This window comes from Trachypithecus francoisi, unplaced genomic scaffold (genome assembly GCF_009764315.1).
Source record: "Trachypithecus francoisi isolate TF-2019V2 unplaced genomic scaffold, Tfra_2.0 Lachesis_group4, whole genome shotgun sequence".
In the NCBI taxonomy this organism is placed as follows: Eukaryota; Metazoa; Chordata; class Mammalia; order Primates; family Cercopithecidae; genus Trachypithecus; species Trachypithecus francoisi.
In genome coordinates, this window is record NW_022681469.1 from 88,986,956 (window position 1) to 89,131,134 (window position 144,179).

Here is a 144,179-nt window from a genome sequence, read left to right on the forward strand (position 1 = left end):
TTTATCTCAGGAATCACTTGGCAATTATTTCTTCTGTGTGTGTGTGTGTGTGTGTATATATATAATCTATCTTCAAAATTACATATAGTATATAATATGTAATCTAGGTATATATATGCATATATATGTATATATATATTCTATATATTTATCTATTAGTGTGGGTGTGCATTCATTATTGTAAATACTATTCTGTATCTTTTTCATTAAACATAAGCATCTCCCCATGTCATAAATCAATCCTCAAAAACATCTTATTGAATGACTAATAATCTACCATCCAGATATATCATAGTTTGTTTAACAAAAAGTACCCTATTGCTGAACTTTCAGTTGGCTTTCAATGTTATAAATAATACTATAACGAACATTCTAGAATATTTATCTTTTTCTAGTCACTGTAGGTTTTTTAGATTAAAATCCCTAGATATAGATCCAGTGTGATGAATCATTTATAGATTTGTTAAGTTTCTTGACCTATATTGTCAAATTGGTCTTCTCACTAAATCCAGCAGCATTAACTATCTTTTAAAAAATATTTACTGGGGTGGGGGGGGCAGAGCAAGATGGCAGAATAGGAACAGCTCCAGTCTCCAACTCCCAGCACGAGCGACACAGAAGACCGGTGATTTCTGCATTTTCAACTGAGGTACTGGGGTCATCTCACTAGGGAGTGCCGGACAATCGGTGCTGGTCAGCTGCTGCAGCCCGACTAGCGAGAGCTGAAGCAGGGCGAGGCATCGCCTCACCTGGGAAGTGAAAGGGGGAAGGGAATCCCTTTTCCTAGCCAGGGGAACTGAGACACACAACACCTGGAAAATCGGGTAACTCCCACCCCAATACTGCGCTTTAAGCAAATGGGCACACCAGGAGAATATATCCCACACCTGGCCGAGAGGGTCCCACGCCCACGGAGCCTCCCTCATTGCTAACACAGCAGTCTGCGATCTAACCGAAACGGCAGCAGCGAGGCTGGGGGAGGGACGCCCACCATTGCTGAGGCTTAAGTAGGTAAACAAAGCCACTGGGAAGCTCGAACTGGGTGGAGCTCACAGTAGCTCAAGGAAACATGCCTGACTCTGTAGACTCCACCTCTGGGGACAGGGCACAGCTAAACAACAACAACAAAAATGCAGCAGAACCTCTGCAGGCACAAACGACTCTGACAGCTTTGAAGAGAGCAGTGGATCTCCCAACATGGAGGTTGAGATCTGAGAAGGGACAGACTGCCTGCTCAAGTGGGTCCCTGACCCCTGAGTAGCCTAACTGGGAGACATCCCCCACCAGGGACAGTCTGACACCCCACACCTCACAGGGTGGAGTACACCCTTGAGAGGAAGCTTCCAAAGTAAGAATCAGACAGGTACACTCGCTGTTCAGCAATATTCTATCTTCCACAACCTCTGCTGCTGATACCCAGGCAAACAGGGTCTGGAGTGGACCTCAAGCAATCTCCACCAGACCTACAGCTGAGGGTCCTGACTGTCAGAAGGAAAACTATCAAACAGGAAGGACACCTACACCAAAACCCCATCAGTACGTCACCATCATCAAAGACCAGAGACAGATAAAACCACAAAGATGGGGAAGAAGCAGGGCAGAAAAGCTGGAAATTCAAAAAATAAGAGTGCATCTCCCCCTGCAAAGGAGCGCAGCCCAGCGCCACAACGGATCAAAGCTGGTCAGAGAATGACTTTGACGAGATGAGAGAAGAAGGCTTCAGTCCATTAAACTTCTCAGAGCTAAAGGAGGAATTACGTACCCAGCGCAAAGAAACTAAAAATCTTAAAAAAAGAGTGGAAGAATTGACAGACTAATTAATGCAGAGAAGGTCATAAACGACAGAGATGAAAACCATGACACGAGAAATACGTGACAAATCTGCAAGCTTCAGTAACCGACTCGATCAACTGGAAGAAAGAGTATCAGCGATTGAGATCAAATGAATGAAATGAAGCGAGAAGAGAAACCAAAAGAAAAAAGAAGAAAAAGAAATGAACAAAGCCTGCAAGAAGTATGGGATTATGTAAAAAGACCAAATCTACGTCTGATTGGGGTGCCTGAAAGTGAGGGGGAAAATGGAACCAAGTTGGAAAACACTCTTCAGGATATCATCCAGGAGAACTTCCCCAACCTAGTAGGGCAGACCAACATTCAAATTCAGGAAATACAGAGAACGCCACAAAAATACTCCTCGAGAAGAGCAACTCCAAGACACAAAAGTGCCAGACTCACCAAAGTTGAAATGAAGGAAAAAATCTTAAGGGCAGCCAGAGAGAAAGGTCGGGTTACCCACAAAGGGAAGCCCATCAGACTAACAGCAGACCTCTCGGCAGAAACTCTCCAAGCCAGAAGAGAGTGGGGGCCAATATTCAACATTCTTAAAGAAAAGAATTTTCAACCCAGAATTTCATATCCAGCCAAACTAAGTTTCATCAATGAAGGAGAAATAAAATCCTTTACAGATAAGCAAATGCTTAGAGATTGTGTCACCACCAGGCCTGCCTTACAAGAGACCCTGAAGGAAGCCCTAAACATGGAAAGGAACAACCGGTACCAGCCATTGCAAAAACATGCCAAAATGTAAAGACCATCGAGGCTAGGAAGAAACTACATCAACTAAAGAGGAAAATAACCAGTAAATATTATAATGGCAGGATCAAGTTCACACATAACAATATTAACCTTAAATGTAAATGGACTAAATGCTCCTATTAAAAGACACAGACCGGCAAACTGGATCAAGAGTCAAGACCCATCAGTCTGCTGTATTCAGGAGACCCAGCTCACATGCAGAGACATACATAGGCTCAAAATAAAGGGATGGAGGAAGATCTATGAAGCAAATAGAGAACAAAAAAAAGCAGGGGTTGCAATCCTAGTCTCTGATAAAACAGACTTTAAACCATCAAAGATCAAAAGAGACAAAGAAGGCCATTACATAATGGTAAAGGGATCATTTCAACAGGAAGAACTAACTATCCTAAATATATATGCACCCAATACAGGAGCACCCAGATTCATAAAGCAAGTCCTTAGAGATGTACAAAGAGACTTACACTCCCATACAATAATCATGGGAGACTTCAACACTCCACTGTCAACATTAGACAGATCAACGAGACAGAAAGTTAACAAAGATATCCAGGAATTGAACTCATCTCTGCACCAAGCGGACCTAATAGACATCTATAGAACTCTCCACCCGAAATCAACAGAATATACATTCTTCTCAGCACCACATCACACTTATTCCAAAATTGACCACATAATTGGAAGTAAAGCACTCCTCAGCAAATGTCAAAGAACAGAAATTATAACAAACTGTCTCTCAGACCACAGTGCAATCAAACTAGAACTCAGGACTAAGAAACTCAATCCAAACTGCTCAACTACATGGAAACTGAACAACCTGCTCCTGAATGACTACTGGGTACATAACGAAATGAAGGCAGAAATAAAGATGTTCTTTGAAACCAATGAGAACAAAGATACAACATACCAGAATCTCTGGGACACATTTAAAGCAGTGTGTAGAGGGAAATTTATAGCACTAAATGCCCACAAGAGAAAGCTGGAAAGATCTAAAATGGACACTCTAACATCACAATTAAAAGAACTAGAGAGGCAAGAGCAAACACATTCAAAAGCTAGCAGAAGGCAAGAAATAACTAAGAGCAGAGCAGAACTGAAGGAGATAGAGACAGAAAAAACCCTCCAAAAAATCAATGAATCCAGGAGTTGGTTTTTTGAAAAGATCAACAAAATTGACAGACCGCTAGCAAGACTAATAAAGAAGAAAAGAGAGAGGAATGAAATAGACGCAATAAAAAATGATAAAGGGGATATCACCACCGACCCCACAGAAATACAAACTACCATCAGAGAATACTAGAAACACCTCTACGCAAATCAGCTAGAAAATCTAGAAGAAATGGATAATTTCCTGGACACTTACACTCTTCCAAGACTAAACCAGGAAGAAGTTGAATCCCTGAATAGACCAATAGCAGGTTCTGAAATTGAGGCAACAATCAATAGCCTACCCACCAAAAAAAGTCCAGGACCAGATGGATTCACAGTTGAATTCTACCAGAGGTACAAGGAGGACCTGGTACCATTCCTTCTGAAACTATTCCAATCAATAGAAAAAGAGGGAATCCTCCCTAACTCATTTTATGAGGCCAACATCATCCTGATACCAAAGCCTGGCAGAGACACAACAAAAAAAGAGAATTTTAGACCAATATCCCTGATGAACATCGATGCAAAAATCCTCAATAAAATACTGGCAAGCTGGATTCAGCGGCACATCAAAAAGCTTATCCACCATGATCAAGTGGGCTTCATTCCTGGGACGCAAAGCTGGTTCAACATTCGCAAATCAATAAACGTAATCCAGCATATAAACAGAACCAAAGACAAGAACCACATGATTATCTCAATAGATGCAGAAAAGGCTTTTGACAAAATTCAACAGCCCTTCATGCTAAAAACGCTCAATAAATTCGGTATTGATGGAACGTACCTCAAAATAATAAGAGCTATTTATGACAAACCCACAGCTAATATCATACTGAATGGGCAAAAACTGGAAAAATTCCCTTTGAAAACTGGCACAAGACAGGGATGCCCTCTCTCACCACTCCTATTCAACATAGTGTTGGAAGTTCTGGCTAGGGCAATCAGGCAAGAGAAAGAAATCAAGGGTATCCAGTTAGGAAAAGAAGAAGTCAAATTGTCCCTGTTTGCAGATGACATGATTGTATATTTAGAAAAACCCATCGTCTCAGCTCAAAATCTCCTTAAGCTGATAAGCAACTTCAGCAAAGTCTCAGGATACAAAATTAATGTGCAAAAATCACAAGCATTCTTATACACCAGTAACAGACAAGCAGAGAGCCAAATCAGGAATGAACTTCCATTCACAATTGCTTCAAAGAGAATAAAATACCTAGGAATCCAGCTTACAAGGGATGTAAAGGACCTCTTCAAGGAGAACTACAAACCACTGCTCAGTGAAATCAAAGAGGACACAAACAAATGGAAGAACATACCATGCTCATGGATAGGAAGAATCAATATCGTGAAAATGGCCATACTGCCCAAGGTTATTTATAGATTCAATGCCATCCCCATCAAGTTACCAATGAGTTTCTTCACAGAATTGGAAAAAACTGCTTTAAAGTTCATAAGGGACCAAAAAAGAGCCCGCATTGCCAAGACAATCCTAAGTCAAAAGGACAAAGCTGGAGCCGTCACGCTACCTGAATTCAAACTATACTACAAGGCTACAGTAACCACAACAGCATGGTACTGGTACCAAAACAGAGATATAGACCAATGGAACAGAACAGAGCCCTCAGAAATAATACCACACATCTACAGCCATCTGATCTTGGACAAACCTGAGAGAAACAAGAAATGGGGAAAGGATTCCCTATTTAATAAATGGTGCTGGGAAAATTGGCTAGCCATAAGTAGAAAGCTGAAACTGGATCCTTTCCTTACTCCTTATACGAAGATTAATTCAAGATGGATTAGAGACTTAAATGTTAGACCTAATACCATAAAAACCCTAGAAGAAAATCTAGGTAGTACCATTCAGGACATAGGCATGGGCAAGGACTTCATGTCTAAAACACCAAAAGCAACGGCAGCAAAAGCAAAAATTGACAAATGGGATCTCATTAAACTAAAGAGCTTCTGCACAGCAAAAGAAACTACCATCAGAGTGAACAGGCAACCTACAGAATGGGAGAAAAATTTTGCAACCTACTCATCTGACAAAGGGCTAATATCCAGAATCTACAAAGAACTCAAACAAATCTACAAGAAAAAAACAAACAACCCCATCAAAAAGTGGGCAAAGGATATGAACAGACATTTCTCAAAAGAAGACATACAGCCAACAGACACATGAAAAAATGCTTATCATCACTCGCCATCAGAGAAATGCAAATCAAAACCACAATGAGATACCATCTCACACCAGTTAGAATGGCAATCATTAAAAAGTCAGGAAACAACAGGTGCTGGAGAGGATGTGGAGAAATAGGAACACTTTTACACTGTTGGTGGGATTGTAAACTAGTTCAACCGTTATGGAAAACAGTATGGCAATTCCTCAAGGATCTAGAACTAGATGTACCATATGACCCAGCCATCCCACTACTGGGTATATACCCAAAGGATTATAAATCATGCTGCTATAAAGACACATGCACACGTATGTTTATTGCGGCACTATTCACAATAGCAAAGACTTGGAATCAACCCAAATGTCCATCTGTGACAGACTGGTTTAAGAAAATGTGGCACATATACACCATGGAGTACTATGCAGCCATAAAAAAGGATGAGTTTGTGTCCTTTGTAGGGACATGGATGCAGCTGGAAACCATCATTCTTAGCAAACTATCACAAGAAGAGAAAACCAAACACCGCATGTTCTCACTCATAGGTGGGAACTGAACAATGAGATCACTTGGACTCGGGAAGGGGAACATCACACACTGGGGCCTATTATGGGGGGGGGGAGGGATTGCATTGGGAGTTATACATGATATAAATGATGAATTGATGGGTGCTGATGAGTTGATGGGTGCAGCACACCAACATGGCACAAGTATACATATGTAACAAACCTGCATGTTATGCACATGTACCCTAGAACTTAAAGTATAATAAAAAAAAAAGGGGGGGTAGGGGAACTGTGCAGGGGAACTACGTACTATCTACTTAATTTATCCATAAACCTAAAACTGTTCTAAGAAATAAATTATATTCATTTAAAAATAAAAATAAAAATAAAAAATATTTACTGGCATTACTTATAATAAAATTTAAGGTATAAGTCAGAGTCACTTTTTATTTTCCTATTTCTCTTTATTTCTATCTTCTTGGGAGGTAGGGAGACCAAAACAGGACATGTACAAAATTATTAACCACAGTTAAAACACACACACGCGCACATACACATGAGCATGTAGTTAAAAAAATGCACACAAGGTTGGTCTATGTGTTTATTTTTCAGAACACTGTTTTCTTAGGGCCATTCCAGTGACCTTGGTTAATATGGCTTTTGAATCCCACATGGCCAACTTTGACTATTTTCAAGTAGAGAAATTCCTAGAACTTATTTGGATACTAATACACTTGAAACAATATGAACCATGGGTTAACATCATGCATTTAAACTACAAAGAAGAGGCCGGGCGCGGTGGCTTATGCCTATAATCGAGCACTTTGGGAGGCTGAGGCAGGCGGATCACCTGAGGTCAGGAGTTTGAAACCAGCCTGGTCAACGTGGCAAAACCCCATTTCTAGTTAAAAAAAAAAGCAAAAATTAGTCAGGCACGGTGGCGGGTGCCTGTAATCACAGCTACTAGGTAGGCTGAGTCAGGAGAATGGCCTGAACCTGAACCTGGGAGGCAGAGGTTGCAGTGAGCTAAGATCATGCCATTACACTCTAGCCTAGGCGACAAAACAAGAGAAATTGTCTCATAAATAAACAAATAAATAAATAATAAATCACACAGCAGAATATCTGAATAATTTGACTCATGGAATAATGTAGAAATAGGATGGTTTAAACATTAACATTTATAATCTACATTGTGCTTGTTTCATTTAACTATTTCTAAGTGAAATAATTTAGCCTTTGAAATATTTTAGAAACATTTCGTTTTACTAAAATATGTAACTAAAACTTCATTCTGTGGGATTCAGCTGAACCGGTAAAACAAATTCTTTTCCATAGCTGTCAAATCAGACAGCTGTTTTGCTTCTAACAACATGTTATCTTTTTCATATTTGTCATTTCCTTTGTAGAGACTGTAAACGAGATTGACCAACTTTTCCCCATAATGCTCATTTTCCTCACTCTCTACCTACCTATAATTTATCTATTTTTATACATCCTTCTTATTTAAAATTTAAATACTACAAACAAGACCACTGTACCTTTGACAATAATCCTAAATTCCAATCCCCCTTCACAGAGCCAATAATTGCTACCACGTTAGTGTTGATACACACTTTTTGTTCTATGAATTTGCAATAATCAATAGTTAACAATGAAAATAAATAGTGTTGTTTTGTGTTCTTCTTTTATATAAATGGTATAATAATACACTTACTGTGAGACCAGAAATCTGATTGTTTTTGCTTAACCGTGCCTTCTTTCTTTTAACTTGCCTTCTTTCTTTTTCTTTTGCTGCATTATATCCAATATTGCATCATCTAGCAATCTCTCTATACATAGACATTTAATTCTCTTCCAGTTCTTGGTTGTTAGAAATAAGATGGTGCAATGAACAAGCCTGTACCTGCCTCTTTTTGGACCTAAGCAAGTAGCTCTAAACAAAAATAGTATCTCACTATTAAGGATAGTGCTTATTCTTGGTAGATTCTTTTATGAAGACAAATGTATTTCTTTTTTTTACAAAATTGTTTTAATTATAATAAACATATTTTCTTCAGAATGCTTTTCCAAAATCAGGTGAGATGATTAAATGGATTTCCCTCCCTAAATATATTAATGTAGTGAATTCCATAGAAAGATTTCTAATGTTGAGTTATCTTTATATTCCCAAGATAAATCCATACTTCATTATGCTATTATTTTTAATTGCTGTTTTCAATGTGTTACCATTTTATTATACATTTTGTATCCATAGTAATCCTGTTGAAGATAGAAACTTTAATGCAGTGGCTCATGCCTGTAATTCCAGCACTTTGGGAAGCTCAGGCAGATTCCTGGAGCCCAGGAGTTGGAGACCAGCCTGGGCAACATGGCAAAACCCCATCTTTACAAAAAATATACAAAAATTAGCCAGGCATGGTGGCACATGCCTATGGTCCCAGATACTTGAAAGGCAGAGGTGGGAGGATTCCTTGAGCCTGGGAGGCCGAGGCTGCAGTGAGCTCTGATTGTGCTACTGCACTCTCTGTTCTGGGTAACAGAGTGAGCCACTGTCTCATGACAACAACAAAAAATACTTGGTCATAAAAAAATCTGAGTCTGGAGCCTTGCTGGGGGCCGAAAGGTAGGGAAAATCATTACTGTATTACCACTTCAATGTCTATTATTTTTTCTCTTTTTAGGTTTTCCTGTTCTTTTGGGAGTTTAATCAAATTAACCAAATCATAGGCTCAACATATAATAAACTGCAGCTTTTATTCACACCAGTAACAGCCAGTTAGAAAATAAACTGTATACCTCTATATCTGTTACTATTTTTTCATTATTTAAGTTTTCCAGTTCTTCTTTTGCCAATTTTAGTAGTTTTGAAATATATAGAGATATTCTTCTTATTTATTAATTTTTAAAATCCATACTTTATTTTGTCTTAATCCTAATTTTCAAAGGTTGATTTATTTTATATGACCTATTAATGAATTCATTTTTTCCAAATTATTTCAATGAATAATTTTAATTTATTCATTAATTATATTTACCTTTCTTGATTCCTTTCTTGGATTTATTTTTGTTCTTTTTTTTAGATTGTTAGAATGGTTGCTTAGTTATTTTATTTTTAACCTTTCTAAGTTTTTTTTTTTTTCTGTTTTTAAGGCCGAGTCTCGCTCTCTTGCCCAGGCTAGAGTGTAGTGGCGCGATCCTAGCTCACTGCAAACTCTGCCTCCCGGGTTCAAGCAATTCTCTGCCTCAGTCTCTTGAGTAGCTGGGATTACAGGCGCCCACCATCACGCCTGGCTAATTTTTGTATTTTAGTGGAGATGGCCAGGCTGGTCTTGGACTCCTGACCTTGTGATCCACCCGCCTCAGCCTCCCAAAGTGCTGGGATTACAGGCGTGAGCCACCGCACACAGCCTTAAGTTTTAATAAATGCATTTAAGTTGACAAACTTTCCTGAGTATTACTTTCTCTACATATCACAGGTTTTGAGAAATACATTATGATATCCATATATATATATACACACACACACACACACACACATACATACATATATGCAGTTAGATACAGATAGATATAAGCTTTCATCCACAGTTCCTGGCTTATAATTCCCATAGCCCTTGTTATTTCCTAACTGATTAAACAATGAGCATATATTTTGTTAAAGTATTTGGCCTTTGTTCTTGGTTCCTGAAGCAGCTTCAGAATAGTTTCAGAGCAATAATGGTAAAAGATAGTATTTTGTTGTAATGTTGGGGCACTTTAGGCCTCAGAAAATAGAATCTCTCTCTGACCTTCTCACTCCCTCCTTTCACCTTCTCCTTTTTCTCCCCAAGACAAGCCACAGAAACTAAAATCTACTCTAATTTCCCCCAACTTTTCTGTCTTAGAGCTGGCCATAAAGAAATTCTCTGACCTACCTTGTCTGATTGCAGGTCATAAGACCTTCATTTCAGAAGAGGTCCTGCCCATACCTGGAAGGAATGCTACACAGTGAGACTACACAAGAAGACTCTGAACAGATAGGCCTTTCTGGATTTCCCCTCTGAGTCTATTGGCATCAGCTCTATCCCTTTTGTTCCATCACATTTCTACATGGTTGCTCAGTCTTCAATCATGCCCATTCAGTGAAATCTCCGTAAGAGGCCCAAAGAGGATGGGGTACAGAGAGCTTGGACAGCTGCACGCAAAGAAGCTTACAGGAAGGTGAACAAGAACTCATCTACAGTAGGGTGGGAGCACCCTAACTCCATGGGAATGGAAGTTCCTGCACTTGGGATCTTTTCAAACCTCACACTATGGATTACTTTATCTGGCTTTTTATTTATATCCTTTAAAATATCCTTTGTAATAAATGGGTAAATGTGTTTCCCTGAGTTTTGTGAACTACTCTAGCAAACTGACCATGCTTAAAGAGGGGGTTGGGCCGGGCACGGTGGCTCACGCCTATAATCCCAGCACTTTGGGAGGCCGAGGCGGGCGGATCACCTGAGGTCCAGAGTTTGAGACCAGCCTGACCAACATGGAGAAACCCTGTCTCTACTAAAAATACAAAATTAGCCGGGTGTGGTGGCGCATGCCTGTAATCCCATCTACTCCTGAGGCTGAGGCAGAAGAATGGCTTGAACCCAGGAGGCAGAGGTTGCTGTGAACCGAGATCGCGTCATTGCACTCCAGCCTGGGCAACAAGAACGAAACACCGTCTCAAAAAAAAAAAAAAAAAAGAGGGGGTTGTGGGAACCCCAACAGGAAGCTGGTAGGTCAGAAGTTCAGAGGCCTGGACTTGTGACTGGTGTCTGACGCTCGGCAGTCTTGTGGGATCTGACATATCTCTTGGAAGATGATATCAGAATTGAATTGGATTAGAAGACACCCAGCTGGTGTCCACTAGAACACTGATTGCTTGCCTGTTGGTTGGGAGAAATTTCCACACCTTGGGTGAAAGAAGTTTTCTGTGTTGATTGCTGTGGTGTAAAAGCAGAAGAAAAAGTTTTGTTTTTCTACACAGTATGTAATGGTCTTATTTTGAATCTATCCTAAGCATACTTTTTTCAGTCTTTGCTAACATAAAAATTTACATTTTCTTTAGTTATTTAATTTGCTATATAGCCTTAATATCCTTGTATTCCTTGGATACTTGGGAGATGAAATGCTTATTCTCGGAAAATAGAAAAGCCATGTAGACTACAGAGATCATACTGGGTGACCAGAGATGGAATAGTGCACAATATTTCATTCCTATAAACATGGCTCCTTAGCGTGTAACCTGGAGAAAATATTATCCATGTAATGTCCTCTAGTCTTCCAAAAAGACTTAACACTCCTTTGAGAAAGAGAAGAACAATAATCAGTTGAGACTGGAACTCAACAAGCAGGCTCGCATTATTAATATTTTTATTTCTAGGCTCTAGAAAAAAGGCTGCTTCTAATTATACTCAAGGTCCAATGGATTGTAATGTTTTTTAAAAAAATATTAACAGTTCCCTCTTGTGGCCTTGGTCAAACATGAAGCCCTAAACGGGTAAGGATATCTATTGGACTGAAAAAGATATTTCTCAGTGTCTGGGAAAGGAAGAATTGGTCAGATGGTGTGAAGTTCAACTGTGGGACTCATAATCTCTGGCAAATTATGCTGCTTCTAACAAAAACATTCGTGCACACTCATATCCTTTCTTACACTAACTTAATACAGAATTCTGCTAATTTAACTAAGGTAAATGTTTCACACAAAACCCAATTTTGCAGACATTTTCTTTTTCTTTTATGTTTTGATTATCACCTTTCAGCTCAAAGGGTTTTAGGGAGCTAGAAACTCTATTTTTGCAGTGCACAGACTTTCTGTTTCTCCTTTTCATTCACATTTCTAAAGATGATTGGTTATGAATTTAATCTTGTTAACACCATGACCTTTTCACTACCAAGTTTTAAGAATTACCTGTTAGACCACTGAATAATACCATTAGCAAGTAAAGTACATGGGATATATGAAGTTATCAGGCAGAGCAGTATTTGTTCCCTATCAATGTGTAGCTAACAAAACATTACACAGACTACTTTCTGCCTGCTTTGAAAACATTTCGATTAATTTTCTTTTTTGTTCTAAGATGAATAATATTTACATTTCAATTAAAATTTAACTAAATTTGGCAAGCCGTGGGGAGTTCAAAAGTTTGTGAAGGTCCAGAAATCTTAATATTTTATTTGAATTGAATACTCACTTTTTAACCTTAGCCATAAAGCTATATTGATCTGTTTCCCACTTAGAACTAATCAATTCTTGTACGTTATTCAATAATTGGTCAAGTACATGTGACCCAGGAGTTGCTGATGTGACATTGTCCTTAAAGAAAGAATATTCTGCAAATAATTCATGATACCTGTAAAGAATTTTTGGGGTCCTAAGTGGTGGAGATAGATTGTGACTGTATTTACTGATTTTTACTAGAAATTTGCTCAACTCACTACCTTAACCCTTGCCTAAATGGTTGTGTGTTAGCATATACAAATTGAGTATACATATCAGATTTAATTTGTAAGTTTTATTGGTTGGAAAAAAAAAAAAAACTTTCATTTTGGCCAGGTGCGGTGGCTCATGCTTGTAATCCCAGCACTTTGGGAGGCCCAGGTGGGCAGATAATGAGGTCAAGAGATCAAAACCATCCTGGACAACACGGTGAAACCCCATCGCTACTAAAAATACAAAAATCATTAGCTGGGCATGGTGGCAAGTACCTGTAGTCCCAACTACTGGAGAGGCTGAGGCAGGAGAATCGCTTGAACCCGGGAGGTGGAGGTTGCAGTGAGCCGAGATTGCTCCACTGCACTCTAGCCTGGGCAATAGAGCGAGACTCCATCTCAAAAAAAAAGAAAAAAGAAAAGCTTTCATTTTAAGAGTAAATCCTAGATTAGAAGTAATAGCAATCAACTGCCAAATAATAAAACCTTGTTAATAACATATTAAAAACTCTAAGGAAAAAACTCTAATGTTTTTATTAAAATGTATATACTTATATCTGCCTTTATTCTTTTTAGAGAAACAGCCTTGCCTTTGATTTTTAATTAGTAAATATTATGAACTTGTATTAAGTGAAATAGGTTTTTAATTTCTACTTGTGTAAAACATTTATCTGCCTTAAATTATAGTCATGAAAATGAAGACAAAAATCAAAATACAGTCTCTGCCATCAAAGTCAAAGAACATGATCTTTTTTTTATCTCCAGGTTAATTTTTAGTGTGAAAGCAAACTATCTTAGGCACAATCACATCCTCTTATAATGGTTAAATTCACCTTGTTTTGAGGAGAAAGGCTGCTGTGGAACTTCTTTTGAGAATTGTATATTCATGTCCTTAGCCCACTTCTTTATGGGATTGTTTTTATCTTGTTACTTGGTTTGAGTTCCTTGTAGAGCCTGGATAGTAATCCTTTGTCTAATGCATAGTTTGTGAAAATTTTCTCCCACCCTGTGGGTTGTCTGTTTACTTTGCTGATTATTTCTTTTGCCGTGCAGAAGCATTTTAGTTTAATTTAGTCCCATCCATTTATCTTTGTTTTTCTTGTGTTTGCTTTTGGGTTCTTGGTCATGAACTCTTTGCCTAAGCCAATGTCTCGAAGAGTTTTTTCAATGTTATCTTCTAGAATCTTTATGGTTTCAGGTCTTAGATTTAAGTCTTTGATCCACCTTGAGTTGATTTTTGTATACGGTGAGAGATAAGGATCCAGTTTCATTCTTCTACAAATGGCTTGCCAATTATACCACACCATTTGAACGTTTGAATAGGGTGTCCTTTCCCCACTTTACTTTTTTTGTTTTGTTTTGTCGAAGATCAATTGACTGTAAGTATTTGGCTTTATTTCTGGGTTGTCTATTCTCTTCCACTGGTCTATGTGCCTATTTTTATACCTTTCCATGTTCTTTATACAGTAGCTTATCTTTTGATTCTTATGGTTATTAAACATGGAGCCTGTAGCTATTTGGTTGTTGTTTGTTTGTTTAGACACAGGGTCTTGCTGTATTGTCCAGGATGGAGTGCAGTGGCACAGTCATAGCTCACTGCATCCTTAACTTTCCAGGCTCAAGTGATCCTCCCACCTCAGTTTCCCAAGTGAGTAGCAGGGACTACAGGTGTATGCCACCACACCCAGCTAATTAAAAAAATATTTAGTAGAGATGGGGTCTTCCCTTATTGCCCAGACTGGTCTCAAACTCCTGGCTTAAAGTGGTCTTCCTGCCTCAGACTCCCAAAGTGCTGGGACTACAGGTGTGAGCCACCATGCCTGACCAAGCCTGTAGCTACTTGTAACCTAGTCCTGTAAATGCTCAATGGGCCTGGTCTTTGCTCTTTGGCTATGGCTGCTTGCCAGCTAGTTTATAAGCTGCATTGGCTTCTCAGCCCAATACATTTATCTTACAAACTCATCCTAGAGCATAAAAAAGGTACATATTTTTTTCACCTACATACTTATGGCTATTAGCTCACTAATCCAGCTCAATTATCTAGATATTCTGTTGGTATGCATTTGTTACCAATGGCCACCTGATCCAAAGTGCTGATGTATTTAGTATCTCTTCAATGATAAATTAGTTTTACGTATAGCAAAGACTAGTTTATCCCCTAATTTGATTAAGAGATAGAAAATCAATTGATGACAAGCCATTCACTTACTCTGGTAACCTTAAAAGTCAGTCAATATTCATGTTCTATGTTCTTATTGAATTTAAAGTATTATCTCCGGGAAATTATCTGAGTTGCCAAATTCATCTAGAATTGCTAGAATTAGGCAAACTTACATTACTATATTTTCCTTCCTGTATATTTTTCCTCCCTGCCCCTTCCCTTTTATCCTTTCTCTCATTTCATCTGCTGAATACAAGTAAATAATGATTACATTCCATTTACATGGTCACAAGAAAAATATCTAAATTTCATCTATATACTTGGAAACACATCACTACCAGTCATAAAATGGGAGCTAATATTTGTTGTACATGCTAATTGGTTTACATGTGCTATTTCATGGCCATTCTAGGAGGAATGAATACTGTCATTATGAGTCCTGTTTTGCAAATCGGTATAGAGAGGTTAATTAGACTACCCAAGGTCATACAGGTAGTAATAGTGACATCAGGATTCACTCAAATTATCTAACTCCAGAGCCTATAGCCTAGGAGTGCTCACTCATGTACACACACACACTCTCTCTCTCTCTCTCTCTCTCACACACACACACACCACACACACATACTATATATATATATATATATATATATATATATATATATATATATAAACATTTAAACTTCATAACCTTTAAAGTAAGCACAAATATGTATTCTATACAAATAGAAAAACTGAGGCATAGAGAGATTAAACAATTTGCTCAAGTTAGCACAACTGGTAGTCAGACAAACTGGGAGCCCAAGCATTTTAGCTTCAGAATCTCTGCTTTTAACTGTTATAGTCTCTGTGAAAAATGCTCATAGCAAAAACATGCCATGTCTAGCAATAAATATGTGTCTATATGGAGACACATTTGCAGAAATAGAATGTACTACAAATATACTTATTTTTGTTCAAAAGCATCTTTATTTTCCATCTCTATTGCCAATGTTGTTGTTGTTGTTGTTGTTGTTTTCTGTAGTACTTTTTTTTAATACTTTAAGTTCTAGGGTACATGTGCACAACGTGCAGGTTTGATACATAGGTATACAAGTGCCATGGTGGTTTGCTGCACCCATCAACTCATCATTTACATTAGGTATTTCTCCTAATGCTATCCCTCCCCCAGTCTCCCACCCCCCAACAGGCCCGGTGCGTGATGTTCCCCACCTTGTGTCTAAGTGGTCTAATTGTTCAATTCCAACCTATGAGTAAGAACATGCGGTGCTTGATTTTCTGCCCTTGTGATAGTTTGCTGAGAATGATGGCTTCTAGCTTCATCCATGTCCTTGCAAAGGACATGAACTCATCCTTTTTTATGGCTGCATAGTATTCCATGGTGTATATGTGCCACATTTTCTTAATCCAGTCCATCATGCAGTTTCCCAGAGCTGGCAAAACCTGTACACATTTGTATTACACAAATTCCACTTATGTTTCTGATTCATCCCAGTTATTCATAATTAATTTTTTGCTGGTTTTTACATTTACATTTGGCTTATTTATTCTAAATGAGAATCAAATACAAAGGGAAGATATATTTAGTGTCTGAGAATGGAATTAAGGTGGATGGCAACTTCAATTTGTGAAATGATATTTAAAAAATCTTAGAAAGATGGATTAAAACACACAGTCTGTTCACACCCAGATCACATTCACAGTATGAGGTGCTAATTGATAAAAACATGACATTGATGACAACAGATTAATTCCAGATACAGTTTCCATAATATTATGACTAGAGGAGCAGTAATGAACTTTTCATTCTTATTATGCAGTAGAGAGAACCATAATTGTTTCACCCAGTGTGACTATTTGATTAATGTTTGCCATCGTCTCCATTCCCTGTATTCCATATTCACTCAGAAACTAGGCCTATTTTAAATCACTAGTGTATGCTCAATATTGGGCCCAGAGAAGGCCCTCAATAAATAATGAATGAAGGAATGGATGAATGAATGGAAGTATAATAGTGACTGAAATATAAGTGCATAGAAACCTAAATTCAATCCCTCATACACCACATATGAAGCCAATGGCACCAAGTTGAAGTTTATCTCACCAGATATAGGGCCAAACTGGTATGGTACCTCCTACCTTGATGGAATGGCTGAGTCACGACTAGGAAGACAACTGTGATCAGAGCTGGCAGCACCTGGAGACATTTGTCTCTGTTTATTCCCTGATTCAAAATAAAAGAATCACTCCTCAACTGAAGCTATGACCCTATGGATCACTCCTTCCTCCTTGACACTATTTCTTTAGTTGGCTCCCAACACACCACATTCTCCTTGGTTTCTCCTATCATACTCTTCACTCATTTGGGTCCTTTTTCTGGTTTCCCTTCTTCTTCCCCACTTCTTGTCTTTTCATTCTTTTAATAGTGTCTTTAGAAGAGTAGACTTTTTAAGTTTGAGGAAGTCCAATTTACTATATTTTTATTTTGTGGAGTATAGTTTTGGTGCTACAGCTAATACATCTCTGCCTAACCCAGGATCACAAAGATTTTCTCCCATGTTGTCTTCAGGAACTTTTACAATTTTCAGTATAACATTTAGGTCTATGATCTATTTAAAGTTAATTTTCATGTATGGTGGAAGATATGAATTGAAATTCATATGAATTAGCCATTGGGAAAATATAAATTAAAACCAAGATGAGTTATCACCACACATATATTAAAATGGCTAAAATAAAAATTGCTGACTATATCAAGTGTTGGTGAGGACATGGAGCAGCCCATACATTGCTGGTGTGAGTACAAAGTGATGCTGCCACTTTGGAAAAGAATTTGTAAGTTTCTTACGAAGTTAAACGTGCATTGCCATATGACTCAGCAATCCCACTCATAGTATTTACCCTCAAGAACTGAAAACTTATAGTCATATGAAAACATGTATATGAATATTTATAGCAACTGTTTTTATAATTGCCAAAACTGGAATCAGCCAATATGTCCTTCACTGGGTGAATGGACAAAGAGTTATTCACACATACAATGGAATACTATTCACCAATAAAAAGGAATGGACATTCAACAACATGGTTAACTCTCAAGGCATTATACTGAGTAGAAAAAGCCAGTTCGAAAGGTTACATATGATTATATTATATGACATTCTCAAATATAAAATAGGGTGATGGAGAACAGATCAGTGGTTTTCAGGGAAGGAAGAAGGGAGAAACATGACTCTAAGGGGATAGCATGAGAAGGATTTTTGGGGTGGCAGAACTTTTCTGTATCCTATTTTATATGAACCTATACATTTGCCAAAATTCATATAATGATACTGAATAAATAATGAAAAACTGCAAATCTAATAGAATTCTTATGCTCATAAATATGTTCAGTTGTGCCTTGGTACCTTCTTTTCTCTGGCAATCTACTCATATCTGAAAGTAAATGGAAAACTAGGAACTGATTGATCAAAATTGACACTACTAATGAAGTATCAGAGATATATATTAACTTGATGAGATTAATTTTACTAGAAACCAGTTCTTTTATGGATAATTTTAGCTTCATTCTCATTCTTGTATTTATTCATACCAGAAATATATATTGAGTACCTACTATGGGCCAGGAAGTATTTTAGGTACTGGGATAGAACAGCAAAAAAACAAAGTCCCTGTCCTCACATATCTTACTTTCTACTGGAAATAAATGGACCAAAAACAAAACAAATAAAAAATCCACAAATAAGTATAGGGAACATGAGGGGTAAGAATTCCTGTGAAGGAAAAAGCAGAATGGAGGGTTAGAGAATGAAGATGGTTGGGAGAAAGAGAGAGTTGCTATTTTAGATGCATTGGTCCTGGAAGGGGCACCAAGAAAGAGATATTTATTTTGGCAAAAACGTGACAGAAGATATGGCTATCTAGATATTCCAGAAGAGGGTAGAATAAGGACTAAGACCCTGAGGGGATTCTGGATCTGAGGTATTCACAGAACAGCAAGGAAATGAGAGCCGCTAAAGCAGCATTAGGAGGGAAGCTGTGGCAGTTTGGTGGCCATGGGTCACGTCTCACAGTGTAGTCCATTTAAAGAGTGAGTGAGATGCAAAACCACTAGCAGTTCTAAGGAACAGATTCATGATCTGAAATGTGTTTTAAAAATAAATGGGGCTGGGCGCGGTGGCTCACACCTGTAATCCCAGCACTTTGGGAGGCCGAGGCGGGTGGATCACGAGGTCAGGAGATCGAGACCATCCTGGCTAACACAGTGAAACCCTGTCTCTACTAAAAATACAAAAAATTAGCCAGGCATGGTGGCAGGTGCCTGTAGTCCCAGCTACTCAGGAGGCTGAGGCAGGAGAATGGCCTGAACCCGGGAGGCAGAGCTTGCAGTGAGTGGAGATCGTGCCACTGCACTCCAGCCTGGGCAACAGAGCCAGACTCCGTCTCAAAAAAAAAGAAAAAAAAAATTGCTCTGGGCTGGGTAGAGGTCAGATCTCAGGGTGGCAGAGAGATCAATTACGGTGCTATTGAAATTACCAGAGTATGAGATAATGATGACTTGAACTAGGTGGGGGTAGAGATGATCAATAGTTTATCAAATTACAAAGCACATTAGCATAAAGGCTTACATTACATAAATATTTCAGTGTAATAAAAAAATTAAAATGCTAATTTTTTGTTCCTCGATAGCCTAGTTAGCATTCCATAACAAGGCATTCATTTTTCTCAGTTTGATTTTATTATGAAATTATTATGTAATTTTTTATTTGCAGTATTAGGTTAAAGGAATAATCTATTTTAAGTGGAAAGACACAGCATATATCAAGATCTCTATAAAAATCCAAGGCCATATTTTGGAAGTTGTATTAAATATAATAATGACATAAGGAGATATTTGGAAAAAATGAGATTGATGATTTTCTCCTTGTATCTTACTGGAATTATTTGAGGATAAATAGTTTTTCAGAACAAGCAAGACAAACAAGATCCTCCTCACTGCCAAATCAGTGAACTTCTCAAGTTCAAAAGAACTCTTTGGCTACTGCCTAGAGCCATTTCCTCATTTTTGATGACAGCAAATGAGTGGTTCATTTTCTGTTTTACAGTGTTATGCCCTTCAGCAAATTCTGAATAAAACTGCTGCACTTGTTTGGTGAGAACTTTTTCAACATTTCATGCTGAACATATCCACTGTTCATAACCAGAGCAGACAAGTTCAAAGACTAAAGGCAGCTTTCAAAACACAAATGCAAAATAAAATGAAAATATAATAATGTGAAACTTTAACATTGATTTGCCAATGATCTGTCTTGAGTTGTTTATAAATCTGACCATACCTTTGCAGTGCCAACCCAGGCTGTGCAATGAGACATTTAGGACCAAGATTCCGAACAATTCATGCGTGTTTCACAGACCAAAGTTCAACTCATCGTTTAAAACTTTTACTCAAGACCTTACAGAATCAAGTCATGCTTTCTACGAGTCAAAACATCTGCTGGTGCACTGTTGACCTCCTTGTAAACATTGCCTAATATATGGAGAAAAAAAGTCATATAAAACAAGGTAGTCATGACAAATGTTCAACATTGTCAGCATAGTCAAGAGTCACCACTTCTCCTGAATATATTTGGTGCTACTTCTGTTAAGCAAAATAACTTCCAAACATAAAACTCTGCTACTTAAAATTCAGGCACAAAAATATTTTCCTGGGGCTAATGTATATTTAAAATTTCTACCAATGTCTATGTGTCAGCACTCAACCATGACTTCAGCTTACTGTCAACACACAGACAAAGATTATGCATAGACCACATTGATCAAATTATTTCTTATCAGAGTCTCATTGAAATGCAAAATGGTTAGTACTTAGAAAACCATATGAATCAATTATCCTAATCTGGAACTTGCAGACAGAATGTCAAATGAAATTGTAAGGTCTTATTTTATCTGCATGTGAAATCGAGAGCTGAGAAATATGAGTTTGCTAAGGCTATTTTTGCTTTGTTAATGACAATAACAATGCATGCTCATAAAAAACTTACTTTGTCAGGTATGAGTAACTTCTATGGACTTTCTCATCTTTAGCTCATTTATAATAACTTCTAATTCCTGACTTAAACTGTAAGGTAGAAAAGAAGACGTGGAAAAAGAGAAGAGTAGTTCAGATTCAGTGTTTGAATGTGAGGTGTTTGTAGGACTTTCAAGTAGAGGTGTCCAGGAAGCACTGAACTTGTACATTTCATAGTTTAGGAGAGAAACCTGGGCTAAAGATGCAGATTTGTGTCAAAGGATATTGGTGCTAAAAGCAGCTATGTATGTGGAAAAATAAGGAGACACGAGGAAGAAAAGTCCTGGGCACACCAATGTTTATGGGATAGGTAGAAGGGAAGTCCCTGAAGAGAAGGGAAAATAGAGAACAAAAACAGGACATGGTGTTAAGGCTAGGGTGGAAAGCATTCAAGGAAGGGAGAATGGCCAACAACATTATCAGGTGATGCTGAGACATCTGTCTCATGATTTTGACTAGTCTAGGTACTTCATATAAGTGGAATCAGACAATATTTTTCCTTTTGTGGCTGTCTTGTTTCACTTAGCATATTATCCTCAAGTTTCATCTGTGTTGTAGCCATATGTCAGAATTTCCTTTCTTTTTGAGGCTGAATAATATTCCATTGCACCAGGATGCCATGGATAAGAATTCTTAACGTGCATCTAGTAACCTAAACTTTATGGACATCCTGTCTAAAAAAGTTATTAAAAACTGAAAATTGAATTTTGATTGAATTGGTTGAAACAACTGAAAGGTATAGAGTCCTGAAACTACAAACTAATCTAGACAGTTTCTGATAAATAACATTTGTACTTTCTCTAGCATAGAACAATTAATACTGGGAGAAACAAAACAATAATAAGAGTTTAAATTGTATGAGTATATGATTATTCAGATAATTTTGGTCTTCTTAAATGCTGTGACAGTTTCAAAATGAGAAAGATGGGTAGTGGTTGTACAACACTGTGAATATACTGATGCCATTGAATTGTACACTTTTAATGATTAATTGTATGTGAATTTCATCTCAATGAAAAAAATGCTATAATAGTGGAAATTTTCCTTAAGCTTGGAATTGGAGTTATATTTTTACTACAAATGTCATATCCCATGTGTTGGTATACAATGCTGATACATTTATATTATAATTAAATGGATTGATTTACCATTACAGTTCATTATTCATAAAAACAGAAGGAAAAAGATTTTTAGAGATGCCTTTGCACATATGGTTCTCTCTGCTCAGTATCTTTTCCAAAGTTTGTTCATCCTGCAAGGCCCAACTTATTTGCCATTTTCTTATGAGAGTCTTCCTCATCACATAAAAATAAGTGTTTTCTTCTTTCTATACTCTATTATAGCACTTAACCTCTGCCTGGTTGGGTCTGTTCCCTCTGCTGAACTGAAGGTTTCTTGAGAACAGGATCATGCTCTCTTCCCCTTTGTATTTATCAATCATATAGAATATATACAGTCAATGCTAGTTATATTAAAACTTACTGTATATAGAGCATTGAGCAATGTCCTTCTGATGACAGTCACTGTTCTTGAAACACTTAGATATAGTCAGTATAGATCAACCATTCATACATGAACTCACTTAAGGACAAAGTAAAACACTTGCCCAATGCAAAATTATAAGCAATATAATAAGCTGGTTATAACACAATTATCTGTAAAATAGTATGGGTGTGTACCAAATTATTTTTCATGTAACAAAATACCAAACAGAAAGAATTAATGTGTGCGCCAAATATTGAGCCTTGGATGTGGCTAGGTTTAAAGATCTGAAGATAAAAACATGCAAAACAAGACATTCTGGAGAGATAGAAAAACGACAAAGGGAAGTGTGTCATGGAATCCTGGAAAAGAGATTCTTATTAGGGAAGTGGGCAAAGATAATCTGGGTCTTTAGAAAAAGATTAGAAACCTCTGAAGATGTGAATAATGACAAAACGTCTGTAATAGAGCTACAAATTTACTCACATCTCCACTCAGATTTGGAAAGAAAATGTTGTCTCTTCATTTCTCTGTACCAATCAGATTGTCTCCATTATGTACACCTACAGGGTAGAGAAAACAAAAAAGGAAAAAATCTAAAATATAGTCCCATTGGAAAAACTAAATCCATTAGAGTATTAGTCCCTGGTAAAATGAGCAGTATCTTAGAGGCCCTCTTCTTCAGCCATTATCTGTTTGTGCTGTGGAGCAGCACAAACCAGTGGTGCCCTGGTCTGCTGTACGGGCCAAGTGGCAGGGGAGCATCTGTGCAGTGTTCTGGCACCTGCTGAGAAAGTGTAAGCTGGGGGAACTCAGGGTGTGGACATTCTGGACTTGGTCAGGACACAGTTGTCTTCCTGTTGATTCAGCCCCTCCTTAAGCCTCACAACCATTTGGCTACACAGCCCCTGAGCCCTGACTTGAGAGTTCCCTAGACCAACCTGACTCTCAATTTACTTCCACCTGTCTCCCTCAGGGCACACAGGCACTTGTGAGCCCTATCTCTGACACACAGGAGGCAGATTACAGGAGGAAGCCACACTCAGGCCTTCTTTCAGTCTACTCTCCACCACCAAGTTGATCTGCTCTGTTGGGCCAGCCAAACATGAGAGTCTTTGGGGGCATCTTATTCCATGTCACACGTCTTCTCCCATGAGGACTTCAGCCTCGAAAGAGGAGATCTAGACACAAGTGTCTCTCCGGCCTCCTCAATCTGCCATTCCTTTTCTCTTCCATTCAACTCTGGGGACCAACCAGACAAGATTTTCCTTCTTCCTTTTTGACTAGAACCTCTTTTCCACAAAACTCTATGATTAATCTTGCTAGGCCAGCTTCTAGAAGTTTTAAAGGGGAAAAAAAGGGAATTTAGAAAATCCTCTCAGATACGTAGTTTTCAAGGCTACTGTCTGTCGGCGCACTGCCTTCGAGAATCTTTCCTTCTCTGTGTTTTTGTTGAAATTCACTTAATTTCCACTAAATTCCCAAGTCTGACTATGGGAAAAAAATATTCACAAAGAGACATAAAAAACATAAGCACATTACATTTCTCAAAATATTATGTCCATATAGTATACCTATCCCCCTAGAACTCTATTCTTTCTCTAACTGGAAATATATATATATTATCCTCCTGTGCTCTATGAAATTTTCCTTAAGAGAAAACTGAAATTTGTTTGATTTCTGAACTTCTAATGCCCTTTCTTTTCATTAATTTTTCCATGTTTATAGATTCTTTCTTGGTAATTAATGTTACATTCCTTAGTCTTCTAATGTTATAAAAATATGTTTACTTTTAATTATTAAGCAGTTCATATTAATTTCTGGATCTTAAAAAGAAAACCTAATTGAGTTTGTAAAAGTTTTGAATCAAATATACTAGCATTTAAATACCCTCTTTGAACTCCATTGTGTTTATTTATTTTCTTCATGAGCAGTTTGGTTCACAATGCTGATTTTAATCCAAATATTTGCCTTCCAAGATGCTGGTTCTACCATTTACAAACCACACTGTACCTCTTTGTAGAACACTGTCAGAATTATCTGCAAAGTGAAAGAGAATTTTATTTTCCTGATCCTGTTTGACTATATTTACCTTTTGAATTTTTCATTGTGAAACAAGCCCTATGAACATTTACAGAATGCATGTTTCATTTTTTTTTTTTTGTGGAAACTCTTTCTAGTAGAGTTGATTCTATACCAGTTGTTTTTAAACAGTGGAAATATAAATATATTTTTGTCAAAAGGAAAAATTTGAGCGTGTACATGGATAGCTTATGAGAAGGTGGCTCAAAAATTCAATTATGTGATTTCATCAAATAAAAAAGTAGTTGACACAGTTTTGACTCTAAGTATCAGTCATATCAGTGGGAAAAGATATTTAAGCTAGAAGTTATAGACATAAATTCATTTTAATTATTGTGCATTTTCCATACTGTTCTATCAGATTACCATGTATAGCAACTCGCCATTCAGCAGTTACTCATTTCTAAGGTTGTAAATGTCGAGAAATAGCAGACTATCACCCTGGACTCCATAGTGTGATTGTTTTATGTGTGTGTATGTGGTTTCATACCCAAGTGAGTCATTCTGCAAAGAACCTTGAGAATATCAGTCTAGTCTAGACATTTCAATCTTACTGATTGATGCTCAGCTTTGGCATAAGATTATGCATCATTAGAAAGAGGATGTGGGTGTAAAATGGTTCTGTGCAAATACAAACATTATATACTTAAGCCCACAAAATCTTGACTAATCATTTCCTCTGCTAAACCTTTCCATTCCCACTATTTTTTTTTAAATCATCACTTGTATCACCAACTGCTCATCAGTAAACCTCATATCTCTAGAATAATCTCTGCTGTCCTATTTGTATTTCTAGCATACACTATGATGTCTGACTTAGTAGCTTCATAAAAATCTATCGAATTGGCCTGGTGTAATGGCTCACGCCTATAATCCCAGTACTTTGGGAGGCTGAGGTGGGCAGATCACCTGAGGTCAGGAGTTTGAGAGCAGCCTGACCAACATGGTGAAACCCTATCTCTACTAAAAATAAAAAATTAGCCAGGCATGGTGGTGGGCTCCTGTAATCCTAGCTACTTGGGAGGCTGAGGCAGGAGAATCACTTGAACCCAGGAGGTGGAGGTTGCAGTGAGCCGAGATCATGCCATTGCACTCCAGCCTGGATGACAGAATAAGACTCCGTCTCAAAAGAAGCCCAAAACCAAAACCAAAACAAAACAAAAATGTATTGAATGAATACTGACTTCAAGGGACTCAGGAGAAAGCCATCTTGTATGTACCTCTGATATTTTCATCCAATACTTCTTCTTTTTTTTTTTTTTTTATTATACTTTAGGTTCTAGGGTACATGTGCATAACGTGCAGGTTTGTTACTTATGTATACTTATGCCATGTTGGTGTGCTGCACCCATCAACTCATCAGCACCCATCAATTCATCATTTATATCATGTATACCTCACCAACGCAATCCCTCCCTCCTCCCCCCTCCCCATGATAGGCCCCAGTGTGTGATGTTCCCCTTCCCGAGTCCAAGTGATCTCATTGTTCAGTTCCCACCTATGAGTGAGAACATGCGGTGTTTGGTTTTCTCTTCTTGTGATAGTTTGCTAAGAATGATGGTTTCCAGCTGCATCCATGTCCCTACAAAGGACGCAAACTCATCCTTTTTGATGGCTGCATAGTATTCCATGGTGTATATGTGCCACATTTTCTTAATCCAGTCTGTCACAGATGGACATTTGGGTTGATTCCAAGTCTTTGCTATTGTGAATAGTGCCGCAATAAACATACGTGTGCATGTGTCTTTGTAGTAGAGTAATTTATAATCATTTGGGTATATACCCAGTAGTGGGATGGCTGGGTCATATGGTACATCTAGTTCTAGATCCTTGAGGAATCACCATACTGTTTTCCATAATGGTTGAACTAGTTTACAATCCCACCAACAGTGTAAAAGTGTTCCTATTTCTCCACATCCTCTCCAACACCTGTTGTTTCCTGACTTCTTAATGATTGCCATTCTAACTGGTGTGAGATGGTATCTCATTGTGGTTTTGATTTGCATTTCTCTGATGGCGTGATGATGAGCATTTTTTCATGTGTCTGTGGCTGTATGAATGTCTTCTTTTGAGAAATGTCTGTTCATATCCTTTGCCCACTTTTCAATGGGGTTGTTTTTTTTTTTTCTTGTATATTGTTTGAGTTCTTTGTAGATTCTGGATATTAGCCCTTTGTCAGATGAGTAGGTTGCAAAAATTGTCTCCCATTCTGTAGGTTGCCTGTTCACTCTGATGGTAGTTTCTTTTGCTGTGCAGAAGCTCTTTAGTTTAATTAGATCCCATTTGTCAATTTTGGCTTTTGCTGCCATTGCTTTTGGTGTTTTAGACATGAAGTCCTTGCCCATGCCTATGTCCTGAATGGTACTACCTAGATTTTCTTCTAGGGTTTTTATGGTATTAGGTCTAACATTTAAGTCTCTAATCCATCTTGAATTAATTTTCGTATAAGGGGTAAGGAAAGGATCCAGTTTCAGCTTTCTACTTATGGCTAGCCAATTTTCCCAGCACCATTTATTGAATAGGGAATCCTTTCCCCATTTCTTGTTTCTCTCAGGTTGTCCAAGATCATGGCTGTAGATGTGTGGTATTATTTCTGAGGCTCTGTTCTGTTCCATTGGTCAATATCTCTGTTTTGGTGCCAGTACCATGCTGTTTTGGTTACTGTAGCCTTGTAGTATAGTTTGAATTCAGGTAGCGTGATGCCTCTAGCTTTGTCCTTTTGACTTAGGATTGTCTTGGCAATTCGGGCTCTTTTTTGGTTCCATATGAACTTAAAGCAGTTTTTTCCAATTCTGTGAAGAAAGTCATTGGTAGCTTGATGGGGATCTATAAATAACCTTGGGCAGTATGGCCATTTTCACGATATTGATTCTTCCTATCCATGAGCATGGTATGTTCTTCCATTTGTTTGTGTCCTCTTTGATTTCACTGAGCAGTGGTTTGTAGTTCTCCTTGAAGAGGTCCTTTACATCCCTTGTAAGCTGGATTCCTAGGTATTTGATTCTCTTTGAAGCAATTGCGAATGGAAGTTCATTCCTGATTTGGCTCTCTGCTTGTCTGTTACTGGTGTATAAGAATGCTTGTGATTTTTGCACATTAATTTTGTATCCTGAGACTTTGCTGAAGTTGCTTATCAGCTTAAGGAGATTTTGGGCTGAGACGATGGGGTTTTCTAAATATACAATCATGTCATCTGCAAACAGGGACAATTTGACTTCTTCTTTTCCTAACTGGATACCCTTGATTTCTTTCTCTTGCCTGATTGCCCTAGCCAGAACTTCCAACACTATGTTGAATAGGAGTGGTGAGAGAGGGCATCCCTGTCTTGTGCCAGTTTTCAAAGGGAATTTTTCCAGTTTTTGCCCATTCAGTATGATATTGGCTGTGGGTTTGTCATAAATAGCTCTTATTATTTTGAGGTACGTTCCATCAATACCGAATTTATTGAGCGTTTTTAGCATGAAGGGCTGTTGAATTTTGTCAAAAGCCTTTTCTGCATCTATTGAGATAATCATGTGGTTCTTGTCTTTGGTTCTGTTTATATGCTAGATTACATTTATTGATTTGCGAATGTTGAACCAGCCTTGCATCCCAGGGATGAAGCCCACTTGATCATGGTGGATAAGCTTTTTGATGTGCTGCTGAATCCGGTTTGCTAGTATTTTATTGAGAATTTTTGCATCGATGTTCATCAGGGATATTGGTCTAAAATTCTGTTTATTTGTTGTGTCTCTGCCAGGCTTTGGTATCAGGATGATGTTGGCCTCATAAAATGAGTTAGGGAGGATTCCCTCTTTTTCTATTGATTGGAATAGTTTCAGAAGGAATGGTACCAGCTCCTCCTTGTACCTCTGGTAGAATTCAGCTGTGAATCCATCTGGTCCTGGACTTTTTTTGGTGGGTAGACTATTAATTATTGCCTTAATTTCAGAGCCTGCTATTGGTCTATTTAGGGATTCAACTTCTTCCTGGTTTAGTCTTGGAAGAGTGTAAGTGTCCAGGAAAGTATCCATTTCTTCTAGATTTTCTAGTTGATTTGCATAGAGGCGTTTATAGTATTCTCTGATGGTAGTTTGTATTTCTGTGGGGTCAGTGGTGATATCCCCTTTATCATTTTTTATTGCTTCTATTTCATTCCTCTCTCTTTTCTTCTTTATTAGTCTTGCTAGCGGTCTGTCAATTTTGTTGATCTTTTCAAAAAACCAACTCCTGGATTCATTGATTTTTTGGAGGGTTTTTTGTGTCTCTATCTCCTTCAGTTCTGCTCTGATCTTAGTTATTTCTTGCCTTCTGCTAGCTTTTGAATGTGTTTGCTCTTGCCTCTCTAGTTCTTTTAATTGTGATGTTAGAGTGTCCATTTTAGATCTTTCCAGCTTTCTCTTGTGGGCATTTAGTGCTATAAATTTCCCTCTACACACTGCTTTAAATGTGTCCCAGAGATTCTGGTATGTTGTATCTTTGTTCTCATTGGTTTCAAAGAACATCTTTATTTCTGCTTTCATTTCGTTTGTACCCAGTAGTCATTCAGGAGCAGGTTGTTCAGTTTCCATGTAGTTGAGCAGTTTGGATTGAGTTTCTTAGTCCTGAGTTCTAGTTTGATTGCACTGTGGTCTGAGAGACAGTTTGTTATAATTTCTGTTCTTTGACATTTGCTGAGGAGTGCTTTACTTCCAATTATGTGGTCAATTTTGGAATAAGTGCGATGTGGTGCTGAGAAGAATGTATATTCTGTTGATTTCGGGTGGAGAGTTCTATAGATGTCTATTAGGTCCGCTTGGTGCAGAGATGAGTTCAATTCCTGGATATCCTTGTTAACTTTCTGTCTCGTTGATCTGTCTAATGTTGACAGTGGAGTGTTGAAGTCTCCCATGATTATTGTATGGGAGTCTAAGTCTCTTTGTAAGTCTCTAAGGACTTGCTTTATGAATCTGGGTGCTCCTGTATTGGGTGCATATATTTAGGAGAGTTAGCTCTTCCTGTTGAATTGATCCCTTTACCATTATGTAATGGCCTTCTTTGTCTCTTTTGATCTTTGATGGTTTAAAGTCTGTTTTATCAGAGACTAGGATTGCAACCCCTGCTTTTTTTTTGTTCTCCATTTGCTTGGTAGATCTTCCTCCATCCCTTTATTTTGAGCCTATGTATGTCTCTGCATGTGAGCTGGGTCTCCTGAATACAGCAGACTGATGGGTCTTGACTCTATCCAGTTTGCCAGTCTGTGTCTTTTAATAGGAGCATTTAGTCCATTTACATTTAAGGTTAATATTGTTATGCGTGAACTTGATCCTGTCATTATAATATTAACTGGTTATTTTGCTCGTTAGTTGATGCAGTTTCTTCCTAGCCTCAATGGTCTTTACATTTTGGCATGTTTTTGCAATGGCTGGTACCGGTTGTTCCTTTCCATGTTTAGGGCTTCCTTCAGGGTCTCTTGTAAGGCAGGCCTGGTGGTGACACAATCTCTAAGCATTTGCTTATCTGTAAAGGATTTTATTTCTCCTTCACTTATGAAACTTAGTTTGGCTGGATATGAAATTCTGGGTTGAAAATTCTTTTCTTTAAGAATGTTGAATATTGGCCCCCACTCTCTTCTGGCTTGGAGAGTTTCTGCCGAGAGATCTGCTGTTAGTCTGATGGGCTTCCCTTTGTGGGTAACCCGACCTTTCTCTCTGGCTGCCCTTAAGATTTTTTCCTTCATTTCAACTTTGGCGAATCTGGCAATTATGTGTCTTGGCGTTGCTCTTCTCGAGGAGTATCTTTGTGGCGTTCTCTGTATTTCCTGAATTTGAATGTTGGCCTGCCCTACTAGGTTGGGGAAGTTCTCCTGGATGATATCCTGAAGAGTGTTTTCCAACTTGGTTGCATTTTCCCCCTCACTTTCAGGCACCCCAATCAGACGTAGATTTGGTCTTTTTACATAATCCCATACTTCTTGCAGGCTTTGTTCATTTCTTTTTCTTCTTTTTTCTTTTGGTTTCTCTTCTCGCTTCATTTCATTCATTTGATCCTCAATCGTTGATACTCTTTCTTCCAGTTGATCGAGTCGGTTACTGAAGCTTGTGCATTTGTGATACATTTCTCGTGTCATGATTTTCATCTCTGTCATTTTGTTTATGATCTTCTCTGCATTAATTAGTCTAGCTGTCAGTTCTTCCACTCTTTTTTCAAGATTTTTAGTTTCTTTGCACTGGGTACGTAATTCCTCCTTTAGCTCTGAGAAGTTTGATGGACTGAAGCCTTCTTCTCTCATGTCGTCAAAGTCATTCTCTGACCAGCTTTGATCCGTTGCTGGCGATGGGCTGCGCTCCTTTGCAGGGGGAGATGCTCTCTTATTTTTTGAATTTCCAGCTTTTCTGCCCTGCTTCTTCCCCATCTTTGTGGTTTTATCTGTCTCTGGTCTTTGATGACGGTGACATACTGATGGGGTTTTGGTATAGGTGTCCTTCCTGTTTGATAGTTTTCCTTCTGACAGTCAGAAGGACTGTCTGTTGGTCTGTTGGAGATTGCTTGAGGTCCACTCCAGACCCTGTTTGCCTGGGTATCAGCAGCAGAGGTTGCCGACGACCGAATATTGCTGAACAGCGAGTGTACCTGTCTGATTCTTCCTTTGGAAGCTTCCTCTCAGGGGTGTACTCCACCCTGTGAGGTGTGGGGTGTCAGACTGCCCCTAGTGGGGGATGTCTCCCAGCTAGGCTACTCAGGGGTCAGGGACCCACCTGAGCAGGCAGTCTGTCCGTTCTCAGATCTCAACCTCCGTGTTGGGAGAGCCACGACTCTCCCCAAAGCTGTCAGACAGAGTTGTTCGTGTCTGCACCGGCCTCCGCTGCTTCCCCTATTGGTCTTCAGCTGTGCGCTGTCCCCAGAGGTGGAGTCTACCGAGACAGGCAGGCTTCCTTGAGCTGCTGTGAGCTCCACCCAGTTTGAGCTTCCCAGCGGCTTTGTTTACCTACTTAAGCCTCAGCAATGGCGGGCGCCCCTCCCCCAGCCTCGCTGCTGCCTTGCGGATAGATCGCCGCAGACTGCTGTGTTAGCAGTGAGGGAGGCTCCGTGGGCGTGGGACCCTCCCGGCCAGGTGTGGGATATATTCTCCTGGTGTGCCTGTATGCTTAAAGTGCAGTATTGGGGTGGGAGTTACCCAATTTTCCAGGTGTTGTGTGTCTCAGTTCCCCTGGCTAGGAAAAGGGATTCCCTTCCCCCTGCACTTCCAGGTGAGGCGATGCCTCGCCCTGCTTCAGCTCTCGCTGGTCAGGCTGCAGCAGCTGACCAGCACCGATTGTCCGGCACTCCCTAGTGAGATGACCCCAGTACCTCAGTTGAAAATGCAGAAATCACCGGTCTTCTGTGTCGCTCGCGCTGGGAGTTGGAGACTGGAGCTGTTCCTATTCGGCCATCTTCCATCCAACACTTCTTTTTTTTTTTTTTTTTTTTTTTTGTTTGTTTGTTTGAGACGGAGTCTTGCTCTGTCGACCAGGCTGGAGTGCAGTGGCCGGATCTCAGCTCACTGCAAGCTCCGCCTCCCGGGTTCACGCCATTCTCCTGCCTCAGCCTCCCGAGTAGCTGGGACTACAGGCGCCCGCCACCTCGCCCAGCTAGTTTTTTTGTATTTTTCAGTAGAGACGGGGTTTCACCATGTTAGCCAGGATGGTCTCGATCTCCTGACCTCGTGATCCACCCGTCTCGGCCTCCCAAAGTGCTGGGATTACAGGCTTGAGCCACCGCGCCCGGCCCCATCCAACACTTCTTTTCCTCAATCTTTTTCCTAGGTATTTCTACAGCTTCTAGGATTTTGTCACTGTTCCTCACAATGTTCTCCTATTTTGTCAACTAGTAGATATAATAGCTCTGAATGGTCATATATATGTTACTGTTATCAGGGTTTTTTGTTTTATAGGAAAATTGAAGAGAATTGGAGATTTTAAATTTGGGAGAGTGTCTTTGTGAATATCAGTCAATTGAGGATGAATAAATCTGCTAGTGATCATCATAACAATTCATATGAAAGTTTTAAAAAACCGGATATCAGTTTCACCCCATGCTACGCTTTGGGGGCTCCGATCTTTAGAAGAGTTTGGACTCAACTTGGTAAACACATTTTGAACCCAGTACACCTCTCATGAAACATCTTGATGAGCATGATATAGAGGGCACAGCTTGCCAAAGAGTAAAGATATATATTTTATCTTTAATGAGAAAAATGGTGATTTTTCATGGGACAAGAACAGGAAATCCTTTTAGAATCATCAAGGGCAGCATCAAAATGGGAAATATAGTATGGAAAGTTCGATTTTCCTAGGAAGAGGAGAGTAAAAATGCTCTGCCTTTTGAGATTTGGAAAGAAAAAATGTCCACTGCTTTGTTTGAGCCAAAATCAAGGCTGTATGACAGCTGATATGTTCAGTTGTTAAATTATAAGCAATTCTATACTGGTTGGTACAATAGCTGCTGCTGCCATATTTGCCCTATTCCTTTTCCTGTAAATAGGAAAAGGAGAGTAAGAGTGTTCTTTGGGTTTGGGGATTTAGAAAGAAAAAATGCCCAATGCTTTGCTTGAGCCAAAATCAAGGCTGTAATACAACTGGTATGTCCAGTTGTTAATTCATAAACAATTCTGTATTGGTTGGTATAATATCTGCTTTATTTGCCCTATTCATTTTCCTGGAAATAGAAGAACTTCCAGTTAAGTAACTAATTGGTGAATGCTCAGGGATCTCCAGGACTCTTTCCCAGCACTACAGCTTGCTTTAGTCCTGTTTCATCTATACCCAGATTGTGTTAGCCCAGGTGGAACATTCTGAGTTTAGGCCTGCCAAACATGAGGTGGTAGAGTCCCTTTCGTGGCAAACCAGCACCCAAGATAACAAGCAGAGCTTCAGAGGACCCAGCCCCAGCCACTCTGCCAATGTCCAAGACTGAGGTCAGCTTCATCCCTTACAACTCTAGTGCTCCACCAGAGGGATTCTACAGCCCCCCAATTCCTCAGGCATAACTGTCATCATATTTTGAAGCCACCTGCCTGCAGAAAACAGCAATCCATGCCCATAGAATTGGTCCACCACAGCCAAGTCCTCATAGCCTATGCTCTACACTTCATACCCGTGAAGCAACAAGCAGTATGAAGATCTTCCACCTAAATAGCTGAGGTGACTTTGTGGAACAGTCTACCATGCATAATGCTGGGAGAGGCCTGTATCCACCCAAGTCTAAGTATTACTGGTAACTTGGCCCACAACTTTCCAAGGCTAACCTTTATTCTCTTTGACAGGCAGGGCATTGAGATAGGAACAACCCAGTCTGGAGTGAGACATCAAACATGCAAAAGCATCTGTGAACTGTGGAGAGTTAATATATATTACTTCTTCCTGAAGTGTACTTAGACAAAATACTGAAAAATAAATAATCATGCTCTCATTTGGAAGAAAATTCTTTGCTCTCTCTCTCTCTCTTTCTTTTAATGTTGATCAACTTTCCTCTCGATCTCAATAATCTATTGCCTTTTGTGTCTAGCTTTTCACTATAACACCTATTTCTTATGGTGTTGACCTCCCAAAGATGTTCATGACCTAATCCCAGGAACTTGTCATTATGACTATATTATGTTACATGGCAAAAGGTTATTAAGGTTGCAAGTAGAATTAAGGTTGTTTATCATCTGACTTGAAAATAGGGAGATTATCTTGGATTATCTGCATGAGCCCAGTCTTTAAAAGCAGAGAAACTTCCCTGACTTTCTGGCCAGAAAGAGAGACCTGACAACAGAAGAATGGCCAGAAAGATGCAACTTGAGAAGGATTCAACCCAACTGTTATGGTTTATATGTTTGTGTCCCTTCAAAATTCATTTTGAAACTTGATCCCCATTGTGATGGTCTTAAGATGTAAGGCCTTTGGGGAAGTGATGACAACACCAGGGCTCTGTCTCTGAGATAAACAGGATTAATGTCCTTATAAAAGAGGCTTCAGAGAGCTGCATAGTCCTTCAATCTCTTCTGTCATGTGAGAATACAGGAAGAAGGTGCCATCTTGGAAGCAGAAGATGCAAGTCCTCACCAAATGCTAAATCTGCTGGCACCTTAATTTAGGACTTTCCGACCTCCAGAACTGTGAGAAAAAAAAAATTCAATTATTTATAAATTACCCAGTGTGTAGTATTTTGCTATAGAGGCAACAATGGACTAGGACATGACTACTGCTGACTTTAATGATGGATGAAGGGGACCATGAACCAAAGAATGTGAGCAGCTTTAAAAGCTGGAAAAGGCAAGAAAATACATCTTCCCCTGGAGCCTCCAAAAAGAAATGCAGCTCTGCTGACACTTTAAAACACAGTGAAACTTGTGTTGGACTTCTAACTTATAGAATTATAAGATAATAAATATGTCTTGCTTAAGCCATTACATTTTTGGAATTTGATACTACAGCAGTAGAAAACTAATATACCAACTATCCCTGCCCCGATCCCACAAATAGCAAACAAAATAAGTTTATAATACTAATGACACTACTCTCTTAGGCCGCATTCTCTGAAGTAAAGAAAGATGAAAGCTGTCCCTCTGAATTATCTTTCATTTGGGAGACATTTGCTTTGTTATTGGTCTCTGGTCACAATAGCCAAGATTCGGAAAAAGCCTAACTGAATAATGCTGTGGTGAATGGGCTTGCAGATGTTTCTTGAAGATAGTGATTTTATTTCCCTTGGATATATACCCACAGTGGGATTGCTGGATTATACAGCAATTCTTTCCTAATTTTTTGAGGAACCTCCATACTGTTTCCCATAATGGCTATACCAATTTACATTCCTATTAACAGTATACCAGGGTTCACTTTTCCCATATCCTTATCAACACTTATCAGGGATGAGGTGATATCTCATTGTAGTTTTGATTTGCATTTGTATTCTATGATTTTCTTGACGATTAGTGATGTTGAGCACACTTGCATATACAGTATCTATTGGCCATTTGTATGTCTTCTTTGAAAAAAAAAAAAAGTCTGTTGAGGTCCTTTGTTCATTTTTATGTCTTTTTTGGTCCTTTGGCCATTTGTATGCCTTCTTTGGAAAAAATGTCTATTGAGGTCCTTTGCCCATTTTGAGTCATTTGGGTTTTTGCTACTGAGTTGTATTAGTTGCCAATATATTTTGGATATTAACGCCTAATTGCATATATGGATAGCAAATATTTCCAATGATTCTGTTGGTTGTCTTTTTATTTTGTTGATTGTTTACTTGTCTATGCAGAAACTTTTTATTTTGATGTAGTCCCAGTTGGTTATTTTTACTTTTGTTGCCTGTGTTTTCGTTGTCAAATCCAAAAAATAATTGCCAAGACCAGTGTCAAGGAGCTGTTTCCTTCTACTTTCTTCTAGGAGTTTTATGGTTTCCGGTATTATATTTAAGTCTTTAGTCCATTTTGAGGTTATTTTTGTGTACGGTATAAGATAAGGGTCCAATTTTTTTTTTTTTTTTGCAAGGGATATACAGTTTCCCTGTTTCCCCAACATTTATTGAAAAATAATTGACCATATATGCAAGGGTTTATTTCTGAGCTCACTATTCCAGTCCATTGATTTGTGTCTGTTTTTATGTGAGTATCATACTATTTTGGTTACTATAGGTTTGTCACGTAATTTGGAATCAGGAAATGTGATGCCTCCAACCTTCTGCTTCTTGCTCAAGATTACTTTAGCTCCTCAAAGATATTTGTGGTTCAGTGTGACTTTCAGAATTGTTTTTTCTGTTTCTGTGAAAAATGCCATTGAGTTTTAATAGGGATTATATTGGATCTGTAGATACCTTTGGGTAGTATGGACTTTTTAACAATATTAATTCTTCCAACCCAGGAATGCAGAATATATTTCCATTTTGTGTCTTCTTTAATATCTGTCATCAATATTTGGTAATTTTCAGCATACAGAACTTTCACATCCTAGGTTAAATATATTCCTAAGTATTTTATTTTTTGATGCTATTGTAAATGTTCTGTTATTTTCACATAGTTCATTGTTAGCATATAGAAATGCAACTAATTTTGCATGTTGATTTTGTATCCTGCAACTTTACTGAATTAGTTTATTAGTTTTAAATTTGGGGGGTGGAGTCTTAAAGGTTTTCTCTATATCTCTGGGCTCATGCAGATAATCCAAGATAATCTCCCTATTTCAAGTCAGATGATAAACAACCTTAATTCTACTTGCAACCTTAATATATAAGGTCATGTAATTTTCAAACAGAGATAATTTTGATTTTTCATTTTCTCTTTGAATATCTTTTCTTTGTTTTTCTTGCTGGATTGCTCTAGTAGGACTTCCAGTACTATATTGAACAGAAAGTAGTGAGAGTAGGCACCCTTGTCGCAGGTTCCTGATCTTAGGAGAAATGCTCTCAGCATTTTATCATTAAGTATGATGTTAGCTGTGGACTTGTCATGTATGGCCTTGTTATATTCCTTTTATACCTAATTTGTTGAGTGTTTTTACCATGAAAAAATGTTGAATTCTGTACAATGCTTTTTCTGCATCTATAAATGTAATTACATGATTTTTATCCTTCATTTTGTTAATGTGGTGTGCTACACTTATTAATCTGCATATATTGAACCATCCTTGTATCCCAGGAGTAAATTCCACTGGTCATGCTGTATGATCCTTTCAATGTACTGTTAAATTCAGTTCACTAGTATTTTTCTAAGGATTTGTGCTTCAAAGTTCATAAAGAATATTGAACTAATAATTTCTGATAGTGTCCTTATCTGGTCTTGTTATTAGGGTAAGGCTGGCCTCATAAAATGAGTTTGAAAGTGTTTATTCATCTGCAATTTTTTATAATAGTTTCAGAAGAATTGGTATTAATTCTTTTTTAAATATTTGGTAGATACTGCACATGTACTGCCTGAATCTAATACAGAAGTTGAAATTATTTTTAAAAACTTTTTTTCTTAGATGTTTGGTAGAATTCTACAGTGAAACCATCTGTTCCTAGACTTTCCTTTTTGGGTCATATTGCTTACTTATTCAGTGTCCTTACTTGTTATTGGTATGTTCAGATTTTCTATTTTGTCATGATTCAATCTTCATAGGTAGTACATTTCTAAATATTTATCCACTTCTTCTCGGTTATCCAATTTGTTGACATAATTGTTCATAGTAGTCACTTATGATCCTTTGCATTTCTGTGGTATCAGTTGTCCGTATCCTTTTTCATTTTTGATTTTCTTTTATTTCTTTCATTCGTTTCTCTTTTTTAATCCATCTAAAGGTTTTTGAATTTTTTATTTTCAAAAAATCAACTGTTTTGTTGATGTTTCTATTGTTTTTCTAGTCTCTATTTCATTTACTTCTGCTCTGATCTTCATTATATCCTTCCTTCAGTTAACTTTGGGTTTAGTTTGTTCTTCTTCTTGTAGTTCCATGGGGTGTAAAATTAGAATATTTGAGATATTTATTTGTCTTCATGTAGGTATTTATTGCTACAAATATCATCTTAAAAATGCTTTTGATGCATACCATAGCTTTGGTATGTTGTACTTCCATTTTCATTCATTCAGACATTTTTTTATATTTTCCCTTTTGATCTTCTTTGACCAATTGATTGTTTGGTAGTGTGTTGTTTAAATTCCACATAATTGTACATTTTCCAGTTTTTCTCCTATTATTGATTTCTACTTTCTTTTTTTTTTTTTTTTTTTTTTTTTTTTTTTTTTTTTTTTTGAGGCTGAGTCTTGTTCTGTCGCCCAGGCTGGAGTGCAGTGGCCAGATCTCAGCTCACGGCAAGCTCCGCCTCCTGGGTTCCCGCCATTCTCCTGCCTCAGCCTCCCGAGTAGCTGGGACTACAGGCGCCCGCCACCTCGCCCGGCTAGTTTTTTTTTGTATTTTTAGTAGAGACGGGGTTTCACTGTGTTCGCCAGGATGGTCTCGATCTCCTGACCTTGTGATCCGCCCGTCTCGGCCTCCCAAAGTGCTGGGATTACAGGCTTGAGCCACCGCACCCGGCCTGATTTCTACTTTCAAACCACTGCAGTCAGAAAAGATACTTGATATAATTCAATTTTCTCAAATTTGTTAAGACTTGTTTTGTAGCCTAATGTATGATTTATCCTGGAGAATGTTCTGTGGGCACTTGAGAAGAATGTGTGTTTGCTCCTGTTAGATAGAATGTTCTGTTTATGTCTATTAGATCCATTTTGTCTAAAGTATAGTTCAAAACCCAATGTTTCCTTATTGATTTTCTATCTAGATGATGTGTCCATTGTTGAAAATGAGGTACTGAAGTCTTCTACTATTATTGTATTGCTGTTTATTTCTCCCTTCAGATCTGCTAATATACATGATATGGTTTGGCTATGTCCCCACCCAAATCTCATCTTGAATTCCCATGTATTGTGGGATGGACCTGGTGGGAGGTAATTGAATCATGGGGGCAATTCTTTCCTGGGCTGTACTCGTGAAAGTGAGTAAGTCTCACTAGATCTGATGGTTTTATAAAGAGGAGCTCCCCTGTACAAGCTCTTTCTCTTTGCCTGTTGCCATCCATATAAGTCATAACTTGCTCCTCCTTGCCTTCTGCCATGATTGTGAGGCCTCTCCAGCCATACGGAACTGTAAGTCAATTAAACCTCTTTATTTTGTAAATTGCCCAGTCTCAGGTATGTCTTTAGCAGAAGCATGAGAACAAATACAATGTGCTTTATATATTTAGATGCTCCAATGTTAGATGCATATATATTTACAATAGTTATATTCTCTTAAAGAATTGACCTCTTTATCATTATATAAAGATACTCTTGTAACAGTTTTTTACTTAAATTCTATTTTGCCTGAATAAATATAGCTTCCCTCTTCTCCTTTGGTTTCCATTTGCAAGGAATCTTTTTCTATCTCTTCGCTTTCAGCCTATAGATGTCTTTAAAGGTGAGGTAAGTCTCCTTAATCAGTATATAAATGGGTGTTATTTGTTAAAATTCATTAGACCACTCTTTTATTGGTTAACTTAATCTATTTATATTTAAAGTAATTTTTGACAGGTAAGAACTATTTAAATCTATTGGCATTTTGTTGTTTTTGGAATGTTTTGCAGATTTTGTCCTATTCCTCTTCTCTATGTTCCTTTGTGATTTTATAATGTTGTATAGTGGTATGCTTTGATTCTTTATTCTTTGTCCTTTGTGTATCTACCATAGATATTTTTCTTTGTGATTATCATGAGACTTATATAACACTTCTTATAGTAGTACCAGTCTATTGTAAGCTGATAATAACTTTGATTGCATGAAACAACCCTACCCTTTATTCCCCACCCTACCACATTTTATGTTTTCTGATATCACAGTTTACATATTTCTGTACTGTGTATCCATTAACAAATTATTGTGTCATTATTACTTTAAATGCTTTTGTCTTTTAACCTTTATACTTAAAAGTGATTTACTCACCATCTTTACAGCATAAGAACATTCTGAATGTGACTATATATGTATCTTTGCCAGTAATTTTTATGCTTTCATATGATTTCATGTTATCATAATTAGCAGCATTTTATTTCAGTGTGAAGAACTCCCTATAGATTTTTTTGTAAGGCAGTTCTAGTGGTGATACACTCCCTCACTTTTGTTTGTCTGGGAGAGTCTTTATCCTTCATTCATTTTCATAGGACAGCTTCGCTGGATAAAGTATTCTAGGTTGGCAGGGTTTGTTTTTGTTTTTGTTTCTGTTTCCTTTTAGCACTTTGAATACATTATCCCACACTCTTATGGCCTGCTAGGCTTCTGCTGAGAAATGTGCTGACACTGTTAGATTCTTTTGTATGTCACAAGGTTGTTTTTTTCTCTTTCTGCTTTCGAAATTCTCTTTTATTTTTGACAGATTATGTGTCATTGAAGACCTCTTTGGTTTGAAACTGCTTATAAATTTTTGAGCTTTATATTCCTGGATATCCATATTTCTTACCAAATATGGGATGTTTTGAGCCATTATTTCTTTAAAGAAGGTTTCTGCCCCTTTCTCATTTTCTCTTCTCCTTCTGCTACTCTCATAATGTGCATATCATGCCACTTGCTGGTGTCCTACAAATCCCTGAGGCTTTCTTCACATTTTACTTTTTATTCCTTCAACTGGATAATTTCAAATGACTGTCTTTGAGTTCGCAAATTCTCTCTTCTGCTTGATCAAGTTTGCTATTGACACTTTCTATTGCATTTTTCATTTCATTCATTGTATTATTCAGTTCCAGAATTTGTTTGGTTCTTCTTCATTATTTCTATGTCTTTATTGACCGTTTAGTTTTGTTCATGTATTGTTTTTCTGATTTGTTCAGTTTTCTATCTGTTCTCTTGTAGCCCACCAAATTTTCTTAAAATAATTATTTTGAATTATTTGGTAATTCATAGACATCCATTTCTTTGGGATCAGTTATTAGAAAATTATTGTATGCCTTTGTTGATGTCATGCTTCCTTGACTTTTTCATGTTTCTTGTTCCTTGCATTGATGTCTGCTCATCTGATGGAGCAGTCACCTCTTCTAGATTTTACAGACTGGTTTTGGTGAAAAACACCTTCATGTGGAGGTGGGTGCAAGAATGTCATGTAGGTGGGGTGTGACAATTCCAGGTTTGCTGAAGGCACAATATCTGTGCAGGTCTGTCAGCTTCAGTGAGCATCAGCAAAGGCTGCAGTGGTCTTCAACAGCCAAAGTTCTGGGTGTCTGCAGTGGTGGCAATGACGGTTGGGATCCTTGATGATAAAGGATGTTGTGGTCCACTTGATCTCTTTTTCTCCCCCAGATGAAGTTGTGGCCAAGAGGATCACTCTGGGTGCCAAGGGTGGCTCATGGATGCTCATGGGGCAGTGGTATCAGTATCTGATGCATGGCCGCTATGGAGTGTCACAGAGTTGGGGTCTAGAATGTAGGCATTCATGTAGGAACTGCAGCTCCAGAATCTGTGATAGTTGGTGGCATGGGTTTCCAGGGCCCCTGCAGCAGCACTGGTAATACTGTGTGAGGCTTGGATGTTTATGGAGCAGCTAGGGAGCCAGGGTCAAGAAAACAGGCATGTGCAGAACTACAGCAACTCTGGAGTTCAGAATGTGGATGCTCCTGCTTTGGCAGTGACTTGCTGTCCTTGGCACATGTGATCATAAAGCTGCCACAGAGCTGGGGTCCAGAGAGTGGGCATGCACAGAGCAACCACAGCTCAAGGGTCTTGGGTACAAATAAACCTACTATGGCAGTGGCTCTGGTGTCCCTAGGAATAGGTGCTCAGTGTGGCCATGGAGTTGGGATCTGGAGCATCCCAGCTCCATGGATCCTTGTCTGGATCCAGTCTGGATATGCAAGCAGACTGCAGACTGTTGTTTCAAGGTATGGAACAATATACCTATGCACATACCTGCTCTAGCAGTGGCTGTGGTGTCTACGATGCAAGAACTCAGGGAGAAGCCATGGAGCCAGGGTATAGAGCAACAGTAGTTCTAAGGTCTGGGGTGCCAGCTGGCCCACAGCAGCAGTGGCTTTGGTGTGTGAAACATGTACATGTGTGATGCAGCCATAGAGTTAGGTTCTGTAATGAGGGTATGCACACAATGGCCACAGCTCTAGGGTTCAGGGTATGCATGGGGTTGGTAGGGCAGTGATAGCCCCAATCCTAGAGTAGCAGAAAAGTGGCTCCTTCTTGGCTAGAGGATTGGGGAAGCAGCTCCCTCTCCTGGGAGGTGCATGGTGTGAATGGTTATTGGTTACCTTAGTGGCAAAAGCTGAGGCATCCTCTGTGGAGCAGGCCACTGTGATCCATGCAGAGAAACACTAAGGGAACCTCCATTGCCAAAGCTATGGGGAAACCATGGCTGTGGCAGGGGCTACTGAGGTCTTTAATGGCAAAAGCTTCCAGGTCCTCTGAAGAGCAGGCCACTGGGGACTGCAGTGGCACCTGATGCATGGCTGACATTGGTAGTCCCTGCTTTTCTTTGTTACTAGCCATCTTCAGATGTCTCAGGTATACTGCTCTCTCCAGCAATCCTTTCTGTGCTGTTATTATCTGTTTTTTACTTCACTACGTTCCTGCAGGTTTTTATTTGTACTATTAAGCCCTTCCAGGGCTATTTTCATTTGTGAATAGCTGTCTGTTGTTTCTGTGGGGGAACAAAAGCTGGTATCTCCTACTCCACCATCTTCCTGATATCACTCTTATTACTTCTGTTTTGAAGGATGCAGCAAACTATGATGAGACAGAAATTAAAGAAATCAAACTAACAGGCTGATTTCATATCCTGACCTGGTACAGAGAGAGCTTAAAAATATTGTCAGAAAGAAAAATCAGGAATGTGGTATTACTAAAGTTTGCTGAACAAGTTAATTACTTGGAATTGCCAAGTAGATTTATAATCAGAAATGATTTCTTTTAAAGATTAAATATTTTCTTTACAGACTGAGAAGTAGACACCATGACATGTGGCCTGAATCTAGACCTCATAACAATCCAATAAATCCAAAACTGGGTTAAAGAAACCACATCTAACATTATTCCCTTCCTTTCCAAGCCTTCTGCCTCTGTGCTGCTCATGCTTGTCATCCTCTTAGATCAGACAGTAAGAGCTATACCCTGGCCCCCAGTCTCTTACTCTTCTCACCAGCCCATCTCTAGCCATCAGTACTCTTTTCAGAAAACACAAATGTTATCTGATCTTTCCCCTACTCAACATCCTTCAATTATCAACTGGCCCAAAAATAATAGCATGTAAACTCTTGTGGTTGGGATTCTCTAGTGTGTGGTTCCTACTTTGCTTTCCAGCCTTACCTCTTGTTTACAATGTGCTCCCACTGCCACTAACAACTTCACCTCCAATATACTCTAACTGCAAGTGTCCAAACATTTCTTGCATCCTGCTGCTTCCATACAAAATAGAACAAACTTGATATTTTTAATGGGAAATTCGGGGTTTAGTCCATCATTTACCAACTTTGACTTGGTACAAGTCACTTTCCCTCTCTCTTCCTTGATTTCATCATCTATAAATAGGAAACTAGGAAGCATATATACTTTACAGAGCAACAGTCAAGGTCAAAGAAGAATGATGGTGAAAGTGCATTTTAAGCTGTAAATTAGCTTCTGGATGATAGTTATTATAAATATGGCCATTCTCCTTCCCAGTTAGATACTTAGCTCCTGTAGACAGGTAAATGCCTTGTCTTCATTTTGATATCCCAAATCTCACAATAATATGCCCTCAAAAAATGTGTGCTGAATAGAATGAAAACATTCTGTATTTTAGGTCCTAACAATTACAACATGCATCATTAAAGGTTTACAAGACACAGGGCTATGGAGGACAGAATTCTCACACCCTCACAAATGAATTTTAAAGAAGCCTACAGATGAAAGAATCCATCTCAATAATATGCATTGTTTTCAAAAAGTAATTAGGTCAAAGGAATTAGCACTATTATGATAGGTCTTATTATTACTACCTTTCTTATGCTATTTCTAATAATAATATTTACAAGGATCCTGGGAGCTACATAATAGGTAAAGTATAGAAAAAGTCAATGACTATTTTGTAGAAATTTTCACACCTTTAGCATTCATAAGATCCATGAAGTATTAGCTTTCATAATTCATAAGATCCATGAAAAAGTTTTCAAGATGGATTAGTTTTAAACTAAAGGGTAAAATAATTAAGGAAAATGGAGAGAAAAAAGAAGATAAAAAGAAGAAAGAAGTTGCCTTTGTTCATTCTTAACTGTATAATTGCATTTTATATTACAGTTACCCTTTCTTTCTTTACAGGTAGCACCGTCTGAGAAGGAAAGAATCAGATAACACAGATTTTGAAAGCTAAAAGTTTCCTTATGGGTTATCAATTCTGCTGTAGCTTGGATATGGTTTGTTTCTCTCCCCAAAATCTCTTGTTGAAATTTGATTTCCAGTGTGGTGGTGTTGGGAGGTGGGGCCTGGTAGGAGGTGTTTGGGTCATGAATAGATTAATGCTGTCCCTCGGGGTGAATAAATTCTCACTTTCTTAGTTCTTAGAGAGTTCTTAGTTCTCACTTCTTAGTTCTTGGAGAGTTGGTTGTTAAAAAGAGCATGGTACCTCCCTTCTTCTCTTGTTTCCTCTCTCACTGTGTGATTTCTTGTGCTCAGGCTCCCCTTCACCTTCCACAATGAGTGGAGGTAATCTGAGGCCTGTACCAGATGCAGATGCCGGTGCCATGTTTCTAATACAGTATGTAGAACTATAAGGAAAATAATCCTCTTTTCTTTACACATTAGCCTCAGGTATTCCTTTATAGCAACATAGAATAGACTAACATAAACTCTAAACTCATTTTTCAAATGAAGAAATCGAGGCATAAAGATGAACCAGTGGCTTAAAATCTGATAAGAGCAGATTAACTTTCTGCAAATTGATTTGACAGTTATCTTTAAATACGTATTCCTTCTAGAAAAGCAGACACTGCCACTTCTGTCTCATATAATGGTATCTTTATTTCCTAGAGAGTCTCTCCAATGTGACAGGAAGTGGTTTTCCTAAAGCTATGATTAACAGCCTCTATGCTTTGTGAGGCACCACAACTACAATGCAGGGAACAATACTCTAGTGCCCTCACAGAGTTTCTGAGCCTCCCACGGCTACTCATTTACTATGAGGGAGTAGGTTAGAACTCAAGAAGATTAGATTCTTCTTTATTATATCAGTATCCTTTTATTTTGTTAACCTAATGCCCCTAACATTTCCTACCATTATACTTCTTTCCTTCCTTTTATATCGAAAGTCCTTAAAATTAGTAGTGTATGCTTACCACCTCCTTTAACTTTCTCACTGTTTAATCTGCTTTTTGGCTGCTTTCCATATGCCAATATTCTGCATGTCAGGGACTTTCCTTTTAGACGAATTCAAATGTCTTTTCTTAATATTCTCCCTCTTGATTCCTTGGTCATATTACATAAGTTTAACTAATGCCCTTCTTGAAACTCTTCCATAATTTGGCTTTTATCATCCTGAACAACAAACTTTCCAACCAACACTGACCACTCCTCTAATTATAACTTATCCTCTTGTCTCTTTTCTGTGGGTATTTCTAAAGCTTACTGGTCTTATTGCTCTCTTCTCTTGGCAAATTTATCTATGCTGATGGCTTCAATGACCATGTCAATGTTAATGATCCCCAAATCTTGGTCTTTATTCCTGATCACTCATGAACATTTTAATCTTATAACTCCACCATTCTCTTAGATCTTTGCCATATGCTAACTTATGTCTAAAGCCAAAGTCATAGTCATACTGACTAAATTGTGCTCCTCTCCAATATACCATTTTAAAAAACTAACACTAGAAATTTCTCTTGTTTTATACGTCAAACATATAGTTTACTCCTACTTTAAAATGTATTTGAAGAAAGGAGTATTCAACTGTATTATTTATTCTTTGTTTTCTTGGCAAATGCCTTCATTTCTATATCTGTTGTCATTACCTGCATCCATTCACCCACCCATCCATCCATCCATCCATCCATCCACTCACCATCATGCCCTGGTTAGTCTTCCTCCAGATAAACCTACTCATAAGTGATCTGTACAAAAAACTGCAGTGCCAACTTTCACTTGATTAAGTATATTAAGTATTCCTGAATATATTAAGCAGTTCCATCTGATATAACTGTTAGTTCTCATCTGCTTCTAACTTGAATTCTCTCTAAATTAAGCATCATGTGCCCAAGGCTGTGCTCTGTTACAAAAGGGTGGTATTGGTACAGCCTATAGCAGCTGCACTATGTCTTTTGTTCGTTCCTATTTGGGTTGAGAGCAGTTCCATGGGGAATAAAGAAGGTGAAGAGAAACATCCCACTGCAGTGACAGTTTATTTAATAATGTCCTCGTGGCAATGTCATCCTCACTCTTATGAAGTATTAATTCAAAATCTCTAGTTGTCATTTCTAGATTTTGCCAAAGAGTTACTTCCCTTCATGCAGCACAGCTTCCAACAATATAGAGCCCTTGGCTGCTGTACTTGGAGAGGCTGGCTTCTGTGCCAAAGACATGTATCATTCTGTGTGCTTTCTAGCTGCAGTCTCTTTAAAAGCCAACTGGGGGTAATCATCTCAGGGAATAGGCATCTATGTTGTAACCCTTGAAGAATGTTAGCAATCTTTCATTTTTCTACATAATTTTTAAGTCCTGTTGTTTCATAAGCTTATTTATTCTCTGTCTTCATTTGGCAAATATTGTTTGACAAATATTCTTGAGCTACTACCATTGGATACCAGGTATTTTGTTTGGTTCCGAGAATAAAATGTTAAATCTAATAGACCCAGACTGTGCCTTAATAGAGTGGGGAGGACAGATACTGGACAAACAATTACGAAGAAGTTTGAGGAGTATAATGAGGGAAGTACAGAGTTCTGTAGAAGCACGTGGTATTAGCATTACTATCTCAGTTCCACTACTTGTTGGCAGTGAGATCATAATAAAGTTGCTTAATCTCTCAAAGGCTCATTTCCTCATACCTAAAATTGTGGCCAATAATAGCAGCTGCTTCATAGATTATTTTTATTAGGATTAAAAATTTTTAAATGCATTTAACGCAGAATTTGGCACATAGTAAGTACCCAATAAATGTTAACTGCAATAACAAAATAATACTAATTTTACATTTCAAATCATTTTATTGCATTAATTTATACTTCTAAAACTTTAAATTCTGTTTTTTAAATTCCTGGCAGCTATGTTTTCACTTCTGACTCAATGCTTTTAAAACTTCTGTATGTTTGTCCATTAATTCAGTTCCTCAGGCATTATTTTATTTAACAAATATTTATTGGGTGCCCACTATATACCAGACCCTGTGTCAGGCACTGATAATAAAATGCTGAGCACAACAAATAGTATCCTTTCCCTGAGGAGCATACAGTCTACTGAAACAGAGGGGCATTAAATAAACCATCACAGGAAGAAGTACAGGATCACAAATGGTATTAACATAGGTGTAAGTACATTTAAAGAAAAAAAAATGATCTTTAGCAGGGCAAAAGCAAACGAGATTCAAGCTATAAAATTAGAACTAGTCCTAATATCATGAAAATATTATACTTTCTTCTAAAGCCCCAATCCCAAAATTATAAGCATTAATCTTAAAGCCTAGAATATGTGTTTCCAATAAGCTTCTACTTCTTTGCTCTATAAGGTAGCTGAAAAAATCATACTATTTATTACAGTTTTGCAACGGGCTACATTATTCAATTAATGACAGTTTAAACATGGTCATATTATTTAAAATGATAGCTACACTAAAACTCTGTTAACATTAGAAATATACTACTCTATTTCAGTCTAACAATGCCAGCCACAACATACACGTTTGTTTTGCCAGTGAAAACAAGCAGACACATTAATGAATACACTGATGTTTTATTTAATTTGTTTCCAGGCCCTAGCTCAAAGTGCTTTAAAATGTGGACTCTGGAATCTACCCTAACTGTGAAACCTGTGGCTAGTTACTTAGAATTTCAGTGCTCAGATTCTTTATTTAGTAAAGTGGGGTTAACAATAGTATCTACCTGAAGTGTTAGAAGAGAATGTGACATGTGCCAGGTGTGGTGCCTCATGCCTGTAATCCTAGCTCTTAGGGAGGGAGAGGTAGGAAGACAGCTGGACCCCAGGAGTTTGAGACTTGCCTGGACAATATAGCAAGATCCCATTCTCCAGAATAAGGAAACAAAAAAGACAAAGAATAGAAGAGAATGTGACATGTATTGAGAACCAAGTAATATTAGGGATGAAATGGTAGCTATAGACACTAAGTTTAATTTTTTTTTTTTTTTTTTTTTTTGAGACAGAGTTTTGCTCTTGTTGCCCAGGCTGGAGTGCAATGGCACGACCTGGGCTCACCACAACCTCTGCCTCCTGGGTTCAAGCGAGTCTTCTGAGTCAGCCTCCCGAGTAGCTGAAATTACAGGCATACGCCAGCATGCCTGGCTAATTTTGTATTTTTAGTAGAGATGGGGTTTCTCCTGTTGGTCAGGCTGGTCTTGAACTCCCAACCTCAGGTGATCCCCCATCTCGGCCTCCCAAAGTGCTGGAATTACAGGCATGAGCCACCGCGCCTGGACTCTAAGCTTAAATTTTTAAAAATGAAGGATTTGAGGATATGACTTAGGGTGATCAGTCTCCCTAATTTGCTGGGGACTGTAGGGTTTCACCTGAGGAAGAACTTCCAGTGAGTCTCATGAACCAGTGATGAAATGTATGATCAATCAAGAATCATAATAAATCTAATTTGAGATACTTGAGGGTCATGAATTTTAGTCCTTGAATTTTGATTGGTTAACAATATTTTAGTGTTTGTCATATCCCAGAAGCAGAAAGCCAGGGAATAATAAATGGTGCCTCAAGCACACCTGGACTAGTCTACTACTTCCTAAAATAGGCAGAATTTAGCACCTGTCCTTTAACAAAGGCTTGAATAACCACAGCATTTAGAGAGAAGAGTTAAAGGTAAGAGAGAGACCACTGGTCTTCAGATATGTCCTAAGAGCATCACAATAGGTATAGAATGAATAATAATGCTAAATTAAATTCTGGCATTCTTGCTTTTTTCTTATTCTTCTCATGGAAGGTATATATATTATCTTGATGTATTGTTTCCCTTATAAACCTTGAACCTTAATATGGTGTCTGGCAAATGTTTGGTTTTTAACAAAAAATTGTAGAGTTGAATATTCTTAAGGCTGAAGAGATTAATTTATATTCATTTTTTTTTTCACTTTACAGATCAGTGCCTGTTGCAAACGTATATATCAATTTAAAGAGAATTGGAAAGTTCCAAGGTTTGTTGTCACACAGTTGACTTTGCAGGTTAGTATTTATTTTATCAAACATCACTTACGTGCCCTTTACAAATCTAGCTTTGGGAAATTACCATGGTTAGTTTTCTTAGCTCATGCTTCATGATGTACATAGTTTTGCCAATTGTTGTAATGTCAATATGGGACATATAATATGCTAAATACAGTACTGTATTTAGCAACTGTTCCCGTAAAGCATTCTCCAGCTGTCTGGGAGTCACAATCCATAGTCTTAAATAGATGTATCTGTCATCAGTTTCATTAGCTTTGGATTATATGTGTCATCTGTTGGTTTTGGGTGTAAACTGGAATGTGCAAATATTTTTCTCATTTTATATATATATATATATATATAATTTTTTTTTTTTTTTTTTTTTTTTTTTTTTTTTTTTGTGAGATGGAGTCTCGCTCTGTCGCCCAGGCTGGAGTGCAGTGGCCAGATCTCAGCTCACTGCAAGCTCCGCCTCCCAGGTTTACGCCATTCTCCTGCCTCAGCCTCCTGAAATATATATTTTTAAAAGGCACATAATTCCCTAGATATTCGTTTTATTCCACAAATTCAGAATCCATAAATTTATTCCACAAATTCAGAATCTACAAATAATTTTGCATTTTAATTATGTTATATTCTCATTTATTTGATCTATTATTTATAATTATCATCTATTTCATTTATTACATCCATTATATTTTCATTTCTGATGCCAGAATCCACCTGTGACTATTAAAGATGTAGAGAGGTTTGTTTGCCCTACATCATTCCCTAGTTCCCGCTGAGTATGTACTTAATGGAAAGCTGTAGCAGAGGACTGGGGAAAGCCTTAAATTGTTGGGTAAATGGTAAAGGAGTCTATTTTCATCAAATTGAGAGGCTGAGTGATTAATGTACATGTAATCAACTTAATCGATTTGAGGCAGTTTGCACTGTAAGCACAGATGGGCTAATGACATACAAAAGTAAAAGGAGAAAATCTTTATTAAAAGATCCTACGACACAGAACTATATAAGAAGACATAGACTTTAACTCTCAGTTTCCTCATTCACAAGGGTAAAAGAGAAAACAGGACAGTTACTTCACTTTGTTTAGAACAATGACTCCCAAATTAGTACTCCCTAAGGAAAGTTAAAGACAAGTGATCAGGACCTGGGTATCTCCCATCCCTGAGTCAAACAAAGCAGCTCCATGTTCACCTGTTTTCCATATTAGACCAGTTGGTAAATGCTTAACAGCGCTGGAGAATGAGAGATGGGAAGGTTTAGTTTGTAGTACCTGAGACTTCAGGGGTGTAAATGTACATACTATGTCCAATTTCAAGCTATCAACATGACATAACCAATCACAATGTTGGGAAGAGATGCGCACAGTTGACTCTCATGTGGTAAATACTTATCTGGATGACCCACTGGCCTCTTTAGTGCATCTGCTGTGCAAATTACAATTAATTACCAGTGATATGTTGATCACTCCAAGTATATCTCTGGCTTCTCTTTCTCTCCCTAGCCTTTAGAGTCATTTTCGAAATACCTATTGGATACCTTTATTTTCAGGTTCAGCAGACAATTTGTACTCAGTTTGTCCAAAACCAAATTCACTCCCCCATATATATACATATACTTCTGAATTCCCTCTCTCTTAATGGCATCATTATCTGCTCAATCATTGACAAAGAAACATGGGAGGTATCTTAGAAAACTTTACCTTCCATATCAGTTGAGCATCAAAGACTATTTATTTTACCCACAAAATACTTGTCAAATCAATCCTATTCTCTCGTTCTTCATCTGTACTCCTGTAGTTCAGACCTTCATTTTTGTATTATAATAACCTCCTTACTGGTTTTACCTTTTCCCCTTCATTTCCACATTTTTATGAGTTATTTTACCAAATATCGTTTGTATAACAAAACACTCATTGAAAACTACTCAATGAAAATCCACGGACCTCACAGACACTAAGATGTTTTGCCACAGTTTGCTTCCAGACTATTTTTTCATTTTCATCTGCCAATGAATCCCCTACAATAAAGATGATAAAAAATAATTTCTGCTCCTTCTCAACCACAAGCTTAAGACAGATATCACAAATTAATCACAGCCAAGCTTTCACATGGAATAAGGATATAGCTTCAGAAATCTCATCATTCAACCATGGCTTTCAAGCAGCTACCTACACACTCACAGGAATTTGTTCGTGAAAGGCAGCATACTTGGCACCCATTTATCCACTCTTCTACTTTTTATACCATAACAATACTTGTCATTCAAAGGACATACCATGTGGAATTATGCCATCATGCCTTTGAACATGCTATTCCCTTTACCTGAATTATCTTCCCCGTTCATATTTTTCAGGTATATTTACATTTCATCTTTCAAATTTTCTCTCAGGTGTCACTTTTTCTTTGACATTTCCAAGACATCATCCGACCCCCCAAACTCCAAGGAAGCTAAACCCTTTATCCTCTGTGCATTGCAATTATCTGTATGCTGACTCCTCAACTAGATTGAGTTTTTGTAGAAAAGGGAAGTATCTAATTCGTCTTTGTTTTCTTAATATCTAACATATTTCCCAGGACACAGTATGTTCATAATAGGTGATTGTACAATTATTGAAATACACAAGAACACACACACAAACCTGCCTCTAGCCTATTCCTCACCCCAATTAATCTTCCTAGACTAATTAGTTTTAGATGTTTATAAAGTATAGAACAAATATCAGATTCACCTTCAGGCCCCATGATGACTTTACTACTAGTTAAAGTAAGATGAGTAATTTGGTACTTCCCTTAAAAGAGTGAACTGGTTAATTCCAAAGCATTCTGGCTCAAAGAGATGAGGATAATCCAATAAGTCAATAAGAATAACCTTACTTCATCAACAGGAACTAGATAGAAATATAACTCTAAAGCTCTATATCCTTTCTTTGTATGTCTTTTAAAAAGAAGCAAAAACATTGAGGTTATAAAATATAGAAAACATTTTTAAATCAGAAAGAAAGAAATTTGTACATTTCAGGAAGATTTTTCTACCACTATATATAATGCTATAACTAAATAGGATTTTCTTACAAACTTCTGAGAATTAGAAAAAAATCATTCCCTGAGTATTCTTTGGAATTGCCATTTCAATGGTGATGAGAAACATGTATTTGAAAGACAATATGAATAACAATATGCTTTGACTAATGTCTACTCTCAGTATTTGACTGGTATACTTGGAGGAAATCCATGAAATATTTGACCATAAAATTGTCAACACTGCAAGAGGATTTTCCTTGCCTGATGTAAGGTTGCCAGATATTTAGTTTGAACCCAGATTTATGGATAAATAAGAATCTCCATCCAAACTATGAACAATTATTGTCCTTGATTTCCTATTCCACATCACCAGCAATGATCCTAGGTTCTTAAACATTCACCACAGAAATAACCTAAGTTTATATATGTTGCAGTATAGACTTTTTTCCTTCTTCCAAGGCTGATTTTTTTTTATTCATTATTTTCTCATTTCTTAAATCAGAGATTCTTAGGATGAGTTTATGGTGTCCGTGAATCCTTAACACTACATATAAAACATGCAAAATATATGTATATTTTCCTTGGGAATAGTATAGTTTTAATATTTTTTACAAAGGTATGTGCATCAAAAAACCCATGAAAGACTGCTCCATTAAAAATTGCTTTCTGTTAAATATTCCCTCTTCAACAATATTTTTCTTTTATTATTTGCTATGTGTTCAATCTCTACGACTGTGAGAGCTTCATTTCCCATTTAGATGATATCCTGATTATGGACAACAGCTACCACACACAGAATCGCTCTTAAGCTCTAGATCTGTATTTCTAAATGCTACTGACTGACCCCTTAACCTCATTATGTCATTCCAAAATAATGACTGAGGCCAATTCATTGGATTTAGCACTGGAAAGACAAAGCAGTCTGCCTCAAAGATGTTTTTATCCTTTACTGAGCACATAGTATGCTCTAGGAATTGTGCTACAGATTTTACCTTAAAAATTGCATCCTATTTAATTCTCCCAACAAATCTGTGAGATTTACAGATAAGGAAACTGAGATTCAGATAAATTATATAACCTGCTTAAAATTATGTAATAATTTAGTTGGGAAGACCAAATTCGAATTGATTTTGTCTGTCCCTAGGGTCCAAGTTTTTATCACTATGTATTTCTTTTAATAGTTCATGGCTGGAAGCAGGTCATTGCAATAACATTTACACTACGGTAAGCACAGGATCACCTACTACTGAAAAATCCTCTACAATTACCAGTGGCCTCAATAATCAAGTCCATAGTCTTTGTCATCCTGTAGGCTGGAAATTCATTTGTCCCTCTTGTCTTCTTAGGATAATTATTTTATTTTCATGACCCTGTTCAAATGAGTGTCACCTTCTAAGTAATTCACTGAGGCAAAATTAGTGAATGTGCCTCCCTGTTCTCCTATAACACTTATGCCCTTACCATAGGGCTTGAATGTAATAATTTGTTTACTGATCTTTCTCCATTCCCAGATAAATCTCTTGGGGAGAGGAGCTATGTTATGTTTCTCTAGCACCAATGATGATAGTGCATTGCCTAGAACATATGGCAGGGTATTCAGTAAGTGTTTGTATAGTGAATAGTATTCAAGCTTTATCTGTCTTTGATGTTGAGCATCTTTACAGGACAAAAAACCTCAATATAACATATCTTTGATATGGCCATTTTCTGTATACATAAATATCATTTAAGTAATATTACATAAATGCTCCACAAAATATGGATAGCTTTTACATTTTTATGTATACATTTTACATTGTTTTCTAGAAGTTTGACTTACACTCTTCAACTGTTTGACCAACTGACACATATATAGAGGGGAAACTATTATATGGGGCTATGAATAAGATGATATTCTCTAACTTGCTTGCTTGGTAAAAGAATTTTTTGTGTAAGAAATGAGATTTCAGAAATGTCATAATAATTTTTTAAAAAAGGAAAATACTTGGAAGAGGTATGAGAAAACCCATGACAGTCTGTTCAAGAAGAAGATGGTATTGGAGAGGGGTACCAACGTAATTCAATGGGAGAAACAACAGTCTTTTCAGCAAAAGTGCTGGGACAACTGGATATCCACATGAAAAAGAATGAAGTTGTACCCTTACCTCACAAAATTTACAAAAATTAACACGAAGTGGATGAAATATCTAAATGTAATAACCAGAACTTTGACAAAACTCTTAAAGACAATATAGAGACAAATTTTTATAACCTCAGATTTGACAACGGTCTCTTAAACAGGACATAAAATTGGTGAAAGAACAAGCGATGATTTTAAAAAATTAGACAAATTGGATAAACAATGATAAAAGTACAAGCAGTGATAAAAAGCATAAGCAATTATAGAAATTACATAAATTAGACTTTATCAAAATAAAAACTTCTGTGCATCAAAGAACACTGTCGATATAAAGAATTACTCTCGAGTATAAAAAAAAACCCACACAGGCCGGGCGCGGTGGCTCAAGCCTGTAATCCCAGCACTTTGGGAGGCCGAGACGGGCGGATCACAAGGTCAGGAGATCGAGACCATCCTGGCTAACACAGTGAAACCCCGTCTCTACTAAAAATACAAAAACTAGCCGGGCGAGGTGGCGGGCGCCTGTAGTCCCAGCTACTCGGGAGGCTGAGGCAGGAGAATGGTGTGAACCCGGGAGGCGGAGCTTGCAGTGAGCTGAGATCCGGCCACTGCACTCCAGTCCGGGCGACAGAGCTAGACTCCGCCTCAAAAAAAAAAAAAAAAACAAACAAAAAAAAAAACCCACACAATAGGAGAAAATATTTGCAAATCACGTATCTAAGAGTCTAGTATCCAGAATATATAAATAACTCCTACAACTCAACAATAAAATAACCGAATTTAAAAATGAGCTAAGAGTTTGAATAAACATACCTCCAAAGACAATAAAAAATGGCCAATAAACACAGGAAAACATGCTCATATTATGGAAATCAAAACCAGAAAGAAATATCACTTTATCCCCACTAAGGTGGCTACAATAAAAAGAACAACAATAACAAATGCTGGCAAAGATGTAGAAAAATTTGGACTTTCATATGTTGCTCATGGGAATGTAAAAAGGTACAGCCACTTGGAAAACAGTTTGGCAGTTCTTCAAAAAGTTAAACATATAGTTATCATATAACGCAGTAATTTTTCTAGATATACACTTAAGAGAAATGAAAATATATGTTCTCATAAAAACTTGTATACAAATATTCATAGCAGCATTATTCAAAATAGCCCAAAATAGAAACAACCCAATTGCCCATTAACTGATGAAAGGAATAGACAAATGTGGTATATCTGCACAATGAAATATTATTCAGGTGTAAAAAATGCTATAACATAGATGAACCTTGAAAACATTATGGTAAGTGAATGAAGCTAATCAAAAAAGACCATATATTGTATAAGCCCCCCACCCCTGCCTTTTTTTTGAGATGGAGTCTCCCTCTGTCACCCAGGCTGGAGTGCAGTGGTGCAATCTTGGCTCACTGCAACCTCTGTCTCCCAGGTTCAAGTGATTCCCCTGCTTCAGCCTCCTGAGTAGCTGGGATTACAGGTGCCCACCACCATGCCCTGCTAATGTTTGTATTTTTAGTAGAGGCAGGGTTTCTTCCTGACCTCAAGTGATCTGCCCACCTTGGTCTCCCAAAGTGCTGGGATTACAGGCATGAGCCTATTTATATAAAATTTCCAGAATATGCAAATCCACAGAAGCAGAAAATAGATCAACATTTTCTAATAGCTGGCAGAAGGAGGAATGGGTAGTGACTGCTAATGAGTATGGAGCAGCTTTTTGGGATGAAGAAAATGTTCTGAAATTAGTACTGATAGCTTCATAATCTTGTGAATATACTAAAAACCACTGAACTGAACACTAAAATGATGTTATGGTACATAAATTTTATTTCAGTTTTTAAAAAAGTACTTTTTTACATAGCATTGTTGTAAGACTAAATTAAAGAAAGTATGTAAAGTGTACAGGACCTGTTTTCGATAAATACTAATTCTTATTATTTTTTTAAAGGATTGAATGGTAAAGATGGCTTTCATTCATTTGGGGGAAATAAAAATAATTACAGTTTATATGAGATGTGGAAAGAGGATACAAGTCTGTTAAAATATTGTTTTCAAAATACTTCGTATAGGGCTAAAGAATCAAAAGGACCACTTTATCCACATTTTCCTGACTAGTGAAATTTGCACTAATGTAGGTACACCAAGCTGTGCTTCTTATAAGTATCACTACAATAACAAACACCTAGGGATGGACACAGCCCTCCATCCAATAACTGTGTGAACTCCTTACCAAATTATTATTATGACTAATATGTTGGTTGCTATATCACATAACAGATATGAAAAAATACAATGTAATCACCATAACAAAAATGTCAAGAGTTTCATATCATCATTAATAGAGCTACTGGCTGTAGCAAAAGTATTTTAAATTATCAAAGCTAACCTATAATGTTTTCATAGGTACAATATGTAGTGGTGAACATTTAACTTTAAATAGCACAGCACATTGTAAAAGTCACTCTATGTCATAAGAAGTGTATATAAATAACTGTTTATGATTCTACATCCCTGAAAAATGTGCATGCTGCACTAAATGTTTAATGTGTCCTTGTCCAAAGGGGAATACAATATTAATTTTGTTTTGAGGACAAGTTGACTCCAGACAAAAATAGGTAACTTAGGTAGGTACAACAATTTTAGAAAATTCTGTTCCTGAGGTGGTGGGATTTTTAGGGAACTTAGCTTTCTCAAGAACATAATTTCAAAAGACACTCTGTAAATTCATCAAAGTTTAATGATGAAGAGACACAATAAATGTTATGAAGTTTAGTGGGGGATACTTTGGAAGTAAATGCCAAAGATTAATATTTAGAGAAGACCAAAACCACAAAACAGTTCACAAAGTTTTAGCTGAATGAAAAATTGTAAAAAAATCACATCCAATTTCTTCAAACAATTTGTTTCTTCTGAGATTTCGGGTTTAATTTTGGTTATCCCATGACATGTAGTTCACAACACTGGGAAAAGAAGGGAAAAAAAGAAAAAATATATTTTATTTGCATAGTTCATATTTTTAATATTAATGTACATATCTAAGAATGTTTTCTTCATAGAGCTTTCATTCTACTTTTGTTTTATGTGTAATTAAAATTCAAGAGGATTTGACATCCCAAATACTTCTTTTTTAAATTATACTTTATGTTCTAAGGTACATGTGCACAACGTGCAAGTTTGTTACATATGTATACATGTGCCATGTTGGTGTGCTGCACCCATTAACTCGTCATTTACATTAGGTATATCTCCTAATGCTATCCCTCCCCTCTCACCCCACCCCACAACCCCGGCGTGTGATGTTCCCCTTCCTGTGTCCAAGTGTTCTCATTGTTCAATTCCCACCTATGAGTGAGACCATGGAAACCATCATTCTCAGCAAACTATCGCAAGAACAGAAAACTAAATCATTTTTAAATGTTTTTCTGTATATGGTCAGCAGAAAACACAAAATAAAGTGATCCTTCCACCTCAGTCTCCCAAGTAGCTGGGACTACAGGAATGCGCCACCACACCCAGCTATTTGTTTATTTTTCATAGAGATAGAGTCTCACTATGTTGCACATTCTCTACCTATCATTTCTTTATTAATTCTAACCTTAATGAAATAGTTCCTGATTTTTAGATTTACCTCCAATTTCCCCATCCCATCTTAAATACTACAAACTGTTCTGAAAACTCTTTTCTAAATACACATAAGTTTCCTTCTCAAGAACCCGTAACTTCTCCTTGTTCATCAAATCAATTTTAAGTATCAATCCTAAGACACCCCATCAACTAACCTAACTTTGCTTATCTAGTTGTATTTTCCCCATTCCCTAACACATACCTTCCACTTCAATCAGACTAATTTTCTTCATTTCCTCAATGTCAGACTCATACTTCTCACTTTATCATGTTTAATTATAAAACCTACTCATCACTTACTTAAATTGTTCCCATACTACAAGATCCATCTTGTGAAGTACTTGTTTGTGCCATATGTTCTTCACAATAACTTATATCTTGTATTGTTTATGACATTTAATCAATAAGCCATGTTTCTCATGTAACTGAAGAATAGGCTGGTGAAATCTTAAGTGCTCAACCAATGTGCATTGAACTGAATTAAATTTATATAGTTAACTTGAATTTATATACTTCAATATTGTACTGTTGAGGTTAAACATCTTAAAAATTACTTTCATATTATTTTATATTATTTATTTGGTCACTTCCAAGTTTTCTCAGTGACAGAGTTCATGAGGTTGAGACCACAGTGAGCTATAGCTGTGCCACTGCACTCCAACCCAGGTGACAGGGCAAGACCCTGTCTCAAAAATAAATAAAAATAAATGACAGATGAAAACTTTATTCATTCATATGATGTAATTTTATACATGTGGAAGTAAATGAATAAGCTTTCATGCACAGAGCACTGGAAATTTTGATGTAGTTTATTCTGTCCAATATATAAAATTATCTAGGAAAGTAATGAGTACTTAGTGTAATTCTCCTGTTTTCTGAGTTCACCTGTTGAGGAAAAACTGAAGGGTGTTTTCGTAGTCAAGGTTCAAGTGAATTTAAGTCCTGAGGGATGAAAACTAAAGTATATATACACATAAATATTTTAGTAAACTTTCTTAGGAGATACACACACACACACCCCTCCTAAGAAAGTCTCAAGGAAAAAAACATCAGTGGGATGAGCCCTTTTAGGAGAAGCAGAATAAAAGACTGATTACAAATCGAAAAGCCAAAGAAGCCACAGACAGAAATGGAGACAAGATCCAGAAGCCAGGCTGAAACAGGAGGGTAATGAATCAAGCCAGGAAATAACTGATATGAAGCCCACTGGTGCCTTAATAGGGGCTGAATATGTGGGCCACTTTAAAGGTGAAAAAGTCTCTTGACTCCATAGATACAACAACACATATTTCTAAAAAGAAATTCATTGAAAAGGGGGAGGAGAATTATTTTATTCCTTTAGAAAGTATAAGATCAAAGCACAGAGCAACATTTTTCCAAATCTGCTCAAATCTTGCCAGACATGGCATTGTGTCAGTCCACTTCCACTTACAGAATTAGTCATAGTGCTTCTAATTATGACCACTGCAATAAAAGTAAAAATACTAGTAAAATGTAAATTGAAGTGAAAACTATTCATTTATAGGAAAGGTATCATAAAACTCACAGACATTCTTAGAACTGGAGATTTATAAAATCTAGATACCAACTGAATATGCAATTGTTTCCTCTGCATTATTTGCCCAGGAGAACCAATACTTCACAAACTGTGTTTAGACTATATTAGCTGAGCAAAATTAATGATAAGAGAATGCCATGAGACAATTTTGATGGTGGCTTTTCATATCATGAATACTTATCTTTCAAAAGAGGAAGCAATATTAAATATGCTTAATATGGTTTAATCCTCTCAAAGACTTTGTAAGGTATGAATGAAATTTGAACATGTGTGTCAGTTAGGTTTTAGTACAGGAAACTGAGTAAGTTTCAGGTCTTTTAAGTAAACAGGGATTTAAAACAGGGAATAAAATGCTTACTAAATCTTTGAAAAGGCTAGAGAGAGAGGCTCTAGGCTGGGAATTCAGAAATGTTTCCAGAACACTGTAGAACTGACTTATCAGAGAAAAATGACCTTTGCCTCAATCAGAAAAGTGGGGACTCCAGAAGTCACTACAAAATTTATTGACTTCAAAATCACACCACTGTAGCTACAATTAAGAGATCAGGGAGCCACTACTGCTCACACCCCTACAGCCTCTCAAATCCTAGAACTCAGATGCTGGAACCCATCACAGAAAAAATCATGTTTCCACATCTCACTTATTAGCAGAAAACAATGGAAGCAGCAGGAAGATGACCTCCACTTGACTTTTGCCTCCAAATTTCAACAAGTGCATCTAATTGGATGAAACTTATTTACATTTGGAAGTTTAATGGCACAGGAATCTGGGAGAATGCAGTTGTTAGCTTTCCAGCTGCTGTAGTATAGAAATACACAGTATGAAAAAGTGCAAATGGTTGCCAGTTGGCCATATCCACCATACTGAGATTCAAAGGTTTTACAAATTTCTTATCCAAGGTCACAGAACTTGTGAGTGCTAGAGCAACAAACTTGAATTCAAAGATTTTGGCCACTTGCCCAGTGCTCTTTCCACTACATCAGTCTACAGCACTGATTACTCTCTGAAGACATTTGCCAAAGGAGACATATTTTCAAATCTTGTGCTAATTATATTTTTCACTGAAGCATTAATTCAGGCATCTGTGAACATCGTTACCTTTTAGTCTTATGTCAAACCTAGTTCTTCATCCAAACTCAGACTTAATCTTATTTTACAGTAATTACAGTTAAACCAACACTGCTAGGGTTTAATACCTTTGAGTATTTTTCTCAGCAGGCTTGCTGCTTAATCCATTTAATGTCAGAACAACACAAACCTTCTTATTAAAATGGGGGAAAGGACATTATTAGAGACTGCATTAGTGTTTTTTTCTTCTTTGGGGTAAAACCTACCAATATGGCAATATTTGCACCTTATCTTTATTTTGTTTTTGTTGACCATATACAGAAAAACATTAAAAAAGGAAAGAGTTCAGATGTTAAATCCTCTTGAATTCTAATTACACATAAAAGAAAAGTAGAATGAAAGCTCTCTGAAGCAAATATTCCCAGATTTGTACTTTAATATTAAAATTAAAAACAGGAACTATGCAAATAAAATATTTGGACAAAATGAAAAAATATAATGCCTCAGTAATATCTCATTAATATTCAATTAAATCATCACTTTCATTTCAAATGCACTTTAAAGTAATTTGGGGAACATATTTTAAAATGCACATACAATGACCTAAGTACAAAAATTCCTAACATATATCGTAAGAGAAAAATATAAATTACTACCTAACACTTCTGATTAGACTTAAGCAACAATAGTATGTTAAAATTAAAGAGATGATTAAATTCATATAAATAAAAGGTAGATATCATTATCATAGTTAGAAGAGATTTGATTGTGGTCTTTAAACAAGGAAATAATTATTGTCCCAAAGTTGTTAGATCAAGTGGATCTAGTAGTTTTGTGCTAAGAGCATATAGAAAAAAATATAATAGGTTGGGCGCAGTGGCTCACGCCTGTAATCCCAGCACTTTGGGAGGCCGAGGCGGGCGGATCACGAGGTCAGGAGATCGAGACCATCCTGGCTAACATGGTGAAACCCCGTCTCTACTAAAAATACAAAAAATTAGCCGGGCGTGGTGGTGCGTGCCTGTAGTCCCAGATACTTGGAGGCTGAGGCAGAAGAATGGCGTGAACCTGGGAGGCGGAGCTTGCAGTGAGCCAAGATGGCGCCACTGCACTCCAGCCTGGGCGACAAAGCGAGACTCTGTCTCAAAAAAAAAAAAAAAAAAATATATATATATATATATATACACACACACACACACACACACGTAAAAATAAAGAAACAATGTATGTGGTTTTTAAGGATCAAATAAAAAAGTTATCTGAGTCTTGTGTAGGTTACATTACATCAGTTTCACAGAATATTTATCTCCACATATTAATCAGATACAGAATGTTAACTTTGTAAGAATTGACACATTTTTAAATCAAAGGGAACTATTGTGTTCAGCATAGAAAGCAGTGAAGGCTGTGATTAACCTCGAGAGAAGTTTGGGGTGCTTGCTAGAGAAAACAACTGATCCTGAGATTTTTTCTGAACACTTCTATTTGTCATTGGAATCCATCTTTTGTAAAAGACTGTTTTCACTCCTGAAGGTCATTATGTACTCTCTTTCTCTGTGTACACACACAAACACTTCTATATATAATATACACACATAAAAATGTTGAGGGGTATATTATTATGCTTTTTACATAGAAACCAAAATAATAAGTTCAGTTTAACGTCTAACTTCATTCAGATTAGAAACAAAAATAATTGAAAATTGTGATAACATATTATTTTTTGTTGAAGGATCTTTCACATTAAAGTCAGCAGTATTATTTGGTAAGTGGGCTAGAGAGTAGAACTTAAAAAATATATCCCTGTCTCAGTTATCCCACATATTTAGTATCCTATAAGAAATGACCAGGCTGGGCATGGTGGTTCACACCTGTAGTCCCTGCACTTTGTGGGGCTGAGGCAGGTGGATCACCTGAGGTCAGGAGTTTGCGACCAGCCTGACCAATATGGTGAAACTCCATCTCTACTAAAATTACAAAAATTAGCTGGGTGTGGTGGCGTGTGCCTGTAGTCCCAGCTACTCAGAAAACTGAGGCTAGAGAATCGCTTGAACCTGGAAGGCGGAGGTTGCAGTGAGCCGAGATTCCACCACTGCACTCCAGCCTGAGTGACAGACTGAGATTACATCTCAAAAAACAAAACAAAACAAAAACAAACAAAAAGAAATGACCAAAGACCATAAGTTGTAAACTACAGAAGCTGAAGGCACCTTTATAATGATTTTAGATATACATAATTATATATATTATTTAATATATACATGTTTGTGTGTGTGTGTATATTTTTTTAAACACTTGCTTTTTAAACAGACTTATGTTGGACATATATTTCAATGTCAAAGATAGTGCTTTTCATTATTCTTTAGGTAAAATAATGAGGTGTACATGACTCTAGTAAGAGCTAATTGGAAAATAATAACATTTGACACTCCTTTACTGTGTTTGTTTTCTTATTTTTTGACTATTAATTGAAAGGATGTGTAGAAAATATGAAAAATTAAGTGTTAATTTCATGGTGACAGATATTTACCATCTATTTTTTCTGAGCATAACATATAGTAATATAGAACTCAGAAATGATTGTCTTAAATCAATGCTATTGTTTATTACCACATTAACCATTATTATTCTAGTCATCTACTGAGCAGTATAGTTTCCAAATAAAACTTAAATTGCCACTTAGAGACCTGACCCTAAAGATGTAATGACAAAGTGCTCAGTTTTGAGAAGTGTATTTCACTTTGTGTACTGATGTATTTTCCTCATCTTGTTGAGCAGATACTAAAAGGTAAGAAAAGGGCTATTAAGTTACAGCTATTAAGTACTATTTATTATTATTGAAAAAAATATCACCTTTAGCTCAACTGATAATGACATTTCTTTTAGAAGGACTGAGTGTTTGTGTGTCTAAAACCACGACCTACTTCATAATTGGCTAATACCTTCAGTATGAACAAACTTTTTAAGAATAAACTGTTGTATGTGAGGCTATTTCTTTTATTAGTATTTCATGTAGGGCATGTTTATAAAGATTTGAGAAAATTCTATCAGAATGTCAACCTTTTTATATCCTAAAATAGGCAAATATTAATTAAAACAAAATGGTCTGGGGGATTGAATTACCCCATACTGACCTCCATTTTTCTCATCATCTTGTTAATGCAGTTCTTACTGAAATTAACATTTGTCTGAACTGTTCAAGAATAACTAAAAAAAATCAAAGTTTGCATTTTATATCATTCATTTGCTTTACATACACAATCAAAGCACTCTAGCAGGATACAGATTGGTGTTTTTAGTAATACAGGTGTATGTCGACTTTCTTTTATAGGGGAGATTTGCTTCAAAGAATTATACAAAAAGCTGGCATAAATATGACCACTCACAAAATGTGTTTAAATAATAATACGGAAAAATGCAACACAAATATGTAATGAATATTTGAAAACCCTAGTTTCTGAAGAGTTTAGATAGTGATTGTTTACATTATAATCTACTTGCTATTTCTTTAAATACCAATGTATCCCAAAATAATTATTCGATTCACGTGCTTTTCTCTGAAACATATTTGCTTTATGTAATTCTTTAAAGACTCAGATCACCAGAATGAATTCAACCAAAAGCCAGGATTAAAAGAATGTAAGAGATTTGTCCAAGATCTGGGAATAAATTGAATCCTTCCTACTCATTTTCATCAGAAGCCCTCACTTCTGTGAAGGCAGATGGGAGCTCCATCTACATTCAGGCAGGAAGACCACTCAACTAAAGTTTCAAGTTTTACAAGGAAAATTCCTACAGCTTGCTTTAGGAGGGAAGGGTGGAGACCATTCTGTTTTACATGACACTCCACCCTCAGCTATATCCCCTTGATTAATTATGTAACCAGATCTCCTTCATCAACTTACCAATCAGGTAATGGCAGGTATTTTTGATGCTTGGTATGGGATCTGAGTGAGGAAAGTCCTAAGAATATTACTTATAGCAGCTGTTTTGCATAGCATTAATGTGAAAATATTTAACTTGCAGTACAAGTTAACAGTTGTTCCAGAAGTTTTTTTTAAAAAATCTATTATTTTAGCATGTAAGTCTTATAGACATAAGTCCTGTCTACTGATACATTAGAAAGTCTTAGAAAAGTCAGCGATTATATACAGGGAAGTGGATGCATAAGAACAAGCAAAAAGGTATTAGTAAGGCATTAGAAACTATTACCATCTTAGCAAAATAACTGGTGAATACAGCAAAATGAATAATTCATGGTTAGTATAAATCAGCTAAATTATTGAAATGCACAACTAACTACACATATTCTTCAGCCCACAGAGGCTGTACAATGGAGATTTGGAATTCTAACTTTGTTTTAAAACTGTAGAAGTGCAGAAACTTTGAATCTTTTAAAATTTATCTTCCATCTGTTTCCTGTAATATCAAGATTTAGAGCAAGGTCTAAAGCTTTATCTTACGTAAAAGCTAGGTGCCTAATATGTCTCCGTCCTGACCTCCCATGGAAACAGTTATCAGGCTTCAGATATTTTTTTCTCTCAATTTTTTAACTTGGAAGTACATGGCTATTTATTTTTGCACATATTTTCTTACTATTGTGCAATTTTTCAACACATGGCAAAGTTGAAAGAATACCACAAATGTTTGTATACCTTTCACAATTGTGTGTGTGTGTATATATATATATATGAATGTTGCAGCATGTATTTCCTGAGAATAAGGATCTTCTGTTACATAACCACAATACCTCTATCACCTGTAAAATCCCGATTCCAGGACACAACCTAGATAAATTAAATAAAAATTTTTGTGGTGGAGCCAAGGATCAGTAATTTTTACAGTTCTCAAGTGACTACAATACACAACAAATGTTGAGAACCACTGTCCACATATTAATTAAATTTGTTAAACATTTTCAGTAAAGAATACATTTTGTTTCTTAATATGAATAAGAATGATAGCCTTTTAAAGTTTAGCAAATCTAAATTATATATTTTAGGTCAGCGTTTTACAATAAGTTACTTTTCCGTAAGTTGTTCTTATCAAGTTAATAATTTTCTGTTAAATAAATGTATTTTATCTTAATTTCAGTTTCTTCTATATCATGATTTAAAATGCAGAAAGTATGTATTGTTATGTAGATTCCAAATATATTTATCTCCAAAGTTAAATGGATTTTAGTAAAAATGATATTTATACATATATATTTTAATAAAATGTTTAATAAATTAGACATGAATCTTAGCACGTGAAACACAAAGCTTTTTTTATAACTTTCCCCATAATCAAATTTCAAATTAGTGAGAATTAAAGGGCTGGAAAGAAAAAAAAAATCAAAATCCAAACTTACTGCATGTTAACATTTTAATAATGTACTTTCATGTGTTAAAAACCTAAATGTTTCTTACAACAAAGCATTATCCACAAGTGAATTAAAAAAATTCTGACTAAACACAAATTATTCCTATATTGTAGTTTCTTTGTCAGAATTAAGATTAGCATTATCTATTAATTACTTCTCGGTGGCTTCTATGACACTGTTGTATCCAAGCAACTAAAGAAGACATTAAGCATTTAGATGTCTATGTCTGTTCTTCAGTGTTAAGAGTAAAAGCAAGCAATGTGTAAACTGATTATTTTTAATAAACGAATCAGAACAGTTTAAAGTGAGATAAGTTATACATTGTAGACTGGAGTAGAAGTCACAAGACCCAGATTCTAGGCTATGATTAGCACGGCCCTTGATCTCTCTGGGCCTGAAGTTTCTCACCTGTTAAATGAAGGATTTAGTTATGCCAAAGGTCCCAAACTTTCTCAGTTCACAGCATTCCTAGTGTCTCAGTCAGTTTTTCATGGTGTTGCAAGCTAAAAGAAACACCTAACAGTTCCATTTATTAAACAGTTAAATCCAAACTTATGTTTGTCTATCCTAACAACTTAGTAGCTATTTAAAAAATAATATACATTAACATTTTTCATCTTAATGGGATGTGCACATCTGTTGGGCACTTTATAACTTCTCAAACCTTGGAATAAACTTGGAATCCACTACCCTCATTCCTGTTCTACAGTAATTTTCCCATAGTCCTTGTGTTTTATTACAGCAATGTACAAAAACACAGCCTCACAAAGATATGATGACGTTGTCAAAAGGAATAAAGTACAATTTAATGTGTAGAAGTTCTGAACTACCTCAACAAAGTGGTTTGCATGGTGTCCAACTGATGTCACTGTGTTGGCCTTGAAAATTTAAAATATTCCATGATAGTGTCCCTGTAAGTTTGTTGTGTACTGAGGCTCCTGGGGTGCCTCAGTACATAGTTTAGGAAGCATAGACTACCCTCTGTAAAATACTTCATATAGTTACAATGTGTGCTGTAAACTGTAAAAGCAGGGTATGAGTGAAATAGATAATTCTGAGGGCCTGAAGTAAGGAGCTGCAGAATTGAAGAGGAGATTAAAAAGTGATACATGTTCAGTCTGCATGAAATACCCCTTCCTCCCCAGGTCACCTATAAAATGCCTACCCATGCCTCAAAACTCAGTTCAAGCTCCCTCAGGGTAACCTCTCCTTACCAAGTCAAATCCACCTATTATACAGTCTCAGAGTATTCAATTCACAGTACTTGTTCCGGTTGTAATTATACATTCATTTGTGTAACTATCTGATTAATTCTTGTCTCTCTCATTAGAATGGAAGCTCTAAGAGGAAAGAACATGTCTGATATCGCTACCATAACCCACAGTGTCTGGTATATTATAGGGGCTAAAATCTTGCTTAGTGAAATGAACTGTGATAGAATAGGTTGAGCATTCATTTTGATTATTTTCCTTTATTCAAGAACAGCTGATATTTATAACAGCATTCCTAAAATATTTTTCTCATACTATTTCGCAGGAGAAAGAAACCCATATACATACAGCTGCATCTGAAACCTCAGAAAGTAAGCTCAACCCAATTTATTAAAAGGATGCTCTTTGAATAAGGTAATCAAATGTTCACTGACTCTTATAGCCAAATTAATTGTTATGAGAAAAAAATCATGTAACTACAAAAAAAAAAAAAAAACTGCTCACAAAAAAATTTTTAAATCTTAGCAGATGGCCACAAACCATACTTTGAGAACCATGTTCCACAGTGCCAGTACAGGAAGTTTCTAGATAATGGCAGCTCATTTTTTTTTAAATGGCATTACACTATACAAGTTTTATTCACATACTAGCAAAACTGTTAAGGTAAGTTTGGTTACTATCAAAATGAATTCTGGGAATTTTATTGATATTCAATTTTAATCTTAATTATGCAAATATCTGTTACTTAACTAAGACTGTGTAACATAATACAGCATATGACTTCTGGATAATGAAAATACCCCTAAAGTTAAACATAAAAAATAAGGGTATGAAAGTCAAAATAAGGTGGAAAATGACTGTACCAAATAGCCAACAACCTTAAAAAGGGTAGGATTTTTTTAAATCACTAAATTAAGATTGGTTCATTGCATTTAGTACATCTCTTTTATGAAGAGGAGTTATAAGCTACAGAATTAATATATTATGTTTTGATATAAAATTTTCACCCTTCAAATTCCTAGCTAGGAGGAAATTATTATTTTACATTTACACGTTTTGAGTAAGCACAGATAAATGAAGAAATGAAAGAGAAGGGAAAATAGAGATGGTTGATTTTGCCTCTGCAATTGCTAACTCATCTAACTATCCCAGTGTACACTGTCTTCTTTGGGAATTTGCTCCATCTTTTTCCTCAAACTGAAAGCTGGCTTACTGAGGCTATCACTTTCCTATAAGCTCTCCCAAATACTGCCTAATTATTTTCTCTTATCACACATTCAGAATATAGGGTGGATGTCCACCTACTTCCTTGTTGTCACTTCCCAGATCACTTTTACTTTATGCTCTTCTAAAAAAGATCATCAACCACAAAACGCAGTTGCTCTTTTGTAGCTCATGCTAGAATACCCTCTTTGTTCCATCTCCTTCATCTTTCTGATCCAAAATTTAGTAGCCTACTACATCTCACCCACCGTCCTTCTTTTCTCCAGCTATGGTAGAGAACTGCTCCTCCAACTTTATGCACATTTGAATCACCTGGGAGTTCTTGTGAACTTCGGGTTCTGATTTAATAAGGACACCCAAAGAGTCTGCATTTCTTAATAACTCTCATAAGAAGCTGTGGAGTACTCTGAACAGCCAAGTACCGGAAGTGCTGTTTCTGTATCTAAACTATTAGTCCTAATCTCCCATTTATGCTTTGGCACTCATTCCCTCCTGCTTTCGCTATCTTAATATCTATCATTCCTTAACTGTTCCCTCAGGTTCCCTGCATAGTTTATCTCCACCCCTCTAAGCTGCTCAGTATCGCCCATTAAAGAACTAAACCAAAACAAAACTAGAAAACCCTCATTTAACCCTTCACTCCCCCTACATACCATCTGATGTGTCTCTCATCCACAGTTAAACTTGGAAGAATTGTCTGCTTTGAGGATGTCATTTCATCATCTCCAGCAATCCTGTACCCACTTCAGTGTTATTTGCAGGCCTATTACCCCACCAACATAGCATTCACGAAAATTATCAATGACTACACACTGAGAAGACAAGAATGACATTTTCAGTTCTAATTTGAATTTCTCAACAGCATTCAATACGGTTAACTACTCCCAATATTTTTCCACATTGTCCTCCATGACACAACACATAATAGTCCCCTTATTATCTATTTTCCTGTCTATTGTAAAGACTTCCCCCACCCCAATAAAGGTCAAGGAAACCCCTAGTCTTCAAGTTTCAACTCAAATCTGGCCTTCTGAAGCCTCCCCAACTAGGAAAATATACAGTCCCATTGGTTGTCTACCAGTTAATTGTAATTCTTAGCCACAAGTCAGCTGAACCACCGTCTCTCAAACAGGCGAAGTTAAGCTCTATATTTGGCATATCTTGATATACTTTGTATAGTCTAGCTACAATGAGTTTGCCTATGCACGAAGATGGCTACCGGCGGGGGGGCGTCGTTACGTCCTACGTCATCACGTGCCGGGATGAGGGTGGGGCCCTCAAGGAAGACGGAATGGAATCCAGATGGGCGGGGGCAAGCAGGACGGGGCGGGGCTACGCGGGATCTGGGCGGGGCGGGGCCGGTGAGGGGTCGGGGGTGCTTGTGCTATTCAGCCGGTGCGCGCGGCGGCGGGAGGCAGTGGCTGGGCAGTGCCCTCGACGCTCTGTTCCGAGAGCGTGCCCCGGACCGCCAGCTCAGACCAGGGGCAGCCGTGTAGCCGAACGGAAGCTAAGAGCAGCTGGGACTGGTGGCTGGCCCCCGAGCTCCGCAGGCGGGAAGCACCCAGGATTTGGGAAGTCCCGGGGGCAACGCAGCGGCGCCTCCCTCACCCGAGGGGCCGCGGCGACGGTCACGGAGCGCGGCGCCACCGTGAGCGACCCAGGCCAGGATTCTAAATAGACGGCCCAGGCTCCTCCTCTGCCCGCGCCGCCTCCGCCGGTGTAGACGGCACCTGAGCCGCCTCGGTCGCGGGTCTCCGCCCCTTGCCCCCCCTTACGGCGCCAGGCCCGGGCAGCTCACCTGGACTGGCGCGGGCTGCGGGAGCCTGCGGTAGCCGAGGCGCGGAGGCGCGGCGCCCACCCCACTGTCCGGAGAGGACGCAGGTGGAGCGGGCGCGGCTTCGCGGAACCCGGCGCCTGCCGCCGCCGTCGTCCCTGCCGACACCGGGTCCCGGGGACCCGGCCGCCAGTGCCCGGGGAGTAGCCGCCGCCGTCGGCTGGGCACCATGAACAGCAGCAGCGCCAATATCACCTATGCCAGTCGCAAGCGGCGGAAGCCGGTGCAGAAAACGTGAGTGTCCCGAGCGCGTCCTCATCGCGGGGGCTGGGCGCACAGGCACGCGGGTGCGGGAGGCAGCCCCACCCCGCCCCCAAAGCCCTGCGATTCTGGGGATTAGGTTCATTCCCGGCACTGCCAGTGGAATCGAGGTTTGGAGGCCGGTCGGGAGACCGAGGACTTGAATTCTCGCGTTTTCAATGATTGCATTTTAAAAGTTGTCCTTCCACCCATCCTCTTCCCCCTCACCGGTGCATACACACCCTCTCACATTTGTAACTTTGTTCTCTCTGATATGGTCCTGATTTGTTGACAGCTCTGATCTGCCTTGGGCTAATGGATTAGTTAGTATAAACCTGTCTTGAAATCTCCTTCCACTTTTAATATCCGCATGGGTTAGGTTAGAGGACAGTCTTAATTCTCGTTCTTGGTAGCTAAACACATGCTGACTTTTACTAAGGGGCTGAGTGCCTCTAAAGGTACTTTTTGGTCCCCACCTACTGGCTTTCTGTTGCGCTCTTATTTACTTATTTGGCAGCAATTTTGTAGCGCTCATCGTGACCATATCGGTAAAGTGGATAGACGTGGTAGCAGGTGGGAGTGGATGCAACGGACAGGATACGGTGGAGGATTTGTATTCTTCAGACGTCTTTTTCGGAAGCTTGCTTATCACTTTTGGGGTGGCTGTAGAGTCTGTATCATAAAAGATTTAGAACTGCATTTGAGAGAGGTTTTCGTTCTTAACATTTCCCTCTAATTCTTTTCCCCTTCAAAGTTTTGTTCTAATTGAGTGAGTACAAACTTGCTTTTGTCGTTGTCGGTTGATTTTGGTGGAATATTTGTGTGAGATGGCAAATACTTTATTTTCTTGTGTGTCAGAAAAAAGTATCCGTGCTGGAAACTTTTCCTGTTGTGTGGTGGTTGTATTCATGTATTTGTTCCAATTTTTTTATTTCTAGTTTTATCTCTGAGTTACTTTACCTGCATGTTTTTCAAGTTTTCGTAAACAATTTTAAGAACTCTTAAACGTCCTCTCAGACCAAATCAGAAGTGTGCGTTTTGCTTAGACTCCAACTATCACTAATGGGAACCAGAAAAATAACACTTTAAGATTTACATTTAAAACCAGTTATTGGTTTAAAGTTTCATTCTAAAATTTTAGTTTCCTTTCAGAATTTCAGTTATCATAGTTCTTCAGAACTAGACTTATGAATTGGCATTAACAGAGAATAATCTATAAATAGACTGATTAAAATATGGAAGTTTTATGGTACAGTGTGTTTTAAGGGAATGTTGTCAAACCAGCAGTTTTCTACCTTGGCAGTTTGAGACATCGGTTTATAATACTTTTAATTTTGTAGAATGGTTTCTTATATTAAAGTATGTTTGTCTTATTTGACATTGTCCTTCATGGTTAGTAGGAAGCATCCCAAATGTCTGTTCTATGTGTTTATTAATGCAATAATATACTTAGCATCATATATAATAGGGATGTCATAGGTTTTATGTGTATAGTGAGAAAACAGGAAGATGTCCCTGATGTGTTTTTAAGATACTGGATTTCAATTAGGGTGTTATAAAAGGACCTGGGTGGCTTTGTAAACAAAAACAAATGCCATAATTTTGTATTCATTATACAGTTTAACATTTATGGATTTTAGTTATTTTGCGTAAAATGTACTTTTTATTAGATTATCCTAATACACTTTCTTAGTCTTTAATATGCTTGTGTTAATTTCTTATAACAAAAATATTTTTCCCATTCACCCACATTTTATTTTGTTAGCATAGATGTTTATCAGATCTCTACCGAGCACCATATATTGCTTCTAATCATACAAATGCCTTAAATATCACCAGCTTCCTCTGTAAGAAAAGGCTAGTGCTGGTATTTTCTTTATCAAGTGAAAGTGTTTATATAAAATATTTTTACCTGAATGAAAAATTGTTAATTTTATAATGCAGTAAATCAAAGTTTATTTTAGAAATGAAGTCATTAAACCTGATATTAAATTTGAGTTTTAAAATTAAACTACTAGTCTGTGACCTAATGAGCCCTAAAACCTGCCAACATTGGGGAAAATAGATCTTGTTTTGAGCTGAAAATGCTATCCAGACCTACTTAACTTTGACCTCTTAAATGAGAGCCATTTTATGTTATTTACAGATAAAATGTGCTGTAGCATAATTATAGGACTGTTTAAAAAGACAACTATTTAAATATAAATTTTATGGAATATAAAATTTTGGACTAAAGTAGTTGACAATTGTAACCTGAGGCTCTTTCAATCTTGAGATGAATTTATTAGGAAAAATCAACCCCCCCTAGTGGCGGCTCTCACATTGAAAATTATCTTTATTAGTAGGAAATACATTTTAAATGTGTTCAATTTAATCCCACTGAAGTATCTTGAACTTTCAATAAATGTTTCCTTTCTTTTTGGAGTAATGAAAGTTGGGAAATTAAAGGCTCTGAAGCAACTTTACATCTAATTCATGTTCCTACTTTAAAGAAGAAAATATCAAAGATGACCTTCATTATAGAATCTACTCTAACTTTCCTTAGCCTGTTGCCCCATACTTAGTAACCCTATTCAGAAAAAGAGAACAAATCCTGTGTTTATTTTATTCTCTTTGGAATGAAAGTGTTTGTTTATTTTGTCTCATGAAGATAGTCAAAAAGGCAATTATAGAATTAAATAGAATGTTTTTCCCTAGTGATAATTTTGGATATATTTTTGTATTTTTAAGGTTTTAATAATAAAGAATAAGTTGTAATGGATTTCAGCTTACCTATACATAGAAAGTTAGCACTGTATGTTGGCAAATAATAGGTGTTGAGAAAAGGGGATCTACACTTTAAAATGATACCAGCTGTAGTGGTGATTAAGCCATCATGAAGTGTCAGAACTGAAAGTCACTTCTGAGCCTTAGCTGATCCTTCTTTAAAATGCATACTGATAAAAACTTTTACTTCTATTAACATATTAATAATAATAGATAAAAGCATTTTCTGTCTTGCTATTCATTCTTTTTAAATGTCATGAATTTCATACATGTACTGAATTGTATTACTTACATAATATTCATTAAATGTTTTATATAAATTTATGGTGCCGTTTTTAAAATAGCATCTAAAATAAAAGAATGGGTCTTTTCAACCCGGGGGCGGAGCTTGCAGTGAGCTGAGATCGGCCACTGCACTCCAGCCTGGGCAACAGAGCGAGACTCCGTCTCAAAAAAAAAAAAAAAAAAAAGGGTCTTTTCTTTTTTTTTTTTTTTTTTTTTTTTGAGACGGAGTCTCGCTCTGCTGCCCAGGCTGGAGTGCAATGGCCGGATCTCAGCTCACTGCAAGCTCCGCCTCCCGGGTTTACGCCATTCTCCTGCCTCAGCCTCCCAAGTAGCTGGGACTACAGGCGCCCGCCACGTCGCCCGGCTAGTTTTTTTTGTATTTTTTTTTTTTAGTAGAGACGGGGTTTCACCATGTTAGCCAGGATGGTCTTGATCTCCTGACCTCGTGATTCGCCCGTCTCGGCCTCCCAAAGTGCTGGGATTACAGGCTTGAGCCACCGTGCCCGGCCAAAAAGGGTCTTTTCATTTACATAATTATTTATCCATCATTTTTCTTTCAAATAGCTTGATTTAGATGGCATATACATAGTAGTTATGGACACTTGCTTGTTAGGACTATGAAATGAAGTAAGTGAAAGTGTTTGGTTATAGATGACACTAAATGGCAAAAAGAGGAAGCAGGTATAAATTGAAAGCACTGGATCTAAACTAAAAAATGAGGTCTAGTTTCTTCACTGTTATAGATCTGGGCAAGTTTCTCAACCAATAAAGCAGGACAGTCAGCACCTGTACTGCTACTCTCACAACTAAAACAGAACAAAAAATATATAAAAACTGTGAAGACTGCTAAAGATATAAATGAAACAGAAACATAAATTATATTCTTTTAGCTTACATTATCACAGAACAATCAATTCTCCCGTGAAACAGTAAGAGGCAGTATATGATTATGTTCTCAATTACGGCTACAGCTGAAATGTGCTACTTCACTGGTGAATAAATTTACATAGTACATGCTTACTCATGTATTTAATTAAGACAGTTACTTAGAAGTAAATACCATACAAATCTTTTACAATAGTACCTTTCTACTTCCACGCTTCTTTTAAAATTGATATTTTGCTAGTGGCTTAATATAACAAAAAATGACTGTTTATTAGCACTTATTCTGATAAAAGCGTGCCCAGTTCTTTACATCATTTTCTTCATTTTTGTAATAGTACCAAAGAAAGGTAGTAGGATTTAAGTTTATACATAGGGAACTGAGATTCAAATTCAGAGTTGCTCAGGTAATGAAAAAGAGTTTGGATATTGGATCCCAGGTCTTTTGGCTTCAAAGCTTGTGTTCTTACTGACTTGCGTTCGTACTATCCAGGTGAACAGATTCAGTGATGCATGCAGTACAGCCATATCCTAGAGATTTTCACTGTTTCTGCTCGGATAGTGTTACAGCTGAAATAAATTATTTGTCATTTCCCATACATGATTTGTACTTGCTTATCTCCATACTTGTGTTTTACGTCCTTTCATCTTAGAGTCTTTTCTCCTGTCTTATGGATTTGCTACCTGCTTCCCTTCCCCTTTGAAACGTTGTTTGTTTTTAAAGATGGCATAATACTCTGTTGTGCTAATATTCTGTAATTTATTTAACTGTTTTTGTTTTGGGAGAAAATTTTATGCTCAACCATTTAATACTTTAATATTTCAGAGAATACCCTTGGGACATGTAAATTTTTATGCGAATTCATTTTTTTAGGAAAAAATTCCTGTAACGGAATTTTGGTATAGTAAAGTATGTGTTGTTTTAAGGTTGAACCACATTGTACACTCCAAGAGATAGTGTCAGATTAAGAAAAATTTGCTAATTACAGTCCCATCATCAATCTGGGGATGTGACTATATCTTTGCATTTTTGCTTAAAAAATATTATTGTCAATTTCATAGGCAAAAGTGTGGTTGGTAATTAAAGTTAAATGTTGGGATCGTGGTTGTGTATAGGAGAAGCACTTGTATTAGCAGATTTTCTACTTAGGTTGTCCTTTACATATTCGTTTGTTTTGTCTTACATTTTTCAGTCGTCTTTTAGTTTGTTCTTCTTACTTCTTTCTATTGAAATATTGTTTTAAAATGTATTCCTATTAAATAACACTGGCAGACTTCAGAAGTCAATTATATATGTGGCACATCTTAAGTATAGCATATTAGGCCTTATCTTTTGATGTCTTACTGTGGTAGTTAGGGATTTTAGCCCTCTCTTGTCTCTCCTTAACCTTTTTCACCATCCCCCATCCTCCCAATATATTTTATCACAATTTTAGATTATATACACATTAGCGTTGTATTATTTTTGACTGTATGGTGTTTACTGTTGAGCTAAGTAATATACTGTGATTACATTTTCCTTCCTGTTCTATACTATTACTGATTTCTTTTCTACCATCTTCCTGTTTATTTGCGTCTGGGTTTAGCTGTCTCTTAGGTTCATTGGAGACAGAGTTTGTGTTTCTGGCTCCTGCTTTTCTTGTTTTGGTGTGATTTTCTGGAAGAGAAGGGTAATTGCAGAAAGCTAGGTATTCTACCATCACGGAAACAGAAGTGTCTTGCCTGTATTTAAGACCTGATTCAGATGCCATATCTCCATGAACTCCTTTACAGCACCTGTGTTACTGAGCAATATATTATGCTTGATTTTGCCATGTTATAAAATATATTTCCTCCTGGTAGGAAAAAGAGTGTCTTTAAAGATAAGACTATCATTTGTCTTTGAAGCTACGAGAGCTTCCCAGTATAGTACCGTGCACATAGTACATATTTGAGATGCGCCAATTTAACAATTAACTACCACTTAAAATTTTTTTGTAATGTTTTAGTGATTCTGGTAAGGTAGATACATTTTATGTGGGTTTAAGGGGAAATAAAAACGTGTATTTGCATAGAAGAAGGGGGAAGGGAAACAATGAGTTTTTCAGGATTATGGAACTTATAGTGGTTTCTAGGCCATATTTCATTTTCCTGATTTTCCCTGCTAATGTCTTGTGCTAGAAACTATGCTGTTTATATTTCCTCATCTCTCCTCAGGTATAGCAAACAAAAGGGAAAGGAAAGAACTCATCACAATTATAGGGCAGCAGCAGGAGGGTGGCAGAAGACTTCTGACTCATTAAAAGTGGCTTCCAGCCAGAATTCTCAGAAGTTTTTGTAGATGTTTTTGACGCATATAGGGAAATAAAATATCCAGCTGTGTTCAGCCTAATAGTGAAGTTGGGATCTATTTGTGCTATGTGTCCCCTCCATTACGTTAAGTACATAGTTTATGATTGTAAATATTTGAAATTTATATTCAGAGATAAATATGGATGCACTGAAGCCGGGGGAAGGAAATGAAGAATGAATGGGGTTAAGAGTTGGGCTTTATTGGGTGTAGATAGTATGGTAGGGGGATTTTATTGAGGAATACTTCAGATTTCCTAGCTGTTGGATGGAGAGTAACACCATAGTTAGTGCTGAGAAATGGGTGCCCAACTCCTGGGGAATGTGAATGGAAGGGCAGTCAGGTACAGGTACTGGAAATAAAGATAAACAAGTTATGGGTAAGTAGACCAAAGCAGTAAGAGTAGATTAAATCACCCTGAGGAAAAATCCGATAGAGCAAACTCAGTACTGTAAGAGGTAATCTCTTGTTAAAAAATGTCACTTTAATCTCATAGGATTACTGAAACCATATCTTTGCATGTCATTTTGAGGTTTTATAATGACTATTATATAAAGTTATATATATATACGCATATATGCATAAATATACAGTTATATTTATGATTAAACTTGGTTAATTTTTTCAGCATTACTTCAAACACTGGCTACAAATGATGAACCTTATAGACATTTTCGATGGAGATCTTAAAAGACTTTCAAGATAGCATTCAAACTGTCATTGGGCATACTGTTGGGCCTGTTACCACCAGCAGTTAAGGCTTGCAGGGCTTCTAAACAGAAGTGTGGCATGCAGTCAGCTAGATTCTTGATTTCATAACAATTTTGATTACAGATTGGGACAAGATTTTTGAGGTAAAGGTTTCAAAAAATAATAAGTTGCTCCTTTGCCTGACCAACATCATACGGTCTATTTCAGGAGGTATTTGAACTCCAGAGCTCCCAAATCCAATCTTACAGGGATGTTTATTTATATTTCAAACAGCCTTTTCCTTAAATAATGGTTAGCAGTGTCCTTTGGTATTGATTCGAAGACAATACAAAAGTAAAAATATTAGCATAATCCAAGTCAAGTGTAGTTAATGTAAGATTACTCTCTATTTTTAATTGTTCTGTATATCTTCAAGATGTATGGATAGATATTAAATATTTTCACAAAATCTGTACATTTCTCACAAAATCAGTGAAAAAGTGGGTCAAATGAATTACCTTTGTTAGCTTTAACAATCTGACATTTTAAAAGCTTCAAATCCAGTATATTTGAATTGTTAAGTTCAGTGGGTACTTCTCAGCCCTGACCTTAATTCCTCTGTGTATTTGACTTTCTTCTATGACCTCCAAAATATTCTACCCTGGTTCTTTTTCTGTCTATCATTTCTCCTCTGTGTCTACACCTCTTCCATAGCCCTATACCTAAATGTTGGATTGCTGAGGTCTATCCTCAAGCCACTTTTTTCCTTTTCTGGTACAGCTCTCATTAGGAAATGTAGTTGTTTTTCCAAGCTACAAATCGCAGAACCATTTGCAACCTCTCCTCACTCAATGGTTTCCTCTTCCTTGCTTCCTATACCGAGTTAGTTTAGTTCAGTGAACATTTGAGTCTGGCTTAAATTTCTCTTCAAGCCAGTCCTTTCCTAACCTCACTGTCACTGCCTTTGGTCAGGCTGTGATCATTTCTTTTCTTGGCACTTTTGGTCAGCAAACATTAATTGAGAATCCACTCTGTGTCAAACATTATGCTAGGCATTAAGGATACAAAAATGATTCAAGCTTATGTAGAAATAAGGGTGTTAGGCAAACAAGTATAAGCAATTAGGTTACTTGACAATGGAAATTTGCTCTCATATTAAATACGTTATAAGACACATAGTAATACATTAGAAGTGTAGACAATTTTGCATTATGAAAAGCAAGCCTCAGAAGCTAGTGTGAGGTTGAGTATTGTAAGGAGCCAGCACAAGATAGGCAGCACATGAAGGGATACCCACATGAAGGGATACCTTTATGTTACTATTGGTTTTCCCTATATCGTAGCATCTTGCCTTGTTTCAGTGTTTGTGTTACTTTCTTCTCTCCAGTGTTTCATAAATCATTACTGGAAAGCTACCAAGAGTGCAGGACTGGATTGTATACACATTTTCTATTTATGTGAAGTTGTTTGTATGGAATATTCCTTAATGGAAGCATTGTATAAGGCATTTGTATAAGAAGTCAAATGGGGCAGAGTTGCTAATCCATTGTGAGGTTGGTCAGGGAGGACTTCGTGAAAGTGATGTACTTGAGCGGGGACTTGAACCGGATGGAACATAACAAGGAGGTTGTATGAAAGCACCAAACCACATGTTGTAACTGTAAGTAATTTCTTAGCTCTGGGGTAGAATAGACAAAAATGGCTTTGACTAGAATAAATGAAGCCAGAGGGGTAGATGAAGCTAGAAAGATCATGAAGGATTTTGCGTGCCAAGCTAAGGAACATGGACAGTTCAGAGCTACTGAAGGATTTTAATCAGAGGAGTGACATAGTCAGATTTATGTTTTAGAAAGAAGTTCCTGGCATCCCAGAACCCTAACTTCAGCGAACCCTGCCCTGCTTTCTGTATTCTCTATCACCAGAGTCAGCTTGGTAAAACACAGGCTGATCTTGTAAATCTCAGCTCAACACTTAAGAACAGATGCCTAAGTCCAATTTTCTGCTGTTACTTTGCTATCTCCTCTATCTTGAACATTTTTGCATCAGACACCCACATGGCTCACTTCGTTTTACTCATGTCTGTGCTGAAACATCTCATCAGAGAGACATTCCTAGGCTATCCAAACCAGCGTCACCTCTGTCACCCCTTAGTTTCTTACCTTGCTTTATTTTTCTTCTTAGCACTCACCCGCCCTAAAAGTTACATGTTTGTTTGTTTATTTCTGCATCCTCCACCTAGGATGTAAGCTCCATAACAACAGGAACTTTTGTATATTTTGTTCACCTGTAAGTGTTTTGTGCTGGGCACTTGATAGGTGTTCAATATTTGTTGAAAGAATGTCGCCCCAACCACCTTTCTTCATTTCTCTCTTTCTCCCTGTGCTTCTCCCTTCAGATGGGGGAATTCTCACAGTTCACCAATGCTTAGTTATGCCTCCTCCTGAAATCCTGTCCCTCCCTCAAGACCCATCTCAGATACCACCTTTTCTGTCAAATCTTTTTTCAAGCAGTTGCTGCTTCTGCTTAGCTCCCATAGCACTTGTTGAATATTTAGAAGAAAAGTGTTTACCTGGGCTGTCCAGGATGTGATAGATATAAATAAATACTTGTTAGTGGTTATTAATTAACCAGTAGAGAATTACACAATGAGGTAGACAAGCATTATAGGCAAAGTTTGAAATTCAGTTGGTTAAGTGGAGAAATGCAGTAATTAGGTGTGACTTGAAATTTGTTTATAAATGCAGTATCATTAGGGGAAAATAGCTAGGGGAACCATCACCAATTTCTATTATATACACAGTTGTACAAACAATCTGGAGATGGTATCTGTCAATACATACATACACACACATACACACACACACACGCATCATTTTACCGATGTATTACCTTTTTTGTAGAAATATTTACTTTTCATCTTCTTTCTGCCTAAAGTATTACTTCTCCACATACATCATTGAAAAGAAATTATCTAGAAATGTTTCGATTGGGTCATATTAATAGCACTATGCCCAGGCCAATTTCTCCTTTCTAAAAGCTAATATAATTCCATTTGAATTGTCAAAAATGTCTTTGTCATAAGAAAATGCTGGATAATAACTTTTCTGGCTAACAGGAAGGTATAGAGATATAAGATATAAATTACTTTGGTTTTCCAATTCAGCATGGGTATCTGATGATCCTTAAATTCACTTTAAGTGATTAATGTCTGCTGTGAAATCCTGGCTAGGGTCTTTGTGTGAAGTTGTTCCACTTCCCATTTCTGAACTCATATTCCTCTTTGACCCATGAGTGTCTTTCTTCTCAGATGAATATCATGCTAAATTGTTTAGGGTTTCATTGAATTTTCTAATTGAGACACAAGCTATGAAAGCTAATAATTAAATAGAATTATTATCTGTATGTAAAAGCAAAAATTGCCAGTAATCACCATTAACCTCTAATATTTGCCAACAAGAAATGTAAATAGCAAAAGTCAATTTTATTCTTTTAATATTTGAGGACCACATTAGATGGCTAGAGGACCATCTGCAGGTGCCAGAGGGGCTTTGGGACATTATCTCTAATGAGTTGAAAGTAAATAAATACAGGAAGCTGGTGATATGAAGATAAATACTTTATTTAGGGTTGTCCCTATTTATTGACAATGATGCTGAGATGCTTCCTGTGGAAGATAGCAAAAGGAGTATGGTTTTCATATAATTCATCACAAATATCTCTTTTTTTTCCACCAAACAATGGCTAATGCATTTGAGAGGGGGGAAAAAAAATCCCAGTAGATCTGTTAATTGGGAATCACTATACTACAAATGCATGAAGTATAAGCAAACATTTTCCTACTATGCGTTCATAAGCTTTTTAATGAAATATTAGGAAGAATTTAACCCATTCCCTTGTTTTTCTTAAGATGTGAAAGGAAGATTTTAGAAAGACTTATGTAAACTTTAAGTAGACTTTAAAAGTTTATTGTGTTAGAGAAATATTTGAGATGTTATAATGCAATACAAATTTTTGCTTTATATTTTTTAAAGGATTTTTTATGGTATTTTGTTTGTTTTTCAGAGTAAAGCCAATCCCGGCTGAAGGAATCAAGTCAAATCCTTCCAAGCGGCATAGAGACCGACTTAATACAGAGTTGGACCGTTTGGCTAGCCTGCTGCCTTTCCCACAAGATGTAATTAATAAGTTGGACAAACTTTCAGTTCTTAGGCTCAGTGTCAGTTACCTGAGAGCCAAGAGCTTCTTTGATGGTAAGACAGAAGGTTTAATTTGTCTGTGATAACTTATAAAAAATACTTGTATTAAATATAGCTGTTTCTGTGTTAATAACTATAAAAATTAGCTATATTTGGAAAATTTATTGCTTTATAGTAAAACTTCAGTGGCAAAGCCAGATTTAGAAGTCTTTTTTTTTTTTTTTGAGACAGAGTCTCACTGTGTTGCCCAGGCTGGAGTGCAGTGGTGTGATCTCAGCTCGCTGCATACTCTGCCTTCCAGGTTCACACACATTCTCCTGCCTCAGCCTCCCAAGTAGCTGGGACTACAGGTGCCCGCCACCATGCCCAGCTAATTTTTTGTATTTTTAGTAGAGATGGGGTTTCAGCATGTTAGCCAGGATGGTCTCGATCTCCTGACCTTGTGATCTGCCCGCCTTGGCCTCCCAAAGTGCTGGAATTACAGGTGTGAGCCACCGTGCCCGGCTACCAGATTTATGAGTCTTAAAAGCACTTTTCCAGTTCTATTCACCCAACAGATGCAGCCACTGAAATAATGCATGGTATCATTCTTTGAAAATCATGTATTTAGAAGTTACACTCGAATTGATTATGTCCAATTCCAGTTTCCCTTCTACTTCAATATTTAAAAGTCTGTCTTTTAAAAATAGAAATAAAAAAAGGATAAAACACCATCTTACTAGATTTTCTGTGTTTTCATAGATATCTCATTGTATTTATCCCTCCAAAGTTATGTGTATTTCTTATCTTTTTTTTTTTTTTCTGAGGTAGACTTTCACTCTTGTTGCCCAGGCTGGAGTGCAATGGCACGATCTTGGCTCATTGCAACCTCCAACTCCCCGGTTCAAGCGATTCTCCTGCCTCAGCCTCCCGAGTAGCTGGGATTACAGGCACCCACCACCACGCTCGGCTAATTTTAAGTATTTTTATTAGAGACGGGGGTTCGCTCTGTTGGCCAGGCTGCTCTCAAACTCCTGACCTCAGGTGATCTGCCCATCTCAGCCTCCCAAAGTGCTGGGATTACAGGCGTGAGCCACTGCGCCTGGCCTATTTCTAATCTTTTACATTAATTGTAGACTGACTGCAAGATATATAATTAAAACATGTTTTTCACTAGAAAGAATATTTGAAAGAGTCAATAGAATTTCATTCATTATCTATTGTGTCACTGAAAACTGTCATTAACCAAACCAGGTAGCATCCCTATAGCTCAGTTTCCTCAGCAGTAAAGGTTAGGATTTTGAGCTAGGTGGCTGGATGATACTTGTTACCTTTAAATTGCAACGGAAGTTTTTGTTTGCAAATGATGTTTCAGTGTATTTTCTCATGTAAAATTTATTTATGATTTCTCTTTTATCTGTCTAGAAGGCAGAAATAGATTTTTTTAAGGAAATGGTCTTTTTAAAATGTTGTATAATTTTACTAACCATAGCAAGTTAATGGTAAAATCTCAGTGGGCTATGTCAGTTAGTGCTTCTCATACATTAATGTGCTTACAAATCACATAGGAATCTTGTTAAGATGCAGATTCTTGTTCAGTAGCTTTAGGTGTGTCCCTAGATTTTGCTTGTCTAACAAGCTTCGAGATTATGCTGATCCTGCTAGTCTAGGTCACTAGGAAGTGCCTAGACAACACGTTTATTGATATTCAAATTGGTAATTTGTGTTTAGAATACTGCAGCAGTTAATTTCCCTTTAGATTTGTGTTTACATAATGTGATGTGTTTAGTCTGAGCATCTTTTTATTTATTTGCTTGCTTGCCTGTCTGTGTGTTCTTTCTTTTGGACAAAAGCTATTTAGTTTAACAGTTGTGGTCTGGGCAATATACAGATTTGAGGATAGTGATTTCAGGAAAGATTATGTATTTCAAAGTTTCATAGTACACAAATTTTCTCTGACCTATATAAAAAGCGTTTGAATTTTCAGTTGCCTCTATACCAAACCCTTCATCTTGGGAGAAGAGTTACGAAGTATTCGGTGATGTGTCTGTAAGTATGTGTTTATTAGCTTTAGTCATTTAGCTGGTATAGTTGGAACTAGAACTCAGGTTTCTAGATTCCTTATGTTGTTTTTCCTGACCAAATAATACCTATATTTTTCTCTGGCAACTGTTGCATAGCAAAGCACTAAGGGTTTTTTCCTAGATCTGTGGTTCTTAAAAGTGTGGTACTCAGATAGGCAGCAACAGCATCACTTGGGAACTTGCTAGAAATGCTAATTATTGGGTCCAACCGTAGACCTATGTAATCTAAGGTGGTAGGACCCTTGGTGGTAGGGCTAGATGCATGTTGAAGCTTAGGAGCCACTGCTGTAGATTGTAACTTCAGGCCTCCTCCCAGCTTCACAGAATGCTGTCCTAATCCCTAGCATTTACTCACATGCTGTGCTTAGTGCTTGACCATGTGGTGGCGTTCTATGATGTATAAGACGTGGTTGCCACCCTTAGAGACTCTGGAGTCTAGAAGCCAAGGAGGCATTATTCTCTGACTCTGATAAAGGTTTATTGACTTGAGTCATTTTACCTTTCCATTTCTTGTTCCTTTATAATGGGGAATCAAATTATATATGTTAAAAAGAAAAAAAAGTGTAGGTTTTTCTTCTGTTTAGAAGTAGTATGTGTGTATCTAGGCAGATACATACAAATGTGTGTATGAAAACACATACATAAACAGATATATTTCTATATTTAATGTCTATATTATGTATGTGTGTTCATTTATATATACACACAGACACATACATGATTGGATATGTGTCCTATTATTCAAAGCCTCCAGTAAAGGAGATCTCAGAGTCTATCTTATAAAGAATGCCATAGTTTCTTTAACACAGGGTTCATCATGGAATTGTTAAAAACTTTTTCTCAGTTCTTCATTAATGAGTTTGTCTATTTTTTATTCTGGTTGAGTGTATTTGACAGTAGGATCTTATTACCTATTTGCATGATTCCTTCATCAACTACATTATCTTTAACGTTAATTTCTTTTCAAACTGCATTGTGCGTAAGAATTACCTAGAAAGTTTTGTAAAATGCAAATTCGAAGGCATGCCCCTGCTGATAACAAATAAGTTCTATGTAAAACCCAAGAATCAGTATTTTAACAAGCATGTTAGGGAGTCTGAGGCAGTGATTTAGCCTACCCTTGAGTATGCCCTAAACAAGTTAATTTTTTTTTCTTTACCTTCAAAATGACAAATGCAAACATACAAAATTTAAAGAAGTCTGTAAATATTTTTGCTTGGGTTTTAGTGGTGTACATTCAGCCTAAGCAGTTTCTTAGATTGTTTGATACAGAAACATACAGTTAGATGGAAAATGAAAATAATCAAGTTTTTTTTAAATGCCCAAATTTCCTCCAGACTACCAGTGGTCTGGAAAGGCAATGTAACATTTCAGAGCACACAGAGAATGAAATTATAAGGGTAACCCTTATGAACTGAAAAAATGGTAGATGCAAACGAAGAGACTTGAAACAGGCTAACAATGATTAGGATTTTTGTGTGCAGTTGGACCCACTCTCCCACTATTAGGGAAACAGTATAGCGAAGCGAAGGGAAGCTCAAAGTGAATAACAGGATGCAAACAGGGGGTGTGTAAATTCCTGCGGAAAGAACAATATAAACGAGTAATCATACAATCTGGTTAGAAAGGAAACTCAAGTTTTACTGTAACAATAGATATTTTTCCAAGAAAATACATCTATTTATTGCAAGTTTAAATAATCCAACTTGGATGGATCTTCTTAAAGTTTGGACCCATGACTGTACTGCTGCTGCTGTCTGAAAAGCAACACTGAAGTTTTAAGTACTATATTAATATTTATCCATTTCTAATTAATTAAAACATTTTGAAATATAATTTAAAAATACTTGAACAAGGCTTAGTAATTTTTCAGTTATTATAAAGTTGAAAATAGTTTCTTTGACATGATTTAAGCATTACATTTAAATATATTATCTCTGAGATGGAGGGTATTTTAAAAATTTAAGTAACTTAATGATTATAATCAATAGTAGTTTATTAATAGAGACTAGGATTGGGGTGGTTACAATCTAATCCTTGAAACTGGTTGATGTGAAGAGAAAGGATTGTTTCCTCCCATATCATGTCTCTCAAAATTGTTAAACAGTGTACACTGGGCTTGTTGACCAATCTAATCAGCATCGTAATGTTTCATTCTTAATTTCAACATATATTTAATACAGTTTTTAATGAGATTTCCTTACTATTTTTTTGAAATGCCCACTATTATGTAAATATTTTGTTCAAATTATTCTGTTTTTATACAGCTACCCCAAAATTAAGAATCTGGGAATGACTACTGTCTCTTTTCTGTTTACATGCAAACACCTAATGAGCCTGACAAAATGGAGCTTAGGGATCTGAGTTTCTGGTTTCAAAGTCTTGCATTTGCAGCTGTCATAGGAAATAGTATTCTTCTAGTTATTTTTAAAACAAGGTAATGTTAGGGAAAATCTAAGTCTTGAATCTTTATACATGCTTAAAATAATCACCATTTTATAAAATGTAGAATTATTTACATGTTAAAATATTTTACACTCATTAAGCCTAAAAATGCTGTGGGAAGAGAGGATGATAGTTATATTATGTGATGATCTAACATTTATTTGACCCCATTGTTTATCATGGATCTTTCTTGACTTTATTTTAAATTAAAAATTACAAGTGCTCTGTTCTTGGTCTTCCTTTTGCAGATGCTTTAACAGTTCATTCCCAGTTCATTAGGTTTTCGAAAGAGAGCTATTGTGTTTATTCATCTTCAGCTTGTGCATTTCTCCGAATTTCAGTTGTTTTGGTATCTCTCTAGACCGGAACATTATTCTTGAAAAACAAGTATATGTACATGTGTATATGCAAAGAATAAGCTTGAACAAGCAGTAAAAATGAATGTTTTATAAAATCTAATAGATTTGTATGTCTGCTTTTTCATTCATGAGAATTCTATGATTTCATCTGCTTTGCTATAATTTTAAAATTCACGTATGTCAAGTAATTTGCCAAAGTTTCAGTATCATAGTAGCATAGCACATGTTATTTCTTAATTCTAGGACTATCCGAAGTAGGTTTGCTTGCATAACAGTTTAGCACATTTGAAATCACCAAATAAATTATTTGTTGAATTTGATTTACCCATGACATTATCCATCTTACATGGTGATTTAACTGTTGTCTTTTTTCCTAATTCACATTTTAAAACATGAAACTCTTAATTACAATATTCATGATAACTTTCATAGCTAAAACTATTTAAATCTAGGTTATTTTACAATTTTAATTTATGGACTTTATACAATAATTATAAATACAAAGAATAATAGCGCATTCTTATTGAATGAATATATAAATCCTGGCTCTATTTAATATTGTGACCTCTTTGGTTCAGGAATTTAATCTCTCTTTTCCTCAGATATCCCAATTTAAAGTGTAAGATTTTTTGGATTATATGAATAAACCTAATATGATAGAACTTTATATACGATACTTTTATCTCTGCTTTTGTTTGCTTTGACAAGTATTTTGAAGAACACAGTGACAAATATCTGAGATTCAAACAATCTAAACTCATTGCATCATTTATTATGTATTTTGCTGCTTTCCTGTCTCTTAAATTTACTGATTTAATGGGTTTCTCTTTGATCATTACCTAGTCCTGCATGACTGTAGAATCCTTGCTTATTTGGCCATGAACAGGTCTAGTTAGTCATGAATTTTTTTCTTTTTAGGGAGACTACCATTGGGCTAACATTAAAATCACCAACTTTCAGCGATTTTCCTTTTGTAGAAAATTTTCAAATACAACATTTAAATTTCTGTAGTTAAATCTTAGGATATTTCGTGAGGGTTTGTGCTCTGGTTAATGGAAACGTACACCTTCATGTTATAGTGTTTTAGAAAATATATTCACATATAATATTAATTGTATTAAAGTCTGTGAAGAAATTTTTAGTTAGTAATATTTATGGATTATTTTTAAATCTTGCTCTTTGACAGCCTTTTGACTTTTTGATCAATGAATTTTAATGAGTAACTCAAATTTGTTTATTTGCTCATGGCTGGATATTTAGATTTTAGAGTCATTATATCGTCAGAATAACATTTTAAGCCATGAAAGTGAATAAAATATTCCAGGGGGAGAGCATGTAGAATAAGAGAAAAAGTACCAAAGATAAGATGTTTTAAGGATGAGCAGGGGTGGTAAAAAGTGAAATCTGTGGAGTACGAAAGTATGCTAAGGTGATAATGAGTTGACTTCAAGATGCCTTCATTTGATGTGTTCTTATATTGGAGAGCCAGAGAGAAAACTACATGAAAGTGTAAACATGAAATGAAATGAAAGTGTGTACAGAAAAATAATAACACTAGAGAAGGTGATTTCTTTTCCTTGTTTGTCCATAGAGGCCAAAGAGCCATTCAGTTGTTAGCAGTGGGAGATTAAGAGGAAGACAAATGTCTGGGCTCCGTGGCTCATGCCTGTAATCTGAGCATTTTGAGAAGCCGAAGCAGGAGGACTGCTTGAATCCAGGAGTTCAAAAGCAGCCAGGACAACATAGTGAGACCTTGTCTCTACAAAAAATAAAAAATTAGCTGGGCTTGGTGGTGCACTTCTGTATCCCAGTTACTCGTGACGCTGAGGTGGGAAGATCTCTTGAGCCCAGGATGTCAAGGCTGCAACAAGCCACGATCATGCCACTGAACTTCAGGAGTGAGACTGTCTCACAAACACCCACAAAAGACAGAGACAAGTTGTCTAATGGGATTGGTTGACATAAAGAACCTTAATGAATTGTACATACTGAATTCTTCATGTATTTTCCAACCTGAAATTTTCCCACACAATTGTCATTTTTACAGAACGTTCTGTTGTCAGTTGGATTTTTTTATCATGTCTAGTTTCTGTGTTATGGAGACATTTCATCTCTTTATCTCAGCATGGTAGAGGGAGATTGTGTTTTGTGATGAAAGCACTGACAGACAGGAGCTGTGGATGCTAGTTCAATTAACTAATCTTGTGTTTTTTGATAGATTTTTAACCTCACTGTTCCACAGGGTCTTCATCTTCTCAGCATGTTTGATAATGATGCTTGCTTGCCCTGATGTGTTAGGTTTGTAGTAAATTAATCCTAAAAATGAGAGATCTGTGAAAAAAAATTTATAATTAAAATTGTTACTGTTATGGAAATCATAGTTATTTCCTGCAGAATCCTGATATTTCACTTGTTTTAATGGAGAATTTTCTTTTCCTTTTTTTAATATGCATAAGGGCCTTTACAGACCTGGTATTAATATCAATTGAGAATCCCTTTGTTTACTTAACTTCATATTTTTGATTTAGAGATGGAAATTTGTTAATAAACTGTTTTTCCCCCTTTTGATATAATACATAATAATTTACTTCTATATACTGTTTTCTTTTATCGAAAGTGGCACATACTCAAATCTAGATGCTTGGAAAAGCTTGCTTTGGTGAGGATACAAAATTTGGGAATTGTATGCTACTTGCTATATTGGGGTACATGTCAAATTTTGTGTTATTGCGCTATGTCTTAGTCTTAGGTGCTTCAGTTTTTGTGTTTGTAAAACTTGTTATTTCCCGAAGACATTCACAATAATAACTGTGCTTAACAGCATAGAATGATAATTTTAAGAAGTATGAGGGAATTCAATCCAGAACATATGTGAGTTATTTTCTAAATCCTGAGGTTCTAAGTCTCTGTTTCTCAAAGAGTGGCACCTCATTCTCGGCATCACTGGGGAACTTGTTACCTGTGCAAACTGTAGAGCCCTATCCTAGACCTAATGAATCAGAAATTCTAGAGGTGTGGCCAAGCATTATATTCGAAGCCTTCCAGGTGATTCTAATGTCTGTGAAAGTTTAAGAATCACTGTTCTCATTGAGTGTTTACATTATGTTACTAAAAATGCAATTTGAATACTACTCTTGTATATATGAAAAGCTAAGTGCAACTCATTCCCCACTGAAAAGATCAATTAACTGCTCTTGTTGCTTCCATTAATGCAGAGATTTGTCATATAGTTATAGAGGAATTGTATAAAACTGAGTGCGGACCAATGAGTAACTGGAAGAATGTATACTCTTTGGAAGTCAATTTTCACATAAGAGTTTGGATAGAACAAGCTTTTAAGGACTTTTTGAGATGGAAAATGGTATTTCCTAGATTTGCTAAAAAAGACAGTAACACTAGTTTCTCAACCTGCAATCAATCATAAATATGTAAACTAACATTTGCATTTAGAAAAACTGAATATTCTTCCATTCTACAATGGTGATTAGAAATTTGTAGGCAGAAAAGCAGTGTTCTATCAGTATAATTAGAAGGTACTAGGCCGGGCGCCGTGGCTCAAGCCTGTAATCCTAGCACTTTGGGAGGCCGAGACGGGCGGATCACGAGGTCAGGAGATCGAGACCATCCTGACTAACACGGTGAAACCCCGTCTCTACTAAAAACTACAAAAAACTAGCCGGGCGAGGTGGCGGCGCCTGTAGTCCCAGCTACTCGGGAGGCTGAGGCAGGAGAATGGCGTGAACCCGGGAGGCGGAGCTTGCAGTGAGCTGAGATCCGGCCACAGCACTCCAGCCTGGGTGACAGCGCGAGACTCCGTCTCAAAAAAAAAAAAAAAAAAAAAAGAAGGTACTAGACTATGTAGACCTAATCTCTGTTTCCTAGGAATTTAGAATATAACATAGTTTTCTTTAGTTTCTTCCCTCCTTCCCTCAAAAGAATGCTTCTTTTACAAAAGAAGCAGTGTATTGGAGTGAAACATGTATGTTTTACCAGTAGGTATGTAGAAGAAGCTCCTTGTAGGTACACTTAATATATTATTTGGAAATATCCATCATACCAGACTAAACTAAACTGGGAATGTTTTTCTTACATTTAAGAAATACTGCATTACTTAACCCTTTCTAATTTATAAAAGTTTATGTGGTTGGTTGAATTTTATAAGTCATAGCGTTGCTCTCCTTTATGTTTATGTCAATATGGGAATGGAATTGAATTTTCCCTGCCAAAGTAGTAAAGAGGATGGTAAATATTATGAAATATATTGAATTTATAGCAGTAGTTAGGGACTAAAAGTCTTGCTTTCCCTGGCAAGACTTTTATCCTGTCATCTTTCTATTTAAATGCAAACTATAATAACAAAATACAAAATACAGTTTACCACTATTCAGTATTCCTCATGATTTTTTTTTCCTTGACCAATTCAAAGCATGTGATATGAAGAGATTTGGCTTTTAGGGAGCCATGGAAATCTGAGCTTAGATGTCTAAGGAAGGAAAGTACCATATTAGGAAACATGGATATGGTTAAATGCATGTGGGAATAAAACTTGAGTCATCTGCAGTATGGCCATTTGATAATGCTGTGATGTATTTGCACTCTAAATTCCATCTTTTTTTAGATTAATTTCTTATTTGTATTGTATGACTCCTTCATAGATTTTTCAATGAGGAAATAGTGGAAATATTTTGGTGGTTTACTATCTTAACATTCTACTGAATGTTCAGAGTTTGATTCTCCCACTTTGGAAAGTGGTACATATCCTCACTGATGGGGAGGATTTTAACAAATGCCCATTATGGTACAGCAGCTACTTCCCAGCTGGTGACTTATTTTCAGATACTACATTTTGTTTCTATAGACTGTCGTAAATTTAATTCCAGTGGTATAATGTTTAAAGTGTCATTATGCATATAATTTATGTAACAATTTACAGTTTTGAAGTATAGTTGACCTGTGAACAATGTATTAATAATAACATGAGCAGCCGATTAATGTGTATTTTGTATATGTATTATATACTGTATTCTTAAAGTAGGCTAGAGAAAATAAAATGTTGTTAAGAAAATCATAAGGAAGAGAAAATATATTTACTATTCATTAAGTGGAATGGATCATCATACAGGTCTTCATCCTCGTTGTCTTCGTGTTGAGTAGGCTGAGGAGGGATTGGTCTTGCTGGCTTGGGAGTGGCAGAAGCATGTCAGTGGACTTGCGTAATTCAAACCCATGTTGTTCAAGGGTCAGCTGTACTTTCAAATGTGTCATATAGTTATCATAGCAATCCTATTAGATACTTATTACTGCTCTCCACTTAAAGCTGATAAAATACTCAATTACCTCCTCAGGGGCACTTTAATTATAAGTTTCTCATCATGGTTTGAGGGTGTATAAACTCAGAATAGACTTCGTTACCTCTGTCCTTGATTGTCAGTGATTGATCCCAGGTATTACCCTGGTATTCTACATGTTATTTTAGTCCTCACAAGAATTTGTCTCAAGAGGTAGCATTGTCCTCATTTAAAGATGAGGAAACTAAAGGTCAAAGATGGTTAGCATAGTGGGCAGTGGTTAATAATAGCTCACACACTGAGGTCTGGCTACCTGAGTTTTTGTCTAAGCTCTGCCACTTAAATCTCTATGACCCTGGGAACATTTTCTCAACCTCCCTAAGTCTCAGCTTCCTAATATATTGAAAGAACAATGTCAGTCTCATAGAACTATTATGAAGATTAAACAGGATATAATACGTGGAAAGTGCTAGGTGTACAGCGTGTGCCCAGTATCACCTATGATTACTAAGTAAAGTCACTCCGATGGTAGGAAGCAGCTCTTGAGATAGTGTCTCATGTCACTTTCTTACTCATTGCTTGCTTTCTAATCACCGCAAGAATTATATACCTGAAAATGAGTAGTGTTGATAGAGCTTCTAGTAATTTTAATAAGTTAGAGGTAGTAGGCATGAGAGCAAGAAATAGAAGAAAAACTTCATGCAGGGGTAGAAATTACATAGTTTAGGCTGAGAGACCATGGCATAAAATTAGTTTCCTAAAAAAGCGCAGCAGTGTTTTTTAAATGAGTTTAAAATCCACCCTTCTCGGACTCATCTTTGCACAATATTTACTTAAATGATTTACCAATGATTAACCTTAAACACAAGAGCAACAGAAATATTTACATATTTGTTTTTGGTAGAAACCTCCAGTAATCATTCCCACAAATGAACTTGTCACTTTTCCTACTTATGTAGTAGTTATACATATTAAATATCATCTTTCCAGCATTTGGAATTATAAGCGCTGTTGTTTAGAAAGAATGTATTCTTTTTATTTTTTTTCTCTACTTCAAGTTCCTGTAATACTTTAATTAAACCCTATTCTGGTACTTAGTATTTTTTGACATTGTTTTCTAGTTATTTCCACAGCTTATATGCCCTACTTAAAGACATGGTCTGACTCTAGTGTCTGATTACATTGGCTAATACCCCCAGTACAAGCCCAAGAACAAATTATAAATTACTCTGAGATGAATGGTCTCTCTCATTGCTTAGTCATCTTCTCAGTGATCAAGTAGTTATCTCTTAATATTTATGTTTTTCTACTGCCAATGACTCTAGGTGGAAGTAATACCAATTGTGTTGATTAAATATTAATTTTAAGAGATTTCCAGCGATAATTTAGATATATATAATCTGACACTGTTATTGTCCATTTTTAGGCTTATTTCATAATATAAGGGTTTGGTTTTGTTGTTCTCTTTTTAAAAGCAAGTATTACTGATGCTTGGTATAACTCTTAAATTGTGCTTCATACCAGAGCTTTTCGAAAAGTAGCAGAATATAGTTGACTCTGACATTGTATGGTTTTGTGCATTCAAGCAAATGTGGCCATTAGTAAGCAAGCAACAACATAACTTACAGAATAGAAAGGGAGAAAAGGCCATTCTCTCTTCTACCATTCTCTCTCTGTACAGATTAAACATTTCCTTTGGTCTTGATGAACTGTTAGGTCAGTTTGCCTCAAACTGTTTTTTGGCCTAAGGAAATCTGTTTTTTGGCCTTTTGAAGTTATATTCAGAGACTGTGCTTTTGGCTGTTTCTTGGAAAGAGATATGTTTTAACTTCTGCAAAGGCAAGAACTTGGCATGAGATTCTGGTGTGACACGTCCACTGATGATTTACCAGAAAATACACTGCAAATACACATGAAAGACTGCAGACAGGTTTTTTATGTGGTACTCTGCTCAAACTGAGAGAAAGTCTAGTTATTAGTAAATCTCCAGTTTTTTCACTGAACTGAATTATTTAGTCACATAAACATGTAGTGAGGTATGTCTTAAGAGGACTGCCAGAGTCACTTTTATTTAATGGTATCTCTTATTCAAATATCACAGGTTAAAAAAAGGTCAGAAAGTAGAAAGTATCTAAAAGATTATACTTTATAACTGAGGAATCCATAAGCTCTGAGAAATATTTCTAGTAATTAAAGCTACTGTTTGTTGAACTACTATTGATCTGCTGTGTGTCAGAAACTTTACATATATTCTCATTACTCTTCACAACAGCCCTGCAAGATGTGCTTAAAAATTTTTTTTTAATTACCACCTCACATATTAGGAGACAGGCTCAAATAACTCCCACTTTTAGTAAATGTCAGAGGTAAGATTTGAGCCCAATTCTAACAGTTACCAATATCCACATGCTCTTAAGTGAGATAATATTTGAAAGTGCTTGGCAAAATGTTTAAGTAAGTGGTAGCTATTATTATTTCTATTCAGCTGTGCTTCCTCCCATACTATAAATATATACATACCACACACACAGAGAGAGAGAGAGAGAGAAAAAAAGAAGAAATAGCATTATAACATGCCACGTCCAATAGTAAGCATCCTATGATGCCATCAGACTTTCCTTCACATATATAATCCACAAGCAGTTAGAAGATATAATAGAGAAGCCACTTGACAAGATGTAATACCTAGGAGTAAATATAAAAATGCCTGTGCACATCTTTTTTGTAGACAACTTTAAAACATTCTAGGAGGACAAAATATAGACTTGAACAAGTGGAAAAAAAATGTGTGTTCTTGTATAGAATGATTCAAGATTATAAAGATGTTAATTCTCCATGAGTTAATTTATAAATTTAACATGAACCTATTAAATAATAATAGTAATTAACAGTTTTTACCCAAATGCTGGACAAGAAGATTCCAAACATTGGAAATACATCTCAGTAGGTGCATAGTTGCTTTTGTTCTCCTCACCACCACCAGTTCCCTGATACTTAGATAAATATATAAAAAGTTGGAATCATTTTTATAGGTTACATTATGGAGAACTTTAATCTCCTAAGAAAGGAGGTGGGAATGGAGAGGAGTGTTTATAACACTGTTTTGAGTTCTTTGAAACGCCTCGGTTTTGTGACAAAAGTCATATCGTGAACTCATCAACAATTTTTAACAATCTGTCAGCTGACAACTTGACTAAGTCCTTCAGTTTTGTTACTAGCATAGAATAAGGAACTACCCACTGGCAAGAGGATTACTTACCTAGTATTTATTATTTATCTTGTGTTACCCAATTACTAAAAATACCAGTAGATGCCAGTATTTCAAGTTGTCTTTGTTTGGTGTTCAGAAGTTTTCTATTATAGCTCTTTACTCTTGCTTACTTTTAAAATCATTATTTTTCCCTTTTTTCCATAGTTGCATTAAAATCCTCCCCTGCTGAAAGAAATGGAGGCCAGGAGAATTGTAGAGCAGCAAATTTCAGAGAAGGCCTGAACTTACAAGAAGGAGAATTCTTATTACAGGTAAATTTTTGTAAATATAGTTTCTTACACTAAGGACAGTTGTAAATGGAAAATGAATAAGTGTTTTAATAATTCCCAGTTTATTTGGGATTCACTCAATGTTTTTTGTCACTTTCATCTGAACTGCAATAGCGAATGATGCTTAATACATGAAAAAATGGAATTTTAGTCATGCACCGTATAATGACGTTTCAGTTAACAACAGACCACATATACGACAGTGATCCTGTAAGGTTACACCATATTTTTTACTGTAATTTTTCTAGTTTAGATACAAAAATGCTTGCCATGTGTTAAAATTGCCTACAGTATTCCGTATAGTAACATGCTGTACAGGTCTGTAACCTTGGAACAATAAGTTACACTGTATAACCATCTATGTTTGTGTAAGTACATTCTATGATGTTCGCATGATGATGAAAATCACCTAACCACATATGTCCCTGTTAAGTAATGCATGACTATATATGAAGAAGATTAGTTAGAGGACTGGTCCACCCCTTCTGTTGTATTAATATTTCTTCACACAGAAAGAACTCCTAGAGTGTTTTAAAGGTTCTAATTTAAGATGTTGAATTTATATATACTTTTTATGGAATGTATCTCTATTAAAATTGTTAAATGCGGCCAGGCACAGTGGCTCACGCCTGTAATCCCAGCACTTCGGGAGGCCAAGGCAGGCGGATCACGAGGTCAGCAGATCAAGACCATCCTGGCTAACATGGTGAAACCCCGTCTCCACTAAAAACACACACACACAAAATTAGCCGGGTGAGGTGGCAGGTGCCTGTAGTCCTAGCTACGTAGGAGGCTGAGGCAGGAGAATGGCATGAACCCGGGAGGCGGAGCTTGCAGTGAGCCGAGATTGTGCCACTGCGCTCCAGCCTGGGCGACAGAGCCAGACTCCGTCTAAAAAAAAAAAATTGTTAAATGCATTTCTCAGTTTAACATACTTCTTAACCCAGATTTCATGTCAATATATTATAACTTACATTTTATTTTAGCAACTGTTTGTGACTTATTCACATACTAAAGATTTTCTCAACAACTGTAGTCCCTATTTTTATGCTTCAGAATTTAGTTTCTAATTTGCCTGTGAAAGCATTTTGAATCTTTTTTTACTCTTTTTTTTAGAATTGATGCCATGATTGAGTCTCACTTAAAATTCTCAGATAATTTATTTTTTGAAAAAAGATAGAATAAAGATGTGTGCCATGTGTGCTATCACAACTATGTGATTATTTTCAGTTTCACCCACTGAACTGACTAGAAAAACTAACTTCACCATTGTTACAAAAAGTAACCCTAAGTTTTGGTAACTCCACTAGTTCATTTGTTGAATGTTGGTGTGCCTAATAATATAGCATTTTTTATTGCAATTGCATAATCACATTCAAATTCCTGTTAGCAAAAATTTACTTATGTTAAACAAAGTAAATCTATTAAAACATGAGTCCTCCCCCAGCCCCAACTGAGGATCTTCATGTATATATAAACCCAAACATAAAGACTCTGTATTCAGGTCATAGGAAAGCATTTTAATAATTGCTGCTTAAGATGATTAAACACACCTCTTGGGTTGTCTACTAAGGCCGTAATGAAATCCTGTATTTCAGGTGAAATAGACAAATATGGACTGATCGCCATAACACTTGGCAAGTTGGTTTAAATTAGGGACCAATAATTTTTATTTTTTTCCCAAAACATTTAGACAAATTGTGTACATACCCTATGTCAGGGAAACAGAATAATGATAATAGGAATGCAAAGCTGTAAAGCTGTAATTATATGGAATATATATATTTGAAATTATCTGCAAATTGGTAGCCCTTAAGAAGTTAAAATAAACTTACCTGTTTATATTGAATACCATTTGTAGATTGCTCTCTAATAGGAAGACTCACATACTATATGATTTTCTTAGGATTGTGCTTATATGTTATCTTTTTATGAAGAAGATGACTAACAACATTATAGATATGTGAAAATGGCTGTTTGATTATATACAATTGCATAATGATATCTGACTTTATATTGCAACCTACAGGTATCAGCCAATTACCCGTACAATGTGAAAGATGTTACCAGAGGTTCTGTATAACATATGGCCTAAAACTTTTGAGGAGAATTATTTTCCTTTGCTTAACAAAGGCATATAAAGAAAATGTTACAAAAATTTTTATTAAAATGCTGGGGCAGTGGCTCACGCCTGTGATTCCAGCACTTTGGGAGGCCGAGGCAGGTGGATCACGAGGTCAGGAGTTCAAGACCAGTCTGGCCATCTCTACTAAAAAGACGAAAAATTAGCTGGGCGTGGTGGCGGGTGCTTGTAATCCCAGCTACCCAGGAGGCTGAGGCCCGGGAGAATCACTTGAAGCCAGGAGGCAGAAGTTGCAGTGAGCAGAGATCACGCCACTGCACTCCAGCCCAGGTGACAGTGCGAGACTCCATCTCAAAAAAAAAAAATTTTATTAAAAATTTAAGACGTCTTTCTAGGTTAGCTTCAATTTATTACTATTTTACAAGGAATAAAAATGAAACAATGCTAATAACTGTGTCTTTATTTACTTCACATGTTTATTTCATAAGTTTAAAATAAATTATATCTCTTGCTATTTAATACTGTACCTGTTAAAATCTTGCAGCTTTTTCAGTGACAGCAGTTGAAATTTTATATAACAGTATTAATTGCAATTTCTCTTAAATAGTAAGTGAGCTCAACCTAATTTTCAGATAGGTCGAGTGAATCTTTGTGGCTAAGACTAAAAGAATGATGATCTCTTTTATTTAATTAGTATATTAATTCCTTCTGTTAATTTATTAAGACAAATCAATACAAGTAATAACCTTGTTCCTCCTGGTACTTGAGATCATTTGAGATATATAAAAATTGATATGCATCTATCCTTTCTAGATTTTTATTTCTAACAATTAACATTTGTCTAAAGAGATTTGATAACTGTACTTCAATTATCCTTCTGTCTTCCGGCATATACACCAATGAGTTTATTGGAATGTGACTAAATTTGTTTCACTGTTTGAAAACGTATGATGTTCTACAAAATAACATGAATGTGATTAATGGATAATCTTCCCGAGAAGCAGATATTTTCAGAATAAATCAGTGCAATGACGAATATATGGTGTTACTGTCAAGAGAATTTAAGAATATCCAATTTTGAGTGTGTTAATCATTAAATATTCAAGTTCTTATGGGTAGAATCACCATTGTTTATCCTAAGGGAATTGCTGGGTATTACATATAATAATTGTAGTCAAAAACCTGAGAGCCTGCTTGTGGTTAAAGGGACATGGATGGAGTTGGAGGCCATTATCCTTAGCAAGCTAACACAGGAACAGAAAACAAAATACTGCATGTTCTCACTTATAAGTGAGAGCTAAATGATGAGAACACATGGACATACAGAGGGGAACAACACACACTGGGGCCATTTAGAGGCTGCAGGGTGGGAGGAGGGAGAGAGGATCAGGAAATATAACTGATGAGTACTAGGCTTAATACCTGGGTGATGAAATAATCTGTACAACAAAACCTCATGACACAAGTTTACCTATGTAAAAAACCTGCACTTGTGCCCCTGAACTTAAAAGTAAAAAAAAAACAGAACAAAACAGTCAGAACCATGCACCAATCTGGGATCAATAACACATAAAGGCAGCATATCATGTTATTTAAGTGAGTATGCTTTGGAACCAGACTGAGTTTATCTCCTGGATCAGCCATTTTCTGGCTCTGTGACTTTGGGCAAGTTACTTTTAAAGGTATAGTCCTTGACTTCAGTTTCTTCTATTGTAAAATTGGAACATGGCACTTACTTCATTGGGTTTTTGGGAGAAATAAACCACTCAAATACATAAAAATGTTTAGAAAAAGGAATACTAAATAATAGTTGTTATCTTTGTAGTCCAGTTCTCAGATAATATAGATCAAGAATCTTGAATGTGGAAAGTAATTGGAGTGAAAAGAGAGATAGCCACTGTATTTCATTTATTTCATCTGATAATGAAGATATTGACTAGACTAGATGTGAGCATCATAAGCACAAGGGCAAAGCCTTGTTAACTCTTAAATCCCAGTACTTAGCATACATATTTCCCCTCGGGCATGTAATAGTTTATTATGTGTGGAATAAATGAATCACTATTATTTATATAGCTCTTTATAGTTCTCAAAGCATGGTGATGTAAATATTTATTTGCTTATTTCTACAACCATATAGTATTGTACCTTATTACACTGAGTGCTAGCTCTGTGCCAAGCAGTGAGTTAGGTGGGATATTGTCATTATGTCTACCTGATGAAGTGCCAGTTTTTGAAATAACACTTAAGCCTAAAAAGGAGTAAATACCTTTACCAAAGCCACACAGCCCCACAGCTAGTAATAGACAGAGACAGGAGTCCAGACCAAATCTGTCTGACTACACAGTACAATTCTTAAACTAAACCACACTATATTTCTCCTTACATGAAAAAGAGGGTGTTAGAAGACATTAGCTATGGTCACATAGTAAAGAATAGATCAAATACCAAATTGAACTCAAGGAGAAAGCAGTGAGGGCTTGTAGAATTAAAATATATGATAATAATAAAGTGATCTATGATACTATTGTTATCCAAGAGGAGAATAAAGGTATTAGTTGATATTGGACTTGAATTATCCATTAATAGAAAAAGAGATTATAAATTCCAAACTAAAGAGTATGGGCTAATAATAATGGACCCAAAGCAGGCAAAACAGAGAGAAAAAGAAACATTATACATACGGATGTGCTGTGAACAAATAGAAATAACACATACAAAATGATAAATTAAGTATATGTTCATAATGACATTAAATTTTAGTGGACTAAATTCACTGTATGCTTGCTTTGCATACGTATTATATTTTAATTACATATATATTATATATATATTGTGTTTTCCTATAAAAGTCTTAAAATGTTCTATGACTTCAAATGTTCGTGTCAGTGCTTGAAATGTCTTTGTACAAGAAGAGTTTTAGTGTTCCCACTTTAAGAGTCTAATCAACATCTTTGCCTCCAGTTTCCCCCTAAAAAAAGCAGTGTGATAGACTATAGTGAATGATGTCTAAATAGTTTGTTCTTTAAAAAATATGTACAATATATTTAAAAGAGAAAATCTGAAACATGAGGAAGAAGATGAATTCCATATTCTACCAAAGTTATTCTGATTGAGCATTAAATTTAGCTATTTTTCCGTAGACAAATCAAAAAGTATGAATAGGTATTTCTTAGTCCAGGAGTGTATGTTATGGCTGTGTTTGTGAAATGTAATTATTTTAACTATTTGGAAGAGAAGATTTTTCAGAGATAAAAGTAATAACCTTTATGTGACGGTCAATATTAAGTCATATTACTAACTTTAGAACTTCCTTTCCTTGTAGGCTCTGAATGGCTTTGTATTAGTTGTCACTACAGATGCTTTGGTCTTTTATGCTTCTTCTACTATACAAGATTATCTAGGGTTTCAGCAGGTAAGTATGTATTACTTATATCATTTATATTACTGTATCATTTACTTTTCATGTATGTTATACTTTCGGACACAGTTGACCATTTGTATGTATAAAGTATCAATATATGCTGTAGAATACATTATGTATTTGTAGCTAATAATTTTTTCTAATATTAATAATTTACTGCACTATTAATTTCTTTAAATCTTTATGCGATTCATGGTTATTGTGTTTCTTCTTTTGCTTATCAAGAATCTCATATATAAGAAACTTTCAGGCACATAGGGTCTAGGGGAGAAGATACAAAAGTATTTGGCATCAAATAACTTATGGATAGCAGAGTATATATGACAACTATGAAATGAATGAGGTGCTGTATAAAAAGTACAAGTAAAATCCTATGATTTATACCTTTAATTCTGATTTATGTGGATTATGGAAGATATCCTGAATCAAATGGTATATAAGCTGACCTAAATATTGTGTAGCAGGTGGGTGGACGAGAGAACATAGGAATATAGAAGTACTGTAAGCACTAGACTGGAAGTCATTGAAGGAAACTAACGTGTCTGGCTTGTTTAATGTTATTGAATGAATGATGAATAGATGGAATTATAAACACTTGACATATTTGAAGGACAATAACATCTTTTATGGTTTAAGAACAGATTGTAACATTTGAATGCTTGCTATTCTTGTATATCTGGTTCTCAAATTACAGTGTGCACAAGAATCACCTGAAGACCTTGATAAAACTTGGTCATCTCTGAGACCCATTGCCAGATGTTCTGAATCAGTAGTTCACAGTGGGGCCCTTGAATTTGCACTTCTATCAAGCTCACAAGGCTGCTGGTCTTAATAACAGTTATATAGACTAGAGCTTCAACTATGTTGTATGTCCAGTGGAGACCACTGAAGGCTTTTGTTAAAGGGGATGTGCATTTCAACTTGTGTTTCAGATCCAACTTCTGGAAATTGTGTAATGGCATCAAGATGATTTAATATGAGAAGATTAGGTTCCTAGGAAGATTTAAGTGTAGATGACTAAAATAGTGGAATCTAGCTACTACCACAAAGTCTAAACTGATTTCTTGCATTCTAAAGAAAATATATTAATGTCCATAGAAAAGCCTGTTTGAAGCCAAATGAATTATATAACTGTCTTAATCATGATTTGATATTGTGATTTATATCAGTAAGAAAATCAAAGACATCAGCCATTTTCCAATCCATTTTTTTTCTCCCATATACACATGGATTTTTTTCCTAAAACAACATTCATATCTGACACAAGTGGTAGATTAAGACACCATTTTTAAAACTGCAAGTTGTGACTCGCTCATGGGTATGCAGTCAAGACAGTGAATCACCATCAAACTGTTTTTTAGTTGTTTAGGATAGAATAAAATAATATAGAATACACAGTATTATCTCATGTAATAATGGTAGGTGTTTTGTGAAACTTTTCCGTGTATATGTCTGTGCACACACCTGTGACAGATAGAAATGTATTTTCTATCACAACTTGCAGTTAAAAAAAAGGAAAACTCTGGTTTAAGCGCTAAGGGCTCAGCACTGTAGTAAATGGTGAGAGGCAAGAGGAGGAAAGTGGGTTTGGTATGGTAAAGGCACAATCCCTTGCTCTTGTGGAGTCTACTTGAAGTGAAAATTTATACGAAGAAAATTTTAGAGAACAGTGAAGGAAATACCTAGAGAATACCATTAAGCTTAGAGAAGTCAGAAGCCTGGGTGGTTAGGAAAAGCTGCGTGGAAGAGATAAGAATCTAAAAATTAACAAATGGATACGAAACATAAACAGATTTTAATATGTTGCATTTAAGGAATGGGGAGGTGACTTCTTTGAGCAAGAGCATTCACGTTGGGAACTGATGATAAGTAACTTTTGGCTTATCTGTTGTAGTGCCAGTCTGTCTAGCTTTTTCTATCTTAGATGACTAGGGAACTTTAGGAATCATCCAATTTGTATTCATCACCACTAGCAAGCACCCACTAATCTAAATAGGCTTTAAAATTAATTTAGTAAGCCATATTTTTTAAATCAGTGCTTTTGTTGTATTCCTTGTATCTTTTTTCTTTAGTCTGATGTCATACATCAGAGTGTGTATGAACTTATCCATACCGAAGACCGAGCTGAATTTCAGCGTCAGCTACACTGGGCGTTAAATCCTTCTCAGTGTACAGAGTCTGGACAAGGAATTGATGGTAAGAATTGATGGTACAAAAGATTGTGTTGGTAGTTTTTAGATATGATCTGTGAAAGGAGGCTGGGAACCTGGAAGGTCATAGAACTCCATGATAGGGAAGTAGTGGAAAGATATAAATCTGCAGTCATAGGCCACAGTGAGCCTGTTGAGCTAAGGAATATTTTGGCAAATGAGAGCCATTAATGAGTTTCAGGCAACAGAGTATTGCCATACTCAGTAATGTATTTTATAAAAATAAGTAGTACCATCATGAAAGATGGAAGGAAGATACACAAGGTTGATACCTGAGTGCATATAAATTGTTATGATTAAAATGCACCAAAGAAAAAAGTAAGCTAGCATATGCAAGTATAAAAATGCTTTTCTCAATGCAAAAAATGTTTTTGGAAATTTCTTAAAGTGTTAAGAAAACAAAAATGCGTTAGAAAATGTGAAAATTATTGACAGTGATAGCTCAATAAAAATTACACAAGTTCTATCTGATAAAAATGATATTTAATAAACTTTTAGTTTCTTGTCATTAGCTCTTCTGAAAATGATTTTTTTTGTGTTCAGAATACAGACTCCAGTTTAGAAACTAATACAAATTTTACCTACTCAGATGCTTAATTTTACAGCAAAATGGAAAGTAAATTTTGTTTTGCCTTTATTTCTACAGAAGCCCCTGGTCTCCCCCAGCCATTAGTCTGTTATAATACAGACCAGATTCCTCCAGAAAACTCTCCTTTTTTGGAGAGGTGCTTCATATGTCGTCTAAGGTGTCTGCTGGATAATTCCTCTGGTTTTCTGGTAAGGTACAAAATCTTATGATACTGGCTCTTACTGTGGTTAAAATAAAAGCTTGAGGCAAATTTAATTTAGCAAAATTTAATTCATCAAGGAACTGTTCCCAAATCAGGCAGCCCTCGGAACCAGAGAGGTTCGGAGAGCTCACATAAAAACATGGGCTGGAGCATTTGTGAACGGAAAATGCAAGTGAGGTACAGAAATAGCTTGACTGATTACAGCTTGGGGTTTGCCTTATTTGAAGATGATCTGATTAGCTGATCACCTGTGAAGCTTGACTGATTACAGCTTGGGGTTTGCCTTATTTGAAGATGATCTGATTAGTTGATCACCTGTGACTGACTGAGACTCAGCTATTTGGTTACAAAAGTTCACTTTTACTGTTAGGCTTTCCGTTAGTTTATATAGTAAATGAAGTTGCAATTCCTTGGTAAGGACTTAAGGAGCAGAGGCATCTTCAGCCCAAATTTGGTTTAACATTAAGTTATAGAAAAAAAAGTCAAGTGAAGCCAATTTTCTTTGGTTATCTTTGATTTCAGCTTTAAAAATCTACCAAATAATTTGATAAAGCAAGGTAGCATTTTAAAATAATTATTTCTGATTTTGACTATCCTCTATAACTCAGAAAACTGTTCTTTAGAATATAGTAACAAAGATTGAGTGAAATAACATGAAGCCTTGTATTTTGACTATTTTAGGATTTTTTTTTTTTTTTTTTTTTTTTTTTTGAGACGATGTCTCGCTTAGTCGCCCGGGCTGGAGTGCAGTGGCGGGATCTTAGCTCACTGCAAGCTCCGCCTCCCGGGTTTACGCCATTCTCCTGCCTCAGCCTCCCGAGTAGCTGGGACTACAGGCGCCCGCCACCTCGCCCGGCTAGTTTTTTGTATTTTTTAGTAGAGACAGGGTTTCACCATGTTAGCCAGGATGGTCTCGATCTCCTGACCTTGTGATCCGCCCGTCTCGGCCTCCCAAAGTGCTGGGATTACAGGCTTGAGCCACCGCGCCCGGCCTATTTTAGGATTTTTAAGATATGAGAGAATTATGTAGCCCTTTTTTAATAGGAGAATTTAATGCCTGCTGACAGAAAAATAATGGCCTTTCCATATGTCTCAAATAACTGCCACATAGAAAAATGATTGTATATTCGCAATTGTATAATCATCATCTGATAGGAGACGCTGTTTCTTGTTGCAAAGTCTGAACACCTGCGTAGGAGTTGACTGTAGGGAGCAGCTTAGGATTCCTCAGAGTGGACTTGTCTGTCTCTCATTGTATCCTTAGTTTGGGTCACCAAGTACAGGAGAAGAGAATACAGAGTATATTGTATACTTTTTGTGAATAACAAGGAATTCGAAACAGGTAATCAAATCTTAAATTAAGCATTACAAAGCAATGATTTTTGTTTATGTGTTTATTTCTGAAGAGGATTTTGCTGACCCAGAATTAGAATTGTGCTTTGAGGTAGTTTTCTCAGTATTATTGCTCATGAACAATTAGTATGTAGAGTCATGTGCTGCATAATGATGCTTTGGTCAGTAACAGACCACGTATATGGTGGTAGTCCCATGAGATCATAATGGAGCCGGAAAATCCCTATCACCTAACGATAGGTTGATGGTTACTCACATGTTGATGGTGATGCTTATGGAAGCAAACCTGTGTTGCCAGTCATATAAAAAGTATAGCACATACAATTATGTATGGTACATAGTACTTGAAAGTAATAAATCACTATGTATTTATGTATTTACTGTTAATCATTATTTTACTTTATTTTTTAATTTATTATACTTTTAATGTTTTATTTTAATCATTATTTTAGAATAAGGTTAACTGTAAAGCAGGCTCAGGCATGTCCTTCAGGAAATATTCCAAAAGAGGATCACAGGAGATGACAGCTCCGTGCATGTTATTGCTCCTGCAGACCTTCCAGTGGGACAAGATGTAGAGGTGGACGACAGGAACATTAATGATCCTCACCCGGTGCAGACCTAAGCTAATGTGTGGATTTGTGTCTTAGTTTTTAACACAAAAGTTTAAAATGTAAAAAACTATTTAAAAAAATAGGAGAAAGCTTATAGTTATAAGGATGTAAAGAAAGAAAATATGTTTGTATAGCTGTACACTGTGTTTAAGTGTATTAAGTGTTTAAGTAATTACACTGTGATTACAAAAGAGTCAACAGTTAAAAATGTAAAAGTTTATAAAGTAAAAAAGTTACAGTAAGTTGTGCTGGGATTACAGGCATGAGCCACTGCACCCGGCCTAAAGGAAAATATTTTTTATTAATTCAGCATAGCCTAAGTGTATAGTGTTTATAAACTCTATAGTAATGTACAGTAATGTCTCAGGCCTTCACATTCACTCACCTCTCACTCACTGACGTTTTTAAACCAGAGTAACTTTCAGTCCTGCCTGCCTTATTTACAATAAGTACTCTTATACAGGTATACCATTTTTTTATACTTTATTTTTACTGTGTATTTTCTATGTTTAGATACACAAATACTTACTGTGTTACAGTTACTTAAAGTATTCAGTATGATAGCATGCTGTACAGGTTTGTAGCCTAGAAACAAAAGGCTATACTGTATAACTTAGATGCATAGTAAGGTATACCGTCTAGGTTTGTGTACCTACCCTCTGATGTTCACAGGATGAGGAACTTGCCTAAGGATACATTTCACAGAACATGCCCCTTTTGTTAAGTGACATGTGACTGTATGTCTGAGGTGGAATATCTATGTGCAGGAGGGTCTTTTCCTCCTTGCGCTGCTATTATTTTGATGTCAGAACCATCCCTTGGACTGGTTGATACTGTTTTAACCAATTAAATATATCATGTTCATGTTTAAGTTGCCTTTGTTTTCCCTGTCTTCTAAATTTATTCCATATCTTTCCTCAGTAGAGCTCTGCGTTCTTTATATGTTTTCATGATGATTCATTTCAGTGTTTTAATAAAATTATATTTTGTCTCTATAGAAAAGATTACTATGAACTCTATATGCTATGAGCATATAGAAAAAAACTCTATATGCTATGAGCTGCAATATAGTTCATGTATGCTTGAAAATGAATGTTTAGGGCTTTATCACCATTCAGGATATATTGATTGCCTTGTGTGCAAGGAGCTGTGCGAGGTGAAAATGATAGGGTAATGGCAAGCTTGGAAAATTATATAGGTATTGATGTTATGACCATTAGGAACAAGGAGTGGTTCACTTATCCCTTTAGAATATTTCGCATATTACTCTTTGGGATAGTTTTAATGGGCGTCCTATGGAGACAGGAATGAAAGAAACTAACAGTTCTCAGCTTCAGGAATATTTATGGAATTATCAAGAACCCTAGAAGCAGCCATAATGGAGACTTTTTAAAAGAAACTTTTATATTTTTAATTTTAATGAACTTTTTTTGTTGTTTTTTTTTAAGGCAATGAATTTCCAAGGGAGGTTAAAGTATCTGCATGGACAGAAAAAGAAAGGGAAAGATGGATCAATACTTCCACCTCAGTTGGCTTTGTTTGCAATAGCTACTCCACTTCAGCCACCATCCATACTTGAAATCCGGACCAAAAATTTTATCTATAGAACCAAACACAGACTAGACTTCGCACCTATTGCTTGTGATGCCAAGTAAGTGAGACTTTTTCACTTTTATTTTGTCAGATGTACATTATGTTTCAGTAAGTCTCTCTTAGCATGTAAAACATACATTGTGGACTGTATGTAATGTTTATTATTAGATTGGCTATTAGCTTTTAATCTTTCAGTGTAGGCTTTTACAGTAAAAATAATTTCATGAGGCTCACAAGTCATCTTTTTAATTTTTTGCAAGACTTGTCTCAGATGATGATGTTCTTATATATTAGCAAGGTTTGTTCTTCTGATGACATTTATGTTGGTTTGTTTTATGTTTTTAAATGGTACAAATGTTATTTGATTTCTAGCCCCAGAAGTTTCAGTAACTTTCAGAAAATTATGAGCAAGAGTCTGATATTAAGCATTTATATCGTATCAAAACATATCAGTGCTTTTCTCCTTTCTATTGTGGGAATGCAGAGAGGTAATTTGAAAAACCTTCTTCCCTAAAAATAGATTATAAAAACATTCCAGATTTTTATTAAAGATTTTCTGTTACCCATACATCTGCTCTATTAGATTCATTTTTAGCATACTAATTTCCATGGTTTTATTCAGGAAAAGAAAATAGGCTGAAACTGAAATTTGCAATCATAAGCAAGGAAGAGCAGTTTACATAGATGTGTTTAATTTCATATCTACTTACTGATGTGAAATTCTAAATGTGAACTAAAACATATTGCAGAAACTAGCGTAAAACCAATGAATTTATCTTGGTTATTTCGTTTATGTTAAATCATAATTCATTCTTATTTTACCTTTTTTAATTTTAAACAGAGGAAGAATTCTTTTAGGATATACTGAAGCAGAGCTGTGCACGAGAGGATCAGGGTATCAGTTTGTTCATGCTGCTGATATGCTTTATTGTGCTGAGTCCCATATCCGGAGTAAGTTGTAGTTCCTTATGAACATGAAGAAAAAAAGGCATATACTGTAGTACATGTTTCACATTCTTACGTAATGTAACGTGTTTAAGTAAACTACATGGATAAACTTCTACTTAGTAATTTATCATCATGATTAACCAGGGTTACACTCTTTGTTCATTAACTTGTCTACACCTGCCTCATAGAAATATTGTTGTTTAGTTATTTAAAAATAACCATTTGGCCCATGAAGTTTTGCTTGGGAATTTTTAAATTACAATTCATAAATCTATGTTAATATTGTAACAATAATGTTAATAACTCTACTTTAAAATTATAAAGTATTAGCCTGTAGGAAAATATTCCCTATTTAAAAATAATTTTTTAATCTTTTTTTTCCCAATTTATGCTCTCTTTCTACTTTCCTGTGTTACTAAAATTATCTGGTACATAATCTTCCCTTTAACATTGAAAATAATAAATTTAGTCTGAAATGGAAAAAAAAACTCTGAAAAACCATTTCCATGCCTTTTTGTGTGTGTGTTTAAAATGTATTGTCTTTGGGGATAAAAGAAATACATCCAGAACTATGTCACAAGAGCTTTGTTTTAGGAATATTCTTTAATATATTGATTTGGGGTTTGATAATTTAATTTTTAAATTTTATTTTAGTGATTAAGACTGGAGAAAGCGGCTTGATAGTTTTCCGGATTCTTACAAAAAGCAATCGATGGATGTGGATCCAGTCTAATGCACGCCTGCTTTATAAAAATGGAAGACCAGATTTTATCATTGCGACTCAGAGACCACTAACGTAAGCAAAAGAATGTTTCCTGTTTTTGTTAACAGTTTTGTTTTCATAAGTCCTCTTACGCGAAAGCATAAAAATAATTCAGGCAGAATTTAGTCTGTAAATAAAAACTGAAAAGTTTAAGTAATTTGTCTAGAAAGAAGAGCACAGGTGAGAGACACTGAGAAGATAGAATTGACAATTTTTATTGAGCAGCTACATGTGCAGAGCTATAGAAAGAACAGTAGAAGAAAACACTAGGGTTTTATCCTGGGCATATGAAGTACATATGAAAAGGTAGTGTCATTGGTAAAATAAAAGAAAAATATAACAATGCTTTATTTAGAATATGTTCTCTAAACCCAGCAGTGATTTCAAGAGTTTCTTACGTATGTTACAAATGAGTCCTTTATCAAATATTTGTATTGCAAATGTTTCCTCACACCCTGGAGAATTGATTTTTGTCTGTGGCTTGAGGTAAGGATTGATTCCCCACAGCCCTTACATGTGTACCCAATTGACCAGTCACATTGAAAAGATGATTTACTGAGAAGGTCATCTTTTCCCCACTGCACTGTATTTTGATCAGGGGATTTTGTCTTTGGTTCTCTGTCTGGATTGTGTTGTTCTATTAATAGCTCCATTGGTGTAGTTGTCTATTTTGTCTAACACTACACAGTTCTAGTTATTCTATCTTTATTATAAATTTCTATGTCTGAGTGTGTCTTCATTTTGTTTGTTTCACCTTTTTTGTTCTGCTTGAAGATTGCCTTGGTTCTTCTTTGCCCTTTATAATCCATATACATTTTAGAAAACAGTTGTCTGAAAATCTGTTGAGATTTTGAGTGATATTACCTTGAAACTGTAGATCATTTGGGGAGAATTAACGTCTTTTTCATACTGAATCTTTGAACCCATGAACATGGTGAATGTATGTGTGTATATAAGTACCCATGGAAGTACATGAGTGTGTACAGATGTATATGAGTGTGTGGGTATGTGTGTACCTCTACAAATTTGTCCTTCTCCCTTGATCAATGTTTCTAGAAGGCACCTTTTTTAAATTAGACTTTATTAGTCTTTATTAGGATCCAACTTTTGGTTTATTGATTTTTTTCTATTTTATACATTTGTTTTCAATTTTAATTATGTCTGCTCATTATTTTCTTCCTTCTACCTTCTTTGGGTATAATTTACAATTTTATCCAACTTTTAAAAAATATATACTTAAACATATATATCAGTTTCCCTTTAAGTACAACTTTACAACCCTCATCTTTTGCTATCTTATTTTTATTTAATTGAAAATACTGGCTAATTTTCTTTTTATTTTATTTTTATCCACGAATTATTTAGAAATACAGTGTTACTGTACTTTTTGGTGTTTGGGGATTTTTCTAGTTGCCTTTTTGTGATTGACTTAGCTTAGTTCCACTATAGTCAGAAAACGTTCTCTGAATGAATTTCAGTTTTTTTGAAATTTGTGGTGGCTTATTTTATGATCTAATACATGGTCTACATTGGTAAAATATCCCATGTAATCTTGTGAAGAATACATGTTCTGTCATTTGGGAGTATGTTGTTCTTTTTGTGTATCAGAAGTCTAGTTTGTTAATTGTGTTCATATTTCTATATATTTGTTGATACTTTGTGTGCTTCTGTTACTAAGACACGTTGTTTTCATTTATTTATTACTAATGGGGGGCATCTTTTTACATCTTTCTAGGACATTTTTCTTTTATAAATTACGTTTGTATCATTTACCTGTTTTTCTGTTGAGTTGTTTGCCTCTCTCTTAGACACTATTGGAGCTCTTTATTATGGATATGAAATTATATATATATATATTGAATTATAAATACATTATATATGTTACAAATATTTTATTTAAGAATTCTATTGCAAAAATACAAATACTTTAATATTAAACAACTTTCATATTACTAATTATGCCAATCTTTGTCTTTATAGCTTCTGGGTTTTATTAGAGAGGTTTGTTGTTTCAGATTCTTAAGTTTCTAATTCCTAATTTTTTTTATTTTGTTATTTTTTAATTTAATTTAATTTTTTTTTTTGAGACAGGATCTTACTGTATCACCTAGGCTGGAATGCAGTGGCACAAATGTGGCTCACTGCAGCCTTAACCTCCCAGCCTCCCGAGTAGATGAGACTGTGGGCATGTGCCACCACGCCTAGCTAATTTTTATTTTTTTGTAGAGGTGGGAATGTCACCATGTTTCCCAGGTTAGTCTCAAAATCCTGGGCTCAAGCAGTCCGCACACATGAGCCTCCCAAAGTGCTGTCATTACAGGCATGCACCACCATGCCTGGCCCCTAAATTCTCATCGTCTGTTTTTATGTGTAGATCTTTATTCCACACAATTTTGTTTTTGTTTTTGTTTTTCCATGGTGTCAGGTAGGGATGTAATGGGACCATGGAATTAACTAAGTTATTTTTAAAAAATTAAATCATTTAAATATGTTTGTCTGAAAAACAATTTTATAGCACCAGTCATGAGAATAATTGAGGTGAAAATAAAATATGCCCCCTTTTGAATTCAATCATAATGTATTTTGCTTGATGTTTGTCTTTCTTTAATTTTATTTTAAATGTTTGATAGAATTGTCTCTAAGACTTTTTTGTACACAACTTTAGAGATGAGGAAGGAAGCGAGCATTTACGAAAACGAAATATGACGTTCCCTTTTATGTTTACCACTGGAGAAGCTTTGTTGTATGAGGCAACCAACCCTTTTCCTGCCATAATGGATCCCTTACCACTAAGGACTAAAAATGGCACTAGCAAAGAAGACTCTGCTACCAAATCAACTCTGAACAAGGATTCTGTCAATCCTAGTTCCCTCCTGGCTGCCATGATGCAACAAGATGAGTCTGTTTATCTCTGTCCTGCTTCATGTACTTCAGGTACTGAACCTTTTGAAAACAATTTCTTTAACGAACCTATGAATGAATGCAGAAATTGGCAAGATAATACTGCACCGATGGGAAATGATACTATCCTGAAACATGAGCAAATTGACCAGCCTCAGGATGTGAACTCATTTGCTGGAGATCACCTAGGGCTCTTTCAGGATAGTAAAAACAGTGACTTGTACAGCATTATGAAAAACCTAGGCATTGATTTTGAAGACATCAAACACATGCAGAATGAAAAATTTTTCAGAAATGATTTTTCCGGTGAGGTTGACTTCAGAGACATTGACTTAACAGATGAAATTCTGACATATATCCAAGATTCTTTAAATAAGTCTCCCTTCATACCTTCAGATTATCAACAGCAACAGTCCCTGGCTCTGAACTCAAGCTGTATGGTACAGGAACACCTACAGTTAGAACAGCAACAGCAACAACAGCATCACCAAAAGCAAGCAGTAGTGGAGCCACAGCAACAACTGTGTCAGAAAATGAAGCATATGCAAGTTAATGGCATGTTTGCAAATGGGAGCTCTAACCAATTCATGCCTTTCAGTTGTCCACAGCAAGACCCACAACAATATAATGTCTTTTCAGACTTACATGGGATCAATCAAGAGTTCCTCTACAAATCTGAAATGGATCCTGTGCCTTATACACAGAACTTTATTTCCTGTAATCAGCCTGTATTACCACAACATTCCAAATGTACAGAGCTGGACTATCCTATGGGGAGTTATGAACCATCCCCATACCCCACTACTTCTAGTTTAGAAGATTTTGTCACTTGTTTACAAGTTCCTGAAAACCAAAAGCATGGATTAAATCCACAGTCAGCCATAGTAACTCCTCAGACATGTTATGCTGGGGCCATGTCGATGTATCAGTGCCAGCCAGAACCTCAGCACACCCATGTGGGTCAGATGCAGTACAACCCAGTACTGCCAGGCCAGCAAGCATTTTTAAACAAGGTAAGGGTGTTATCAAACTGAAAAAATATTTCAGTGATTCTTTTTACCTTATAGACATGTTACACATTTTTTATGTCAGCTGATTTTAATCTATTTTCTATAGCGTTCATGGAGACAACATTTTTCATTATATCTGTGACTACCTTTTTTTTTTTTTTACAAGCCTGTACTTTTTCCAGTATGTTACTAATATATCATTCACCTGATTCATGAGGGAGAAAGATATGAAGGACTGAAGCAACATGAATGTGTCCTTAATATAAGATGACCTAAATTACCAGTGAAATTAGTTTTTAGAAGTATTATGTTTAAAATAGATAATTTGGTTTATTCTTTCTGGATTCTTTAAAAATATGGCAATTTAAAAATTCAAACTTTAAAAAGTATTGCAATTTTTAAGAATAATTTCTTCAAAGCTCTATTTTTTTTATGTATGTTTGAAATTGAGTTAAACTCAAATGTAAGTGTGCTTTCTTACAATGCCTTTGAAACTCGAGATTAATTATATCCCTGGAATTCAGTCCTAGGCACCTCCATGTTCTCGAGCTATTCCTCCACATTACCTCCCCTATCCTCATTTTATCCTTTAAGGTAGAATGGCTTTCTTTTCTGCCTTTCTTAAAAGAGGAACTCAGCTGGCTTTCTGTCATGGAAATCAAGCTTGATAGTGTATTTTTGTTGTTTAAATGTGTCATCAGAATCTATCTGGCGTGAGCACACTTTAAAAATGATCACTGAAAAAAAAGTTAACATAATGTTAATAGCTGCTGTCTCTGGCCACTCAGGAATATATCATGTTTGCATTTATGCTTTTCCATTAGAAAATATTTAGTTCATTTTAAAGTATATTTAAGTTTAGCTTTAAAGAATATCTTGACTAAAATTAAGCTCCTTGGCCCCTGTTTACTCTGTATTAGAGTATAATAATTAAAAGTATGACCTGAAGCTTTATCTTTAATTGTATTTTCTGGCTTTTTTCATACATTTTGTTTGTGTAATCGTTTATGAGCTTTTTAATAGAAAATGATGGTGAAGATTTTTTCTTATTCTCATTCCTTACATCTTTCAATTGTATTAAAATTGAATACTATTTAGTTAGTCTATCTCAGAAAACTGCTATGAAAGTATATTTTACTCTTGAGTAAAGCAAATTGTACTGAAGTTAATTCTGTAAAATTACATTTTGAATAAGGAGTTGTGTGAGTAGCACGTAAGTTCTTTGCAGTGTTTTCCCCTCACTACTTTTTATTGTTTCTTTGTGAATAACCAAATAATTCTGTAGACCTACATATGCTCCAGAGTAGATGTTATTGAGCTAAGACACTCAATATTGAGCCACTGAGTAGTTGAGCACTTGAAATATGGCTAGTCCAAATTGAGATGTGCTGTGTGAAATACACATTGTATTTTTGAAGACTTGGCTTGAAAAAAGAATGTAAAATATCTCGTCTTTTATTGTTGATTTCATGTTGAAATGATTAGTTTTTCAGCAGCCACATTAAAAAAGTAAAAAGAAACAGGTAAAATTAACTTTAGTAATGTATTTTATTTAATCTACTGTGGCCAAAAATTTAAGTTCTGTATGTGACTCACATTATATTTCTATTGGATGACACTGCTCTGTACAGTATGTTTAAAGAGAATGGCTGACATGAATTGTGTTATGAGTAATGAGAAAAAATCATTTAAAACTCACCATTATCTGGACAGGTAATACTTTTTATTTAAAGAATTTACAGTATTGCCATTCATTGAAGAGACAGGTTATATGACTTTTACTATAGATTTTATATATGTTTTGGAGGATCTGTGAAGTAATTAACATTTTGTTTACTGAAGCCTGTTATGTAGGCTTTACAAAGGTAGATTTTATTTGAAGCAATTAAGGCTATGATTTTAATCTGTTTTAAAGTTTCCAGAACTTCCACTAACTAAAATATAAAGGCTCTATAATCTATAAAACTCTACAGAGCTGTGCATCTTCATGTCGTTCCTTTTGATTTTTCTTTTTTCTACTAGCAGTTATAAAAAACAAGATTCATTGCAGTGTAAGAAAACAAGAAAGGGCATTTTCTTTTGGTAACTTGATTCTGTAATTAGAACTATGCTTTCAGTAGTATTAATTAAAAGTATGAATAAGAAATCAGTTATGAAAATCATACCGGTGGTGTAATATTTTAGGAATATTTAGAAACATTCAGAAAATCAGAAGCTGCCTTTTTTGGAAAAGTTTTGCATTCCAATGTAAGATTCCTGAATATAATCAGTTCATTGACACCTATAACTTGAAACCTGGTCAAAGCAAACCTACTTATGACAGAGAATATTTAACTGTAATTCCTGACTAGTGCTCTTTGACCCATCAATTCCTGCCTGACCCAAAGGCAATCTGAAATGAGACAGCTGTATCACTCATCTGTACCATGTTCAAAATTTCCTGTCAGATTAATGGAAAAACAGGTTATAAATGCAACTAATACATAATATGTCCTCAGTATGTCTTCACTGTGTGAAAGATTTAAATTTAGCAGCAGTAAAGGAACTTAAAGTTTACAACTCTCAGGGGTAAGATTTTAAAAATACATGTTAATGTATTATTTAGTGGCTTAAGATACTTGGAAGATCTATTCCAATAAGTTGCATCACCATTTTTGTTTTCAGTTTCAGAATGGAGTTTTAAATGAAACATATCCAGCTGAATTAAATAACATAAATAACACTCAGGCTACCACACATCTTCAGCCACTTCATCATCCGTCAGAAGCCAGACCTTTTCCTGATTTGACATCCAGTGGATTCCTGTAATTCCAAGCCCAATTTTGACCCTGGTTTTTGGATTAAATTAGTTTGTGAAGGATTATGGAATAATAAAACTGTCACTGTTGGACATCAGCAAGTTCACATGGAGGCACTGATGCATGCTATTCACAATTATTCCAAACCAAATTTTAATTTTTGCTTTTAGAAAAGGAAGTTTAAAAATGGTATCAAAATAGTACCTATACTATAGTCATTAAGATAGAAAGTGTACTGCCACAGAGTAGTGAGATACCATCTACATTTCGCATTATTCTGAGCACCACAAAATATGCAAAACTTTATCAGGGAAACTAAGACTTTTTTAAATTAGAAAACATTCTCTATTTGAATTATTTCTCTCAGAATAAAAATAAAATACTTTGAGTTTTGAACTACTGGATTCTTATTAGTTCCCCAAATACAAAGTTACAGAACTAAACTAGTTTTTCCTATCATGTTAACCTCTGCTTTTATCTCGGATGTTAAAATAAATGGTTTGGTGCTTTTTATAAAAAGATGATCTCAGTGCTTTCCTCCTCCACTGTTCATCTAAGTGCCTCACATTTTTTTCTACCTGTAACACTGTAGGATGTATATTTTATATAAAGTATTATTTTTCTTTTTTAAATTAATACCTTTCTGCACACAAATATTATTTGTATTTCCTAAATCCAACCATTTTCATTAATTCAGGCACGTTTTAACTCTTCTACTCACCCATTTTCTTTAGGTAAAGGGCAAATAATGATTGAAAAAATAATTATTACATAATTTAGTTGTTTCTAGACTATAAATGTTGCTATGTGCCTTATGTTGAAAAAATTTTAAAGTAAAATGTCTTTCCAAATTATTCTTAATTATTATAAAAATATTAAGACAATCGCACTTAAGTTTCTCAACAGTGTTTTCAGAAGAAATATACCACTCTTTACCTTTATTGAAGACTCCATGATGATAGTTGAATGTTGCAATGTGAAAACTCTGCTGTTAACTGCAACCATGTTTATTAAATTGCAAGAAGCTTTATTTCTTTTTAATTATATTAAGCAAAGCACCCATTTCAATGTGTATAAATTGTCTTTAAAAACTGTTTTAGACCTATAAACCTTGATAATATATTGTGTTGACTTTATAAATTTCGCTTCTTAGAACAGTGGAAACTATTTGTTTTTCTCATATTTGAGGAGTGTTAAGATTGCAGATAGCAATGTTTGGTGCAAAGTATTGTAATGAGTGAATTGAATGGTGCATTGTATAGATATAATGAACAAAATTATTTGTAAGATATTTGCAGTTTTTCATTTTAAAAAGTCCATACCTTATATATGCACTTAAATAATTTGTTGGAGCTTTTCATACTTTATCAGTGTGTCCTTGTAAGAAATAAAGTAATGAATCCAACTGCTTAAAGTTGGTATTAAGAAAAAGACAACCACACAGTTCATTTACCGTCAAACATTAGGTTGTTTTTAATGATATATTGATCTTCTTTACCAGTAGGCAAATTAATCACTCTACCAACTTTACTGTCCTGAAATGGCTTAAAAGAAAACATGACACCATCTTTTCTTCTTTTTTCTTCTTTTTTTTTTTTTTTTTTTTGAGACAGAGCCTCACTCTGCCGCCCAGACTGGAGTGCAGTGGCACAATCTTGGCTCACTGCAACCTCTACCTCCTGGGTTCAAGCGATTCTCTTGCCTTAGCCTACCAAGTTGCTGGGATTACAGGTATGTGCCACCATGCCAGCTAATTTTTTGTATTTTTAGTAGAAACGGGTTTCACCATGTTGGCCAGGCTGGTCTCAAACTCCTGACCTCAGGTGAGCCTCCCACCTTGGCCTCCCAAAATGTTGGGATTACAGGCATGAGCCACCACACTCAGCTATTCTTTCCTTTAGCTATGAGAGCTGAAGAACTTAGACACATTTTACATGTATTATTTTAAAATCTGATGGAATCCCAAACTGAGATGTATTAAAATACAATTTTCGGCCAGGGGCAGTGGCTCACGCCTGTAATCCCAGCACTTTGGGAGGAGGGCGAAGAGGGTGGATCATGAGGTCAAGAGATCGAGACCATCCTGACCAACATGGTGAAACTCCGTCTCTGCTAAAAATACAAAAATTAGCTGAGCATGGTGGTGTGAGCCTGTAGTCGTAGCTACCGGGGAGGCTGAGGCAGGAAAATAGCCTGAACCCGGGAGACAGAGGTTGCAGAGCTGAGATCACACCACTGCACTCCAGCCTGGCAATAGACCGAGACTCCATCTCCAAAAAAAAAAAAATACAGTTATTTCTTTTACTTTTTTTAGTAAATTAATGTATATAAAAGTGTCTTCGTACAAAATATCTCTCAGTTCTGTGTATTTTCAGTCAAAACTTTGAACCTGTAGAATCAATTTAAGTTTTGAAAATTTGTCTGAAACATTTCATAATTTGTTTCCAGCATGAGGTATCCTTTTAAGGATTTAGACCAGTGGTCTAGATTAATACTCTATTTTTACATTTAAACCTTTTATTATAAGTCTTACATAAACCATTTTTGTTACTCTCTTCCACATGTTACTGGATAAACTGTTTAGTAGAAAAATAGGCTTTTTAATCGTGAATATGATGACAATCAGTTATACAGTTATAAAATTAAAAGTTTTAAAAGCAATATTGTATATTTTTATCTATATAAAATAACTAAAATGTATCTAAGAATAATAAAATCACATTAAACCAAATACCCGTTTGTCTGTATTAAGTGCCAAACAAAGGATGCTTAGTGCACCGCTACATTGAGAGATTTATTTCTAGATGATGTGCACATTTAAGGATGTGGATGTGTCTCATTGAGTCTTTTCCTATACCAGGTTTTTCTTATAATACCTGAAGACTTACCAGTATTCTAGTGTATTATGAAGATTTCAATCATTACTATGCACAAACTAGTGGTTTTCGATGTTACTAAATTTTGGGTAAATGCTTTCATGGCTTTTTTCTTCAAAGTGTTACTGCTTACATATATCATGCATAGATTTTTGCTTAAAGTATGATTTATAATGTCCTTATTATCAAAGTTGTATACAATAAATAATAAAATAACAAATATGGATAACATGGTTTAATGTAAATTCTTCTCTCTGGTCCACGTAAAGGAGATTATCATTTATACTATAGTATTATAACTATGTTAGATGAGGGCAATCTACAATGCTTAGTGATATGTTAAGTCAATAATTCATAAACTTCTTAGACAATTTTGCCCCCAATGTTTGACCTTTATCTATACATAAAAAACGCTCTCAGTAGCTTCATAAATTAAATTACTTCTGAAATGAACTTTTTTAAGCCCTGTGTTATCAGTGTAGTAGTGTATTTTAGATTAAAATCCAAAATCCCATTTTAATAATATTTTACGAATATTTCTGAAGAAATTTGAAATAAGCCTTGTTAGCTGTATTTTTTGCTTAGTTTAGAAAAACCATTGCCCAAACTTAGTATTTCTGTTTAATAAGTATAAATGATATAGAAGCCTTTGGCCTTAAATTAATGACTGTTGAACATTCATGAAAAATTCTGCAATTAGAATTGATTGAAGAAAAATTTCTGAGAAGTTTTCATTCTCGTGACAGTTATTTTTCTATTAGATTTATATCTCTTCTTTACAATGTGGTATTTTTCTCCACTAGCATATCATAAGTTAGCATCATACTTAATTCTGAACATTTTAGACTAACCCTGAGTCTTTAAGAATTACCTAAAATACTTAGTTTTAACTCTTTGATCTGAAAAAATTCAAGTAAAAATCCAGATAACCTGAGTGCATCTCTGCTTGCACTTAGGTGATTTCTGTCACCATGAACGACTCTAGATTGTCCAGTTTCACCAGCTCTACCAAACACCGACTCAGGGATGTTGGCCACTGACAGGACTGGATGACATCTGTCTAATTTCTTTCACTGTCTGCAGATGACCTTCCGTTTTTACTAAGAAAATTGAGGGTATCATCCTAAGTTTGTCTGTACCTTCACCTCAGCAATTGCTCTATCCTTGGTCTCACCTCAGCAATTCCTCTATCCTTGGACTTACCTACAGTATGTGAGGAGGAGAGGTTCCTGAACTCCAGGGTTAGCCCCCGTCCTTTCTCATTCTCAGGCACACAGCTTTGACAACTCCCTTCTGAGAGGCTCTCCTTTTCTGTAGGATTCCCTGTGAATGGGTCCTCCTCCATCCTGGAAAATAATTACTTGAACCTGCACTTCCTTTTCTATTAAATTACTCCTTTACCTTCTTCCTTTGTAACAGTTTTGATCTCCTGAAATCTGGTTTTGTTTTCCATCCTTCCATTATACTGCTGTGTTCGTTCACTAAACTTCTTACAATAGCCTCATTTTCTATGGCCCTGCAACCAAATTGATTGCACTTTCAATGAACTTTTTTCTTCTCTTCCATGACATTAGTTGTCCTATAAGCTCCTATTATCTCTTCTCTTTCCTTTGTTAACCACTCATTCCTCCTCCCACCTGGCAGCAGGCTTCATTTTGACCATTTGTGGCTCTTTCTGTATGTACTACCTAAGAAGTGGTAATTCAATGCCTTACCTCTGATTGACATTTGTGGAGCAATTCTTTCCCTTAGAGAGCAGCATAGCATAGCTAAGCTAAACACATAGACGCTGGAGTCAGACTACTAGGTATAAATCCTGGCTTTGCCACAAATAAGATATGTCACTGGGAAGGTTTCTTACTTTCTCTGAGCCTAAGATTCCTTTTCTGTGAAATAAGACTAACAGTACTGTCTCACTGGATTGCTGGAGGATTCAGTGATTTATATAAAATACTTAGCTGCCAGTAGCCAAAACTGGAATAATTTGAGCAACTAAATAAATGATGATAGCATTAGATTACAGCACAAAGAATATCCATGAATCCATACTGATATAAATAAAATGGTTGAAAAATAAATGGGGGAGAAGGAGCACATCTTTCCTATAGAAGAATATCAAATAATATTGGTAGCTACTATGTCCTCTGATGCATGATCTTAGTTCTCCTCCCCTGGAAATATGAGCTAGACTTAATGACTTGCTTTTAAGGAATAGAGTACAGAAAGAGAAGAAAATAACTTTACATTGTTGGAATCTGGCAAGCACTACCTTAACCAAGTGATCAAGGTTAACATCACCAATGAAAAGTCATGTTGATACAACATGATTTACCTGATATGATGCTTTGAGAAGTGTAGGTCTCAAAGCTTCCTGATATTCTTAAAAACATATAGCCTTGGTCTAATTATGAGAAAACATCAAACCCAGATTCAGGGACATGCCACAAAATTTCTGAGAGGATTTTTTTGAAAGTGTCACTGTCACAGAAAAAGACTGAATAATTGTCACAGAGCAGAGGAGGCTAAGGAGGCATGATGACTGAATTTAATGCGATATCTTGGATGGCGTCCTTCATAGAAAAAGGGCATTACTGAGAATCTGCAGAACTCTTTAGTTAATAGTACTGCATCATTGTTAATTTTTTAGTTTAGACCAATGTGCCATGGTTAGATAAAACATTAGAGGTACCTAGCTGAAGAGAATAAAGAAACTCTATAACCTTTTGACTTTTCTGTAAATCTAAAATTATTCCACAATAATTTTTTAATTGCTTTTGTATAAAAATAGTTTTTTATTGCCACATGACAAGTATCTTTATATCTCTCATTACCATTTTCCTATATCTTCACAACCTCTTAGTTGGAGGTAAAACTCTACATTGACATCAGTCCTCATTACTGATTTGATGAATATCTTTTTATTTTTTAATTTAAGTTCTGGGGTACATGTGCAGAACGTGCAGGTTTGTTACATAGGTATACACGTGCCATGGTGGTGTGCTGCACCCATCAACCTGTGATCTACATTAGATATTTCTCCTAATGGTATCCCTCCCCTAGCCCCCCACTGGTGTGTGATGTTCCCCTCCCTGTGTCCATGTGTTCTTGTTGTTCAACTCCCACTTATGAGTGAGAACATGCGGTGTTTGGTTTTCTGTTCTTGTGTTAGTTTGCTGAGAATGATGGTTTCCAGCTTCATCCATGTCCCTGCAAAGAACATGAACTCATCCTTTTTTATGGCTGCATAGTATTCCATGCTGCCAGTTTTCCCAACACCATTTAGTAAATAGGCAATCCTTTCCCCATTGCTTATTTTTGTCAGGTTTGTCAAAGATGGGATGGTTGTAGACGTGTGGTGTTACTTCTGAGGTCTCTGTTCTGTTCCATTGGTCTGTATATCTGTTTTGGTACCAGTACCATGCTGTTTTGGTTACTGTATCCTTGTAGTATACCACATTCTCTTTATCCAGTCTGTCGTTGATGGACATTTGGGTTGGTTCCAAGTCTTTGCTATTGTGAATAGTGCCGCAGTAAACATATGTGTACATATGTCTTTATAGTAGAATGATTTATAATCCTTTGGGTATATACCCAGTAATGGGATTGCTGGGTCAAATGGTATTCCTAGTTCTAGATCCTTGAGGAATTGCCATGCTGTCTTCCACAATGGTTGAACTAATTTACACTCCCACCAACAGTGTAAAAGCATTCCTATTTCTCCACATCCTCTCCAGCATCTGTTGTTTCCTGACTTTTTAATGATTGCCATTCTAACTGGCATGAGATGGTATCTCATTGTGGTTTTGATTTGCATTTCTCTAATGACCAGTGATGATGAGCTTTTTTTCATATGTTTGTTGGCAGCATAAATGTCGTCTTTTCAGAAGTGTCTGTTCATATCCTTCGCCCATTTTTTGATGGGGTTTTTTTTTTTCTTGTAAATTTGTTTAAGTTCTTTGTAGATTCTGGATATTAGCCCTTTGTCAGATGGATAGATTGCAAAAGTTTTCTCCCATTCTGTACGATGCCTGTTCACTCTGATGATAGTTTCTTTTGCTGTGTAGGTGTAGAAGCTCTTTAATTATATCCCATTTGTCAATTCTGGCTTTTGTTACCATTGCTTTTGGTGTTTTAGTCATGAAATCTTTGCCCATGCCTATGTCCTGAATGGTATTGCCTAAGTTCTCTTCTAGGGTTTTTATAGTTTTAGGTCTTATTTATTTAGGTCTATTTATTTCTTTAATCCATCTTGAGTTTTTTGTATAAGGTATAAGGAAGGGATCCACTTTCAGTTTTCTGCATATGGCTAGCCAGTTTTCCCAACACCATTTATTAAATAGGGAATCATTTCCCCATTGCTTATTTTTGTCAGGTTTATCAAGGATTGGATAGTTGTAGATGTGTGGTGTTACTTCTGAGCCCTCTATTCTGTTCCATTGGTGTATATATCTGTTTTGGTACCAGTACCATGCTGTTTTGGTTACTGTAGCCTTGTAGTATAGTTTGAAGTCAGGTAGCATGATGCCTCCAGTTTTGTGGTTTTTGCTTAGGACTGTCTTGGCTATGTGGGCTCGTTTTTGGTTCCATAGGAAATTTAAAGTAGTTTTTTTCTAATTCTGTGAAGAAATTCACTGGTAGCTTGATGGAGATAACACTTAATCTATAAATTACTTTGGGCAGTATGGCCATTTTCATGATATTGATTATTCCTATCCATGAGCATGGAATGTTTTTCCATTTGTTTGTGTCCTCTCTTATTTCCTTGTGCAGTGGTTTGTAGTTCTCCTTGAAGAGGTTCTTCACATCCCTTGTAAGTTGTATTCCTAGGTATTTTATTCTCTTTGAAGCAGTTGTGAATGGGAGTTCGCTCATGATTTGGCTCTCTGTCTGTTATTGGTGTATAGGAATGCTTGTGATTTTTGCACATTGATTTTGTGTCCTGAGACTTTGCTGAAGTTGCTTATCAGCTTAAGGAGATTTTGGGTGAGATGATGGGGTTTTCTAAATATATAATCATGTCATCTGCAAACAGGGACAGTTTGACTTCCTCTCTTCCTATTTGAATACGCTTTAGTTCTTTATCTTGCCCAACTGCCCTGGACAGAACTTCCAATGCTATGTTGAATAGGAGTGTTGAGAGAGGGCATCCTTGTCTTGGCCTGAAATTTTCTTTTTTTATTGTGTCTCAGCCAGCTTTTGATATCAGGATGATGCTGGCCTCATAAAATGAGTTAGGAAGGAGTCCCTCTTTTTCTATTGTTTGGACTCATTTCAAAAGGAATGGTACCAGCTCCTCTTTGTACCTATGGTAGAATTCAGCTGTGAATCCATCCGGTCCTGGACTTTTTTTGGTTGGTAGGCTATTAATTACTGCCTCAATTTCAGAACTTGTTATTGGTCTATTCAGGGATTCCACTTCTTCTTGGTTTAGTCTTGGGAGGGTGTACATATCCAGAAATTTATCTGTTTCTTCTAGATTTTCTATTTTATTTGTGTAGAGGTGTTTATAGTATTCTCTGATGGTAGTTTGTGTTTCTTTGGGATCAGTGGTGATATCCCCTTTATCATTTTTTATTGTGTTTATTTGATTTTTTTCTCTTCTTTATTATTCTGGCTAGTGGTCTGTCTATTTTGTTGATCTTTTCAAAAAACCAGCTCCTAGCTTCATTGATTTTTAGAAGAGTTTTTCAGGTCTGTATCTCCTTCAGTTCTGCTCTGATCTTAGTTATTTCTTGTCTTCCGCTAGCTTTTGAATTTGTTTGCTCTTGCTTCTCTAGTTCTTTTAATTGTGATGTTAAAGTGTCAATTTTAGATCTTTCCTGCTTTCTCTTGTAGGAACTTAATGCTATAAATTTCCCTCTACACACTGCTTTAGCTGTGTCCTAGTTATTCTGGTATGTTGTGTCTTTGTTCTCATTGGTTTCAAAGAACTTCTTTATTTCTGCCTTAATTTCATTATTTACCCAGTAGTCATTCAGGAGCAGGTTGTTCAGTTTCCAGGTAGTTGTGCTGTTTTGATGTGTGAGTTTCTTAATCTGGAGTTCTAATTTGATTGCACTGTGATCTGAGAGACTGTTATGATTTCCGTTCTTTTGCATTTTCTGAGGAGTGTTTTACTTCCAATTATGTGGTCAATTTTAGAATAAGTGTGATATGGTGCTGAGAAGAATGTATATTCTGTTGATTTGGGGTGGAGAGTTTTGTAGGTGTCTATTAGGTTCACTTGGTCCAGAGCTGAGTTCAAGTCCTGAATATCCTTGTTAATTTTCTGTCTCGTTGATCTAATATTGACAATGGGGTGTTAGTCTCCCACTATTATTGTGTGGGAATCTAGGTCTCTTTGTAGGTCTCTTGCTTTATTAATCTGGGTGCTCCTGTATTGGGTGCATATCTATTTAGGATAGTTAGTTCTTCTTGTTGCATTGATCCCATAGATGCCCTTGTCTCTCTTGATTGTTGGTGATTTGAAGTCTGTTTTTTCAGACTAGGATTGCAACTCCTGCTTTTTTTGCTTTCCATTTGTTTTGTAAATATTACTCCATCCCTTTATTTTGAGCCCATATGTGTCTTTGCATGTGAGATGGGTCTCCTGAATACAGCACACTGATGGTTCTTGACTCTTTATCCAATTTGCCAGCCTGTGTCTTTTAATTGGGGCATTTAGCCCATTTACATTTAAGGTTAATATTGTTATGTCTGAATTTGATCCTGTCATTATGTTGCTAGCTGGTTATTTTGCTCGTTACTTAATGCAATTTCTTCACAGTGTCAATGGTCTTTACAATTTGGTACATTTTTGCAGTGGCTGGTACCAGCTGTTCCTTTCCATTTTTAGTGCTTCCTTCAGGAGTTCTTGTAAGGCAGGCCTGGTGGTGACAAAATCTCTCAGCATTTCCTTGTCTGTAAAGGATTTTATTTCTCCTTTGTTTATGAAGCTTAGTTTGGCTGGATATGAAATTCTGTGTTGAAAATTATTTTCTTCAAGAATGTTGAGTATTGGCCCCCACTCTCTTCTGGCTTATAGGGTTTCTGTTGAGAGATCCATTGTTGGTCTGATGGCCTTCCCTTTGTGGGTATTCCGGCCTTTCTCTCTGGCTGCCCTTAACATTTTTTCCTTCATTTCAACTTTGGTGAATCTGATGATTATGTGTCTTGAGGTTGCTTGTCTTGGGGAGTATGTTCATGGTGTTCTCTGTATTTCCTGAATTTGAATATTGGCCTTTCTTGCTAGGTTGAGGAAGTTCTCCTGGATAAATCCTGAAGAGTGTTTTCCAACTTGGTTCCATTCTCCCTGTCACTTTCAGGTACACCAATCAAATGTAGATTTGGTCTTTTCACATATTTCTTGGAGGCTTTATTCATTCCTTTTCATTCTTTTTTCTCTTGTCTTCATGCTTTATTTCATTAAGTTTATCTTCAATCTCTGATATCCTTTCTTCTGCTTGATCAATTCAGCTATTAATACTTTTGTATGCTTCATGAAGTTTTTGTGTTGTTTTTCAGCTCCATCAGGTCGTTTATATTCTTCTCTAAACTGGTTATTCTAGCTAGCAATTTGTCTTTTTTCAAGGTTCTTAGTTTCCTTGCATTGGGTTAGAACATGCTCCTTTAGCTCAGAGGAGTTTGTTATTACCCACCTTCTGAAGCCTACTTCTGCCAATTTGTCAAACTCATTCTCCATCCAGTTTTGTTCCCTTTCTGGCAAGGAGTTGTGACCCTTTGGAATAGAAGAGGTGTTCTGGTTTTTGGAATTTTCAGCCTTTTTGCACTGGTTTCTCCCCATCTTCATGGATTTATCTACCTTTGGTCTTTGATGTTGGTGGCCTTCGGATGGGGTTTCTTTGTGTACATCCTTTTTGATGACGTTGATGCTCTTCCTTTCTGTTTGTTAGTTTTCTTTCCAACAGTCAGACCCCTTTGCTAGAGGTCGGTTGGAGTTTGCTGGAAGTCCACTCCATACCCTGTTTGCCTGAGTATCACCAGCAGAGGCTGCAGAACAGCAAAGATTGCTGCCTGTTCCTTCCTCTGGAAGCTTCACCCCAGAGGGGTACCCACCAGATGCCAGCCAGAGCTCTCCTGTGTGAGGTGTCTGTTGACCCCTGCTGGAAGGTGTCTCCCCGTCAGGAGGCACGGGGGTCAGTGACCCACTTGAGGAGGCAGTCTGTAGCTTAGCAGAGCTCAAGTGCTGTGCTGGGAGAACTGCTGCTCTCTTCAGAGCTGGCAGGCAGGAATGTTTAAGTCTGTTGAAGCTGCACCCACAGCCGCCCCTTCCCCCAGGTGCTCTGTCCCAGGGAGATGGGGATTTTGGAGATGGGGGTTTTATCTGTAAGCCCCTGACTGGGGCTGCTGCCTTTTTTTTTCAGAAATGCCTTGCCCAGAGAGGAGGAATCTAGAGAGGCAGTCTGGCTACAGTGGCTTTGCTGAGCTGCGGAGGGCTCTACCCAGTTGGAACTTCCCCATGGCTTTCTTTACACTGTGAGGGGAAAACCACCTACTCAAGCCTCAGTAATGGTGGACACCCCTTCCCTAACGAAGCTTGAGCATCTTGGGTTGACTTCAGATTGCTGTGCTGGCAGCGAGAATTTCAAGCCAGTGGATCTTAGCTTGCTGGGTTCCGTGGGGGTGGGATCCGCTGAGCTAGACCACTTGGCTCCCTGGCTTCAGCCCCCTTTCCAGGGGAGTGAATGGTTCTGTCTTGCTGATGTTCCAGGTGCCACTGGGGTATGGAAAAAAAAAAAAAAAACTCCTGCAGCTAGCTCAGTGTCTGCCCTAAAGGCTGCTCAGTTTTGTGCTTGAAACCCAGGGCCCTAGTGGTGTAGACACCCAGGGGAATCTCCAGATCTGTGGGTTGTGAAGACCATGGGAAAAGTGTAGTCTCTGGGCTGGAGTGCACTGTTCCTCATGGCACAGTCCCACACAGCTTCCCTTGGTAAGGGGAGGGAGTTCCTGGATCCCTTGCATTTTCTGGGTGAGGTGATGCCCCACCTTGTTTTGGCTCGCCTTCCATGGACTACACCCACTTTTTAACCTCCTAAAATGTTCCTTTCTTCTTTTATCTCCTAACATCATCCTTATCAATGGCCCTTCTTGCTTTTTTCTCATAGCTTCTACACATCAACTTTAATAACCTATTTTTCTGTTCCAGCTAAGTACAGCCACACCTCAGACTTCGAGCATTTGTAACTGCCTTACCTCTGTCAACTTAGTATCTCCTTTTCCAATCTTTTCTTCCTTATTCAACTAGGTCTGCACCCCTCTTGTTCTCTTTGAGTATACATTTTTTTTTTCATAGTCTAGCAACCTGGACCTCAGTTTTAGGATTTCAGAAATATTTTTGTTTATATTCTGAATTTTCTCACTTATTAGTAACTGCTGATCCAGTCCATGGCCCTGGCCAAAAATACTGTGTTTTCCTGATATGCAGTCTTGCTAGTCACAAAACAGAAATAACTGGCTCCACCACAGAGTCTTATCCTGTCAGTGGCAGAGACTGACAGTTGCCTACAGAGATATCTTCCCTTCCTTAGTAAGAGAGCCCTGACTTTTCACTGGTTACACTGAGGAAATAAAAGACCACATTTTTCAGCCTCCTTTGTAGATAGGCATAACTAACATAACTTCTGCCCAAATATATGAAAGCAAAAATATTGTATAATACTTCCAGGAAGGCTGCTTAAAGGGACTTAATACAACTAAAATGAGCAATTTCTGCTTTTCCTCTTTGTAACCAACACATGTGTATCTAGAGAGCCACCAGCCACTTTGAACCGTGAAGACAGAAGCCATCAACTAGGATGGTGAAGAAAAAATAGAATGAGCCCGGTTTCTCATGACTTGGAACTACCAAACAATCAATCCCTGGTCTGCCTACTACCTCTGTGCTTCCTGTACATAAGAGATAAACACAGCCTCTGCCGCACCACCACCCCTAAGTATTTTCATCTTCCCACTCTAGAATGACATTATCTCCAACTTGACTGAAAACAGTCTGAAATACTCTTCAGTTTTCTACTTTATGCCTTTTGTGTTCCTTTCTATCAACTATCTCCTCAGATTTTCCTTACCTCTGACTTTTTGTTGCATCTTCTACCATTAAATACATGAGTTTCTTTCTCTTTTTTTTCCTAAAATATGTTCTTATTATGGTTTTCTTCTTCTATAATGGCAAAATATCTCCAGTTTTTTTTTTCTGTTTTTTAATTGATATATAATAGATGCAAACATTTTCAAGGTTCATGTAATAATTTGATGCATTCATATAATCAAATCAGGATAATTGAGACATCCATCATCTCAAATATGTATCTACTCTTTATGCTAGGAACATTCAAATTGTTCTCTTCTTGCTATTTTGAAATGTATAATAGTGTTAACTATATTCACTCTACTGATCTATCAAACACCAGGTCTTCCAACCCTCTTCTAAAAGCGAAATACAACTACCACTAGCTTTTTCTTTCTTTTTTAAGTTGCTATACATTTGAAAGAGCAGCTGGCTAAGACACTTTCTTTACTTCCTTACTTCTTTACCAACCTCTGTTTCTTAAACCTTCACAGTCTAAATTTATTCCCAATTTTCTAGGTACAAATGGTCTATTAAGTCAAGAAATCTTCATTCCTTGAGACTTTCTTACCTTGGCTTCTATAACATTGTACTCTCCTTTTTCCTGATTTCTGATTTACTTTTGACCCTCTTTCTATAATTCTTGAAAATCATTAGTATAATCTTAAAATGCAATTATTAGAGTAAGGAGACCTGCCCCAGACTACACCGTGACCCTGACTGCGCTTCTGACTCTCACCTGAAAAGCAAAACTGCCTCCGTTGGGTGAACTGCCCTTCTCTTCTAGTCTCCTAGTAGACCTTTAAGATATCAAAACTTTCTAGATAAAGTTGGCCCCAGTAGCTCTCCTATGCTGTTGAGTTTAGGCTTAAAATCCCATCCTAGGCACAGCCAGTCCTGCCTCCGGTTCTCACCCCCACCTACAACCCCACCACCACCATCTTGGGCAGATCCTCAGACCCTGGGGGTCAGTTTCTGACACTAGTCCCTCCATCTCCAGCAAAATTTCTCAAGGGGTAAGATGGACCGAACTCTATGGGTGATGTCTAAAGTATACAGTCAAGCATGAAACAACTCATATGTTAAAAAGAACAACCAATATTGTGAAGAAACAACTTGATACATATAAGAATCTTAAAATTCACACACTGTAAGAACCAGTGATTAATATACTGAAAAAGAGAAGAGTGATCTGTGATATGATTACATCCTTCAAATAACTGATATTCTAGCATAGAAAGTGAAGATTCTCATTTGGGGCCCAGAAATTAAACCAGGATCATTGATAAAAGTTAACAGACCTTTACCTTAATGTAAAGAAGACTATCATTGAGAGATGACTGGAGATGAAATAACCTGCTTTATAATGTAATGATCTTATTTCTAGAAATGATCACTCAGAATTAATAAGAAAATAATTCAAAATTCTAATGTGTGTTATACTTTATCACTACTAAGTATCCTTCTACTTCTGAGAATATACAGTTGTATTAACTTCCATCTTAGATGTGATCTTTGAGATAATGTATTTTATGCCCCCAACATTATGTTTGAAAAATACAAGGCCTAGAGACTGTTTTGTGCAAGGATCATTGTCTGTGATAAAATTATCTCATTAATTCTTAGCTTGGGTCTTAGTATTCATTCCACAGCACAAGAAGTTGGCTTTATTCTTAAGGAAAACAACATATTCACACAATTTTATTTTTAGCCTTGATAAGTAAAATATTTGTTTTCCTTTTATGCAGAATTATGGTTTCACCCTCCTTTCAGGTAAAGCTGGGCGTCCCAATGCTTGTGAGATGTCTACAAATTTATCTTCAACTCTATTTTCCCACAGTCCTATATGGTTACTTAATATTTTTTACTAAAAGATTAATGTCCTTTAAACATTTTTAAACTACATATTTCCTGACATCTTACAGTATCGAAATCTAACTTGGGGACTTCGGCGTAAAGATTAGACACTGTGACTAAAACTTGTGTTTCAGAATTAGGTTAGCTTAAATTCTTTTTTCAAGTGTGTTAATTTCTACTGTCTTTGAAGACATTTGTATTCCTCCTTATGGAATTAACTGATATGTAGAAAATTCAGACTATCTTTGAATAGGAAGATTCACTGCAAATAGAAGAGAATAGAAAATCTTACCTTACTGTGAAGAGCTGTGGAGATTTTACCCTACTTTGAAGATAGCAAGTTAGCCAGTCACAGTTTGATGGATGCTGGCAAAATGACATGAGACGCTGGTATCAGAGGCAAGAGAAGTTTATTACTCACAGCAATAGGATTTGTGTTGATTCCCCACAAGGCAACACAAAGAGAGCCAGGTGGCATCTACACATGCAATTCCAGGTGAGGAACCCTGAGGTTAGGGTTTTGTAATGGGCAGAATGCATACCTGATCCTTTGCTCTAAAGAGGGATACTATCTCTGTCTTTTAAGGCTGCTTACTATACAGATATCCTTGAAAAGTTTGCTCAGATAAAAAGCAGTCCCTCTGCTCACAGGATGTGCAGAAACACAAGAGATTCATGGGGAATTGTCTCCATCTCTTATCATGGCTGGCTCTGCCTGCTCTTTCAACCTAGATTGCCGACCTATCCTGCTCTCTTGACTGCATCCCAGTCTAGGCTGCAGAGGCAACTGTTATTTGAGATAAATAGCATGGCACATCTGATAAAATTCTCTATTCTCAAATTACACCACTCTTACTCCCCATGGAAAAACCTTTGAAACCCTGACTTGAACACTTTGCTCCAAGTCTTTATAAAAGGCAATATGCTGTGATATTTAAGATTTGGGGAAGGATATGCTGGGTTTGAATTCAGGCTCTGCTCCCTTGCTAGATATGTGATTAGGGAGTTTAATTAACTGTTCTGTGCCTTTATTTCTTCTTCTGTAAAAAGAAGATAACAAAATGGCCCTACTTTATAGAATCTTTATGGGAGCCAAATAAGATAATGCATTCAACTTGCTCAGCACAATGACTGGTGCATGATAATTGGTGCTAAAGAATTGTGAACTCCTATTATTTGGCAAGTCTGTATTAGAGTGAAGCCAAACTGGTATAATGAAATACCAAAAAATGCATTCTTTAAACATTAGGTGTTTATTTGTTTAATGTAGGTGGCTCTGCTCCACAAAGCAAACTCAGGTGATGAGGCAACTCTTTCATTGTCAATATGGTCCCAACACTGCCTTTTCTAATCAGGAGGAAGGAATGGGAGGGATATGTGCAGGCCACGGAGCTGTGAGAGAACAAGTAAGAGGTTGGTACATATCACTTCTGCTCACATTCTGTACCCATGAACATAGTCCCGTGGTCGTACCTAGCTACAACTGTAGGCCTGACTACCATCTGTTTATGGAAAAAAAAAGGAAACAGACTTTGGTGGAGAATTTAAAGGGCCCTCAAAACTAAATAGCACCCCTCTTTTTTATTTGAATTTTGAAGCTTTTCAGAAATAACTTGACAAAGCATAAACAGATAAAGAAGGGGGAGAAAAAAGTAATCATTCTTTTAAAAACATGTCATCATTATTAAACATGTCACCACAACTTAGCCTGAGAGCCAAAGGAGGATGGCCCACCCCATTCCCCCCGCGCCAATCTAAACCTAAGAACAGACTATTCTGGGATACTCTAACTGGGAAGAGCCAACCTACGTTCCATGTCACTGACTCCTACAATTCTAGATAGACAAAAATGGAAAAAGGACCAAGTTCTTCATGACCGGTGCTATTGATAGATTTGCTTCCCATATTTGAGGAGTGTGGACAGTGGCTGCCGCCCACTTTACCCTTCTACCATGGGGAGAATTAAGTGATGATGAGAAGGGATATTTCCCTAGAACCCTTCATGGGAGTTGTGAAGGGGAGGCTCGTTTACTCAGCCCGCAGCTCTGAACCTTTCACAGAAGGGGGAGCATGCAGATCAGCAGGTGCAGGAGCAGGGGTGAACGAATGCTGGAACCGGCCAGTTGCTCCTTTCTGGCAGAAGCAGGTTCTGTGCAGGCCCTGCAGCAGTGTCTAAGTGTGTTACAATGCTCTTTTAGCTCTGCCATCTGGGAGGGGTCATCCGTGACCCCAGGACCCCAGAGGGCATGTGTCACAATCAGTGCTCTTTTAGAATTTGCCATTCGTGGACAGCTAAGCGTTAACCAGCTCAGTGGAGGATCAGAGTGGCAGCCTTTTACACCCTGCGCTCTTGGTGCCCATGTTCTTGTCTGATATCCAGGAAGAATCAGGTCACACAAATGAATTGAAGGGCGGTATATATGGAGGATTTTAGTGAGTGGAGGAAGTGGCTCTCAGTGGGCAGGGGAGCTAAAATGGGAATGGAGTGGAAAGATAATCTTCCTTGGGAGTTCCACCACCCCGGCCAAACCCTTCTCTAAAGTCCCTCCGTCAAGCCGTTTATCTGACATGCAGCTGCTGCTTCTCTTTCCTTTTCTGCTGCTCCTCTCTGCTCTCCTGCCAGTGGAGCTTGGGGATTTTATGGGTACAGGGTAGGGGGTGGGGCAGGCCATGGTGGTTTTGGAAAAGGCAACATTCGGGTGGGAAAACAAGGATGTGAAGTTCTCTTTTAGGGCTGTGGGTTCAGGCTTGAGGAACCCCCTTTTCTACTTAGTATTTCTCTGCCTCCTGTCCTTTTTAATGAGTCAAAAGGCTAAGAAAATTCATCCTTCATGGAAACCTCATAATAATAAAATTTTTTTCTATCAAAAACATCACCTCTGCCACCACCACCATCATCATCATAATTATAAGGCAAATTTATAGTTTTACCCATTGAGTAAAAACTTTTCCTAAGGGTTCTTTACACTGCCCATTATTCTATTGGTGCAGAAGTAAGTCAGCATTCAGACTTAAAATATACTTGTCCTTTCTGGCAAAATTCTGTATAATTTAATTTGCTTACTTCTTTATTTATTTATTTTTTTTTTTTTTCTGAGACGGAGTCTCGCTCTGTCGCCCAGGCTGGAGTGCAGTGGCCGGATCTCAGCTCACTGCAAGCTCTGCCTCCCGGGTTTACGCCATTCTCCTGCCTCAGCCTCCCGAGTAGCTGAGACTACAGGCGCCCGCCACCTCGCCCGGCTAGTTTTTTGTATTTTTTTAGTAGAGACGGGGTTTCACCATGTTAGCCAGGATGGTCTCGATCTCCTGGCCTCGTGATCCGCCCGTCTCGGCCTCCCAAAGTGCTGGGATTACAGGCTTGAGCCACCGCGCCCGGCCTTAATTTGCTTACTTCTTGTTTACACTTCCAGGAAGCACAGAATTCAGGTTTTTTACTTACATGCAACAGCTTCCTTCTGCCTTTATTTCAGGCAAAAGTATGTGTGTTTCTGCCTTACTGCTATTCCTACTTCATTTGTTACATCCCTCTTGATATCACATCCTTTTTTTAAAGTTTTAATGTAAGCTGCCACGTATTCTTTTATGGTAGGATTTAAATTATTCAAATAAGGATGCAGAAAGTAAATACAATGACGTAGAATATTGGAAGTGAACTATGCTATCCATGAGTACCGTTAGATAAAATGTTGGCAAATAAAACTTTGCAGTCTTTACAGGAGATGAATTGGCTCAGTGTAGAAGTAGTGCCTCGGTAAAGGGATGATGGCTATGAATAGTGGTTTCAATCCTGTCTTTCCAGAGGCTGTCACTTAACTTATGGTTATTTGCAATGACTATGAAATTCTTTGCTCTTTGCCCTCTTTCATGTTCCCAGACACGATTGTCTTAAATCATCTGTTATTTCCTATCCTACATATTATCTGTTTTCCTTGCTGGACCAGAGTAAACCAAAGTGGCCCCAATTGGAAATTCTTGAGAGAGTTCACTGGGTGAATCCACGTGAAGTATCCTCTTAATACCTTTATAAAAATAAATAGGTGAGACTGTGGGGAGCTTGTAAGTCCTTCCTTTCATAGGTGGGGTCATATTAAAACTGAGTCATTAATACCAATTCTCACAGGATGATGAGAAAACCCAAGTTATACACTTAGAGCTGAGGAAACGAAGACCAAAGAAGTAAAGCAGCCTGTTCATGTCACACAGGTAGTGGCCGAGACAGATCTAGGCTTTGCACCTGCTAATTAAGAGCTTTTCCAGAGAGTAGACCTAAAAGCATCATGTATGTGCTTTGCTCTGTTTTTCTGCCAGTTGCTTAATTCAGGTTATTTCATTTACTCACTATATCCACATAGGGTTAATACAAGTACCCTAGTCTTACACATGATTAAGTTATAAATTTTTTTTAAAAGAAATCTTATGTTTAAAAGGCAGTTTTTCAAAAGAGCCATGAAGATGACTAAGATAGCTGAGGTAGACAGAAGAGGTACTTAGCATGTGTGATTAAGTTAAGGACATCAAGATGGGGAGGTGCTAATATAATCACAAGGGTCCTTCTAAGAGGAGGGTGGAGGAGGGGATGTGATAACAGAAGAAGAGGTCAGAGAGAGAGATTCGAAGATGCTATGATGATGGCCTTGAAGATAAAGGGTCACAAGCCAAGGAATGCAGGCTGCCCCTAAAAGCTACAAAAGGCAAGGAAACTAATAATTCTCCCTTAGTGCCACCGGAAAGAACACAGCTCTATCAGCACCTTGATTTTAGTACTGTTAAGATAATACATTTGTGTTTTTTAAGCCACTAAGTTGTGGTAAGTTGTTACAGCAGCAATGGGACACTAATACAATAGTTACAGATCTTAACGAAGCCAAGAGATGCATTTACTCCTCCATTGCTAGAGAAAAATAGGAGAGCTGTTTTCTATACTTCTCCCTGGCTTTGATAACTTCTGCAGGGAAGGACAGGAAGGTCTGGCAGCACTTCCTGTCCCTCCTCTCCACTCTCAGATGCCTTGGGACCTACAAAAGAACCTCCACTTGACGAGGCTGACAGTCATGCCTTCTGGGCCCCAGCCTTGCCTTGGCATTGCAAAGAAATGTGGAAGAATAGCCAACTGACAGTTTCATTGCAGCCTTGCCTTGAACAGATGTTTAGCTAATGTCAGAAGCCAGGAAATGCATTGCTTACAGCCCCACATGTGTTTCTGCAAAAGGGTCCTGATAAATGTCTGGTCTTTGCAAATAATCCTACAAATTGGCCTGATTCCTGGAAGAAAAATGGCTGTATTACAGTGGGTGAGACGTTATATAAACAATGTCAGTTACACATCTTTAAGTGTTAGTTCTACATTTAAAATTAACAAAGCTATTTTGGGGACACTTTTTACAGCTATACATCTTAAGATGTTTGTATATGAAAAAAACAAGTTTTTATCTATATCATCATATTATCATCCAGTAAGGTATAAGAAAAGACTATTAAAAGAGAAAAGTGACCCAAAACTGTCACAAAAGCTCTTCTTTCCTGGATATAGTGCAGCATATATTTGTTCAGAACTTTATTGCACAGAAATTTTACATCCATTATCAGAACTGATTCTGACTAGTACACTAGAAGGTGAGTTGTTATGAAAAAGGGTGACTCCAATAGTATTAAATACCACACAGCTAATAACTAATGATATCTTTTTTTTTTTTTAATGGAGTTTTGCTCTTGTTGCTCAGGCTGGGGTGCAAGGGTGCAATCTCAGCTAACCAAAACCTCCACCTCTCGAGTTCAAGCAATTCTCCTGCCTCAGCCTCCCAAGTAGCTAGGATTACTCAAGTCGTCTGATTTCCAAGTTCAAACGTTTAAAAATATCTCATGGTGAGCATTTTTTCATCTGTCTGTTGGCTGCATAAATGTCTTCTTTTGAGAACTGTCTGTTCATATCCTTTGCCCACTTTTTGATGGGGTTGTTTTTTTCTTATAAATTTGTTTGAGTTCTTTGTAAATTCTGGATATTAGCCCTTTGTCAGATGAGTAGATTGCAAAAATTTTCTCCCATTCTGTAGGTTGTCTGTTCACTCTGATGGTAGTTTCTTTTGCTGTGCAGAAGCTCTTTAGTTTAATTAGATCCCATTTGTCAATTTTGGCTTTTGTTGTCATTGCTTTTGTTGTTTTAGACATGAAGTCCTTGCCCATGCCTATGTCCTGAGTGGTATTGCTTAGGTTTTCTTCTAGGGTTTTTATGGTTTTTGGTCTAATATTTAAGTCTTTAATCCATCTTGAATTAATTTTTGTATAATGTGTAAGGAAGGGATCCAGTTTCAGCTTTCTACATATGGCTAGCCAGTTTTCCCAGCACCATTTATTAAATAGGGAATCCTTTCCCCATTGCTTGTTTTTGTCAGGTTTGTCAAAGAGCAGATGGTTGTAGATGTGTAATATTATTTCTGAGGACTCTGTTCTGTTCCATTGGTCTATAGCTCTGTTTTGGTACCGGTACCATGCTGTTTTGGTTTCTGTAGCCTTGTAGTATAGTTTGAAGTCAGGTAGCATGATGCCTCCAGCTTTGTTCTTTTGGCTTAGGATTGACTTGGCAATGTGGGCTCTTTTTTGGTTCCATATGAACTTTAAAGTAGTTTTTTCCAATTATGTGAAGAAAGTCATTGGTAGCTTGATAGGGATGGCATTGAATCTATAAATTACCTTGGGCAGTATGGCCATTTTCATGATATCGATTATTCCTATCCATGAGCATTGAATGTTCTTCCATTTGTTTGTGTCTTCTTTTATTTCACTGAGCAGTGGTTTGTAGTTCTCCTTGAAGAGGTCCTTCACATCCCTTGCAAGTTGGATTTCTAGGTATTTCATTCTCTTTGAAGAAAAATGCTTATCATCACTGGTCATCAGAGAAATGCAAATCAAAACCACGATGAGATACCATCTCACACCAGTTAGAATGGCGATCATTAAAAAATCAGGAAACAACAGGTGCTGGAGAGGATGTGGAGAAATAGGAACACTTTTACACTGTTGGTGGGACTGTAAACTAGTTCAATGATTGTAGAAGACAGTGTGGCGATTCCTAAAGGATCTAGAACTAGAAATACCTTTTGACCCAGGGATCCCATTGCTGGGTATATATCCAAAGGATTACAAATCATGCTGCTATAAAGACACATGCACATGTATGTTTATTGTGGCACTATTCACAATAGCAAGGACTTGGAACCAACCCAAATGTCCATAAATGATAGACTGGATTAACAAAATGTGAAACATATACACCATGGAATACTATGCAGCCATAAAAAAGGATGCGTTCATGTCCTTTGTAGGGACATGGATGAAGCTGGAAGCTATCGTTCTCAGCAAACTATTGCAAGGACAAAAAAACAAACACTGCATGTTCTCACTCATAGGTGGGAATTGAACAATGAGAACACTTGGACATAGGAAGGGGAACATCACAAACTGGGGCCTGTTGTGGGGTGGGGGTAGAGGGGAGGGATAGTATTAGGAAATATACCTAATGTAAATGACGAGTTAATGGGTGCAGCACACCAACATGGCACATGTATACATATGTAACAAACCTGCACATTGTGCACATGTACCCTAGAACTTAAAGTATAATAAAAAAAAATATCTCATGGTGGTCTTTGAGAGGATACAATAAGTATTGAACCACTGGTTTAACTACATTCATCAAGGATATACAATTTCCCTTAGTTTCTATATTCAACTATGGGCTAATCCGAAGAAATAAGGCAGGATTACTGTTGTAGAATCTATTGAGGAGTTATTATTCTCATGGTTGAGGAAATTGAGGCTAGAATGTGAGATAATTAATGCTTATTCTGCCTCAAGTGCCTCTCATTTGTATAGTAAATTAATATAACCAGATTTTAGAATGATTTGGCCATTTGGCTGACCAGTCTTTCAGGATGTTTCTCTCCTTGATTCAAGTGAGATATGAAATTAAATGTCTCTCAATGGACATTTGTGCCATATATTATAGGATATTCAAGATGACTGTTTTTTCCAGAATTCCATATTTTCTGGAAAAGTATGTGTGCCTCTGCCACTTACAAAATTTACTTTTACATTTGTGTACGTATTGAAAAAGCTTAAATTGCAAATTGGATATTTAAAAAGTTATAAGAATATTTCAGTTTTAAATGAAAGTAACACAAGACTTGGATTATAGACTCCCATATTTTCCTTCAATTTGCAAACTACAGTATTTAAAAATTCATTTCAAAAGTCAAATTACCCAATGAATTTTATAATATAGAAAGGAAATTTCACTTCTGAGTATCATCCATATGCCTAACTTTTAATAGATAGTAAATTTTTACCAGCCGTTTGGAGTTTTGAGAAGGCCATACTTCCATTGTAAACTTGTTTGAAGTGTAGATATATCAGAATATTCTATTCTGGACCGGGGCATGCAAGAACATTGAGTTAATGTCTACTGTTCCTGTAACATTTTTCACTATGACATTTTCTTGGTGATTTTAATCTTGATAGCACATTGAATTGATATCTTCAGAAACATTCTACAAAATGTTTTTCAGTGTATGTTTTATAGAATATCAATCACACAAGATGTTAACATGCAGATTTCATTATCAAATAAGTTTGGGAAACACTGGGCAAATAAAAGTTAATCAGATTCCTTTACTACAGGTCTCTAATGTATTAATATGTGTTGTAATTTTCCAAAATATGGAACTTGGTATGCAATATTTTTCAAACTCATTTGACACTGAAACCATTTGCAGAGCTTATCACATGGTGCTAGCATTCCAAGGAAAATACTTAAATAAAACCTGACTTATGATAAAAGATCCCAGGCTCTTTTCTTGTATGGTCCCTGTGGCCCAGAGTTCTTATTTAAGGTAGTCCTTGGAATACAAATGATGCATCTGTCCACGTTAAACTTATCTGACATTTCTCTGCCTAAGCAGACAGATTTATAAAAATTTCCTATACTCTTCTACCCCGTCCCCCAATCTAGCTTTTCACTATGTGGAAGAGTTTAATGTTATCTCCACACCTGAAGTATATAATCTTTATAAGTGATATGGTCATTTCTCCATATCACTTATAAAGGTAAGTGATATGGTTATTTCTCCATATCACTTATAAAGATATTCTTAAATTTTCTTTCACTCAAACTTGACTATCAGATAACTCTTTGTGGTTCAGCCCTATCATTTGGGTCATCTGCAGAAAGTGTTTCACTGAGGTTTGTTGTGTTGTTTTTATCTTAGTTTCCTTATAAGACATATTACTCTATTTGCTCTAGGGTACATAGTTAAACCTCTTAGAAAAGATCCATATGCCTTTTATTTAAGTGTTAGAACTAAGAAAACAGCCTATTTTTCCCTAACAAATTGTAAATGATTCCCTTTTTATTTTGAACACCAGGAAGCTCAAAACCAGATCAGGACACAACTAGAATAATGGATTATGTCCTTACAAGTCTGCACAATTTTTTTATTATTTCACCTCTCACTAGCTTGTGTTAACCTGCTACTGTCCATTTTTTCTGCTGTTATTTTGCATTTAGATCTTCTATTCATGCTACATACAATTTTTTAAATATATTCTTGTTCTAATCAAATTCAAGTCCTTCTCCATCCCTTCTGCCCCCAACACACACACACACTTGTTGAGAATCATTTTGAAAAAAAGAACAAACCAAAAAATGTAAAGAAAGGAAGAAAAATCATTCTGGTCACAACCCTGACTGCTAGAAGCTGTGATACTAGTTATAACTGATGCTGAGAGAGCATTTAACATTCATAGTCAATTTGGAATTCCTGTCAATAAAGTTCATAGTAGCTGATTCTTTTTCTGATTTTATAATGGTGGCAATATACCCATTAAAGGATCTAGAGCCTCCAATTCTCCTTAATTGCTTTAGTTAAAAATCCATGAGTATTTAAAGTTTGACACAAACCATCAATACAGTTATGAATGGTACAAGCTGACTTTATGAGGCAATCATAGCATATCCTCACCACTTAAAGGGAATGCCCCTTTCATCTCTATGTAGAGCAAGGGCTTTCATCCTCAGCACTATTTGTGCTAGAGAAGTCTTCTGTGTAGAGAAGTCTGTCCTGTGCATTGTAGGATGTTCAGCAGCATTCCTGACTTCTACACCTATAGATATCAGTAACACGCCCACACACAGGTGTAATAATCAAAAAATGTCTCCAGACATTGTTGAATGCTCCCTTGGAATTGAGAGGAAATCACCCTTAGTTGAGAGCCACTAATAGAAGAAGGAGCACTTCCAAAAGAACAGAGTTTGCTGTGTTGGAGAAAGTCCAGGAAATGGACTGAAGTGGTAGTTTTCTGAGAAGTCCTGTGTCACATCTGTGTCTTTCTCTTTTCCAACTGCCCCATGAAATTAGTAAATGGCTGCTTACTCTGTAGAGCTGATCACCTGGCAGAACATGGCAGTTAGAAGGAAGCCACTTATTCATGCTGAGTCCAGAGAAGAGAGGCCTTTGATGCAATAAATTATATGCAGTGAATAAGAGTTTATAGTATGTTGATGGCCAAACAGTGGTAGGATTGGTAATATTATGTAATCAAAAATTGTTCATCTTTTTTGTTTCAGCTTACAGAAATAATATGTGTCCACTGTACAAAGTCAAGCTTTAATAAACGTTCAAAAAAATCTACAAAAGCAGCACTTGCTAGTGAGAAAATTTCAGAGTAAAGGAATGCGTGAAATAAAAAGCAAGGCCAGGCATAGCAGCTCACACCTGTAATCCCAGCACTTTGGGAGGCCGAGGCAGATGGATCACTTGAGATCAGGAGTTTGAGACCAGCCTAGCCAACATGGTGAAACCCTGTCTCTACTAAAAATACAAAAAATTAGCCCAGTGTGATGGCACATGCTTGTAATCCCAGCTACTTGGGAGGCTGAGGCGGGAGGTTCGGTTGAACCCAGGAGACAGATGTTGCAGTGAGCCGGGATTGTACCACTGCTCCAGAGTGAGACTCCATCTCAAAAATAAATAAATAAATAAAGCGAAAGTACCATCTCCCTAAGCCAGGCTTCAAAGGTAGCCATTTTTAATGACCTGTGACTGATGTATTAATATATACTTTCATATGCTATTTGTAAGCAATCATTTCAATGCAGTGTGTGTGTGTGTGTGTGCATGTGTGTGTGTGTAGCTTTTTCACTGTTAAGGTGTTGATTGCATGACTGTATATGTAATTCAGTTGTTTTACAAGAATATGGATAGTGATTTAATGTATTCCTACAACACAAATTATCCGATCTCTTCCCCATTAATGAGAATTTAGGCTGTTTACATTTTTTTACTATTTGACAATGCAGAAATAATTATCTTTGTGCACTTTTGGAGACATTTTGGTTCATTAAATTCTTAGTATTGGCATATCAGCAACAAAGGATTTGTACATTTAAAATGTCCAAAAAGTAACTGCCAATTGGTCTCCAGACAGTTTAGATTGTAACAAAGCAAACTCCCACTACAGTGCTTAAAAATTCATCAAGTAGTAATGATTGCTCTATAATTTTTACCGTTATGATAGAAGACTGAGATTCTTTTTTAAACATATTTTACAAATTAAATAATAATTACAGTCTCAGAGAGGTTATTATTTGCCCAAGTTCATAGGAATAATGAGTAGCAGAGCTGATTCACAATCCTGGGCTGTTTCACTCCCAAGTATGCGCTTTTCTTTTCTCCAGTGATTCCCAAGCCAGCAGATCATTGGAAACACACACAGGGCTTTAAAAAACACAGCTTTGCTCCAGCGGAGATCCATCTGCATTTTTTAAGTTCCTTGGTTGACTCAGATATCAGCTCTATCTCTAATTAGATATAAGAAAATGTTATAAAGTTAACATACTCAGTAAAGCATGCTGACCGGCTGGAAATTTAACCTGCATGTATCTCTTCTGTGGTTGCCCTTCACAGAGGGGCAGGAGGAGTGACCCCTGTGGCTCTTTAGCCAGGTATGGAAGAGAAACTTTCTCCTTCTAGGAGGTGGAAGGGCTAGTCTTTTCTATGTCTAAGGTCCAACCTCTTCCTAATGGGACAGTGGGAATGGAGTAACTTCATCATGGAGTGAATCCATCAGTGGAAGGCTGCCCTGGCCAGGCAGAAAGCTGAACATATGTGGGACTGCAATGGCAGTGAACCAGTGTGAGCAGAGCCTGACATGAGGAGTAGCACGGGGTCTGCAGTAGCCACCAGTTTGGAAGCCAACCCTAGGCCTCCAACCTCACCATCTGCCAGAGGCAAGGCTTGAGCCTTCCGAATTATTGAATGACCAGAGAGAGAAAGTAATCTGGACTTTCTGCCATCTGATGGTTGGCAGCTGGGCCCAGTTCTAATTTGACTTGGGAAATAAAGAAATGTGGCATTATTCACAACTTTAGCTCATAGAGCAGTTTATACTGGCTACCTATACAATAGTAAACATATATTTTTCCTATACCCTAGTATAGGAAACTATATTAAGTTCAGTAAGTTTATAGTAAGTAAATATAGTAAGTTTATAGTAAAAATAACTTTTATTTTTCTACTTTAATTATTCCATCTTTTTCAAAGGAAAGGTAATTTTCAAGGTCCCTCCAGTACTTTATAGGAACAGAGGTGTGGTGGAATCTGTGATTTGGCTTGCCAGTGTGATCTTGCAGTCTCTCACTCTTTTCTATTTTGCATGTGTTTGTAAATTTTGGACAACCAAATATTTTATTTAAAATATTACGTTATATATATAACGGAACATTTTTATATCCTCACATGTAGGCTAATACCCAAATATATATGTTTTTCCAGCTCGGGGTATAATTATTGAGGTATAATTAACAAATAAAAATTGTATATATTTAAGGAGTACAATATGAGGTTTTCATATATGGGTGCAATGTGAAATAATTACAGCATTCAAGTTAATGCAGTCTCTTGAGTGCACCAAGAAAAGCAAAAGTACTATCTCCATAAATCACTTGCCAGAGGTAGTTTTTGAAAGAAGTTGAATTGTAGATCACGTTTTATCTTTGTGAGTTGTCCTATAAGATACTCCCACACCCAGCCTGTCTATATTCAGATAGTGTTTACTAGAATGTAGTTGGACGACCTCTACTTCAACACTCGAGTGAGGTGGCTAGGAGCAGTGGGCATGGCCCAGGAGTTACCCCTTGGCACTCCCAGGCAGAGTCCACTTCTGCAGACCGTGCTGGTTCCGAATAATGGGTTAATTTATACGCAATGTTCAGGCAAACATTGAGGCAGAGAA

The 144,179-nt window shown here is 36.7% G+C and overlaps 1 protein-coding gene and 1 long non-coding RNA gene across 2 annotated transcripts; one reads left to right on the forward strand and one right to left on the reverse strand.

Moving 5' to 3' along the window:
* Nucleotides 1–57,362: 57,362 nt before the first annotated feature.
* Nucleotides 57,363–69,918, reverse strand: LOC117072092. Its single transcript, XR_004432712.1, has 4 exons — nt 69,773–69,918; nt 69,348–69,506; nt 66,668–66,775; nt 57,363–57,603 (listed from the first exon to the last, which is right to left on the reverse strand). It is a non-coding gene; the product is annotated as an uncharacterized LOC117072092 (long non-coding RNA).
* A 140-nt stretch (nt 69,919–70,058) lies between these two features.
* AHR (aryl hydrocarbon receptor) lies at nt 70,059–119,204 on the forward strand. Its single transcript, XM_033192019.1, has 11 exons — nt 70,059–70,762; nt 81,783–81,970; nt 95,487–95,593; nt 101,020–101,109; nt 103,191–103,314; nt 103,975–104,105; nt 107,535–107,737; nt 108,521–108,630; nt 109,282–109,423; nt 112,056–113,304; nt 115,966–119,204. Exons 1-11 carry the CDS (start codon nt 70,698–70,700, stop codon nt 116,107–116,109), a joined length of 2,553 nt encoding a protein of 850 aa, XP_033047910.1. The 5' UTR covers nt 70,059–70,697; the 3' UTR covers nt 116,110–119,204.
* Nucleotides 119,205–144,179: the final 24,975 nt, after the last annotated feature.

Coding starts and splice junctions, on each gene's coding strand:
- AHR (XM_033192019.1), top strand. CDS start 70,698: ATGAACAGCAGCAGCGCCAATATCACCTATGCCAGTCGCAAGCGGCGG. Junction 70,763..81,782: donor CGGAAGCCGGTGCAGAAAAC/GTGAGTGTCCCG, acceptor TTTGTTTTTCAG/AGTAAAGCCAATCCCGGCTG. Junction 101,110..103,190: donor ATTATCTAGGGTTTCAGCAG/GTAAGTATGTAT, acceptor TTTTTTCTTTAG/TCTGATGTCATACATCAGAG.